The following is a 144,179-nucleotide window of genomic DNA, read 5'->3' on the forward strand; positions in this document are numbered from 1 at the left end:
TTCTTCAAATGTAACATAACATTCACATATCATATCGTACACATATCATTTCATAATCATTCAAATATATGAGCATATGACACATGTGAAGCTACGGGCACATGCCATCATACAACATACCATTATAACTAAACCAATAGTAAGATCACTTACTTGATTGGTTTAGGTAGAAACTACTACGACTCCTTGATGCTAATGCTACCGTCTGAAATTTAATTATGTCTAAGGACTCCAACAATAAAAAATGAGAACTACGATCAGAATTGGCTCACAGAATTTTGCATAAAATAATTTTAGACCTACTTCTAATATTTTAACTTAGCTAAGTCTATTTTGGATAAAATAATTTAAACTTACTCCTAATAACTTAAACTAGCTAAACCTAATTATGCGGGAACTACGGAATCTTAAATATGACTCCAAACTAGGTAAGCCTAATTTTTTGGATTAGTTGATCTATAGTCTAGTTTGTGAGCTCAAGTTTTTGCTTAAACTAAAAGTCAAATTCTATCGTACACTCTTTCTAACGAGCTTGTGTAGGAAGACAACTTTGACTGATTGAAGAAGTGGCATATTGAGTTATTGTTGGTCTTTACTACGAACTTGGCCCCAAGGAGGTAATATCTCTAAGCCCATAAACACTGAACCACCGCTAACATCTCTTTCTAAGGGCAACATATCTTCTTTCTGTCTCATTTAGTTTCTACTTTGGTATGTATGGAGTGTCTGTTTTAAAGTAAGACACTCATCGGGCAAGATCTAACGCATCTATATCAACTTCAAAGGGTTGCATTACATCGACAATTCCTACTATCGTCCCTTCCATCATGACTTTCTTTAGGTTCTTAAAGGACACTTGATATTCTAGAGCCCAACGACATTTCTTATCTTTCTTCAGTAGTTTAATTAAGGGACCTAAACCCTTTGAGAATTCTTCAATAGATCGCTGATAGTAATTGGCTAATATGAGGAAGGAACACATTTCTATTACCAAGGAGGAGAATTTTCAATCTTTAATGGCCTTGATCTTCTTGTCCTCCATGTCGATTCAATTCGATTCAATTATATACCAAAGGAAATTTTCAATCTTTAATGAACACTTTTTCTCTTCATAATTAGTTGATTCCACTTCAATTTTTTAAAGAACAACTATAAGGAGTTTATCAAAGTATTCATAGAATATTTGATTCATCAATGTACAAAAAGTGGATGGATTATTCGTGAGGCCAAAGGGCATGACCAAAAACTAAAAAACCGAGTACCTTATGATACGAGCTGTCTTTGATTTCTCCTCTAACAACTCAAACAAACCTGATAATACTCTAATCCAATGTGAAGTTTCAAGAAGTAATCCGCTCTATGAAGTTGATGGAGTAAGTCTGCGATAATGAGAACTAGATATTTTTTTATAGATGATAATTTTTCAAGATGCTTGTCAATACATAACTGGAGACTCCCATTTTTTTTTTTTTTTTTTTCTTTTGGAACAATACAATGGCTTCGTATGGAGCTTTGACCGGTCTAATAAACTCGACACTCAGTAACTCATCAAAATATTTTCATAGTTCAGCTAGTTCTGCTGGGGCCATGTAACAGTATCTTGGATGGCTATCTCGCTCTCAATAATAATTTAATCTTGTGATATATACCTTTGCGTGGAAGTAAGGTCTTTTATAGATTTTATGGCATAACATCATAGTACCTCTCTAATACCTATTGTATTTTATGGGGACTAGTTCAATTGAAATTCCCGCTTCAAATACAGAAATGACCATGGAGGTGAGTTTGTTAAGCAAGGCCATGTTTTAGCTAGAGTGTCGATATCATCTTCACTCCTTCAAGTGCCTTCATGCTAATCTAAATGATGGTGGTGCTAGATCTCGTAATTACAAAGAATTTGGTTGGTGTCATGAGAAGGACTTATGTTCAAGGAGAAACTCCATTTCCAGTACAAATTTAGATAATCATATTATCCTTTAAAAAAAAAATGAAGTTGAAAGTTTACCAATCCAACTAAAGATTTTGAAGTTTCTATAGAGCTACTTCCATCTCAATCATTTATATTTTGGACATCACGACTATTACAAACATACAGAGAATAAGGACTGATAATATAAAACTATGAAATTAACGGTGATACGTAACTAACTAAAGAAAACAATATCTACTACAGGTGGACATGAGCTATTACAGTACCATATCGATGTGTAGTTCTTTATCTTGAACTTTGTTACGATTAAGTAACTTTTGGAGACAAATTATCAAAGAGGGGAGAATTTGTAAAGTCAGGCTAAAAGGTTCGAAAACCTCCTCTAACCTTTCCTTTTACTTTTAAGAATCTTAGGAATAGAATTTCATGAAGGGATAGAAAAGAGAAGTTCTTAAAGTTAACGCAAGGACTTAGAAAAATATAAAACTAAAATAGTATAAAGAGGAAAAAAAAAAAAAAAAAAAGTAAAGTTAGGAGAGTTAGCTTAGAAATTGGTTCTTAACCTAAATCATTCCCCGAACCTCAACTTTAAAATCAGACCTCGATGATTAGGATCAAACAAACATCGACTTAGAAAATTTAATGACTTTGACTTAGGCCAACAAGGTAAGTGAGCTTACTATTAGAATGCCTTCTAGTTAAGTTGGACAATTAAATGATGTATGATTAAAGCGCACTCTGTGGTTTATTTACGTATTACTTATTATATTACGATATGCTTATGAACTTTCTATAATGTATGTATTTCCCTTGTATTGATACATGTATGCTATGAAACTATGTTCACATTATGCCATATAAGATACTAGACGAGTCAGATATGATAAGTATGAGTGATATGCTTGTGCACATAAATGTATGTCTCAAAGTTGTTATATCATGAAACGTATGGAAGTATGATGTTTATCATAACCATGTACTATGATTTAAAATAGAGGACCTCGTGCATGTTATATGTCACAAGCATGAGTTACTTCTCTAATATGTTTTGTGTAGATGCGTACAACATTATATGATATGCACTCCTTTCTTTCTATTGGTTTTTGACAATATGAGTGTCTGCTCGCTCATAGTCAAACTCAGGAGTAAGTGTACAAACCCGCAAGTGGGTTCATGCATGTATGCATAAACTGTGTGTATATAAGTACTGTGCATCCAACCCAACCGGAAAAAGGAAATACAATCCAAGGAATAGTTAGTAAAAGTAGATACTACTATGAGCCATGTTGCATCTGATTACATTTTTCGATACGAGGTTACTTACTAGATATTTTAAATATTAAAACCACACTGAATGGTTTCCAAGTAAAGGCCCCTATACACAAATCAAGAAGTCAATTGAGAAAGTCATGAAACTCAATGAATTTTCGTATCAAGTATAATATGAACTAAGAGATATCAATCATACAATATACTTTTATGAAGATGGGAAGAAAATGTTGTCAAAATTATCAAAAGATGTTTCAATTCATGCCACATTAAATTAAAGAAGAATGAAGTTTCATTATTATAAATATTATAAATTTTGGGTGGAGTTATGATGTTTCAATAATGTATTTTAGGACTTTTTATTTACTTTATGTTACATTTACATAATGGTTAATTATGACCACAAAGTAGGAATGTTATCACTTTTGAAATGCATTTTAAGAGTTATTATTTTGAAGTTATATAAAGTCATGTATGTTATCTTTGTAATATATACTTGGAAAATGTAGTAAAAGAAGCATTTGTACTCTTCTTTAGCCAATGGCTAAGTTTCATAGCAATTGTACGTAGTTTAGGTTTCAGGTAAAATCATGCTTGTGGAGTGATTCGAACCTCAAACAAGTGTTCTTATCTTGAGATATTTGAACAACAAGAATCATTCAAGCTAGACATGATCGATCTTACTTGTGGAGTGATTCGAATCTCAAATAAGTGTTCTTGCCTTGAGATATTTGATCAACAAGATAATCCGAATCTTACTCCCCTTGTAGTGATTTCCTTATCATTTGGCATCAGATCTTTCGAGCTGATTCCATATCATTTGGTATTAGAGCTTTCCCTTGAGTTGATTTCCATATCAGAGTATATATGACATATATTTGTAGTAACGGTCTTATTTAAAAGAAAAAATAGGATTGTTACATAGAACAATCAACAAAGACGAGTGCATATGCAGCGACGACGTATGCCATCACATTCACCGCCCGAGAAACCTTCCGTCTGGCAGACAACAATGCAATTGTGGTTGATCAAGCAAAGGCCATGGAACTTCTGGCTCGGCGACTGGCATACTCGTCCCTCAACAGTACGACCAATCATCTCTTCTGCAATTAATACATATTAGCAATAAAGGAAGAAGAAGAAATGGCAAAGATGGTAGGGTTAGACTTTAATTACCCGAAGAAGAGAAGATGAGGAGGACCAATAGGAACATGGAGAGGAAGGATTTGTTCATCATCTTTAGCTATTATCTTGTTCTTCAAGTTGTGTGCAAAATGGGAGGAGGCACCACTTGTATATATAGCAACCCCCAATCCCGATAACGTTCTTGTTCAATCTCTCACGCACACGGTATACGCTTTGTTCAAGCACATAGTTTATCTTAAACTTTACACGTCCTCTTATAACTACTTAGACACGCACTTTGTAAGTGGTAAAATAAATCAATTTAATCATAACCCAACTGATTTAAGCATATATTTTCACTCCAGATATCAAACGATACCGTCCCACAACTTCCATATTGTATTTTTTAACTTCGTTAATTATATTCTCTACTTTCAAAATATAAAAATGGTACACAACTAATTTTTTTTTTCTTTTATGCTATTAAATTTTTTTTTTTTATCCGGTTCATAGATGTCACTTGGCAAGAGTGTGGTCTCGTGACCTTGCCTTCTATGTCTCTATTTCTTGTAGTTTGTCTCTTTCACGAGAATCATAGATAAAACAGTGTGCTGAGATGGAACCACTCGACCTTAGCCTCGAAAATCTAAATTCAAAGTTCCAATTTTTTTATGTTCACATTTATCACTCCCCAAATAAAAAAAAAAGGACAAAAAAACAAAAAAACAAAATCAAACTTTTAGAAGTTTTAGTACATATAATATTTTATTAATTAAAAAAGAAAAAAACCTAAACAATTTAATTTCAAAGAAAACCCTAAATTAAATATATATTTATTTATTTATTTATTTATTTATTTATTATTATTATTTGTAATTAATTGGGTTACCATAAAATAAATAATTACATAATAAGAATAAATCCATAATAATTTATTTAAATATATTTAATTTATATCTACTTATAAAAGCTTATTGAATGAATAAAATTAAATATAAACTAAAACTATTAATTAATTAACTAAAAATATGTTAAATATATTTAATGAGTTAGTTAAGATGAGTTAAAAGCTTCAATAAATTATAACCGATTAATTATTTATAATCAATTAATTTCCCTTTAAAAATTTAATTAATTTATTCAAATTAAATTAATAACTAATAATAATAATGTAAATTAAAATTAATTAAATTTTCTGTTTAAAAATGTAAATTAAAATTAATTAAATTTTCTGTTTAAAAATTAAATAATCATATATTTTTTTTTAATTTAAGAATATTATTAAAACTTTCTCAAAAAGGAATATTTCAAACCATTTTGCATGTGTACTATTTTTTTCTTTTTGCTTTTTATTTTTTATTTATGAATTAGAAAAAAAAAAAAAAAAAAAAAAAAAAAAAAAAAAAAAAAAAAAACTTATACACTAGGACAACGTTTAGTGATATTTCAGTGGCTACCACAATTATGAACAGCGTCATGTTGAACTAGAGACTATGAGTATGGAACACAAACCTATTCCATGATTACTCATGAAGGTGTGTGAGCCGAGAAAGAGAGCATATTGCACATAGATATACTATCGAGATGGATGGATTTATAAGAGAAAAAAAATCCCGTAAATTCACGAAACGTAGATGTGTCTGAAGTCTTGATGTAAGGATAACGAAGTATAGGGTTAGTCCGAGTTATATGGCAAAGAGTGATGTGTGCACGAAAGGTTAGTGAATGCTCGACGTAGCATGGAAATACTTCTTTGGTCAATGCCATATGGAGGAACCATCAAGTCGAAGAGATGTTCTAGAGTGAAACAAATGAAGTATGAAACTATTATCCCTAATTGCCTTAGGATCAACAACTTTTGGAAACAAACTTAAAATGATACGATACATTACTTGTTTTGGACAGCTATGTCCTTGAGTAAATGTTTTTGCATTTTCTCGTATAATTTACTTGTAAGTGAACCAACGTGCACATAACTGCATGTTCACTTTTTTGGATTAGGGCATCTATAATCTAGTTTGCCCACTTAGGTTTGTGCTCAAGCTAAAAGTCAAATGCTATCACCCACTATTTTCAACGAGCTTATTTAAGAAGACAACTTGGACCAGTTGAAGAAGTAACATATTGAGTTATTGTTGGTCCTTACTACGAACTTAGCCCCAAGGAGGCAATATCTTTAAGCCCGTAAACAATGAACGATTGGTAACATCTCTTTCTCAAGGCAACATACCTCCATCTGCCTCGTTTAGCTTTCTACTCTGGTATGTAATGGAGTAGTTGTTTTAAAGTAAGACACTCCTTAGGGCAAGACATGACACATCTATCTCGACTTTGAAGGGTCACGTTACATCGATGATTCCTAGTATCGACCATTCCATCATGACTTTCTTTAGGTTCTCAAAGGACACTTGGCATTCTAGAGTTCAACTCCACTTGTTATCTCTTTTCAGTAGTTTAATCGGGGGCCTGCACCTTTTGAGAATTCTTCAACAAGTCACCAATAGTAATTGACTAATACGTGGAAGGAAAACACTTCTATTACTAAGGATTTAACTTTTCGATTGACTTTCTCGTCCTCCATGTCGATTCAACCCAATTCAATTATATAGCAAAGGAAATTAATATGTTTTAGTGCAAATGAACACTTTTTTCTCTTCATATATAAATGATTCCTTTTTAGTTTTTCAAAGACCAACTAATTTAATCGGGTCCTTCTCCATGGTCGTATTGTACAATAGTATGTCATCTAGATATACTACAATGAATGTATCAAAGTATTCATAGAAAACTTGATTCATCAATGTGCAGAAAAGTGGATGGAGTATTCGTAAGGCAAAAGGGCATGACCAAAAACTTAAGAACCTAGTACCTCGTGACATGAGCTATCTTTGATTTGTCTCCAAAAATTCAAACAAACCTGATAATACTCTAATTTAAGTCGAGTTTCAAAATGTATTTTACACCATGAAGTTGATCGAGTAAGCCTGTGACAATGAGAAGAGAATATTTTCTATAGAAGATAATTTTGTTCAAGGTGCAATAGTCAATACATATGTGAAACTCTCATCCTTTTTCTTTTGTAACAATACACTAGTTCCGTATGGAGCTTTGACAAGTCTAATAAGCTCAACGCTTAGTAACTCATCAAGGTTTTTTCATAGTTCGGGTAGTTCTGGTGGGGTCACGTGACATGTGTCCTGGCCGGCTATCTTGCCTTGACTAGTAAATTTATCTTGTGATTTATACCTCTAGGTTGAACCAAGTTCTTTTATAGACTTTTTGGCAAGGTGTTTTATAGACTTCATGGCAAAACATCATATTAACAACCATTACAAAAAAATTAAATTAATAAAATGATAATTAAAGCAAAATCAGTTAATTAGTTAATAAAAAAAAAGGAAACACAGACAGAGAAAATAAAACTGTTTTAAATGGTTTATATGGAAATAATATTATAAAAAGCATATACGAAGACTTTATTCATGCAAAGGCTTTATGCTCACATGAAATTTAACATATGGACCATTTTAAATTAGAGGAATAATTGTACAGAAGTTCGAATTTGAAACTGATATCATGGGCTCACCTAGGTTGACTTGAATTTCAAATAAGAGAATTGAACTTTCATGGAGGATGGAGGATAAATAAGTGACAACAATTTAAGCTAATCAAGTAAGTTGTCTTAGTATTGACATGGTCAGAAATTGGTGTTGATGATGACACGTGCTCCGTGGCTCTGCATGTATCATATACTTGATATGTATGAAATGTTTATGAATGATGTGATGTGTTTGACGATATATGTTATTAATTATATGTGAATGATATGATATATATTATAGTACGATGCATTTACGATATGTTTGAGATATGATACGCGAATGATATATATGTTATGGTACGATACGTTTGACAATATGATATGATTATGATATGCTAAGTGAATGATATGATATATGTTATGGTACGATACATTTGAAAATCCGACACTTATTGTGATATGCTTTATGATATGATACGTGTACGATATTGTAACACCTCAAAAATGAAGGAAAGCCACCAATGCAAGACCCAAAGGATCCAAGGAAGGAAATTATGAGGATTAAGTAAGGAAAAGGATCTTAGTAAGTCATTTCTAAACCCTAAGAAATAATATTAAGGACTTGCAACTTTTGGAGAAGGATTGGGAATGAAAGCGTAAGCAAAAAAGACAAAAATGTCATTTTTCCAATTATCAAGGATCTTTCTAGATTTTTAATTCCTTATCTAGAAGGAATTTCAATATGCTCAAGAAGGGAAAAATGACCAACAAGGGATAGGGATGAATAATTTTTAAGAAAATTATGGATTTTTCGAGAAAATAATAATAAAATATTCAGAAATGGCAAATTACCAAAATACCCTTGAAGTTAAGAATATTTACGAATTTGCCATTCTGCTAAAAAATCAGAACCTTCACAGTACCTTTTGCACAAAATCCTTCGAATCTGGACTCTCAGCCGTTGGATCTCCTCCAAACTTGGAGATATTCTAGAACACTCACGGATCATCACATCCAACGACTAGGATTCAAAATCAAAGTCGGTGAGGCTCTAATCGTAGTAGATATTTCCGACGTATTTTCCAGAAAATCTAACCGATAATTCATGACGATTCTGGAGCTCCCAATGTCGGTTTAAGTTTCCCTATAAATTCTGAAATTGGGGCAATCGTTTGGAACAAGAATCGAGCAAGGTCGAGCTCCTAGTCGTTGGCAATAAGTGTTTAGATTTTGGCTCTCCTACTTTTGAGTTTCTTCCAAATTCGAGAGCAATTCTCCACAATTTCCTTTCAAACTTGTTCCTCTAGCTTCTAAACAAGATTACCCATAAGTTCTATGAAGGAATAGAGTCTTGAAAGTGCCTAGAAACCATTCCCTAATCCCATCCGCCATTAGAGAGCTTCAAGGAAAACTCAAAATTCCAATCCGAGGATATACAAGTATTCTTGAGCAAGGACGACCCCAATAGGTTTCTGCACCTCCAAGGAATGTTTCCATAGAAGACCACAAAGAGAAATAACCTCAGGAACGTTCCCAATCGAAGAAAATTCGTTTCGGGTTCAAATTGGGGGCAAGTGTCAAATTCCTATTTACGGCCTCTTTTCCTTCAAATTGAGGATTCCTTTAGCTTCAAACAAAGAAGTTGAGTAACTTTGATGAAAGAATCGAGAGCTAAAAAAGTCGTAGAACAAGATACCCAAGAGATCGAAAGTCGGAGGTGTCGGGTAACTTGCAGACCGAAAGTGATTTCTCAAAATTAAGATCTCACACTCAAAGTCGTTCCTCCAAACCAATTCCTTTATCTTGAGGTAAGAATAAGGAAGAGGTTTTGTGAAATCGAGCTTTGAAAACCCCTAGGATCGGCTACCAAATAAGAAATCCTCTGTTTTTAACCTGACGAGAAATCATATTTTGGACGAATTTTGGAAGCCAATATCTTAGGCTACAATCCACGAAAAGGTACGAAGTCAATCCCTAGCTCTTCCTTGTAACACCGTCTTTAAGTTTTATGAAGAAATCGAGGGGAGAAACAGCATGATCGGAGCTGGGGAGGGCGAGTTTCAGACGGCGGCGCTAGAGCCGGCTGCGTCTTCTTCCCGTCTGGAGGAAGAAGACGATGACGTGGCCGGTTCAGTCGAACCGGCCATGTCAACCCAAAACTCGACCTTCCCTCAAGTTTTCTCAATTTTAATCCCTTTTCAACCCGGTTCTCATGAAGAACTTTATGGTTCAAGAAAGTAGGACAATAAGGAGTCTTTGGAAGGAAATTTGAGGTAATTAGGATACCGGAAGCTCAAGAACGGAGGTCCCAAACATCGACAACGAGGTAAGTAGCCACCTTTGACTTTTTGTTAAGAAATACTTGTAGGAATTGCTTGGATTTCCATATGAACCCTAAATCAAGTATGAACTAGGGTTAGATGAAATAAAAACTCAAAGAACCGCGAGTTAAGACCCTAAACCGATCAAATTGCTCAGTAATTAGGTAATGTTAGAATAACCCACTAGATGATCTCTGCTGCCTATGAAATTTTAATGCTGAGTATATTATAGCATGTTGAGGTTATATATGAAGTTTGGTAGTCATTAGATAAGGATAAGTGGGTAAACCAAGAAATGGTGAAAAATGACCATAATGCCCCTAAGGATATCTACCTACGATTCATGATCTAGATGACCTCCAAATGCTATGAAACCCTGAAGTAGATCTTATTTTATGATGTTTGATGATTTTGTGAAGTTTGAAAGCCATTGGAACACGTTAAGTAGCAAAACCAAGAATTAGGGATAAAATGACCAAAATGCCCGTAGGACTACTTATGAGATTTCAAGATCTATACGTGCTCCGGATGATTTGCTACTTCTTATAAGGTCAATTATGAAGGATATGAAGGTAAGTTTGAGGTTTCAAGTTAGATTGGAGTAAGTTTGGAACCTAAACCAAGTTAGGATCCAAGAAACACCTAAAGGAAACACCACAAGACTCTAGACTTTTCTAGAACCCTCTAAAGAACTCCCTAGGAATCTATGACCTTCTAGAACAACTTACGCTAAGATGGGTTCATATGGTTACAAATACAAGTTACAACTTATGTCTCAAGGAATTAAGGACCTTAGAAACTTACAAGATTAAGAACCAAGAACAACAACACACAAGCTTTACAACTACCCAAGTAAGAAAAATGCTAGGTACCACTCAAGGACGAAGGACCAAGGTCCCCAAACACAAGAAACTTAAGAATGCTAGGTAATACTCTAGTCATGTCCAAAGTGACCCATGACCTCCCACCAAGCGGTGCCTAAGAATTCCTCTTCTAGGTAGGATGCCCTGCAGGATGTCATGCCTCAAGTTTCCCTCACCTAGAAGAGATGCCCTGCAGACTTGCATGTTCAAGTATGCACGAGCAAGTGATCCTTATGGTCTATCAAGGGGAGTAGTCTAAGGTCACGGAGGAACAAGAAGAGAGCAAGTTACCTTAGCCACAAATCAAGAACCTCCTAAGACCTCCTACGGTATAGCATGCTCATGACTTAGACTACGTTGCTTGGAACGCATGAAGCCTTGAGCGTAGGTAAGCAGACTATATTATAGGGCAAGCCCTTGATGCAGTATTAAGACTACATCGCTTGGAACGTAAGAAGCCTTGGATGTAGGTTTTCAAACTATGCCGCTTGGAACGCATGAAGCCTTGGGCATAGGATTAAGCAGACCGTATCGAAGGGCAAGCCCTATGATGCAGTAAGACTACGTCGCTTGGAACGCATGAAGCTTTAGACGTAGGTTAAGGGTGTGTCACTTGGAACGCATGAAGCCTTGAACACAGAATGTCAGGTGCATGTCTAGTGCCGTAAATCCTAGGGGGAGTGTCTTAGAGAACGAATCAAAAACATAACAAGAACCAAGAAAGTACCAAGAACAAGAGAAAGATCAAGGACTAGAACAAGGATCAAGATCCTAGTTCTAAGGACAAGAACCAGGAACAAAGGACCAAGAACCAAGAACCAAGAACCAAAAATTATAGTAATAAGGCCCTTAAAGGAAAACCAAGGTTTTAGGATTCAAGGACCAAGGTTCTCAAGAAAGATCAAGATAAGAACCCCAAGTCAAGAACAAGAATTAAAGGGGCCTAAGTACTTACAACAAGAACAAGATCAAGAACAAGCAAGAACAAAGAATGTGGTACCCTAGCATATCAAAGACACAATTAAGATCCTATAAGTAGGCTACTTATTGAGTCTTGTACTCATTCCTTATTCTCCATTTTTTCCCAGCTGATAAGCAGCTGGTCGAGGTCAGGAGCGGACTCTGGAGCAGGAGCCATAGACTAACCTCACCCGTCGTCCTCAACCCTTTTGTTTAAAATGTTTTGCGTCTGTTTCTTATTTTGTCTTTTAACTATTATGGTGTATTTTAAATTACTAATGTGCACACACTATTTTGGTATAATGTAAATTATGTTTTAAATTTTAATGATTTTATTTCGCAAAAAATTTACCCGCCTTTTGGAGCCATCGCGTCAGCCCAGTCCTTACAGGTATGATATGATTTGTTGAGAGACAGGACATGCTTATGATATGATACACGTGACGTGATAAAATATATGATATGCATGAAATTCAATAAGATGTTTCGACATGATACAAAACCCCAAAATTACATGAAAAGTTACGGTAATGAGATGATATAAAGGAAAATACTAGGGGGTTGTCATACATGATAATGAAAAACGAAAAATGTTGAGACCTCATGCATCATTGTATGTACATGCATTGGGGAATACCACCTTTTTACGATGGTACTGATGCGTACGTTACGAGACAAGAAAACGATCATTATGGTTATCATAATGTTGAAACGATCAGTCAGGAAAATGATCATTATGTTCATCCTAATGCTACAATGATTGTTATTCCTGAAAGGGTGTCTAACATCAACAACTACTAGAGAATCCTCGCTCGACAAGAAAGGAACCCACGAGGTGTGTATTAGCATCTAACCACAGTAATGGGGTCACTTACTAAGTATTTCTTAAAATAATCAAACCCCGTGCTACTTCTATTTCAGGTAAAGACAATGCATCTCTATGTGGCTGACGACAACTTTGCAATTCGAGACCATAAATATGCATAGGGTAGTTGTACTTCCAACTTAACCACACTCACTTGTGGAAATGGATTGCTTGAGGGGTGCTTAATTCCTACGGTGGTCACCCTTGGTTGTACGAACAATATTGTCTGGGTTTACTTATGTGGTTTGTACCAAGGCATACTCTATACTGTCTAGGCCTACAACGTGCTCTCCACGGAGGCATGCTTGACATCTAGAATTATGGTCACAGGAGGCTGGGTCCTAGGTAATTCACCTAGTACTAAGCCTTAGAAAGTCTCATGTTCATCTTTGGACGTCTCGCACTCTGTGGCGTCACCTCTCTGTCTTCCTAAGGCTAGTAAGTTATAGCATGACCCCTCTAAGCCACCTCACAATAACTCGAATCTAGCATCGACATATAGAGTGAATGTTCACCTTTAAACACCCTAAGGCATAATCAAAGCTACCACTTAACCCAAAACATACATCAAGTTCTTACAGGCATTAAATCATTTCCAAAACCTACTAAAAAGGGTTAGACTGCATACCTGGTCAGGACGAGGCATGTCGTCGAGCTGACTCACAGAGGTTTACGACTCTCTATCCTAGAAAAAGTCTACAGAATCTAAAACTTGACTGCTCTGATATCAATCTGTCCTGACCCGATTTTTGAGGATTCGAAACTCGGACCATGACCCAAAAGACGAAATTGAAAACAAACAAAAAGAAAAAGAAAAGAAAAGAAAAGTAAAGTAAAGGATAAAAATATCATTCAAATAAAATAAAAGATAGAGAAGTTTTGTTTCAAATTATTACAAAAGAAATTACAAATATAAAATGAAAAATAAAAGACTCTAAAAGACCGATAAGGGACTGACGCTCTGGAACGACACTCCTCTATGACAGTGCAGCTCTCGAACACCTCCCCACCTCGACCGATACCTGGAAAAAAATAAAAAAAAAAGGAAACAGGGTGAGTATAAAAATATACTCAGTAAGCAACCTACTTGTAGGCTCTTAATCGCATCCAAGTTAGGAGAGAACCACCAACTATGCTCTAGACCCTTGAGTCTCAGTACACAGTTTGGGGTGGAAGGACTTAACCTTTGAAGCGGTATTCAGCATTTGAGGATGAGGTATTCCCTTATAACTATATGTACCCCTTGTACAACCCAGCTAGAATTAGTCACTGCATGGTCAACGTCCTTCCACAGGACGGACTCATCATGCAGGCGACCTTGACCCACCCGCGTGATCAACATTTTACCGTAAGACGAATCCCCATGTAGAGTAGTCGATCTACCACTGAGTAACACTTCCCTAACAGGTGTCTCACCAAGCTCAATAGTACTACACCGAAATAGGAAGGGAAGAGTAACACCTCCCTAATTAGTGTCTCGCCTAGCTCAATGGTACCACACCAGAGCAGGAAAGGAAGAGTAACATCTCCCTAACTGGCGTCTCGCCTAGCTCAACGGTACCACACCGAAGTAGGAAGGGGAGGGTAACATCTCCCTAGCTGGCGTCTCGCCTAGCTCAACAGTACCACACTGGAGTAGGAAGGGAAGCGGGGCATAGTCGAACGCTATACCAGCTACTATCGGCTAGAGGTCATTTCTCTACACCTCAGGGTCCTAATGTGGTTCTCTATATCTCAAGGGTAGTTAAAATTATTGAGTTAGGGGCCCTAGCTTCTAGATTAATTCAACCAAGACTTCCAAGTCCATAACAGTCTAGGGTTAAAGGGTCTCTCCCTCTAAGTGTCGCTCACGACACCATAGACTATAACATCAAGAGGGTCCCCTAACTAAACCCAACTCAATCCCTACAAGAGTTCACTCTAGGCATATCACAACACTACAACTTATCAATCATATCATAAGTTCACACAATCATTCAACAGGAGTTTATGTATGATTAACAATGCATACAATCATACAAGCTCAACGGGGTGGTAACATGCATCAACACCTGGAGCGCAGATATACAAATTCAACCGTCCGCCAACATAGTATGAACAGATAAAAGCAATAGTAAGATAGTCCAGCAAGCATACAAACAACGAGTACGAAATCTCACTAGGGCAGCAAGTCCAACAGATATATATTTAATTCCCTAAGTACAAAGGATCATTAGATCTAGCCACCTAGGGGTAATATACTTTAGCATGCATGCAAAACCAAGCGCACCCTACAAGTATGACTTTCTAAATCTGTGTGGTTACTTACTGGAATGAAGCGTGCCCTTCGAAGCTTATTAAGAGCTCCAAAACTCTTGAAAGTTCGCTGATAGGTCGCGCTGGTTCACGCGCCCCACGCGCCGGAGGGATCTCCCACGCATATAGACACATGCGCGTATGGACGCGCTGAGGGGATGGAGTCGTGGGCTGGTGTGTCACCACGTGGCGAGGGTTGACTAGTCCACTGAGAGCCAGGGCGTGCGTTTGAATCTGGACGCACGCAGGTTCCTACGATTTTTCCCACACTGACGCATGGCGAATGCGGGAATGGGTCGGTTGACAAGTTCAGGTCATGCGCGGGTTCACGGGTTTGGTAGTGGGCACCGGTTTTCAAATCCTACCTGACGCAATATTTTTCGTGACTTTCCTCCGACATTTCACACCTGACACGTGTCTCATCTTTCCTGCGATGCGCGGCCCTCTCCCTTTCTGACACGCATCCCTCTGCCGTTCGTCTCTTCCTCTCATCTCTCCGATTTTCCAAAAAACCGATTATTTTCTATTTTTTTTTTGCATTTTCGTATTTCTTTCTACACAACTCGGATTAACGTAATTTCTTCACGAGATTTGTAGACCTCGTATCCATTTACATTAGGTATTTTTCTTGTAATTTATTTCTAAGCAGAGGCATAATAAACTTAGTCCAAAGTTGGTAAGAAACATCAATACTTACATCCTTTGGTGAAAGCTGGAACTTCTATTTTTGATCTGAATCGATCAAGACTTCCTTCACGGATTATGAGCGCAATCCTCTCTAGTTAATATACTCAAATTTCAGAATCTAACTCTCGATATTTCTCACAAATATGAAGAAAATCCGAAAACGAAAGTTCAAGAATTTACCTATGGATTTTCTCCGTTCCTTAGACGGTTTTGAACAATTCAAGGGTCCATAATGCTTCATATAGGTTCTGTGAAGTATTTATGAAGAAATCTCGGCCAGAATTGGACTTCTCGTGGCCAGATCGAAAGTGGCTGTTACTTTCCCTTCTCTCTAGAACCTTCTTTCTCTCCTTATTTTCTCTTTATTTTCTTTTTCTTTTCTTTTTCTTTTCCTCTCCTTCCTTTCCATTTTTTTTCCTTTTCTTTTATTTATCTTCTACTAACCTCCATTTCAGGTTCTTAACAAGGAAGATGGCAGACGGACGAAAATACCCTCTTAGGGTTGACTTTGACCATTTTTAAAATTTTCACCTTTTTTTATTTTTATATTTTTCTTGAGTTCTTGAGATATTTCTAAGCATTTTTTTCTTCTACCTCATCTCAAAATTCGGTCCCTAAGATCCTCAATAAAATCTTGAAAATTCAATTTAAAGGGGAAAACTTAGGTTTTAAGTTTCTCGTCGGGGTTCGGGTGTTACAGAAATACAACAAAATCTTTCGAGCACATGGTATACACTTTGTTCAGACACAGTTTGTTTCTGAATTTCGTATCCTCTTATAATTAATCAAATATATCTTTTGATGTACGTTTTAAATTTCTCACTACTATTCAATGGTGACAATATTATTTTATCGGATAATGAGGTGTATTGAATTATCAGATATTTAAATTCGTAACTTTTGATTCGATTTTAAAATTGGTTTGATTATTTCAAAAAATAAAATTTTAAAAATATTGTATATGGTCTTTGAATACGTTTGATCTTATAAAAAGTGATTCAAGTTCACCAATAATCTAAAACCAAAGACCTATGGCTTGAAAACATCTTATTCGACTGGAGTCTTGCTTTTTGGCAATGAAATGTGTGACATTCTACGACATGTATGACAATGAAGAATTTTCTGATGCACAACCTCTAAGTACAGTATATGAATGATGAATGTATGAAAGCATATGCATGCATGTTACCTAGGGTAATATGTGCGGAATGTGTGGGGTTTTACCGCATGAATGATTAAGATGAAAAGTATAGGGATCTCATGCATACTGTATGGGGATACTTCCTCATTTATGATGAGTATAGATGCGTACACTATGATGATGAGATGACCATCATGCTTGACATGATGCATGACGGTCGTTGTACTTCTGGATGCCTGGCAACAGCCAACTAGCCCAACCAACAGGCCCAGGGGGTGTGCAAGCTCGCTTGGTGAGCCCACACTCACACGTGTGGTTCGTGTATAGAGAAGTACTACACATCTAATTTGTCCAGACTAGAGGCCAACTAAGAGACTATGATTTTAAATGATAGGTCTTTATTCATGTTGCATGTGTTTTTCTCTTACCCTAGTAAGATCACTTACTGAGTATTTCTTAAAATACTCAAGTCATGTGCTGCTTTCATATTTCATGTAAAAGCAAGGCACCCATGTACGGTTGACGGCAACATCACATCAAAGACCAGGAACTTGCATAGGATAATTGTATTTATTTTCGTAGATCTTAAGTAAGTTGAAGTTGAAAATAAGACATATATGTTAACACAACTAAAACCTAATCGAGAACATAATCTAACATTAAAAATAAGACATTTATGTTAAAACAACTCTTTGTGGAAGACACTCGTGCTCTTTATTAACACCAATCGAGAGGAGATTACTAGAGACACTGTAAAAACTGCTTGTGCACTATGTGATAGTCTAGCCTCTACTATCTATTCTTAAAATATCTAAATCTTTTATCGAGATCCTTTTACTAAAATATCTAGATATGTTTCTTCCAAATACCTAAATCATTTTTTTAAAAGTAAATATACGATGGGCTCATACAATTATTGAGCTTGACCCTATTAGGCTAGTACGGTTGATGGGCTCATACAAACTGAGATGTGGATTCAATAAATAGTTGTCATCCTTAAATTTTACCATATTTTAATTTGGTCATCAAAGTCTTTTTTCTAAAAAAAAAATTAGTCCTCAAGTTAAAATGAATTCTAATTTTGGATTAGAGAAATGTAATTAAGAAAGTGATGAAAACTATTAACATTTTCAATTTTTTTTTTCTTATTTAACATTATCGCCCATTGAATTTGACAAAAATAGGGTGAAATGTTCTCCTATAGTTCAAATTTAATGAAAACAGAGGCATAGAAAACATTAAAAAAAAAAAAAAAAAAAAAAAAAAAAAACTTCATCCTTGGTCAACCTTACCATAGTTGTCTTTTAAAATTGACATATTTAGCCTTTAAAATTTAGATAAGTGTTCTAAAATGGTATGTTTGATGTTTAGTTGAACTTAGAAGAAAACAAATGATATCTATTTATTATTATTTGATCATTCAACATCTTTTTTTTTTACCATCTTACCTACCTTTAATTCACACACGAAGAAAACTTTTGAATCTCGAGAAAACAAAATCCAAAAATCTAAAATGCATACCTTCTATTCTTTTTTTAATTCTCGATACAACCGCAGGGGCTTCCAGTAGTGATAGCTGCCCCCATCAGATGGGCCTCCCAAACTCTGGAGATAACATTTCAATCGAAAATTTCCATCGGATCGCGGGAATTGCATAATAGATTCATCACTAAAAAATTCGTGTAAAAGAACTCTCCAAAATTCGGATTCAAGCCACCCTTCAAAACCCTTTTTTTTTTTTCTTCTCACTTTTATTGCTCTTTTCTTCTTTCCTTCTTAGAAGAGTTCATTCATATCCCTAATTGGGCAAAGAGGTCAAAAATTACCAATTTACCCCTCATGGTTGACTTTTGCTCAATTTTTTCATTCTTTTAGTTTCTAGAATCTTTTTATGCATTTTTTTTCTCTTTGAAATATAAGTCTCTCAATAAAATCTAAAAAATTCTTAATTTAAAACAAATAAAAAATAAAATATTTTTCGTTGGAGCTCGAAAGTCGCACAATAAGCAAATACAAATTAAAGAATTGTTTATTTACACTCTTGTTGCTCTTATCAAGTGGGATCGTGTATTTAAAATGCATATTATTTCAGTTAAGTTGAGAGCAAAGCAACAAAGTTTATTCATGAAATGAAGGTAAAGATGATATTAGAAAGCATAACAAAGCTCACATATTAAAAACAATATTGCAATTAACAACTGTGAGTGCAATAGCAATGGCGGGGGAAGTGGTGACAATGACCGCCAAGGTAGCCTTCCTTTCGGCAACGAGTAGCGCACTTGTGGCTAAAGCAGAGGCCATGGTAGTGGTGGTTCCTGGACTTGCATATTCGAGCCTCAGCACCACGACCCATCATCTCTTCTGCAAATAACACATATTAGGAAGAAAGGAAGAAAGAAGAAATGGCAAAGATGGTAGGGTTAGACTTTGATTACCTGAAGAAGAGAAGATGAGGAGGACCAATAGGAGCATGGAGAGGAAGGATTTGTTCATCATCTTTGGCTATTATCTTGTTCTTCAAGTTGTGTGCAAAATGGGAGGAGGCACCTCTTGTATATATAGCAACCCCCACTCCCAATTACCTTCTCATTCTTCCTTCTTCACTAAGGAAATATAACCCAATCTCTCGTGCACACGGTATTCACTCTGTTCAAGCACACGGTTTATTTTTTAATACCTATTGAATGTAAATTTGAAAATTTACTAGTCTTCTTATAGTATACCTTTAATTTTTTTTTCCATTGATGACAGTATTATTATATCGAATGAGAGATTCAAATTCATAACTTTTGGTCAACTTTTTTATTATATTGATTTCATCTCTAAAATTTTAAAATGGGTCCGATTAATTTTTTTTTAAAATTTAAAAATGCTCTATATTGTCTTTGAATATGTTAGATCTTGTCATTTTGTAAACGTCTATTTGTAACAATTCAGGCTAATCGCTAGCAAATATGGTCCTTTTTAGCTTTTTCTTTATGGGCTTCCTTTCAACGTTTTAAAACATTTATCCTTTGGAGAGGTTTCCACTTATAATAAATGTTTCGTTTTGCTCTCCAACTGATGTGGGATCTCACAATCCGCCCTCCTTGGAGGCCAGCGTCTTCACTAACACACTGGTCGATATCTAGATTTAAGCTAAAGAGGACACTATTTGCTAGTGGTAGGTTTGAGTTCTTAAGCTATTCTTGGAGTGGGATGTTATGGATTCAATAGAGACCTGTCCTTGAGGCACTTGATCTGATCCCTCCTTAATTTTCTTCACATGTGAGTCCATGATTCAATTTCACCGATAATCTAAAACCAAGGCCCTATTGTTGCTTCAAATATCGAGGCGCCAAAGTCATAATAACCACAGACGACACATTTGGAAACAAATCAAAGCAGAATCGGCCAAATTCCGTGATTTTCTTGTTCGTAATAACCTCGTCCATGGAAGGGAGATGACCTAATATATATATATATATATATATTCACATATTTAAATTGATAGCTAGGTACAATACACAACCTAATTAGATTTATGGTTGGTATTTGGAGCCTAGAACTTGAAAAAATAATCACTTCCATATTTGGAATATCACAATATTTAATACCTAGATTTTTAGAAATGAAGTAAAAGGAAAATCGGATAAATAAATATATAAATGAATTGATTTTAAAAAAAATACGTGAACAATATATGAAGCACAATTTCAGCTGAATTTTTTGTAGGATGGGTGAGCTCGAGTGTTAAGCCAAGCTGAAGGTTGATTTGAAAAAAAGGGGCTTGAAGAAGAAAACGGGTCTCGAGTTGAAAGTAAAAACTATGGGTTTGGACGAAATTTGAATATCTAAATTCGGTTAGGAATTACGAACTTCTACAATGGTATGATATCGTCAACTTTGAGCATCAGCTCTTATGGCTTTGTTTCTGGTTTCTCCAAAAGTACTCGTACCAATGGATCTATTCATAACAACAAAGAGAATTGGAAAGGACAGTACTCAAGGTTTTTTTTTGTTCCAAGAAACTCTTCCCTCAAATTGTTCTTTCTGCTTCATTTATTTATTTTGTTATATTTCGATTATGAGTCACATCCAACATTTTGAAAAAGACCTAGTTGCCGAAACAAATGTCACCACCATACAAAGTTGTCGTAGGAGATATGACGATGATAAAGAACGAAAAGAAAAGGAGTGTAACGCTCTAGTATTTGTTACTCACTGTAATACCCGAATTTTTAGATAAATAAATAAATAAATAAAAATAACAACATAGGGGCAAAATGGTCATTTTGCCCCTACTCTTATCCAAGGGGTCTAGTTGTTTGGGCTCGAAGAAGAAAGAGAGAGAAAAGAAAAGAAAAAGAGAGAGAGAATGGAGAAAGGAGAAGAAGTTAGGGTTTGGGAGAGAGTAAGAACAGAGATGATAAATCGCCATTGGAGATCGATTCCAAGGCAAGAAACCTCGAAGCAATACTTCTCTCAGTGCTGGAAAAGGAGTTCGGGTGGTGGAATCCACTCATTTCGGCAAGAAAATCCGAGAACGGACAAAGTAAGGTTCCGAACTTCTTATTTCGATTTTATCTAGATGTGAGGAGTTTCATGAGCGTTAGATCTGGAGTTTTTGAGGTATGTGACTAAAATAAGATTCTCACAGGTTTCTTGAAGTTCTTGGACGAGAATCGGACGAAAATCAGAGTTTAGTCTGACTTCGGGTAGAGCGATCGAAAATAGAAAATGTGAGTTTTTCTGTATATTTGGACGGCCTTAACTCATCCTGTGTTAAAGAAAAAAATAAAGAAAAATATATTATAGAAGTAGAATATGAGATCTACAATTTTCGTGTAGGAACTTTGTTGATATGGATTACGGATTGAAAGATAAGAAAACCGGAAGAAAATAGATCGAAAACGCCAAAAACTCACGTTTCTGGAAAATTTGGAAAAACGCAGGAGGAGAGAGAGGAGGCCTTGCCGCCACGCGTCGGCCGGCGTATGGAGGAGCACGGCAGGACCGATGAGTGACACGTGGCGACTGCGGGTTGGGGAGGCGTGCCCCACTGGCTAGTCGACACGCGTCAGGGCGCGGATTCGGGTCAACCCGAGTCCGATCCGGTGCTCCGCACGCGACCCGGGAACACCAAACCGAACCGGCCGCTGGCCCGCGACTACGCGGGAAGCCGCGCGTGGACACGCGCGCGTAGAAAGCCGCGCGTAAAACACCCTCCAGGGTGCATGTAGGCGCGTGGTTGATTTTTTTCCCTCCGTTCGACCTCCGTTTGCTTGTTTTTCGCACCGATTTCAACTCTGATCCTATTTTTATGTGAATTAGGACCGATCAAGGAAATTCCAGAATTTTTAGAACATTTTCCGGCAAATAATTCGAGCTTGGGAAGGCACGCGTCAACCATGTAAGTAGCCATTTGGATTCCCACGAGCAGTACTTGTAGGAACCGCTAGGAACAAGCATGCATGCTACCACCTATGAAATTAGCTAGCCGGACATAGCGTGTAATTATAGAAACTGCGAATATAAGATGATTATGGAAAGCTAGATACAAAATGTGTATTAAATCTGTTTTGGTTGAGACTTTGATAATGTATGTATGCACGAGGAGGTTGGGAAACTTGTGAAATCTGTGCTCCGGGTAAAAATGGACGTTATCTTCCCGTTGAGCATGTTTGATAATTTTGCATGAACTGATGCGTGTAAACTCTATTGTATGATGATTGCTTATATTATCTTTCTTGATGAATAGGAAGAAATTATGAGCTTAGATTAGGACGCTTATGGCTAAGTAGGCTAGACGAGACCCTAGATTGGGGGACCTCTAGAATACCGTGCAATTAGACCCGCGAAATGATTATCGGCGGAACCAGAACCCAGAATTCCAAACCCGATAGGTTTGTGACACCAGGCACGAGAATCCTAGAGAAACACGAATCTAAGTCTAAGGCACCAAGTTCCACCCTAGAAAGAATAATAGGTCACCACGGTAACTGTAGGTAGCCCGTTAGAATTGAGCAGGGAAGATAGTGTCATCAGAACCTCCACTTCCCTCTCTCCTCCGATACCATACCGTCGAGACAGAGCTCCGGTACGGTGATCGTTGAGCTTTGCAGATCCGGATAGGGAAGTGCGACAGGTGCCCAGACCTAGTGGTGATAGCTAAGGGGTCTTCTGAACAGGACTCCTGGGCCGTAGAAACCCGTCCCTGAGCGGGGGACGTGGAGCCACTTAGGATGACTCAGTAGCTGACCGGCACATAGGGGGTCGCACCCCGTTTTGTGGATGTATGGTCCCGTGTGAGGGTCATCAGTTAACCTCCACGGATGATGTTCAGAGAGAGAGTCACGTATTCAGATCCAGCCATACGATCCCCTCAGATTTGCTTATGAGGTCGCGCCTCACCTCAGGACACTGATCATTTCACTGCATAAGATGGGCAAGCCTTTTATGATACAGAAAGGAGAGTTGTAGCTTAGATCACTCTCCTTAGAAACCCGAGAAAGATCGTGGTTACCTACCAAGATAAGGATGCGAAAAGAGCCTACAAGTAGGCTGCTTACTGAGTATATTTTTATACTCACCCCTTTCTCCCATTTTTTTTCAGGCACCAGTCGATACGGGGAGGTGTTCGAGAGCTGTGCGGTCACAGAGGGGTGTCGTTCCGGAGCGTCAGTCCTTGGTCGGTCTTTTAGAGTCCTTTGTTCGTTTTCATATTTAGAGTCTTTTGTATTTTTCTTCGTAATTGTATTTTCCATTTGAAATATTTGATTTTAATTTTGTATTTCATTTTTACATTTGCAATTTCCTTTGTAATATTTTCGAAACAAATCTTCTTTCTCTTTTGTTTTAATTGAATGGTATTTTTATCCTTTACTTTGCTTTTCTTTTCTTTTATTTTCTTTTTGTTTGTTTTCGATTTCGTCCTTTTAGTCACGAGTTCGATTCTCCGAAGCCTCGAAAATCGGGTTGTGACACTCACAAAACTATAACTATGCATTATGATGGATAGAGATGCGTGTTAACTTACATGTACAAGACGTGGAATCATGATAGATTATTTTGGATCTATTATGAGGATTAGAATAGAATCTATTAAAATAATAGAATTTCTATATTCTATAGAATATAGAAATTATAGAATTAGAAATTCCAGAATCAAAATAATAATCAAATGTGCCACTAGATAATTTTAAATTTTGAGTTTCTAACTATAATTACTATTATATTATTCATTACAATAATAACTTGTTATAATTAATGAGAACTTTTTTATAATTGAATGAAACTATACGGTTTTTACTTTTTTTATTACAAAAAAAAAAAAATATGTCGTCAAATATGAATACTACGGCTGGAGTTTTATGAAAAAAGCCAAAGCCCCTTATTAAATTTGAACCGATGACTTACGCCTTACCATGGTGTTACTCTACCACTGAGTTAAAAGACCTATTTGATTCAATTTCTTTGTATCAGCTGTAGCAAAGAAAGAAACTTCATAGAAGTAAAAATATGAAGAAATAGGTATGCCTAGATACTTTATTTCCTCTCTTTCCTTTTTTCGCCCCCATGTCGCCCTCTCTCTTAAATCTACGGCATCCTACTGATCCTCGCATCGGCTCTGCTAGTTGCCTTTGCTATCAAGGCATAGCATTCTATGGACTCTTTCACCACGTCCGGTATCTAATAAGTTCTACCTACTATTGGATTTGAACCAATGACTCCCGTCGTATGAAAGCAATACTCTAACCACTTTCTAATCCAAGATCGTTCAATTTTTTTTGGTATTTTGTAAGGGTAAACTATACAGAGATACATTAGAGAATATATTTTATAAAAATAAAATTATATTTATATAAAAAAAAAATATGTTCTATGTAAGACATAAAGTAGTTCCATTTAAGAACTTCTAATGGAGATATGTTAGGGCTTGACATGCCGCGAATCCTCTTGAAAGAGAGGGGTGCCTTCGGGAACGCGGACACAGGTGGTGCATGGCTGTCGTCAGCTCGTGCGTAAAGTGTTGGGTTAAGTCCCGCAACGAGCGCACCCCTCATGTTTAGTTGCCAACCGTTGAGGTTGGAACCCTGAGCACAACATGCTATGGGGTGGCGGTCCCGCTTATGGGGTCAAATCAATACGTTTGAGGAAGAAAGATTGGAATATCAATCTCAATTCCATAAATCGAATCGCTTTTCGAGAAATACGAAACATGTAAGTCATACAATGCCATCGAGCACGTCTTATGCATGGTAATGATGTTGAGGAGCATAAGAACATGATGACTCTTGTCGCCATCTACCAAGAAGTCCCAGAGGACGTTCTTCTCATGTTGATAGAGAAGAACTTAGCAAAGGCAGCATGAGAGACGCTGCAAACAATGCTTGTGGTGTGGAACGTGTCAAAGAAGCAGAAGTGTTGACCTTGAAGAGTGAGTTCAAAGTTATCCGCATGAAGGACAGTGATTCAATAGACGAATTTGTCATGAAGTTAACGAAAATCGTCAGTAGCATACGTTTGTTAGGCGAAAATGTGGAGGAGATTTCCATTGTCAAGAAGTTCCTTCGAGTTGTCCCCCCGAGATTCATGCAGATTGTTAGCTCCATGAGAAGTTTGATGACCTCAAGAATATATCGGTTGAAGAGGTCGTTGGTCGTCGAAAGGTCCATGAGAAGAGACTTCATGGCTACGACAACAGAGAGGAGGAGAAACATATCTTACTCATACAAGAGGAGTGGCTCGCACAGACGAAAGAAAAGATGTAGTTGATTCTTTCTTTTCAGGTACGAAGACACATGGCAGCCACAACAAGAAAAGTAAAAGTCATGGGCGTTGCCAAAACGTGGTGGCAGAGGAGGTCAGGACAATACCTCACAAATCCATGATAATTCTAACCTATGAAATAAGAAGAGTATGATCAAGTGTTATGCTTGTGAAAAATATGGACATTATGCGGTAGAGTGTTGCAACAATGAGCGCTATGAGGAGGCAAATCTCACATTCACAGATGATGAAGAGCCTACATTGATGTTGGCCGAGAAAATGTTCAACTTATTGATGCTCAATAAAGAGAAGGTTATGGTAAACCTCCTCGTGGATGGAGAAGACCAAATAGAGACCAACATATGGTACCTAGACAACAGAGCGAGTAACCACATGATCGGAGATCGAGCAAAGTTCAAAGAGCTTGATGAGAAGTTCATTAGAAACGTGAAGCTTTATGATGAATCAATTGTACTAATCCAAGGCAAATGATCCATTTTTCCTAGTCTAAGAACGATGATCAATGTCTATTGACAAAGATATATTACATTTGGAGTTTAAAGAGTAATATTATTAGCCTTGGTCAAATGATAGAAAAAGGTAGCATAGTGGAGTTAGTCAACTCGTTTCTCAAGATATTCAACAGAAATTGAGCCCTGAAGATATAGGTAAAACGGTCGCATAATCACTTGTATAAGATACTATTGGAAGACCATCAACATCTTCCAAAAGTAAACATTGGCGTTAGCAGTAAGAAATAGAAGAAGAAATCAGTGGATTGGGAGAAAACGAAACCGAAGAACAGAGCCAAGAAGAAACCAGATGCTACTTCAATAAAAAAAAGAGCAACCTATAAGTCGGTGTGTTTATTAAACTTGTCATCTCATTCAAAGAATCTTAAAAGCAAGCCTAAAAAGAAGGTTGAAAAATAAAACAGTACCTTACAAGATATGAAGTTCCTTTGAAGAAGAGAGAAGCGAGAGAAATTGCATGTTCTCAAATTAAACTTCCTTGTGAAGAAGATGGCATTGATTAGGGACCAAACAACATTTGTTGAAATAAACTTAAAATGACAAATGCATTAATTTAAAAAGTAAAGAAAAGAACTAAAGCTTTTTTAGGGAATGATGGCAGGGTTTATGAGCGTTTCTCTCACCCTATTATTAGTGTTAGAAAAGTTATAAATACATCCTTTTCCGGTAAAGTCAGAGCAAAGAAATAAAGAGCAATAGAAAAGGTTTTTTTTTTTTTTTTATAAAATCAGTGTTCTTTGTCTCCTTGTCTCTCCTCTCTCGACATCTCCTTCACAAATACGTGAGTAGTATTTTCACAAAGTGGTATCAGAGCGTTCTATCATTAGTGTGTGTGAGATTATTTAACAAATTGTGAGTTTTATTTTAACAAATGTGTATTAGAGATAATGGCGAATATGATGGGTCAAATGTCGCTACCGCGATTAACGAAGACGAACTACGAGAATTGGAGCCTCCAAATGAAAGCTCTTCTCGGTTCTCAAGACGCATGGGAGGTGGTCGAAGGAAGTTTCGAAGAACCAACAGATACCACGAGTTATACGGCAGTACAAAACAAGACATTAAAAGAATTGCAATCAAAGGATAAGGCGGCATTATACATGCTGTTTTGAGTCGTTGACGAGTCGGGCTTTAAGAAGAGTGTCAGGGCAACTACTTCAAAAGAAGCGTGGGACACTTTAGAAAAAATGTTCAAAGGAACCGACCGAGTCAAGCAAATGCTCTCCAAACTCTTTGTGGCGAGTTGTTGAGCATGAAGATGAAGGAGTCAGAAAATATATCTGACTACATTACGCACGTACAGACTGTGGTAAACCAACTAAATCGAAACGGAGAAATGTTACCCGAGACATGGGTTGTGGAGAAGATCTTGAGGTCATTAACCAACAACTTTGAGAATGTTGTATGTGCGATAGAAGAGTCAAAGGACCTAGCCGAAGCACATGAGCAACGTAAGAAGAAGGAGGAGGAGGCACTCGATCAAAAACTTCAAACCAAAACATCAATAAAAGATGAAAATGTACTTTACTCTCAAAATATTCAAGGTAGAGGTCGAGGAAGTCGCGGAAATGGTCGAGGTGGTCAAGACAGCAAAAATGAAGAAAATTATAAGGAGAAGAAACAGTCGAGCCAAGCAAATTGGCATGGAAGAGGACGTAGTCGAGGAAGAGGCGGCCGATCAACCTATTCTAACATTCAGTGCTATAAATGTCACAAATATGGTCACTATGCAAATGATTGTAACTCCGACAAATGTTACAATTGTGGCAGAGTGGGGAATGTTGTAAAAGATTGTCGAGCCGGAAAAAGGGTGGAAGGAGCAACCAACCTAGCCTTGGAAGACGTAACAAATGAAGGTCTTCTCTTTTTGGCTCAAGAAGACAACATCAACAACGAAACTCTGTGGTACCTCGACTCAGGGGCAAGCAACCATATGTGCGGTCACGAGTACCTATTCCAATGTATCATTTCTAGGTCCAATGAAATTCATAGGTATAGGAAGAAACCCTGTCAAATAGAGCAAAAGATTGAAGATGATCATGTGTCATTTGGAGATGCATCAAAGGTGGAGGTCAAAGGTCAAGGTACGATACATTTCTTGCAAAAGGATGGTGTAATGGGGTCAATCCAAGATATTTATTACGTACCAGACCTCAAGACCAACATACTGAGTATGGGGCAACTCATAGAGAAAGGTTACTCGATATTCTTAAAAGACCGTCTGCTACACCTGAAGGATAAGCAAGGGCGTTTGATTGCTCGAGTCGAGATAGGAAGAAATCGGATGTACAAACTGAACTTAAGAAGCATACGAGAAAAGTGTTTGCGAGTCGACGTAGAAGACAAGGCATCACTGTGGCATCTCCGTTTTGGTCACCTACATCATGGCTGCCTAAAGGAGTTAGCGAAGAAGAATATGGCGCACGAGCTACCAAAATGGACTTTGAAGGAAAATTATGTGAAGAATGCGTCCTCAGCAAGCATGCGAGAACCTCAATTTAAAAGAAGGCTGAATTTTTGGCTAAACAAGCTCTCGAGTTTATCCATACAGATATATGTGGACCAATTACACTCGAGTCTTTCACTAGAAAGAGGTATTTCATTTCCTTTATCAATGATTACTCACGGAAAACTTGGGCTTACTTTTTTAAAGAAAAATCTGAGGCATTCAAGGTGTTCAAAAGGTTCAAAGTCATGGTGGAGAAGGCAACTGGTAGACACATCAAAGCTGTACGATCCGATAGAGGTGGCGAGTATACTTCGACGGCTTTCATGGAGTATTACAAGGAGCAAGACATTGTTGGAATAAACTTAAATGATGAAGATTAGTTTTTGCCTAAAATAAACTTAAGATAATTTTTAGTTAATTTGAGTGAGTTAATATTGGTGGGTTTAAAATTGAGTCGAAAAGACCAAAAGAAAAAAATGAAAGGCCAAGATTTATTTAAGTAAGATTTATTTAAGCAAGATTTATTTAAGGAATAGTGGGTTTATGGGTTGGAAGATGGTGGCATTCTAATGGCCATATTTAGCTTTTAGGTTAGGAAGCCTATAAATTAGTTTGGTTTTCATTGTAAGAGCAGAGCCAGAGCAACGAGAGCAAAAGGAAATACAAAGTTACAGAAGTACAGTGCAATACAAAAGGTTTCTTTTCAGTATTCTTTGTCTCCATGTCTCTCCCCTCTCGACATCTCCTTCACAAGTACACGAGTAGTACTTTAGCAAAGCGGTATTGGAGCGTTCGATTGTTAGTGAGTGTGAAATTACTTAATAGATTCGTGACTGTTATTTTAACAAATTGGTATCAGAACGAGTTTTTATTTTAACAGGCATAAGGCGATTTCTAAACGCACCGTACACCCCTCAACAAAATGGTGTGCCCGAGAGAAAGAACTGGACCATTCTCGACATGGTTCGATCAATGCTCAAGAGCAAAAGGATGTCAAAGGAATTTTGAGCAGAAGCCGTGCAATGCGCCATCTACATACAAAATCGATGTCCACATGCGAACTTAGATAATCAAACACCACAAGAGGCTTGGAGCGGACAAAAGCCTACAATCTCTCATCTCAAAGTGTTTGATAGTGTGGCTTATGCTCACGTACCAGATCAACAAAGAATGAAGCTCGAAGACAAAAGCAAAAGGTATATTTTTATTGGATATGATGAGAAGACAAAAGGATACAAGTTAATTGACCCGATAAGCAAAATGGTGATAGTGAGTCATGATGTGCGAGTAAATGTAGCAAGCTAATGGGACTGGAACAATTCGATGGAAGTTAATACCTATTAAGATCACGTGTTTGTTTAGATTGCTGTCATTTAGTATCTGATTAAATCTCCGTATAGTTAGGAGTTGATTTAGTTTTGATTTGATTTAGTTTTTGATTTGTTTACTGGTTTGTTACCAGATTTTCTAAATATCTTTTTGTATTGTTTCTATATATATATATAGAGCATTCTTGCTCTTCATAATACAATCTTCTTATCAACCATTCAATCACTCACTCTTTTACTTACAATTGGTAGCAGAGCTATCTTCTTAAGGGATCTGTGAGATCAAAATGGAAGGAGAATCAAGTTTTTCAGTTGTTGCACCACCAATCTTTGCTAGAGACAATTATCAAATGTGGGCAGTTCGTATGGAGACTTATCTGGAGGCCTTGGATCTTTGGGAAGCAATAGAAGAGGATTACGAGGTCCCTCCACTTCCAGCAAATTCTACTGTAGCACAAATCAATGTAAAGGAAAAGAAGAAAAGAAAATCAAAGGCAAAAGCTTGCCTATTTGCAGTTGTATCTCAAATGATCTTCGTGCAAATAATGTCCCTCAAAACAGCACAGAAAATCTGAGATTACCTGAAGGCTGAATATGAAGGAGATGAGAGGATTCGTGGAATGAAAGTCCAAAATTTGATTTGGGATTTCGAGTTGCAGAAGATGAAGGAGTCTGAGTCGGTGAAAGAGTACTCTTACAGACTTTTTAGTATTGCCAACAAGGTGAGATTGCTTGGTTTTGTGTTAAATGATTTCAGGATCGTTGAAAAGCTGCTAGTCACTGTTCCAGAGAAGTTTGAAGCCACCATTACTACTATGGAGAACACCAAAGACCTGTCAAAGATTTCTGTTACAGAGCTCTTGAATGCTTTACAAGCACAAGAGCAAAGGAGGTCTATGAGGCAAGAATGGGTGATTGAAGGTGCCTTACATGTCAAGCATCAAGACAATAGCAAGTATAAAAACAAGAAAATTTTTAAAAATCAATCGACGAATGGAGATTCACCTGCCAATTATTAGAAGACAAAAGGAGGAGGTTCTAAAAAATCTTATCCACCTTGCCGCCATTGTGAGAAGAAAGGTCATCCATCATACAAGTGTTGGAGAAGACCTGACACCTTCTGCTCCAAATGCAATCAACTTGGACATGAAGCTGTGATCTGCAAAGCCAAAGATCAGGTGAAAGAAGTTGATGCACAGGTAATTGATCAAGAAGAAGAATATCAATTGTTTGTGGTCACTTGTTTCTCAGGCAAAGAATCAAGCGAGAGCTGGTTGATTGACAGTGGGTGCACAAACCATATGACATATGACAAGGAGTTTTTTGAGAAATTAAGACACTGAAGTCAAGAGAGTGAGGATTGGCAATGGTAAACACTTGAAGTCAAAGGAAAAGGCACGGTAGCTATAACAAGTTATAAAGGTACAAAATTTATTCCAGATGTTTTATTTGTACCTAAAATTGATCAAAATCTCTTAAGTGTTGGTCACTTACTTGATAAAGGCTATAAAGTGTTGTTTGAGAATAAGCCGTGCTTGATCAAAGATGCTAGTGGCAAAGACTTGTTCAATGTCAAAATGAAAGGAAAAAGCTTTGCTCTAAATCCGATGGAGAAAGAGCAGATGGCCTTTATATCCAGAGCTAGTGCCACTGAGACTTGACACAAAAGACTTGGACACTTTCATCATCGAGGTTTGCTTCAGATGCAGTCAAAGAAGCTGGTAGAAGGACTCGCTGACATTGATGCTGACATGCCTCCTTACCGTGCTTGTAATTTTGGGAAGCAACATAGGCAACCCTTTCCTAAATAGGCATGGAGAGCCTCGAAAAAACTGCAGCTGGTTACTGATCTTTGTGGTCCTCAGCGAACACCATTACTAAATGGTAATCTTTATTACATTGTGTTTTATTGATGATCTAATAAGAATGTGTTGGATCTTCTTGCTGAAGCAAAAGTCAGAAGTTGCGGGTGTATTTTGGAAATTCAAAGCTAGAGTTGAGAATGAAAGTGCATGCTTGATTCAGACTATAAGATCAGATAATGGCAAGGAGTACACTTCAGAAACTTTTAAAAGGTTTTGTGAAGATGCTGGAGTTGAACATCAGTTAACAGCACCATAAACTCCTCAACAGAATGACGTCAGTGAAAGTTGGAATAGATTCATAATGGAGATGACGAGATGCATGCTTCATGAGAAGGATCTTCCAAAATGTTTTTGGGGAAAAGCAGCAAACACTGTTGTGTGCTTGCAAAATAGAATTTCAACAAAAGATGTGAAGGACCTGACACCATTTGAAGTTTGGTATGGTTACAAATATTCTTTAATGTTCCTTAGAGTATTTGGGTGTCTTTTCTTTACTTACATTCCACAGGTCAAGCGTGATAGGCTTGTCAAAAAGGCAGAAGCTGGCATATTTGATGGGTATAACACTATTTCCAAAGCTTACAGAGTTTTCCAATCACGCACTAGTTGTGTTATTGTGAGCCGAGATGTTCATTTTGCTGAAAATGAGCAATGAAATTGGGAAGAACTGACGAAGGTGAATCAGATTTCTAATGCACCAAACAATTTAATCTTTGGTAGCATGTTAGAAGAGTTTGAAGATGAACGACAAGATGCTTTGGTTGATGATACACCTGTCAGAGGAGGAGCTTTCGGTGATTGAGAAAAACAAAATCAGGGAGTTGGTTGATCGACCTCTAAGCAGAAAGATAATTGGAGTAAGATGGGTGTTCAGGAAAAAGCTTGGAGTTCACAGCATCTAAACAAGGAGGAGTGTTAAAGATCACTATTTGTTTAGATTGCTGTCATTTAGTATTTGATTAAATCTCCTTATAGTTAGGAGTTGTTCTAGTTTTGATTTGATTTAGTTTTTTATTTGTTTACTAGTTTGTTACCAGATTTTCTGCAGATTTTTAGGTAGATTTTCTAAATATCTTTTTATATTGTTGGTATATACATAGAGCATTCTTGCTCTTCATAATACAATCTTCTTATCAACCATTCAATCACTCACTCTTTCACTAACAATATCAAAGTTGGAGAATCATTAGTCGTTGCACCAACAGACTCAAAAAATTTCGATGATGAAGACGAACCACGATAACCCAAAATGCAAAGTTTGCGAGACTTGTATGATTCAACAAATGAGGTACACCTTGTATGTCTTCTGGTTGATACTGAAAATATCAACTTTGAAGAGGCGGTGCGAGACAAGAAGTGGCAAACTGCCATGGATGAGGAGATTAAAGCGATTCATCGCAACAATACATGGGAGATGACAGAATTACCGGAAGGAAGTCAGCTCATAGGTGTGAAGTGGGTATTCAAGAAAAAGATGAATGCTCAAGACAAGATAGAGCGGTACAAGGCGCGACTTGTTGCGAAAGGATACAAGCAAACGACGGGAATTGACTATGACAAAGTGTTTGCTCCCGTCGCAAGAATGGAGACAATCGGACTGCTCATTCCTCAAGCGGCTCAAATGGCACTACAACAAACCTACCTTTTAATAGCTTTTGAGAATAACTTTTTATGTGCCCCGCTATTAAAAGTAAAAAAAATAAAAATAAAAATAAAAGAAAAATAAAGGAATAAAGAAAAGAAAAAAACGGGTAAGGAAAGACCAAACCGGCTACCATTTGTTTTCACAAACACTAAACACTCTACAAGGGCACGCCTTGTTTTTTTAAATCGCCAACCATTTCAATCAGCTAGGTTCTGTTGATTCTCAGTTTTTTATGTGTTTTCTTATGGTTGTAGATGGTGAAGAGAATAAGTGAATCAGAATTGCTGCGATGTGGACCGTAGTGCCAGAGGCTTTGTGCTGATTTTGGTTGCCGAAGGGATGGACCGTAGTGACAGAGGCTTTGGTTACGATGGCGCTGATTTTGGTTGCGGAAGGGATGGATACAAACGATGTATACAGTCCTTGTTTGGATGCGAAGATTCAGAGATCATACGGATTTACTTTTGGCGTAGCATTTTCGTCGGAGGAACCATTCTTTCAGGATCAGATTCAGTTTTCGCCTTGCGATAAACGCCTGGCTTTGACATTCAAAGTCGCTCAACTTGCTTTGTTCAGGCCTAAAGTCGACCCGCTCACTTTCTTCACCATCCATAGCACGACCTTCAATCCAGTACGTCTGTGATTTATATGTTAGTTTCAGTACAAAATGAACATTTTTGTACAGGGAATCATTACTATTTTCCTATGCAAAAAGTAATACTAATTGCACTTCGACTTCAATTCTAATTGAGCGTTCTTGTTGTTTGGCCTCGTGCAACAATTACTACTTTTATTGTTTCATATGTTTTCTGTTACGAGATATTGTCGTGATTTTATTGATACCATGTTTGTTATGCATAATCTGAATTCATGATTTTATTGATACCATGTTTGTTATGCATAATCTGAATTCATGATTTTATTGATACCATGTTTGTTATGCATAATCTGAATTCATGATTTTATTGATACCATGTTTGTTATGCATAATCTGAATTCATGATTTTATTGATACCATGTTTGTTATGCATAATCTGAATTCATGATTTTATTGATACCATGTTTGTTATGCATAATCTGAATTCATGATTTTATTGATACCATGTTTGTTATGCATAATCTGAATTCATGATTTTATTGATACCATGTTTGTTATGCATAATCTGAATTCATGATTTTATTGATACCATGTTTGTTATGCATAATCTGAATTCATGATTTTATTGATACCATGTTTTTTATGCATAAACCAAGTTCGCTGATTTGATTCTCTGACTTTCTTCACTATCTCGAACATGAACTTAAACATGAACTTAAGCATGGCTCGAATGATTAATACAAGATTAATTTTTGTCGTGCTGAGTTTTCTGTTCCTGATAAATTATGCAAATAGTTATCTTACCTCCTATTTTAATACTGGAAGATCAATCTATTGGTTGACAGTATGAAAGAAAAAGAGATTGCTCCTCCAAGTTTGCTTTTTATATTTTAATACTTGAAGATCAATCTATTGGACTTACAATATAAATATCTCTCTTTGGCTGTTCTTTGCTTTTTATATTTTGTGGAGATGCAGATTAGTAGAGATGAAACATCAAGTTTGCTTATACTCTTTAGTCTTATCATTGCAGTGCTCAGTTTTCTCTGCAGTTAAATTATTACAATAGCTTTGTAAGTAGCATTATAATTGGGTGAAGTTATGCTCCATGAGTTTGAGATGGTTTTAATGAATGAAATTGCAGGATTAAGTGAAAATGACATTTATTATTTTCCCTTTAGCAGAGCTCTCTCTATTCATTTGGTTGAGTTTGGTTGGTTTAAGATGTCTAGTTTTGAGTGCTCGTGTGTCATTAACTTTCAGCTCGTTAGCAGTTGATAAATGATTTGAGTCAATATGATGTATTAATGTCATTGTTTGTGTTGGGTGCAGCTGAGTTGTTTGTAAATGGAGAGATCGTTCAAAGGTTTCCAGAGAGACAGAGAAGGGTGGAGCCACAACCACGGTGAGTTCAAGATAGACCGAGGTATAATGATAGGACCCGCTTTGTGAGACGCAGAGAAAACATGAGGTGATGCATGCCATTTGATAAGTCGAGAAGATGTGCAAGTGACTAGAGGGGAAAGGAATCTGGAATCAACTAAAAGGCAAATTGGAAAATTTGCTATATATATATAATCAATCCCTCTGCTACGTAAAAGAGCGTTTCATGCTCCTCAGTAGATGGTAACTTTGGTTGTTGACCTGGAGAAACTCCTCAGTATTAGAAACTGCACGAGGAATGTGAAGACTCCTATATCAAGTGTCGTGCTGACATACCTACTGTTGATTTTTTCTTCTGTTATTTTTACTTATCGTTTTGCTTCTGTTATTTTTACTTATCGTCTTGTTGAAAATCACAGCAAAAGAATTATAAAGTATGAAAAAACCACAACAAGGATCCCATGACCTACACATATAGAGGTACAATACTTACAAGACTTGCAATGCAATACAAAGGCATGACATGATTGTGGTCCGAGATAATCGAACATCAATGTAAATAATGGAGAATAATTTATTTTGTATTGTTTGAACAACTTTTTTATACTATGAAATTATTGAATACTCATTTTGTAATGTAATAGATGATGAAGTTTCACCTGTGAATGAAAATTATAGTATTTAATGTGAAATGAAGTAATTGAGGGGTGGATTTAGCTAAAAATGAATATTTAGAAATAATTTTTTTATCAAAATATTAATGAAATGATATTTAAATAATTAAATGATCAAATAACGTTATTATAGCATAAGATTAAAGCTATAAATACTATATTATAGCATTAAAAAAATGCTATAATAAGTTAAAAGATAACATAATATTTTAGCTATATTTAACATATTATAACTTTAATAAAACGCTATGAAAAGTTTTTATAACAATGTATATCAGCTATAATTTTATACTCTATTATAGCTATAAAAAAAGCGCTATAAAAAGTCTTGGACTTTTAATAACATGGGTTGTCACGACGTACGAAAAACGCTATAAAAAGTCTATGATAGCATTTTTCGTATGCTATCGCATCTATTATTTCTTGTAATGTGACCGATTTTTCAAATGGATGTCAAGTCGGCATTCTTGAATGGTGTGCTTAAGAAGAAGTCTACCTTGAACAACCACCCTGGTACATGAAAATAGGAGAAGAGAAGAAGGAACTAAAATTGAAGAAGGCGCTTTACGGGTTGAAGCAAGCACCGCGAGCATGGAATACTTGTATTGATACATACTTCAAGGAGAACAGGTACAAGCAATGTCCCCACAAGCATGCACTTTACACAAAGAAGAGTGGAGGTAATGTGATACTTGTCGCTCTTCATGTCAATGACCTCATCTTTTCAGGCAACAATGATGAAATGATAGAAGAGTTCAAAAGCACAATGACACGAGAATTTGAGATGTCAGGCTTGGGATTATTGAAGTTTTTCCTTGGTTTGGAAGTTAAACAAGGAGAGACGGGTATTTTTATATCACAGGAGAAATATGCAAAGGAGATTTTGAAGAAGTACAAGATGGAAAATTGCAACCCGGTATCAACACCAATGGAACCAGGTGCAAAACTCTCAAAGTACGATGAAGGAGAACGAGTAGATGCAAATAGGTACCAGAGCCTGGTAGGAAGCCTTCGCTATCTTACATGTACGAGGCCAGATCTTTCATTAAGTGTCGGCATAATAAGCCGGTTCATGGAGGAGCCAATTTATTCACATTGGAAGGAGTTGAAGCGAGTCCTACGGTACATCCAAGGAACGGTGTCACTTGGGTTATTCTACTGGAAAACAGAAGATTACAAATTAGTTGGTTACTCTAACAATGATTGATGCGGAGATATAGACGATCGAAAAAGTACATCGGGTTATATATTCTTCATGGGCACAGCATTTACTCGGCTTTTAAAGAAACAACCGATCGTGACACTCTCGACGTGTGAAGCTGAGTATGTGGCAGCATCTTGGTGTGTGTGTCACGCGATACGACTTAGAAATTTGTTGAGCAAGATGGAACTAAAGCAACAAGGTGCAACCGTGATTCAAGTTGACAACAAATCAGCAATTGAATTGGCAAAGAACTCAGTGAACCATGAAAGAAGCAAACACATTGACGTTTGATTTCACTTTATCCGACATCGTGTGAAAGAAGGAAGCATGGAATTGCTGCATGTGGCAAGTCAAAATCAAGTTGCGGACATCTTTACAAAACCGCTACCGAAGTACTTTTCAACAAACACAAGAAGATGATTGGCATGACAGATGCTAGGAGCATTTAAGTTTATAGGGGAGTTTTGTTTAAATAAATTTAAAATGACAAATCAGTTACTTTGTTTGTTAGGAGAGTTAATTTGAAAAAAAAATTGAAGTGAAAGGAAAGGCAGCTCTTTTAGAGAATGAGGACACTGGTTCATGAGAGTTTCTCTCGCCCTATTGTTAGTGTTAAACAAGTTATAAATATCTAATCTTTTCATCTAAAGTCAGAGCAAAAAAAGAACAGAGAGCAAAGAAATACAGAACAATATAAATTTTTTTTTTATAAAACCAGTGTTCTTTGTCTCTCCTCTCTCGACATCTCCATCACAAATTCGCGAGTAGTATTTTCACAAAGCGGTATCGGAGCGTTCTATCATTATTGTGTGTGATTACTTAACAAATTAGTTTTATTTTAACAATATTGACACTACATAGCAACATGTAGATATTCTCACCAAGACCCTAGGGTGTGTGAGGTTACTTAACAAATTAGTTTTATTTTAACAACATTGACACCACATAGCAACTTGTAGATATTCTCACCAAGACCCTAAAGTTCAACTTAGCAAACATACACATGTTGTTAGAAGTGAAGAATCTCACACAAAGCCAAGCTTACGCTAGTCAATAAAATTGAATTAGTAAAAATAGTTATTAAGTTGAGTAACTTTAGAAAAATGGTTACTCATATTTAGGAAAATAGTTGGTAATTTTTTTTAGGAGAATTGTAAGTGGTTTTAAATTGGGAAGAATGTTTAGAAAATTGGTTAGTGTTTTCAAGCATAGTGATATGAATTAGGGCATCAATCATGCAAGATAAATTTCAAGCATGATATGAAGAAAATGTTGTTCGAATTATCACAAGATGTTGCAATTCATGTCACAATAAAGAAGAATGAAGCTCCATTTATTCTTGTATGATTATAAATTTTTTGTGGATGATAATCTAGAGTTATGGTGTTTCTTTAATGTATTTTAAGGCTTTTATTTATTTTAATTTTGGTCATAAAGTAGGAAGGTTACAACTCTTGAAATGTCTCACGAAAGATGAAGGGTTTTCATATTGAAGCTATATAAGGTCATGTATATTAATTTGTAAAGTAGACTTGAAAAATGTGCTTAAAAGAAAAGCATTTCTTTGCAATTCTATGTAGTTTAGATTGTAGGTTTAGAATCAATTAAACTTGACATGACCGAGGTTTAGAATCATTCAAACTTGACATGACCGATATTGCTTGTGAAGTGGTTTGAATCTCAAATAGTGTTCTTGCCTTTAATATTTGATCAACAAGATTATTTGAATCTTACTTTTGTTGGAGTGATTCCTTATCATTAGGGATAAGTGTTCTTACCTTTTTGTTGGAGTGATTCCTTATCTTTAGGGATAAGTGTTCTTACCTTTTTGGTGAAGTTTATTTGCAATTTCATATAGTTTAGATTGCATACTTAGAATCATTCAAGATTGACATGATCGATTTTGCTTGTGGAGTGATTTGAATCTCAATCAAGTGTTCTGAAATTTACTTCCCTAGTAGTGATTTCTTATCATTTGGTATTAGAGCTTTCCCTTAAGTTGATTCTTTATCACATAGTACTTAAGGTTCTTTATTCCAATAAACGTCTCTCAGGTTGTTCTTTTTGCTTCATTTATTTGTCTCGGTATATTTCGGTCATGGGCTCCATCCAATAAATTTTTTGTTCAAATCTTGATGCTACATCTTTGTTAGGAGGAACTCTTGAAAAAGAGGCGGGAAGGTATGAAGGTAGGTTTTTCAAAGAGTTCTACAGGGATATCACACTCATTTATTAATGGAATCACTCCATTCTTGTCCCAACAAATTTGTATTGTAGTATGCTAAAGGTTTGCTGAAGAAAAAAAATAAATGCCAGGATCCAAACATTTGAACAAAATGCTCTGTGAGGGAAACCACTATCGAAAGGTAAGGGATGACATGGTCCAAGTGGATCGATGTGACCGGGTTCAATTGGACGATTAGTCCCGTCTAACCGAACCAGTTTTCCTCGTTTTTCTTACTTTGGTCATTTTGAGCCCGAGTTTTTACCCAATTTCGATAGTATTCACTTTTTTTTTTTTTTTCTTTATTTAGGGTTTATTTGAGGAGTTTGGAGGAATTTGAAAACTTTTAAAGGACCTAAACCGATCCAAAAATTATTGAACGAATCAAGTAGCATCTGAGAGTTTAGATTAGTCATGCTTGTAGTATGCTTGGATGCATGTTATTGTTAAGTTGGGGAGTCTAATCTTTACTTATGAGTTAAGCTTACTTAAAATCGTAATAATTAACTTGAGGAATCTGATTTGCTCTCTTATGTATTTCTAAGATAGAATCTTATCTATGTTCTTATTTAATTTTTTTTTAAATTGATTATCTTATCTATACCGGTTTGAAGTCATCTATAAATAAACTCTAGCCCTATAGAGTATTGAATCCCAATGTCACCCTGTATATTTATTTTTGCATTTTCTTTTGTTCTTCATGTTCTTTATTTAAATCGAGTACATGAGTTGTGCGATCTTAACAACTAATATCAGAGTTAGGAGAGATTTAGCCGATCTATGAAAATGGAAAGTTCAAAGATTGAGATCAAGAAGATTGATGGATTCGATATCAGTTTCTTGAAGAAGAAGATTGAAGATTATCTTACCAAAAAGATCTTCACGAACCCTTGTTTGAAACGAAGATGTCGGAGTTGTAGAATGAGCACCAAAGTAGGATGGCATTGACCTTTGAGGAGGCGTCACTGGGCGTAGACGTGAAAAACAACAGACAGGTTATGGTTCTGAATACCAAAAACCTATTGCTGGTGGGCGAGAATAAGGTTCTAGAGACGATAGTGAATGATGGAAATCGACTCATAGTACTGAGGTTCTTCGTGGAAATAAAAGAATGGAGTAATTCTCTATCATCACTACTTCAAATCCATTTTTTACTCACGTTGCCAACAACATCGACGTTTGAAAATATCTTTCACTGATGAATAACAAAGTGGAATTTTCAGATCTTGTTGATGCTAGCAATGCTACTAGGGCTGTTGAAGCATCTGTTCAAGAATTTGCTCCTATGGAAGAATTCACTAGAGTTGATCATTAGAGCACTTGGAATTCCAGTGTTTCAACAGCTTACTAGAAACAATTTGATTCTGCTTTATGCTTCTATGATTCTACAAAGCTCAAGGATCGGTAGGCTCTAGGGTTGATCTAATTGACGCTGTCTAGAAATACAGTGGAAGCTCAAGGATCGATCGACTCTAGGATTCTTTCACTTGATGATATCTAGAAATATAGTGGAAGCTCAAAGATTGGTAGACCCCACGGTTGATATAGTTCATGTTGTCCAGAAATACAGTAGCTCAAGAATCCGTAGGCTCTAGGGTTGATCTAGTTGATACTGTCCAAAAACGTAGTGGAAGCTCAAGGATTAGTAGGATCTAGGATTGATCCAGTCGAAGCTCAAGGATCAGTAGGCTCTAGGGTGATCTAGTTGATGTTGTCTAGAAAAGCAGTGCAAGCTTAAAGATCGGTAGGCTCCAGGGTTGATCTAGTTCATGATGTCCAAAAATGTAGTGGACGCTCAACGATTGGTAGGCTCCAAGGTTGATTCAATTGACGTTATTCAAAAACGCAAAAATTCAATGATCGGTAGGCTCTAGAGTTGTTCGAGTTGACATTATTCATGATAGTGTTAATATAACACATGCGAAAGCAATTTGGATCTTAGGCACTTTTAGAACATCAATTATAGTAAATAACTAGCATATTCATAAGTATTAAAACTTAATGAGTTTGAATACTAATCTTTTGTAGTTCAAATTCTTTTTCCTCACGAACCGGTTTCGAACCACCACTAGTGTCTTCTCCACTATCCTCCGGCCTTAGAACGGGATTGTGGAATCTGGTGAGTGGCTAAACTTGGGAGGGAATTTGTATATATGAAGAGAGTGTTTGTGAGAGGTTTTTCTCAAGGTTTTTCACCGAGGAAGACCTTCCATGTACCATGATCACTCTATTTATAGAGTTATGTTTGCATGTTCATGCAAATTTGAGATCACCAAATTTTGACATTCAAAATTCCACTCAAATATTTGGGATTATGTGGCAAGCATGCAAGTTTGAGTTCACCAAATTTTGACACTCAAAATTCCACTAAAATTTGTGGGGTTTATTTGGCAAAGTTTGGTTAAACCAAATTTTGACACCTCAAAATTCCACTAACATGGATTTTTCCATTAAATAAAGTCAACATTTTGACTTTCTTCATTTTAATTCAATAATTAATTTGAATAATTAATTTTAAATTAAAGTAATATTAAATGATTAATTAAACTATTTAATTAATATTTAATATTAATTCAAATGTCAATCTCAATCAATATTTGATTAAGATATTTAAATCTTATTTAAATATCTTAGATTCTCTCTTTTTGTTTAATTCGTAAATAAAACAAAAATGCGATTAAATATATCGTATATATGTAGCGCATATTCCCTAATTTGAATTCGAACACTTTGAACTCACTCGTCACATTGTTCTATGGTTTAGTCCGATATGAGCTAGCAGAGGGACCTAATGAACCTATAGATCATGGGCTCCAACGATCCAAGATTAACCAGTTAAACTCATTAACCTTGTTAACCAACATTCGTTAACTACTAGGACACTCCACTATAGCCTAGTAGTTGTACTCCCGTCACTATAGATATATTTCTTTCCATTTGATATAACCATGATTAGTAAGTCGATCTTTCACAGGTTGTTCGTAACTAGAGTTGGGTCAATTTACCGTTTTACCCCTAAAGTTACAATTTGTTCCTTATGTCTCACTGATCCTCTTATGAACAATTGGTTTGTGGTCTAGCCAGTAAACCGAATCCCTCTCACGCCAATGAGAGGGTGGGGCCCCTTGTTTAAGATTTGGAGTCAATGCTTAAGGGAACTACCTCTCTTCTATCCCTAAAAGTGGGTAGGAGCGAATTCCATCTTGCACCCCACGTCCCCAGCTATTCACCCAGTCTTACCCCTGAAATGGGAGGCCTATTGAGTCGACAAACTCGAGCCACTCTCACCCATGCAAATCTAAGGATAATTCCGAATAAACAGGAGTTCATGGTTAGCTCAGGATTAAGATCGAGTTGCCTAGGTCATCGAATGAAAAGAAAATCAGTCTCAACAGTAAACGACATTATAAAGTGAGAGTGGTTTTCTTCATGGTCCGATCTTATGCAATACTCATTGCATAGGACGCCCCCACTCACACGTCTCCACATGTACAATTTAGTGATCACATTGTTTATATCATATACAAAAGTGGGCCGCATCCATAGTGTCCCCAGAATAAGGTACTCAGCCTTATCCGTATACTATAGATCATTTTGACTATATACTTGAACTTAATCCACTCTTATGTCTTACATATAGTTCAAGTAATCATACTATAGCCATAGTGTTCTTAGTTTATTGGATTTAGATTAATGATCGTAAAGTTCACTTTATTCAATAAGAATCTTTACTGAATAAACAACAATAATAACTTTATTGAAAATAGAATATGTTTTTGTTTACAAATTATGAGTTTTAGGACATAAAACCCAACAATTCAAAAACCAAGTAGAAGCTTAAGAATCGATAGGCTCCAGCGTTGATCCACTTGAAGTTATCCAAAAAACATAGTGAAAGCTCAGCGATTAATAGATTCCAGGGGTTATCTGGTTGATGCTATCTAGAAATACAGTTGAAGTTTAAGAATAAGTAGGCGATAGGGCTGATCCAATTGACACTATCCAAAAGCCAAAAAGAAACTTAAAGATCGGTAGGCTCCAAGGTTGATTTTGTTGACGTTGTCTAGAAATACAGTGAAAGCTTAGGATCGGTAGGCTCTAGGGTTGACCCCGTTGATGTTTTTTAGAAACGTAATGAAAGCTCAAGGAGCTATAAGCTTTCGGGTTGATTCAATTGACGTGGTTCAGAAATGTAGTGGAAGCTCAAGGAGCCTGTCCAAAAATGCATTGAAAACTCAAGGCTTAGTAGGCTCTCGGGTTGATTTGGTTGACGTCGTTCAGATATGAAGTGGAAGCTCAAGGATCGTTAGGTTCCAGGGTTGATCCAATTGATGTTTTACAAAAACTCAGTAAGTAGTCTATTTGTAAGCTATTAATCGTGTTATTAAATGCTAAGGTACCACACTCATTACTTTTCATGTCCTTATTATTGTCATGAGAACTTAGTTCCTTAGATTATGTTCTTGAATCATGAGTTCTTATCACGGTTCTATTCAAGGACCTCGATTCTTGGTTTTGAGTTCTTAAATATAGGTATGATCATGGATCTTAATCATTTTTCATGTTCTTATCCTTTAGTACTTGGTTATTGTCTCTTAGATACTCTCTTTGGTACTCATAATCTTGGGAACTTACATACTGATGTGGACAAGGATTTGGATCTCGAATTTGGTCCATGGTAGCATCAGCATCCCCTTGAAATGGGATTCAATTTCAACCTTTGATTGCCCCGACATCCCCTAGGGTCGAGATCTAGATTTGGCAAGTGGAGGCCTCGACAATCCTTGTGTCCCTTGTGACATGATCTTGTGGTTACAATGTACCATAGGAGATCTTGGATAGTTTAGAGTGACACTTAGCCCTCTTCTTGTTTGTAGCAAGATTAAGACTTTGATAGTGCATTCTTCTTGACATAGTCCTTAACCTAAAAGAGTATTACTTTAAGTTCATAAGGTTTTAGGTTCTTACTTTAAGTTCATAAGGTCTTAGGTGACTCTATGGGTTCTTAAAACTTAACATAACCTTAGGTTCTTACTTTAAGTTCATAAGGTCTTAGGTGACTCTATGGGTTCTTAAAACTTAACATACGACTAAAGCATGAGTTATGATTTGAGGTTCTTAAGCCTTTACTTTTCATGTGTGGGTCTTTCTGGAGTGTCATGTCATTTTTATACATCTTGGGATTTATAGGTTCTCGTGAGGATATTTTTTATTCATGGTTAGGACAATGTACTCTCTTATGCTAACTAGGGAATTATCTTGTATCATGAGTTATGACATGAATTCAATCCGGTAGTTATCCCTATTGTGCCCCCACGACTACTCCCTGTGAAGACCTAAAAAATATGTCACTGATCAATGCGCAATTGAATGGGACATTCTGCAACAAACGTGACTAACTAAGGTGCCCCCCTAATACGATGCAGGGTATCTCATCTAGATGGGTAACACATGAGACCCGAACATGATATCTTGCTAAAGAAACAAGGCGCGGGTATCCCACCTAGAAAGGAAATATGGAGCCTCTTGAAACACCGTGTGGTGGGAGGTCTTGGATCACTTAGGACATGATTAGAGTATTACATAGCATTCATGTAGGTCATGGTCACCTTAGGACGTAGGGTGTGTAATGTTCTTGGCTTGTTCATGTCCTTAGAATAACTTCATCAACTAACCTTGGTAATGCATGCTTGTAAAGCACTTAAACCTTATGCTTGTAAAGCACTCAAACCTTATGGCATGCTTAGAAATCACAACCCTAATGTCAGCATATCATCCTCATGAGCATAAGCATTCATAACATCATTCATGTCATAATAAAACTCTTGAAGCTCAAGGAAACTTCATGAATTCTTGTAGGGAGGTCATTAGAGGTGTTTTCGTCTTTTACTACTTAAGTCCGGGTTCTTGCTCGAAACATGTTCTTGTCATGCATGAGTTCTTTATAATATTTCATATATTCATGTTCTTCCAGCCTAATGGTCTTAGGGTTGGTGTTGTGCTCTTTTCTCGATTCTTACCTTTTGGAGGGTCTTCTTAGTCTTATGGCTTCTTGAGTTCTTACTCTAAAGGTTAGAGAACAACCATGCTTGGTTCTTATCCTGAATCCTTAAGCCTTAACCTAAGCTCATAAGTCATAGGTTATGAATATGTGAACTTGTCATAGCAATTTCCTAAGTCTTTAATAAGGTCTTAGCATGATTATTGAGGTCCTTAAACAAATCATTGATCTTTATTAAGGACGTAATTTCGTCATTTCCTTAAATTTTGACTTAGACCTCAAACATGGCTTAATTATCTTTAAAGTCATACGTAGGCATTTTGTAAGGGCTCCTGACATTTTGGAGTTCCTTTGTCCCATGAAAACATCTTAGAATCTTTATAGGAGTATTTTGGTCATTTACCACTCTTTTTCTTAGTTTAAGTTCTTACCATGTTCCAAACATCTTAAATTCTTTGGTATACTTTCATGTCCTTATAATAAGGTCTTACTTTAAATCTTAAGCCATTTGGAGGTTATTTGATTTCAAAATAACAGGAAGAAATTAAGGGTATTTTGGTCATTTTATCCTTATTTTTTATTCAACCCCTAACACATATTTTAATGACTTTGAAACTTTGCATAACCTTTATATCCTTGAAAATAGGCATTATATAAAATCTTAGGTTGTTTGAAATTCATTTAACGTATATAGGGGCATTTTCGTCATCTTACCGTTAAACTTTGAGTTTGGAAGGATTCATTGAAATTGGTCACTATAGCGAATTTGATTTTCTATCTAAGTGGCGTTTTTATAAATACTTCAAATTTTATCGGTATTTTGGTAATTTAACATTTTATAATTATTTTATTACTTTTTTTTATATTATTTTTATCTATCATCATCTTGAAATTATTTCTCTATAAGGAATAAAAACGTGCGAAGTTCCTTATAAATTTTAAAAATGACATTTTTGTCATTTAGGGCATTGAAATCACTTACTTAGGCCCCTTGTACTTCCTTGAATCGCTTAGTTTCTTGGATCCTTTAAAACCTTCCATGGGCACTTTAAACTAACACAAATTACCTAAACCATATAGTGATTTCGTAAGAAATATCAAAACGAGCTTTTACTCGAGAAGGAGCACAAGGCCGGATGTAAAAAATATAAAAGAATAAAGTTACAGCAAGACCAAGAGTAATGTTAGTGCAGCTTTAGCCCCATGATGCCACCATGGGGGTAATTTGCTTTAGTAACGGATGTGGCTACAACAAGGAAATATTGGGGGTAATTTGTGTACCTCAGAAAATGCATGTGTTGAGGCCAAGATGGGCACATTAGAGCACACTCTCCCTAACTCAAAGCGAGGTTATGTCGATGCTAGTTTTCCATAATTTATCTAGTTAGTCCTAAGCCGAATCTAAGAGAAGGGCGAGGTAGGTCCTTAACGGGATAGTCCATAGCCATTGGGCAATTTGTCGTGTTTATGTTGCAAGTCTCAAAAATAAAAGAAAGGTTCATTAGTATTATAGCTCATAAGTAGTGCACATTTTTTGTGTCCATTCTGAGGCATTTTTATTTCCAACGAGTCAATTAGCACCCAGTTCGCCATTTGAATCGTCATTGGGACGATGCTAAGATTAATTGAGAGAATATCACAATCTACGATGCGATTGTGCCCCTGAAAAAGTCATCGAAGACGATGACTATTTTAAGTGGGAGAGAATGTCACAATCATACTATGAAGACGGTAGGTTGTGATCTTTACATGTAGACAAAGAAGGCGGCGACAAAGAAGAATGCCTAAATGACCAAGTGAGGGCTCAAACAAGAGAAGTTCCATACAATTGATGAAGAACTAAATATATCATTCAATGACAAATCACATCAGGAGACGATATCATTTCATCACAGGTCAGTGGAAGAAGGTGATATGTATTTTGAGAAGATATAAGAGCGAATCCAATAGACACGTTGACAAAATGTATTGACGTTGAAAAATTGAGATTGGGTAAAGTTTTGGTTGGTCTTTAGTAGCTTCTACTTATGTTGCGATGCGACGAAGATATTGATGATTCAAGGAGAATCCTTCGAGAATGAATTGTTTTGGATTGACTACATTAGTAGGTATTGGAGAATGATGTTTATTTACGAGTAATGTTTCTTAAAAAAGTTGAGAAATCTTATCTATTCTCCTTATAGTTTCTAATTAATTTTTTTAAGATAGATTATCTGTAACTACTTGAAGTTGCCTATAAATAAACTTGAGCCGTGGTAGAGCTTTCAATCTCAGTGTCTCCATGTATATTTCTTCTTGTATCTTCTCTCTTTATGTTCGTCATCTAGATTGAGTATATAAGTTGTGCAATCCTAACAGTTATTAGAGGTATGTTATTAAAGTTTAGGACCGTGCTAAGCTGATTCGACTAATAATAAACATGTTGAACTGTTATGATATTCGAGTTTCCTAAAAATAAAAAAACAAACTCCAAACTAAACGAAACTTAAAGTATGATTAGATGTTCATGTTTAGGTCACTATGCTATTTTCTTTATGAAGAAATGTTCATACATGAGATGTTTGGTAGTGTTATACAAGAACGATTAGGGGTTCGCCAACAAATTCATAATCGTGAACTTGATGTAGTTGTCGAGAAAGTGGATAATATTTTAGGATCGGTTATGATTTATGTATACTCTATGGGGACTATTAGGGACTTTCTAGTTAATTTTCGTTTAGTGAACATGTCGAGTCAGCAAGGATCCGCCGAAGTACTTTTATGAGTTGATAGAACAAGGGTTGAGCTTGAAAATGCATGAATCCAATGAAAAATTTTACGAGCGCCTTAAGGGTGCGGTTAGAAGGTTTCCAATCACTCCCTAATTATGCTTGTTCAAATGAGAGCATGGGATAATATAGGCATCTAAGGATGAACCACGAGAATTGACAACCCAATTAGGGGTAAAAAAAAAAAGAGAAACTATAAGTTAAACAAGTGAACTTAGGGTATAGGCTAGGAATAGCCGATAACTCAAGAACGAACGAGTGACATAAGACTTCAGAATGAATTAATAACTACTGGTTACAAATATTTTTATATTCATCCATGACATTTTAATTCTTTTTCAGATGAGGTTTGGACAGAGTGGTTGAGGTAAAGCGAGCTGCAAGGCCATCAGGGTCGGTCTAGATCGGAGTGAAATATTTCTTAGAACTATGTCATCACTTCTAAAAATTACCATTTACCATGAAAATATCATCAAATTTGTACTCCTCTACTTTTAAATAATTATGATGTTGGTATTACTATTTGATTAATTATTATCACGTGTAATTAAAGTGCAAAAGAAAGTGTAATGATTTCTTCCACAAAAAAGTTAGGATCATGATTGATCAATATCCAACAGGTAAGAGGAGTACCCTTTTGAAAGTAAAACGAATGCCGAATGTCACAATCGTACTTTTCTAGGTAGTAGATTTGACGATTGTACGACATTCACTCTCGACACTGAATGAGTCAAGCTAACTTAAGATTGCATCGCCTATAGTCGGATCATACTTGTCTAAGTAGTGGATTTAGCGATTGTGCGATACTCACTCTCAGCACTGAGTCTGACCCCGATTTAAGGATAAATGTTTTAGAAAGGGGAAACATAGAGAGTTTGAAAACAAGATTGAGAGAAAACAAGCATGACCGTGACACAAGACACCCTTATCGGTGAACATTAACCGTTCAAATGAAGGTGTTAGGAACACTCATTCTCCACAATGATATGAAATTGTCCACTTTAAGTATAAACTCTCGTGGCTTTGCTTTTAGTTTCTTCAAAAGACCTCGTATCAATTGAAATAGTATTCTTACTTATAAACCCATGATTCTATCGCCCAACAATCCTCAACGGAAGGGTGAATTAGGTCCACAAGCAAAGTAAACAAGTTTATTCATGAAACGAAACTCAAAACGATACGAGAAAGGTAGAGCAACAGTAGATTAGCTCATACAACTCGAACAAGACACACGAATTAAAAACAATATAAGAATTAACAATGGCGAGTACAGAAGCAGCGACGACGGAAGCCGACACAGTCACCACCGGAGAAGCCTTCGGTACGGCAGACAACAGCGCAGTTGTGGTTGCTCAAGCAGGTGCCATGGAAGTGGTGGCTCTGGGACTTGCACACTCGAGCCTCAGCAGTGCGACCCATCAGCTCATCTGCAAACAATATAACATTATATTGATTAGAAGAAAGAAAGAACAAAAGGGAAAGGTGATGGGGTTGGGGTTAGGGTTAGGGTTTAATTACCCGAAGCAGAGAAGATAAGGAGGAGGAGTAAGAGAGTGGGGAGGAGGGATCTGTTCATCATCTTTAGCTATTGGCTTGATATTCAAGTTGTGGGCATCATTGGTAGGAGGTACCACTTGTTTATATAGCCACCTCCCCTCCCAACAACCTTCCCACACCTCATTATTCATCATATTTTAAAATTGTTAGATACCGGGTCGGTTGTAGAAAGGAACGGAGCATTTCTTATAAGAGTGTGAACACCTCTCCATAACAGATGCGTTTTAAAATTGTAAGGATGGTGGTGATACGTAACGAGCTAAAGCGGACAATATCTGTTAGTGGTAGCTTGGGCTATTACAAATGATATCAAAACCAGATACCGGGCGGTGTGCCAGTTAGGACACTGGCCCTCAAGAGGGGTGGATTGTGAGATCCCACATCGGTTGGAGAGGGGAACGAGCATTTCTTATAAGGGTGTGGAAATCTCTTCTTAATTGACGTGTTTTAAAATCGTTAGGCTGACGGCGATACATAACGAGCAAAAGCGAACAATATTTATTAGTGGTGGGCTTGAGCTATTACAAATGGTATTAGAATCAAACATAGGGTAGTGTGCCCGAATGACGTTGGCCCCAAAGGGGGTAGATTGTGAGATCCCACATTGGTTGGAGAGAGAAACGAGCATTCCTTGTAAAGGTGTGAAAATCTTTTCCTAATAGACGTGTTTTAAAACCGTAAGGCTGACAGCGAATACGTAACGAGCCAAAGCGGATAATATCTATTAACAGTGGGCTTGGACTATTACAAATGGTATCAGAATCAGACACCGGATGGTGTGCCAGCAAAGACGATGGATTATAAGATCCTACACCGGTTGGAGAGGAAAACGAATCTTCCTTATAAGGGTGTGGAAACCTCTTCCTATCAGACGTGTTTTAAAATCATTAGGCTGATACGTAGCAAGCCAAATTGGACGATATCTATTAGCGGCAGACTTTGGCTATTACAAAAATACTTTTCCAATTCCACTTTAGTGCTCACTGTTAACAATATTATTATACCGAAGAATACGACGTCATATACTACCAAAGATTCAAACTTGTAATTCTTGTCTGTCGTTAAATAGAGGTTGCTTATACATGTTTTATAATGCCTAATGTCTTAGATTCAGTATTCAAATTAGGCACCTAATGATTCGACATTCCCCTGCATCCTCAACCACATGATCATTTACTCGAGTGTCACATGTGTTTAACAAAATCAACTCATTTAAACTAAACTAGGTTGCACTACCTCCTCCGAACAAACAACTACTAGGCCGCTCACTCAATCTATTCAAGGCCTATTTATGATCTTCTAGGGGAGGTTTACTCCAAAAAGGTAGAACTACAAGTAGCAAGACCCGGGATCAGGTTCATCACCTATTATTTACCATTACATTATTTGATACAACAAAATTACTTCATATAATCTCGAGGCTACCGACAATGCCTTTACTGTCTCTCTCTTATAATTCATAATCTTTCACGTGATTTATGGAAAAAACAATGTGCCGACGTGGAACCACACAACCTTAGCTGGAAATTCCAAATTTCAAATTCCAATAATTCATATTTCCCACTCTCTCCAAAAAAAGAGAAAGCAAAAAGTACTTTTACCTCTTTTTATTTTATTTTACTATTTATAATTTTAAATATTTTATTTATACTTTTAATAAATTTTTAAACGACGTGAATATTAATGAAAATCGGACTTTCAATTTCACTCATTCTTAACATGGTATCAGAACATCCATATTGGTGTTCTTAAATATATAAAAAAAAAATGGCGTAATCAACCAAATTCAGCTTCAAAATTTCGGAGGTTGATTTAACACATCTTTATAACCTTCATCGTTACGATCAGCCAGGGTATTAACTTGTTCCAATCAAATTAAATTAGAAAAATTACTTATCCGGGAGTAAATCATTTATGCATTAAACCCAGAAGTGATCCGTCAAAATATTAACTTGTTTCAATCAAATTACCAATACGGGAGTAAATCATTTATGCATGAACCAAGAAAAACCACATTGGAAAGCAATTCTTCGAGTTCTAAGATACATCAAAGATGGTCTATTTCTGGATTTTGCATCTTCCAGAAATTCAATTATTTCTTGGAAGTCTAAGAAGCCAAGTATCGAGCTATGACACATACTTGTTTACAGTTAACTTGGCTGAGAATCAAGACTTGAAAGTTCCGCTGTACCAGTTTGTTGTATTGTGATAATCAAGCAGCATTATATATAGCATCCAATCCATTTTTTCACGAACGTACGAAGCACATTGAAATAGATTGTCATATAGTTTGAGAAAAGTTACAAGCTAGAATTATCAAACCGTGCTACGTTTCGACTCAAATGCAATTGTCAGATGTTTTTACACTCTCTAGCTTGAGGGGAGTACTGAGATATAAAAATTAATATATTTTGTGGTATCACGGTAATTAGTTATTTTCACGAGTTGATTGAGAGTATATTTTATCTTATTTTCAAGTCAACACTATAATTTCTAACACGCGAGACTATTATTAGAATTTAATATAAATAAATAGTATAGGTTTAGTTTTATATTTGTATTTATTTTATGGAATTAATTATGACAATCTTATATATAATTTTAATAGGTTAATTAATAAATCAATCAAAATTAATTCTTAATATTTTTTAATCCACTAAAAGTAAATAAATAATAGTAAAAGAATCATTTTAACTAGACAATAGATTGTGATTTTAATAAATAAATTCATTTGTTATTTAATTATTTCCATATAATATTTCATTAATTTAAATCGATAAATTATATTTTAAAATTATGATATATTAATAATAATCAAAATTAATAGCTGCAAATTAAGATATTGAATATAAATAATCAATAAGTAATTAATTATAATTATTAAAAATCAATTTTTACCAACACAATTTAACTCATTAAATTAACTAATTAATTATATTAAAGATATTTTTAACTATTTAATGAATGGTAATTAATCATTAATAACTAATGAATTAATTAATTAACTTGATTTAAAATTCAATTAAAAAATCTAGCGTTTAAATTTTATTTGAACGAAAGTTCGTATTTATTTATGAACAAATTTAAACAAGATAAGATTTACAATTAAAAAAAATATATAAATATGTAGAGTCGGATAAAGGAAGACAATAACATATATCATTCGTCACGTGTTTGATTTTTTCTCGATAGATATTTAAAAAATTTGTAGAAGTCTAGAAGAGGAAATAAAATTTAAACGTGATAAAACTTTTTTGAAACATTAAAATAAAAAAATTAGATAGAAGGGTATTTTGGTAATTTAACATTTTTTTAAAATTTTTATTAATATTTTGTTAAATGAGTTAAAAAAAAAAAGTTAAAGCGTGTGGGCCAGAATCAGAAACGTACGTAAAAGTCAGAAGTGACAACTCACTGTCATAAAACTATTTATTATTTTTTATTAACTCTATTTCATAGTATTTCAGTTCCGGTCTCATATACTATTTTACTTATTTTATTTTATTTTATTTTATTTTATTTTATTTTTCATTTTTTACAGGAATTAGAAGAAAAAAACAACGTTTTACCCAACTTTTATGTTTTATAATTAAATTTTAAAAAATTTAAAAATATATAGTTTTAAATAGATTAAAAAATACCTTTGAATTTTTTAAACTATTTTAAAAATACTTTTTACTTAAATTTTCATTAACATTTAAAAAAAAAAAAAAAAACTTTTGAACTTTTTTAAAAAATTCGAAATTATTTTTAACGTTAGTATCACGTTTCAAAAATGTTTATGAATTTTTTAAAGTAATATTAAAAAGTTTAGAGATAATCTATGAAGTATAGATAGACGGTTTTTGTTCATTTATTAACGGTAAAAATATTTTTAATTTTTTTTTTATAAACGTAAAGAGTGTTTTAGTTTAAACAATTGAATGATATTAATGAAATTTTTTAAAGTTTTAAGAGTATTTTTTAAACACCAATAAAAACTTTAAAGATATTTTTGAAGCAAAATATTAAATGTTTCGATCCAAAACTAATAATTTAATAACAAAATGATCGAACAATTTAATTTTATTATTTAATATTTATAACATGGTTTCTATGATTAAAATATCGTTAAAGTATAATAGTGTTTATTTTAGTTGATGATAAATAAAATTAAATAAGTACAACCGAGAATAAAGAAGAAAGTGAATAGAGATTTCTTTTAGCTAACTACATAGGGTTGAGGATGAGAATTATATTCTCGGTTTTCATCTCCATCCTCGATCCTACCCAAATCTCTCCGCCTTTTATATATATTAAAAAATGAAAAATTACCCATAAAAACAAATGTGTTTTTAAAAGAATATATTAAAAATAGGAAAAAAAATTCACAATAAATTCCTGCAAAAATAAATTGAGAATTTCGTAGAAATAAAGATTGAAATAGGAGGTGAAGATGGGATGGAGAAAGCTTACCCGTCCCTACTCTGCCCTATAGACATGAAAATCATAGTTTTCAAAGATTTATTTATTTTTTTTAATAAAAGTGAATCATAATTTAAACAAATTACAAAAATATATAAAAATAAAAATGAAATTGTTGTCTAAATTAATAATTAAAACCTTGGATTTTATAGGAGAAAAACAATTTTCACATGTGATATTGTTAGGACACCAAACAAAGTTTCACATTAGTCCATATAAGATAAAAAATAATGTGAACACATATTTGGATGTATACCAACTTTTTTAAATGAAACCAAAAATCAAGGCTACGAAAGTGAGATTAGAATTTCAATTGGCTACTGTGATCTCCCATGTTGATTGGGGAGGAGAACGAAACACCATTCATAATGGTATGGGAAGCTTTCCCTAGTAGACGCATTTTAAAGTCTCGAGGGGAAGCTCGAAAGGGAAAGGTCAAATAGGACAATATCTGCTAGCGGTGGGCTTGAGCTATTAAAAATGGTATTAGAGCCAGGTGTCACGGTCATGCATGTCTAAGGCATTTTGTCGATGGCTGCATGACAGATGTCCCGGTCTTGCTTGTTCAGGATGTGTTGTCCATGGTTGTATGCCCGTTCCAAATCTCTTTTACATGCTTTCATCCTAGATAGGTTTTTACCATTCCATATTGGGTCAGTATAAGGGTGTATGATCGTTCACCCGAAATCGTGTCTATACCTGCAAAGCCTAAAATGCCCCAAAATGTACTACAGGGGATATGACTAGTTGTCAACTTCTCCCTACCAATAGTTATATACTGTTAGCCATTGTTGTTACTCTCTTGCCTGCATATATAATCTCTTTCGAAAATCTCTCTTTGCCCTCGTTTTCTAAAACCTTCTTAAATTGAGGCTAGAGGCTCGAGCATACGTCGCTTGGCCGTAGGCGACGTAAGAACAAATTGGTTTAGCTCACTTGTTGCTGGAAAGTGAGTGCCGTACAATCGCAAGTCCGCTGCCATCAAAAGTGCGATTGTGACACCAGGCACCGGGCGATGTGACAGCAAGGAGGCTATTTCTCAAAGGGGGTAGACACGAGGCGATGTGTTAGTAAGAACGCTGGTGGGGTCCCACATCGATTGGAGAAAGGAATGAATGCAAGCAAGGACGCTGGGCCCTGAAAGGAGGTGGATTGTGATATCCCACATTGGTTGGGGAGGAGAACGAAACACCTTTCGGAGCGTGGATTTGGTAAGGGTCCCACATTAAGGGGGCGTATTTGATGGGGGTCCCACATCGATTGGAAAAAGAAATGAGTGCAAGCAGGACGTTGGACCCTAAAGGAAGGTGGATTGTGATATCCCACATTGATTGGAGAGGAGAACGAATCACCTTTTATAAGAAAGGGGCGGAAATCTTTCTCTAGCAGATAGATAGGAAAGACACCTTGGATTGTTACGATGATTTGAGCCTCAAAACTTTAACATTCATGAATGATTTTGTCGCTTTTCGCTTTCATTAAATTTGTGGACCATTGGTAGGGACAAGAAGATTACGAAGATCCATTAAGAAAAAGGTATAATCTTTGTAATGGTGACACTTTGTTTAAAGAGGATAGATGTATAGGGTACAATAAAGATGGAAAAGTATCAAAACTAAGACTTCCATTACTATAATAATCTAAAGTTGCAACTTTCATAATTGATTATCTAATTTTCTATTTGCTTGAGAGGAAACTCGATCACACTTTATTGCTCTCTAAGTAGATGAAGAGTTATTACTAAAAAAATGAACACGAAAATGATTTTCAAAAATCACACGAAATGAACGTTTACGGAAAATTGAAATGTCACAATAATATACCTGTGAAATCTCATCAGAAAAATCTGCTTAACATAAACGGACTCCATAGCCTCCATCTCCTATATGTTATTATTGTCAACCCGTACTCAGTAAAGGTGTACATGATTCGGATTAGGTTGGGTTCGAGAGATTTTTTTTTTATCCAACCAAAGATTCGGATTAGGTTGGGTTGGATTGGTAATCAATCTATAATCGTTCAAAAAAATAAATTTATCAACAACAACAAGGTAAAATGGTAATATCTTAACATAGTTCAACATTCACAGAGAACTAAAGAACAACTAAATTTATGCACTTTTTCAGAATTTGTTCTAAAATAAGGAAAATGCGAAGATAGATCATGAAATTAAAAAAAATAATGAAATGATTAATTTAAAGAAACTAAAAATAAAAAATATGGTAAAAATAATAAATTTATTTATAAGATGTTGGAGGCCTCAATTAAAAAAAAAAAAAAAAAAAAAAAAAAAAAAAAATATATATATATATATATATATATATATATATATATATATATATATATATATATATATATAAATGGTTATATAATAATGTTGCATAAAGATAATAAATGCATTAGAAATTAGAAATTAGAATTACTTGTCTTACAACAAAATTTTCAAATTTATTAAAACTAATTTTCAAATCTATTTAATTTTGTGTTAATAACCTATGGTCAAACATATTCTTAAAATTAAAACAAAACTTATAATGTTTTGTTAGTTTATTCTATAAGGATTTAGAAAAAAAAAAAAAAAAAATCATGATCGTCGAAAAAGGCGAGTTTTTCGGCGAGATGTCGGGAATTTTGCGTCTCCAACTGACCCACGACACTACACCCCCTCAATACTCGAAAACACTCCAAAACCTTCTGTCATTTTGGAACAACAGAACATAAATGGACGGGAAAGAAACCTAATGTCACGGGTGTAAATCGGCGAAGACAAACCAAAACCTACCTCTCAGTTTAAGACACCCAATGAACCATGAATAGTTTCCAAACGTTCCCCACACACGAATACTCGTCATGAGCTTACCTGTAATAAAAAGAAAGGTGACATATAGAAAGAAAAAGACGGAATATGAACGGTTTACCCCATCGGCATAAACGTCGGTGAGACGAAAACCCCCTTTCTTCAGGTGTATAAAGGTAGTGCAACGCCATGGAAGAGAGGACTAATGAGCCATGAAACACCTTGATGCACACGATCGATTACCACTGAAACAGTGTTGTAGCGTTGTCGGCCAAAAGGATGGACTAGTTGCTAGAACAACTCTTTGTGCGCTTGACCAAAATTCCTTCAAAGGCTGAACAATAATCCAAACGCTTGAATCACTTAAATCTATCTAGAAAATTAAAAAGAAAAATTCTATTTTTTCCTCTAATTTGAGATATTTTGAAGAAGTTAGATTCTGAAAATTATACTTGTAGTGATGAACCTGATAGCATTCAAATATATCTTACCTTAGGTCATTATAATAGGCATGTTTAGAATTCGAGAAGGGTAATTTGGATGAAGTATGTTAAGGAAAATTACTAAAATGCCCTAGGATGAGAATCATGATGCGTGCTCATTTTAATACTTTTTGTTGTATTAGAATGGAAAATGAAATATTGTGGTATGTGCTCCAAGATTGATGGATGTTATCTTCCTATTGGGCTTGTATGAATTCATGATATAGCATGTTTAGCTCTAGGTGATTGATTCTGTGGTTTCCCCATAGTGCGTGTTTATCGACACAAAGTTAAGACTAGGGGGATCAGGGGGTCTAGAAGCTAGTGTTCTTAAACTAAGAAATACTCGAGGAGTCAGAACAGAGTACTCTGGAGTTGAAAGTCGACGTTAAGCCATCTAGCTACTCTAAGAACCTAGTAGACTACCTCGACACCTGGGATGATCAAGACAATACTTAGTTTATGAATTTTGTGCTTTAGGTGATTAATAAGACTATCTTACTAACAAAGTTGGTATGAGAGAACCATGTTAAGATTAGGGCGCTTGAGCAAGAACTGATTTCATGTTAATGTAAATTAGCATATTTTCAGTAGACCATACACCCTAGATCATAAGCAGCGATCAGAAGTGTAGATTTGAGTGCACTTAGATATTGTATTAGCTTCAAGGAGCTAGTCCCGAGCGTCCTGAAAATGAGAAATGAGACGTAAACTACCTAGATGCCCCTAAGAGCCTATTAGACCTTCACGACATCTAAGAATGACTAAGATAGCTCACCAAGCTATTTGCCATATGAATAATGTCACAAGAGTCTTTGCCAATCCATCCTCTCCAATACTTCGATAATGCTATTAGCAACCCAAGTCGAACCCAATAGCACTCCTGTCAAGCAGTAGACTCCTAAGAGTCTTCTACTTAAAAACTACTAACCATTCTCCTAAATCTGAGTTCTTAAAGATTTATAATATGCTCATAATCTAGCTTATTCAAATGCAGTTATGCATTCTTTTTGATCGGTTACTTATTTGTGCAAACCAAAGTCGATCAGATTCGTTCTAGCCTAATGCAATTTACACCTTGAATATAACAACTCATGTCCAAACATTTCCTTGGATCGTTGCGACATTATAATTCACTTTAAAAGTCTTTGATAGTCTATTTGTACGTTAGTCATTATAATTGTTAAGGATATTTGGTACTAAATTATAGTACCGTAAGTATCTTTCCCTATATTGTTCTTTCCATTTATTACGGTTATAATTTATTTGATTATAAATTGAGAAATTTCACACAATATTTAGGTGTGTTGTACTAAGCAAACATTTTCATGGTATTAGAGCCCTTCGGTTTAGCAACCTCGATCCTTTCTTTTTAATGGCTTCTGAATCCTCTCATGTTCTTTTCCACCACCATTGCTGGCTTTGACGCCACAGGGGCCGTCGCCATGGCTGCCGCGGGCGGAGCCAATTAATTACTCTTCGGCTTCACCCTATTGACCTCAAAATCACCTCTCGCCATATTCTGTACATACAACTTCACATTTTCCGACCCAATCACTTTTCCCTTAACTAATATAACCTCTTTCATTTTTTTCTCAATCTTCCCTTCAACGTTCACAAAAATCCTAACCTCATGATCCTCATCAACATCCTCATCGAAAATATACAGAATCTCGAGAAGGCTATCGACCTTCTACAGAGATTTACCTTCAAAATCTAAGAGCTGCACCGGCCTCTTTGCCAACCAAGTCATCGCCTCTCTTCTCGCCAAAATTGGCTTCTTCGCCCACCGTGGCGACTCTTCCCGCTTCAACATTGTCTTTGTCCCTTGCTCTAGGTTTCCCCCTTCTACCTCTTGGAATTGATAATGACAGCACATCGTTGCTGAGCGACGATTCCTCTTCATGGGTTAAGACATATTCTCGCCGAAGCCAAGACATCATCGCCTCTAAGTGACGATCCCTCTACAGTTTTCGTTGGACAAGAAAGTGTCTCTACGCCTCCTTCGAATCAGGTTGTCGACATCTTCACGAAAAGAGTTTCTCGACCTCTCTTTGAATTTTTCAGATCCAAGCTTCACGTTCGTTCAAATTCGACGCTTAGTTTGTAGAGGCGTTAGGAATATTTAGTACCAAATTATAGTTTACCATATATATTATATATATATGGTATATCAACAAATATATTAGAATAGATATCTTTTCTTTGGGGGAGGGTTGGCAAACTTGTTTTTACTTCATTGTTTTTTTTATTATTACTATTCTTCGAGTTCCACAAAGCAAGTTTGACACTCAACATTAGTGGTGCGCAACGAATAGTGTATTAATTTCTAGATTTCCAAAATCCATTTCGTTATTTTCATATCTTTATCTATATTTCTCAACTTATTCCTTCAATCAAACGCAATTAATTTCATACAATTTCATCAATTGTGAAAACATTTCAAATAATGGAAGCCATAAAATAATGATAATCATAATATTTTAATTTAACCATTGAAACTATAGAATTTATGTGAATCAAAGTAAAACTCTAAAAGCTTTATAAAGAGATCTTATTGTTCATATTAAAATAGAACCAAGAACACAAAATGAAAAGGATGCATACTCACAATCCTAGTACAAACCTAATTTATTACTACAACAAAAGCATATGAATTTAACAGTGCCTAGTGCAAAAGCAGCGGTGACGGAACCCAACACAGTGGCCTCCGGTGAAGCCTTCGTTGCGGCAAACCTCTGCGCAGTTGTGGTCAATGATGCATGTCCCATGGAACCTGTGGCTTTGTGACTCGCAAACCCTGCCCTCGCATCGCCTAACTCCCACCTCTTCATATGCTTTTACCAAACCAAAAACCCACAAACAACACAATTAGTAACAAAATATAGGATGTTTTATAATGAAGAAGAGAGGGTTTTGAGGAGAATATTACGCATGGCTAGGAGAACAAGAAAGAGCATCACAAGGAGCCCACAGGATGGCCGAGAACACCGTTTCATGATATTGGAACGAATATGACACTCTATGCTATACGTTTATTGTTATATATATATATATATATATATATAAATGGTTTTGGTATGTGGGGAAGAGATAAAAGTGCGTGGTGGCATGCATGGTGTACCACTTTGCAGCATATTCAGAATGATGCTGACAACTCCCTCCATATAAGGTTGATGACTTGTTCGATAGTCTTAGACCTAGCAACCCACCTTGACCTTAAGGTCTACGGTTTGTCCATAAATGCCCACTCAGGCTGAGGTGCCCGTTTAGGCCTTGCCTTTGTTTAAACCTAGACAATAGTTGATTGATTCTTGTTCAACTTTGTCTCCTCCAACTTGTAAGACTCGAGTTCCCACGAGAATTAAATATTTAATTTTTTTCTTTTAAGCTCGAATTTTTTTTAATTTTATTGAGGTCTTTGGAGATCGAATTTCCAGATGAGGTAGAAAAATGCTGTTATGCATGTTTAGAACTCTAGAAGGGTAATTTGGATGAGAATGTTGGGTATGTTAAGAAAAATTATTGAAATGTCCTAGGATGAGAATCATTATGCGTGCTGATTTTAATAATGGAAAATGAGATACTGTGGTATGTGTTCAAGAATTGATGGTTGTTATCTCCCTATTGAGCTTTGTATGAATGCATGATATAATATGCTCAGCGATTGATTGTGTGTTTTGTCTATCGACACACAGTTAAGCCTCGGGTGATTAAAGGGTCTAGACCCTAGTGCTTCTAGACTAAGAAAGACTTGAGGAGTTAGAACAGAGTGTTTTGGAGCTGAAAGTTCGCATTAAGTCATCTAACCACCCTAGGAATCTAGTAGACTACCTCGGCATCTAGGGAGGATCAAAACAATATTTAGTTTATGAATTATGTACTTTAGGTGATTAATAAGACTATCTCACTAACAAAAGCATGCATGAGAGAACCATGTTAAGATTAGGACACTGAGCAAGATTGGGTTTATGTTAACCTAAGTCAATATATTTTCAGTAGACCCTGCACCCTAGGATCGTTAGCTGCAATCAGAGATCTAAATTTGAGTGTACCCAAAGATTGAATTAGCTTCAAAGAGCTAGTCCCGAGTAGCCTGAAATTGTGAGATGAGATTTAAACTACCTAGATGCTCCTAAAAGCGTATTAGACCTTCTTGACATCTAAGAATGACTAAGATGTTCACTAGGTTGGTAGTAGTATGAATAGTGTCACAAGAGTCTCTCCCAATCTATTACTCCAATACTCTGATAATGTTATCAACAACCCAGGTCGAACCCAATAACTCTTGCCAAGTAGAAGACCTCTAGGAGCAGTACCGTCGAGTTAGGTTTAGGCCGGACAGGGCAGTGCATCGAGGTGAAAAGGTGCCTCAACCTCGTGATAATTGTTGGTTTTGGCCCTTGATAGAAATACATCGAAACAACTTGAGGGGAGAGATTCTTTGTACCGAGAACCTTAAGCACTATATTTTTCAATTCTTTTTGTTGGTGTGAATAAAGCATATATCTCACGAGTATTTAGAGGGCACTAACAAATTTCCTAACTTTATCTTCTACATAAAAAAACCACTTAAAATTCTTCTAAATAAATCATTAACTATTTGCATAAACTTGTTCCACGGTTGCTCAACTACTAACAATTCTTTTAAATAAATCACTGATCATTTTTCCATGTCCAAGTTACTAACTACTTTTACCAACTCAAGCTCATTGACTCAAAAAAAATGGACAAGTACCCCCATAACAAGGTCGCTGTATTGTAAACTCGTCATAAGAGGGAGCGTGGGACCACGTAGATTGATACAATATCTGGTTGGTATACGGTGGTTGCTCCCGGTCGTTCCCCCTAAACGAGGACAACTTTATGGTCCTGGTCCTGTGGAAGTGTCCACCTGCTAACCTTCCATCGATAATGTTTAAATTAGCATAAACCATATTATCCTACTAGATCATTATGAAGTCGCTTCTCAATCTAGGACGTTAGTCATTCAATGTGTAAACAAAACAAGCTACTTAAGTTAAAGAATTGGAAGGTTGGAAAACTTGAGTAGACCCCTAGCTGACTACCCGTTGAGGTGAGGAAGCGTTTGTGAGCTACAAGGTCACACAAAAAGTTGCCTTAGGACGTCAGTTCATTTGTGTAATTTTGGTCGTTTATATTTTATATGAAATTATATCACAAACCCATTTTCTCTTTGTAATAAACTCAAACACACCCGCTTGTAATTGGATTTTTTTTATAATAATTTTGGTATTGTTTATTTTTGATTCGATTTAAATTTTACCATATATTTTTATATTATAATACATTATATTTTTATTATATTTGATTTTGTCTTTGGTTTTTGTTTTAGATTCTAACCCTAAAAAAATCGGGTCGGGTCGTGACATGATATATTAGATGAAATAGGAAGGGGTCGGCTCAAGTGATAACATACACAACTACTACTAATTTTGGCACTTGCATCACTCAAATTCATTCAGAATTAAGCACGAACCCCGAATGGAAAATTTTAAAATTTGAAATAATTTTGAAGAATTCAATTATAAAATTTTAATATAATGATATAGGGAAGATTTCTTACCACTTCTGAAATTTTAATACGCACGACCCAAATAGTTCGTTTGACCTGTGATTTGCTCCATCAGCCTTCAACTTGAACCGTTGAGTCGGCCTGACCACCTGTATGCATGTGAGTAAAATTAGCAACGTGCATGAAATGTGTTTTAGTTCTTGAATGTCGTGGTTGTCAATTAAGTTGTTTATGACATCTTGACCGGTTATATTTTGGACTCTAATTTTTAAGACTTTCAAGACTAACTCTTTTGACTAATCTAATTTTGGGAGCACTAGAATTCAATTCTTTGATTGACTCTTATGATTCTTACGTGCTTGCTCTATTGGAAACATCTTGACCTTCGTTGCCAGGAAAGCGTACTATCTCTAACGCCCTATTCTTTGCTCAATTCATCGCTGCATACTTTCAGGAATATAAATCTATTACTTGGGTCTTAGATCTTAAACACTTATAATATACTCATAATCTAGCTCATTCAAATACCATAACTATGCATTAATTCATACTCACATACGAGATATTGGTTAATTACTTATTTGTGCATACCACAGTCGATCCCATTCGTTCTAGCCCAACATCACACAACTTACATTCCTTTTCTCTTTCTTTTTTTAGTTCACATCGAGTAGACCTTCGATGTAATGACTTATGCCCAAGATTTGAATCAGGATTAAGAATCCTGATTTGACACTTATGTGCGCCGACATTCCCTTGCATCGATGCGACATGGTCTCGGTTAGTCATTCTTTTAATTCTTTTAATTGTTTTAAGTCTATATTAGTCACCCTATTCTCATGATTACTCTTATTCATGTATGATATTAGTTCATTTATGTACCTTTCCTTTTGCTCAGGTGTCACATTCGAGCCCAAGCAAATGTAACGCCTTTGATTATCCTCCTGATTTTTCATTACTCGACATATGTTTTCTTTTGAGGCTGACAACGCGAGTCCGAGGATTGGCAAATGTGTTTTTACTTCATTTTTCATTATTATTGTTTTTTGAGTTCTACAATGCATGTTTGACACTAGATTTATTTGAGTGTTGCGCAACCAATTTTATAGATTTCGTTATTACAACTTTTAAGAAACCATGGACGATTTGCAAATCTTTTTATCTACCCCGTAACCGTTCTTATTTTCTTTTGTCATATCAATGTATTGTGTTGTCTTTTGACAATTGAAGTTGGTCAGAGGAAATCGTTGACGGGAACAGGTGAGTAAATTTGTTGGAAGAAAATGAAAACAAAAAGCTAACGGAGAAAAAAAAAATTGTAATTTGACTTTGTTGAAAAAAAGAGATATTAGTTTATGAATCTCTTATTTAAATAACTATGAGTATCTAACCTATTGAGTATCAAAGAACAACAGGTTGGAGAAGAGAAAACAGTGATATTATTAGCGAAATAGAAAGAGGAGCTGTTGATCAAAGTAAAGCGTTATAACGAGATCTTAATGATTATATTAAAATACAACCAAGAACCTGAAATGAACCTAATTTATTAGTACAACAAAAGCATACGAAATTAAATTGAAGAAAAGCATAAGAATTAACAACACCACCAGCGGTGAGTTAACCCACCAAAGTGGCCTCCGGTGAAGCCTTCTTTGCGGCCGGCTTCTGTGGTGTTGTGGTCAGTGACGCCTGCCTCATGGAACCTGTGGCTCTTTGACTCCAAAATCCTGCCCTCGCATCGCCTAATTCCCACCTTTTCATATGCCTTTACCAAACCAACAACCCACAAACAAAACAATATAATTAGTAACACAATCAAATTAAATTAAATTAAGAGAGTGGGAAGTTTATAACGAAGAAGAGAGGGTTGAGAGGAGAAGTACGCATGGTGAGGAGAACAAGGAGCATCAAAAGGAGCCCACAGGATGGCCGAGAATACCGTTTCATTTTATGTAATGAATATGATATTGGAATGAATATAACACTCTATTTACTATTATATATATAAATGGTTTTGGAATGTGGAGAAGAGATATAAGAGTGCGGAGGCATGTATGGTGTACCACTTTGTCTTAGGTTATTAGCTCAGTGCTTTCTATATGTGCTCTCTACATAGAAACTTTTAGTTTGGTAGAATAGTCACTAACTCTGTCATATCCTACATCGATTGAGGAGGAGAATGAAACACCTTTTATAAGGGTGTGGAAACCTCTCCTTAGCAGATGCGCTTTAAACCCTTGAAGGGAAGTCCGAAAGAAAAAGCCCAAAGAGGACAATATCTACTAGCGGTGAGCTTGGACCGTTACAAATGATATCGAGATCTAGGTTATAGGTTTTGTAGACTGGTTTACAATGTAGGCCTAACGTACTTCCATGGTCTTTCAGCAAACGCACGGTCAGATATGCCTTTTAAAAATTAAAATTTCTTAATTAAATGATGCATGCTAGTGAATATTTATTTGTAATGTATGATATGTCATGTACTATCTGATGGTTATTTTAATGCTATAATTGTGTGTATGTGTGGTTTGCATAATTACGAATGTTTATAAAATTTGTTAGATAAATTTGTGACTTAGTAGATACGTGACTTGTTTAGATGCCACCTAGAACTCAAGGAGGAGGTTTTAGGGGATGACCCCCGCTTAGGGGTAGAGGAAGAGGTGGAAGGGGACGTCAAGTCGCACTGGACCCTATAGCTGTCCTAGTAGATGCATTGCAAGTTGTGTTACAAAATCTGACTGCCAACCAGCAAACAAATGCTTCTACATCAACCATGGAGGGTAGGTACCTACGACATTTCAAGAGGGGTGACCCTCGAACTTTTAAGGGAAAGCTGATGATCCAACTGTGGCACAGATGTGATTGAGATCTATTGAGACTGTATTTGGGTTGACCAACTGCCTTGAGGCCCATAGGGTGGAGTGTGCTTCGTTTATGCTGCGTGATGATGGAGAATTGTGGTGGCAGATCACCCGCGACATTATTAGTCCTGAGGGTGGTGCAGTCTCGTGGCCGGAGTTCAAGAATGCCTTTGTTGAAGAATATTATCCAGAGGACGTCCAACTGTGAAAACAACTGGAGTTCGCTCAATTTAGTCAGAGGACGTCCAAGAATGCCTTTTCTGAGCTGAAGCGTTTTGCCCCAGATTCGGTGAACAAAGACTACAAGATAACACGATGGTTTGTTCTGGGGTTAGACACAAAGATTCACAACACTGTTGAGGCGATTGCGCCTACCACTTACGCTGTCGCCCTGAGAGCATCTAAGGCCATGAAGGGACCTGAGAGTTCGCGTGAACCCCCTTCATCATCAGTGGGACAGAAGCGACGCCATGACCAAATTGACCGGAATGATTTGTCTTATTCACTAACACAGAAACGATTCGACAGACAGCCCTGTGATTTTAGGCGTGGACAGCAGGGTAGTGAGAACATGTCAAAAAATAGGCCCAAGTGTAAGGAGTGTGGTAAGAACTATTGGGGTCAGTGTTTGGCTCACTCTGGAGCCTGTTTTCGATGTGGGAAGGAAGGGAATTTGGCTAAGGACTGCCTTGGAGGTCATACTAATGATACCAAAAATCAGCAAAGGCCATTGCGCATCGTGGATAACCCCACTCAGAAGCGTCCTCCAGTAAGAGCTTATGCCTCTACCAGCAAGGATACTGAAAACCCTTATGCAGCGATGACAGGTACACTATCTATTCTTGGTCACCTTGCTTTGATATTGTTTGACTCGGGATCTACGCATTCTTTTATTTCTACTATTTTTATTACGCAAGAAAAGTTTGTGTTGGAATCTTTATTGCATGGATTCTCAGTAGGCACCCCGGCAGGGGTGGATATGATTGCTACTTATAGAGTAAAAGATAATCATGTATTAGTGGGATATGGGAATTGTGGCTCCATTCTTTTAAAATTTTCTCCAAAACCTTGTAAATACTGTTGCGGTAAATCTACTATCAGTTCCGCTGTTGGTGCTGCTGCTGTATGTCTATTGTTGCATGTGAACTATGATGTCTAGCAGCCTCTTTCTTAACATTTCAAGCTTACCCGAGAATGTATAAGAATTATTTTCTGTCCATTTCTCTTTTCCATACAAATTTCTTTCTTGGGGGATTAGAAAATCTTTTAGGATGTTCCTAAAAAATTTTCTTTGGTGGTGGTGCCTTGGCATGTAGTGGATGAGAAAGTGAACAACATTAAAATGAAATAAAACCACATGCAAAGAAAATGGACAAGACAACTATGTGGCAACTTGCACTACGAGAGAATAATATTTGTCATCAATCACATCCTAGCATGCACTAAGTGTAATTAGTCTCCTTTATATGCTGAAATTAGCATTCCTAACCACATCTAAATTCCCCTAATTCATCTACAAAATTGGCTAACTTCCTTGGGGCATGCGAGTTATTCACGACAACAAGTAAAATAAAATCTAAAAAACTATCATTCTAAGGAAAGTGGAGATAGTTATTTAAAAACAACTATATAAGTGCATAAAAAAAAAAAAAAAAAAAAAAACTAACTTGGTTTACTCGGAGCTTCATATATTTGCTTGCAAATTGTGACTAGCTCCCTCTTTCTCTTTTCATTTTCTTCAGTTATCCATTGTCAAAGAAATGATGCCCCCTTCAAAACTCTCCATCCTACAGTGGGTGGGAATAATTTCGTGAAGTCTTATATCCCATATATCAAATAGTTCTTCTTCTAAGATGTAGTTCAAGGGTGTGTCATCGATAGATAACTTCATTGATGAATTTATTCTTTCCTCTAATTCCAGTGACTCAAAAACTCTTACAATTTTCTCCAATTCTACTTGTGTAATGCAATTATTCCAACTGTTGTCTTCTTCTTGTTGTTTCCGACTATCAGTTGAATTCTCTGTCAATTTATAAATTGTTGAGCATTCCTCTACTACTGTTGGATATTTCATGTTGTCATTCATATGAAATTCTATTTGTTGATCATTCATTCTCAACATTATAGTTCCTTTGTGGACATCTACCAATGTTCTTCCGATTTTAAAAAATGGTCTCCCCAAGATGATTGGTATGTCATGGTCTGCTTCATAATCTAAAATGATAAAATCTGCTGAAAATATGAACTTGATATCTTCGATTTTTCCTTCTGGATGAGTGAAAGATCGATCTGCTAGTTGAAGAGTGACAGTAGTTGGTCTAGCTTCACCAATACCTAACTTTTTGTAAATAGACAGAGACATTAGATTAATGTTTGATCCAAAATAACATAATGCTCGACCTAGCTTCTTCTCTCCTATTGATGTGGGAATTGTGAATGAACCGGGGTCTTTCTCCTTTAGTGGGATCTTGTTTTTCAATATTGCACTACACTCTTCATTCAATGGTACCACCTTGAATTCTTCAAACTTTCTTCTATTGGTGAGCACATCCTTCTAAGAATTTCACATAATTTGGCATTTGCTTCAAAGCTTCAACTAATAGTATATTTATGTAAATTTCCTTAAATATATCCATGAACTTCTCAAAGTGGGCTTCTTCCTTCTTTCTTTTTATTCTTTGTGGATAAGGAAGTGTTGATGTGTATATTCTGCTTTCTTGTCCACTGCTGACTATTGTTTGCGTTTTAGGAGGCTTCACAATTTTTGCATAATTTCTATTGTGTTCTTTCTGTACAGCAGCTTCCACATCATTTTTGTTGTGCTCTTTCTGCATAGCAGCTTCCTCCTTTCTCGGCTGTGTATCAGCAGTTTCTTGAGAGCGACTATCACCGTGTTCTTTAATTTTTTTCTCCTCTGCTGGGTATTTCTTTCCCACTTCTCAAGTCTATTGCTTGACATTGTTCCATTCCCTCTCTTTTTGGCATTTCGGTGTCAGTTGACAGCTTACCAAGAGGTCTATTTCGTAACTCATTTGCTAATTGACCTACTTGAACTTCCAAATTTCGCAATGATGCTTGTTGACTTTGTATCATAGCATCATTTTTAGCAATATATTCCTTTATTAGGCTCTCAAGCGATGTTCTCGGTATGTGTTGAGCTTGGCTAGTTCCTTCCCCTTGGGTGGTGGCTTGTTGAGAACCATATATCAATTGATTTTGTAATCCAAAACCCGAAGGGTAATTTGCTTTAGGTGGCATTTGTTGGTTATATGAGCCTTGTCCCTTCCATAAGAAGTTTGGATGGTTTCTCCACCCCGGATTATAAGTATTTGAAAAGGGATTATTTTTCGGGTTGCCTTGACTAGCTTAGTTCCCCACATAAAAAATTGAGGCTGGATTGCTTGGACATTGATCAAAAGTGTGTTCCTCTCCACAATATACACAAGATTCAGTTGCTGTCTGGGTCATCACAAGAGCTGTATGGGCTCGTGCTTTGATCATTGAGCCTTGTCCAAATGCTAGATTTTATAAAATACTAGTCACCGAAGCTAGTTCAGCGTTGATAGAAGACAAAACATCAACTTCAAGTACTCCTCGGGTCTTCTTTCCTGGATTACTTCTCACATCGGCCCATTGACAATTGTTAGATGCTATTCTCTCTAAAATCTCATATGCTTCAATGTCTGACTTTGACAAAATATTTGTAACGACCCGAAATTTTCTACTTAATTTAAGGTCGCTACTATATATATACCATAAACATTGAATGCGGAAGACTTCATTTAAATTCCATAAAACACAACCTTTAACTTAAAACACAGCCATGAACTTACGTGTTTCGAAAACATCTTTAAAACGACACAACAAAAGACCCGAAATAAAATAAATAAGCGTTTAAGTTTAAAACATCCTATTCTATCCTAAGTCTAAGAAAATGAATACCACTATCCTATGCATGTGCCATGATCTCGAGTTGTGATGCCGTCGTCAGCCGTACAGGAATGTCTTGCCTTAACCTGAAAAATGTAATAGCATATGGCTTGAGTATTTAAAGAAATACTCAGTAAGTGACCCCACTATTGGGGTTAAATGCAACAATCACATGCAATAAAATGATGGGACCTATCTTTCGTTTCGTTTCATTTCGTTTCGTTTCGTTTCGTTTCGTTTCATTTTTCCTACGGTGTAATCCTAACAGGTAATCGTGGACGTGTACCATATACTCTACACGCAGCCCATACGTGCGAGTATGAGCTCACCAGCTAGTTCGCACACCGCTGGGCCACTGTCCCTAGCCGGTGGGCATGCTCTAGGGGCCCACCGGGACCCGTTAAAACTAAAACCGTCACGGCAGCGCTATGCAGGGCATAACGATCGTTGTCCTGCCATTTGGATGTACGCGTCCGTACCCTCGTGATGGGATAGGGGTATCCCCCCAAATGCATGATCACACAATATGCATGAGGTCCCACTAGTCCTACAGTCATCATTTAATGAACATAACCCCGTGTCACGTTTTCATGCTTACATGTCATTCTCATTCTCATTCTGTTACATATCATACATATTCCTAGCGGGGTTATGTATCATGCAATTTACTGTATTTCATGTCATACAATTCATTCAGTTACATTCCAATACTCATACAACAAGCCATAATCGTACAAGGGTCACACATCGTCACATGCATTCATATCACATCAACTAAGCAACATAAATAACATACATTCACGTTCACATGATTTCGTACTTAAGCACAATAATCTAGCATACAATGTATCATATCATAACCAAGTCATAACGTAAACACTTCATAGTCATATCGTTCTCTAACTTAACATAGCCTTAACATTCTTATACCTATCACGGACATATCATTACGTGACGTACCTTAGTCATATCGTCACAAGAACGTACCATAACGCTATCGTTCTATCAATCTATCACAAACCTATCCCTTTCTACCCATAACCTAACCGTATTCTTTCATCAATCTCTCTTATCGTTACATTTCGTTTTGTGCATCCTTCTCGTACCCTATCTTAAACATATCCTTGAGCATATCATACCATAATTATTATCATACAAACCACATATTATAACATAACATAACATAACATATAGGAAGCATATCAATCCACAGACAATTCACACATATCAATATATATGACACGTACAGAACCACAGGGCTCGTGTCAACATAAAAAACTAACCATGCCGATAGTAAGGTCACTTACCTGGCTAGCTTAAGTCGTTGTCACGTATATATCCTTACTGAAAGTTCGATTCCGTCCTTTGAAATCCAAGCCAACCTATGTGAGCCCATAACATCAGTTTCAAGTTTGAACTCTATACAATTATTTCTCTAATTTACCTTGTTAAAATTCTGATATATACTGTTAAACAGAATTTAATGGAGTTTCATGCCCTCTGATATCTACTGTTATAGTTTTAAATTCTGTTTAACAAATCTTCCCTCAATCTTCCCTCCTCCCTCATGGTAATTATTCATTCCCATTCTGTAAATAGATTGTCAGTTTTGTAAACATCTGTAAATAAGATATTACTCTAATTCTATATTTATTGTAGACCGATATTATTGGCCAATTTTAATTTGGCTACTATCTTACAAATTTATGGATCTGCCAGCTAAAATTATATTGATTCTAATCTTATTTCCTATAACTTCCGATGCTAAAAAAAAATCTAATTAATTGAACATGGGATCTGATTATTACATACGCTAAGATAGGAAAGAAGATTTGATCATAAATTAATTTCTTATAAGCATAACTATAAAGGCAAAGGAGTTCTGAGATAGAATTTTACCGTAATAACTGACAAAAATCTCTAAATCTGCAATCTGTTCAAATACTTCTTCTCAAATCTGACCATTTTTTTTTTTGGAGCGTAGATGGGCAGAGGAGAGATAATTGTGGGAAGGGATGAGAGGTTAGTGGAGAGAGATGGGGAAAGGTTTATTCTTTTTATTTTTTTTAATTAATTAATTATTTTTTTATTTTTTTTATTATTATAATTTTAACTATTTTTATAATTATTTTTATTCTTATTTCTTTATTTATTTTTGGGCTATTACAATATCTCCATTGGCGAAAGCATCAACTACTTGTTTAGTAGCAATATTTAATCCATTGCAGAGAGTTTCCATTTGTATACAATGAGGTAGTCCATGGTGAGAACAGTTTCTAAGCATCTCCTTAAATCTTTCCCAAGTTTCGCTTAATGTCTTATCTTCAAACGGTTGAAAAGCAACAATCTCATTTCTGAACTGTGCGTTTCTAGTGGGTGGAAAGTACTTGATAAAAAATTTCTCTACTAAACTATTCCAAGAATCAATTGTTCCCGGTGCTAAGGTATTCAACCATGATTTAGCACCATCCCTCAAAGAATAAGGGAATAAGTTCAATCTAATCACGTCTTTATCCACTCCTTGAAATCAAAATGAGTCATTAACTCCCAAAAATGACTTTAGATGTAGGTGGAGATCTTCCGACGGTAGTTCATGAAATTGCCCAATGGTTTGCAACATTTGAAACATCACGGGCTTTAGCTCAAATGTGGTTGCTTGCATTTCGGGTCTAATAATGCACGGATTTAGCTCTTCCACAGCTGGGTGTGCATATGCTCGGATTTCTCTTTCTCTGTCATCTGCTAAATAAATGACATTAGCAGTAATTCTCTCTTGATTAGTCATCATCACTGGATTTTCGAACTCCCAATTCAGTTGGGACATTTGCTGTATATTCTGTTCTGCCATTTTCTTTTTCTCCCTCGACTTTCGTCTAAAGTTTCTCTCTATTTCGGGATCAAAAATAAATTTCAAACCCGTAGGTGGGTTCATGCACAGAATTCTGCAGCAGTAAGCTCAATTCTGCAGCAATAAATTCAGCAGTAGAAAATTCAGCTTAATATGACTTTCTTTTGGCTCCAACTCATGAAAATCTACAAGTAAAATAACCAAATTAGGGTCCCCGGCAACGGCGCCAAAAACTTGATCGCTTGTGGATGTATATAATAAAATGATGTAAAATTCACAAGAGTGCAAGTATACACTATCACAAGTAGCAAGTAATAAGTAAATTATCGATTCCATATGGAACCCCTATCTTTTTGGTTAATTTTATCGTTGGAAATTAGGTGAGTTTTTTTTAGTAACATTCAAATGGGTGTTGATGATTTTAACTACTTAAACAAAACTACAACATAGTGCCACTACTGTCGAAAAACAGAAAATGATGAGAAAATCAACTATAATGAGGAAGGTTTGGCTAAGAGAGATTAAACAGATAAGTTGTTGAGTTTTGTGGTAGATTTTAGTTTCTTTTAATAGATTCGCAAGCCCACTTCCGAGGGTCATGAATGGTAATTATTTCCATAATCGTTGTAATTTCTATTAACAAGGCTCTAGGAGAAGAATTATTCCTAACCTTTTTATTACCGTTCAAGTCACCTTGCTCTAGAGTATTAAAGAGGATTTTATTGCTCCCTCTCTTCTCCCGAATAAGATAACAATTATGTATGTAAAGTAGCTAATTAAACACACATGTAAATCATTAACAACAACTCTTTAATAAACTAAAATCATATCGTCAACATACTTAAACTATATAAAACTCTCTCGCCTCCCCTATAAAGTTTAGTTCTCCATACAAACTGAATTAAACAGAAGAATCCGTATCTCAATCATGTAAAATTGATGGAATAAGAAAAGAGAATAAGGAAATAGATAGTTATCCCGGTTTGTTGCCGTTCGTCAATGGAAGTTCCCATCTCTTGAGCTCTTACGTCTACCTCTTTGCCCTAATCAATCCTTGTGGTATCTTTTCCTTCTGCTATCAACAGCTGCTAGATTAGGGTTTTCTTCTTCTTTTCTGGTTTCACAGCAGTTCACTGCAGCAGAGGCTACTGCTGTGTAATTCGATTTTTCTCCCAAAGTGTGGCTCCCTCTTCTTGGTCTTCTTTTTTCTTTTATATTGAGTATGGGTTCCCCCTCTAGGGTTGAAAAGGAATAAGTTGTCCACATAGGATGTTCCTCATTGGATAGTCAATTACCCACTTGGACTGCTGTTGCGGATTAAAATTTTTCATGTCATCCCCCATTTGTTTCCAAATTTGTTACTCCCTCATGGTTCAGCATAAATGTTTGAAATTTTACCACATAACTCAATTAAATGTACAATTAAGATCGATTTATGCCAAATCATTTATTTTTTCATGTTGGACCGCAATAAATGATATCATGTTCACTAAGTAGAATAAATGGGGTAATAAATGAGAAAATAGTGAATAAGATTGCAATATTAACTACAAAAAGATTTGTTATGACTCTACTTACGCATCCAAACAATTGAAGGACTATGAAAAAAACTTCCCACGCATGACCTGAAACTAGAAGTGGTGGTTTTCGCATTAAAAATATGGCGACACTACCTTTATGGGGAGAAGACTCTGATTTACACTGACCACAAAAGTTTGAAGTATCTCTTTACTCAGAAGGACCTAAATATGAGACAACGGAGGTGGTTGGAGCTGGTCAAAGATTACGACATTAACATTCAATATCACCTCGGGAAAACCAATGTGGTTGCAGATGCCCGAAGTAGGAAGACAGCTCATTCATTAGCATTAATTACAAGAGAACCCAGGGTAAAGGCAGATTTTGAGCAAGCTGGAATAACGTTAGCAGTGGAAGGTATTAAAGCACAACTAGCTCAACTGACTGTACAATCCACTCTCTGCTAGAGAATTGTTGATGCTCAAGTAAGAGATTCTGAGTTGGAAAAGATACTTAATGAGATGGAGACAGAACTAGCTGGCGGATACACCAAGTCATCTGAGGGAGGATTGCTATATCAAGGTCGGTTGTGTGTACCAATAGTAGAAGAGCTGAGGAATGAAATATTAAAGGAGGCGCATAATTCCTCGTTCGCCATGCATCCTGGTGTTATCAAGATGTATCAAGACATAAAGCCACACTTTTGGTGGAGTGGAATGAAGAAGGATATCGTAGAATTTGTGAGTAGATGTTTGGTTTACTAACAGGTCAAGGCACCTAGGCAGAGACCAACAGGATTATTGCACCCTCTCAGTGTACCAGAATGGAAATGAGAGAATATTGCCATGGATTTCATAGTAGGATTACCAAGAACATTGAAGGGTTACATGGTCATATGGGTGATTGTGGACAGATTAACAAAGTTAGTACATTTCCTCCCTGGTAAAGCCACCTACACAATGGACAATTGGACATAACTGTACATGAAGGAAATTGTCAAACTGCATGGAATCCTTGTGTCAATTGTATTAGATCGAGACCCATGTTTTACTTCAGCGTTTTGGCGCGGACTCTAGAAATCGTTGGATACTCGCCTGAATTTCAATACATTGTTTCATTCACAGACAGACGGTACGTTTAAATCAAATTTTGGAGGATATATTTTACGTGCCTGTGTGCTTCACTTTGTTGGTAGTTGGGACTCAAAACTGCGTCTCATGGAATTTACCTATAATAATAGTTATCACGCAACAATTGGCATGACAACATACGAGAAGTTATATGGAAAACGGTGCAGAATACCATTGTGCTGGGATGAGGTAGGGGAACATGAGTTGGTGGGTCCCGAATTGGTCTAAGTCACGAATGAGACGGTGCAACAGATCAGAGAAAGAAAAACTATGCGGACTCGTCAAAAAAAATTTCCTCCATTAGGTTCTAATTCACATAAAAATGTGGTTAGGATTGGAATCAGAAATCGAGAAAATAGAATTTGAATGGGCCAAAAACCTACATACACACGTGTGTGCATGCATTCCCACGTGCCGAAAGTGCCCACTCGCAGGTTCCACGCGCGACTACCACGTGTGGAGAAGAATTCTACAATCGCAAGTCATGGATCAGGTTTCGGGTCCGATGGCTGCTCGAGTGGATGGAGGGTCGGCAGCAGATCGGGTCGTCATGCGGGTAGTGGGTTGGTTCGAGGGTTGCGTATGTCGCGTGTCGTGATCTGGATGGAACCGCGTTGCTCCACTAGACGACTAACACATATTCGCCACCTCCCCAAACCGTCGCTCCTTCGGCCTGTTGAAATGTGGCTCGTCGGAATCATATCTCTCTCCTCCTGTCAGATGAAAATTCGAATCCGATTAGGTTTTTCCTCTTTTCTTATTTTCATATCTTTTAATTTATAATTCAAATCGATTTGGTTTCTTGAGCAAAGTTTTAGATCCTAATCCCAACCACGTCCTGATATATATATTTTTTAAATTTTAATTCATCCCAAATTAAGTTATGGACGTTGAAAGTAGTAACGTTTTCTTCTTTACCGTTCTTGGATAAATTCTTTGAAGTTTCGCTCTCAGTTCAAGCTCCTTCAAGGAATCAGTAGAGCTCCCTCCCTAGATAAACATATTGAAATATTGGATCTTGATTCGTAGGATAAAGGTTTGGATCTGAGGAAAACGCTCAAGATCTTACCTCACGAATAATAAATTTTCTTGACCAAAAAATAGATCTGCACCCACTCTATCTCCTTCTTCCTTCTTAGGTGGAGTTCTTGCAACCAATTTTTGGATGGAAACTTACTCTAGCAGTGGTCCGATGATTTTTCCATTTGTTTGTCTTCCTTCTCTCTTGAAATTCACTAACTCTCTCTCTCTCACTTTTTCTCTTTTGCATTACTTTTGCTAGGGTTCCATTTGGACCCCTTTAATGATGAGAGTGGCAAAATCACCTATTTTCTCCCTTATTGACTTTGACTTTTTTTTTTTTTTTTTTTTCTTTTGGTGCTACAAAAATACTTAGATGAATTAGAACGGAATATATTGGAGCTAAAAGTACGCATTAAGTCATGTAGCCACCCTAGGAATCTAGTAGACTACCTCGACATCTGGGGATGATCAAGGCAATATTTAGTTTATGATTTATGTGCTTTAAGTGATTAATAAGACTATATCACTAGCAAAACATGCATGAGAGAACCATGTTAAGATTAAGGTGCTTGAGCAATAGCAGGTTCATGTTAACCTAAGTCATTCATTTCTAGTAGACCATGCATCTCAGGATCGTGAGCGGCAATCATAGGTCTAAATTTGAGTGCATCCAGATTGGATTAACTCCAAAGAGCTAGTACCGAGCATCTTGAAATTGCAAGATGAGATTTAAACTTGCTAGATGCCCCTAAGAATGTAATAGAACACCACGACATCTAAGAATGACGAAGATAGCTCACCAAGTTGTTGTAGTATGAATAGTGCTACAAGAGTCTCTGTCAATCTATCCTCTCCAATACTCCAATAACGTTATCAACAACCCAGGTCGAACCAAATAGCATCCCTGCCAAGCAGTAGGCCTCTAGGAGTGGTACCATCGAGTTAGGTTTAGGTTGGACAAGGCAGTGCATCGATGTGACTAGGTGCCTCAACCTTGTGGAAATGGTTAGTTTTGACCCTCGATCAAAATACACCAAAACAAATAATCGAAACAGAAACTTTGTTTCTCCATATTTATTTATTTATTTTTTTTTTTTTTTTATCTAACAGAGCATACATGTCATGAGTATTGCTAAATAAATTTCCTAAACTTTCTCCTCTACTTAACAACCACTACAATTCTCCTAAATAAATTACTAATGATTTCTTAAACTTGCCCCCACAATCTAGCGAGTACTCACAATTCTCTTAAATAAATCACTAACTATTTTCTTAAACATGCTAAATTAATAACTATTTTTAGCCGGTCAAGCTTATTGATTCAAAAAATGGACTCCCTCATTGTATTGTAAAATTGTCATGAGAGGGGACCACGTAGGTTAACGCAATAGTTGCCTAGTATATGGTGATTGCTCTCCCTAAACTAGGGAAACTTTATGGTCCCATGGAAGGGTTTCTTGCTAACCTTTCATGGATAAGGTTCATATCAGCAAAAACCATATTGTCCTACAAGATCATTATAAGGACACGCTTCAACTATAATAATCAAAAAAATTAGGGAAAAAATGAAAAAGAAAGGAAATTTTGTCCCACGTTGCTAAACCTGAGAAGTGGGAGGTTCACATCCACTATAATGGGAGGTTCGCTACTTCATTTTATCATCCCAATTGAACGGTTCGAGCTAGTTGGAGAGTACACTTTTTGACAACTCAAGGCTAGCATTTTGGCTGATCCGGCTTGGGTCTGATACGCTCGGACCCTTTGTTCCTAGTTTCAATTCTTCGGAAGAATTTAAGGTTAGTACAACTATCTTTTAGCCATTTAAAATTGTTGGAGTCAAGTGTAAAGTATTTATGCAAAATTATGCTTGAATTTGTGGAGTCAAGTTTAAAGTATTTATGCATAATTAGGCTTAACTAGTTAAAGTTATTTTATGCAAAATTAGGTAAACCAATTACCATATAGAATTCTAATTTATGATGTTGGACTTCTTAACCAGAATTAAATTTCAGAGAGCAACGTTAAGCTAAGAGGTCGTAGTAGCTTCAGCCTAGGCCAACTAAGTAAGTGGTCCTATTGTCGTTTGGTTATAATTGCGTGTTGTATGATGACCCATGCTCGTGGCTTCGCACGTATTATATGCCCGTATATGCAAACTGTTATGAAACGATATGTATTTGTTATGATATGTGATTGTTATGTTGTATTGGGTGAACTTATATGTTTATGATATGATACATTAAGATATGATATGTGGAAGGCATGCTCAAAAAATATTATGTGACTGTTATGATATATGATATTTGCATGATGAGAATTGCTATGTCTGGAAGCATGGAACGTTATGATATGACATATGTATGTAATATGATTGATATGATATGATTGACATGCAAAACTACGAACTAACATGAAATACAACTCTAGCATACACATGTAAGATACAATAAATTATATGATAAACAATATGAGAAAATGATATGGTATGAAGGAAGACGCTAGCACGGTTGTATTAATTGATAATGAAAATGAAAAATATTGGACCTCATGCATTATTGTGTGCTAATGCATCAAGAGATACCCTTCTCCTTCACGTTAGTACAAATGCATACACTACGAGGCAGGGGAATAATTATTATGTTTATCATAATGTTGTCTTGAAGGTCGCTATTTCTAACGGGTGTCCAGCATCAACAGTTGCCAGAGAATGCTCGACCGACCATAAAGGGACCCAAAAGGTGTGCGAACCGACTGATGGGTCCATACTCGCACGTGTGGACCATGTGTAGAGAAATTAAGTACACATCCAAGTTGCCCATTAGAATGGCTGCCATAGGAAAAATAGACTGTTATGATAGGTCCCATTCATAAAATTGTATGTGATTGCATTTAACCCCGATAAGGGGTCGATTACTGAGTATTTCTTAAAATACTCAAGCCATGTGCTAATTCTATTTCAGCTAAAGCCAAGGTATCCCTGCACGGCTGACGACGACATCGCAACTCGAGACCATGACACATGTAATAGGATGTTTTTAATTTAAAACATTTTTATTTAAAACCCAATACACGCATATAAAATAATAATTCTATTCAGAACAACAAATTTTCCGATAAATAATTAAGAAAGACTTGAAATGTGGAATAAATAATAATAATAATTTCACAATTAAATAGGGCAAAGTTGGAGAATATAACATGGTAGTTTTTAAGGTGGTTCGATCAAACTCAACCTACTCCACTCCCAAGCGCCACTAAGAAATTTGAATAAAATCTTTCTTGACTCTTTCTACAGATCAGAACAAAACCGCTATAACACTTTTTTTACGAGTTCAAGAGCAAACTCAATCTTTTCCACGCCTCAGGATCAAATCATTACAAATGCAGGATCAAATCTTTTCCACACCTTAGAATCATGGGCGATGAGAGGTTTAGACTTGTGTGCACCCAAAGATTTGTTTGTCCCGAGGAGCTAACCCCAGACGTCGGGAAAACGAATGAGATTTAAAATGCCTAGACACCCCTAAGAACATAGCAGACCTCCACAACATCCAAAAATGACAAAGGTAGCCTCTTAAGCCGACAACAACTAGTATAGTGTCTGAGGAACCCCACTTTCCTTCCCACTCCGATACGTTACTATTGAGCTAGGCATAAAGCTGGTTAGGGATGTGTGACTCGGTTGTTTGATGGATTATCTTGCACGATGGATCTTTCCTGTGGTAGGGCATTGATCATGCAGGTAGTCAGTGGATTACCCTACATGGTAGATCCGTCCTGTGGTAAGGCGTTGATCATGGGGGTAGTCAGTGGTTACCCTATATAGAGGATCTGCCCTATGGGAGGGCATTGATCATGAAAGTAGCCAGTGGAGCTGACACGTACTTGGGGGTAGTGCCCCCACACCTTGGGCGACTTCATGGCTTGTGAGATGGGTTCACTAGCTAACCTCCCATGAATGACGGAAGGTTGGCACTCACCATGTTGTCTCCACCTAGTACGGAACCTATGGAAGTAGCGCCTCATCTTCGGGTATCAATTACCGCTACATAGACTAAGCTAGCTACCTAAGACTGTGCACAACAAGAGCAATGCATCTAGAGCCTAGAGTAAAGCACGTGGTCACCTGCTAGGTCATGGATGCGATGAGAGCCTACAAGTAGGTTGCTTACTCAAAATATTTTTATGCTCACCCCTTTCCCCTTTTCTTTTCTTGTGTTCGCAGGCTACCGATTGAGGTAGAGGAGTGTTAGAGAGTTGTGCAGTGACAGAGAGATCATTCGAGAGCCTCAGTCTACTTTTATTCTACCATATTCTCTTCCGACCCCAAAAATATTAAAAGGGATAAAATGGTCGATTGACTTTGACCAACGTTTTTTCAATTTTTCCTAGGTTTTCAGGATCAAGCATTATTTTATTCTACCATATTCTCAAATTCTACCTCTAAAGCTCTCAATACAATTTTAGGAGTTCATCTTAAAAGGAAAGAACAAGAAAATTAATTCTCGTTTGACTCGCGTTCAGTGTGTACTCATTATGGTGAAGATATAAGTTTAAATAAGAAGAGGAGGGGAAAAAATGATCGTTAAATTTGAAAATTTTCCTTTTTCACTTTCTTTTAAATTTAAAATAATATTACAATATTAATAGTAAATGATCATAAATTTAAATTTCTTTTTTTAAAATAATGATAATAATATTAATAATAATGATAATAATAAAATTTGAATTTGTTTCTTTTCTTTTTAAATAATAATAATATTATAATAATTATAATTTTTTAAATAACTACCGTATGGTAACCTGAGTGATCTTTTTTTAATTTTCAAATTCTTATATTCTAATTATTATTATTATAGTTTTTTATTTTAAAACCAACCCAAACTCTCCAAAGAGTTACTCTATCAAACTTCGATGTGTTATGATTTGATTGGTTTATGATGATAACTCAGTCGCCCAGTCATCATATTCGATATTTAGTACTCAATTTTATTTTGGTCCTAACTTTGTCGTTTTAGCTCTAATTGTAATTCAAAGGCCATTGAATTTCAAGTTCTACACTATGGATACTTTTTTAAAACTCTAAAATTAAAATTATTAGTAAGTAGGGTAGGTTTGTTATCATCAAAATATTAATTAATTAATTTGAGATTAAGGGCCAAAAGACCAATATTGGCAAGTTACTGGTCAAGATCAGGAAACTTTCGCTTGAGAAGTTCAAGCGGGATAATGATTCTTATTAAGGGATGACATAACCAAAAGATGAGTAGGGGAAACTAGCGCATTACATTTGTTTCGAGTATAGAGGTGATGAAGGGTGCTAACACGACTCCCTAGCCCAACAAGTAAGAGACAAGCCAACTATAGGTTTAAATCCTGCCACCTTTCTTATGAATCATCCTATAATTATCGAATGATGGAAAATTTTCTAGTCTTTTCGTTGTATTCACTTGCAATAAGAAACAGCCACCAGTGTTTGGGGCGACACACTGTGAGGCCAAAACGAGGAGGCCGTAAAAAAAAAAAAAAAAAAAAAAAAAAAAAAAAAAAAAAAAAAAAAATCCCTTGTTGTCGAGCTTCTTGAAGAACCCCATTCAAGAAGATGGTGACACTTCCCTCGCTGCTAATGGGAAAGGAGAAATGAAATGAATGGAATGCTGCTTCACTCTATTGGATGTCTTGGATCTCGTATAACAAGTAAGCTTTTTACCCTCAAATTCAAACATTTGGGCACAAAATGCTATCTTGCTTTAGGTGGCGTAGCAATAGAATCATGCTCATATGCCAACAAAGTACACCTTCCTTTTTAGTGGCTCATTCATAGGAACTTTACCGTTAAACGTGCTTTGCTTAGAATGCATGTGAGTGAGGACAAAGCATGCTGAAAAAACTCGTGTTTTGGCTTGTGAGAATAGTTTTCACTCTTAAGAAGCGAGGAGTAAGTAACGTGGCCATGTCACAGGGGATGCAGGACCATTAGGTGTTGAATCTAGATTTCGAATTCTATTCCAGTGCATGTATCGTTACATCTCATTTGTTCACATCCATCCATCCTATTTGGTCGAGTAATCTCTATCGACCTCCATTTTGGTAGGTTTTCAGATATTGAGAATATAGTATAATATAGAGTTTCACTTATTTAATTCGACAAATTTAGATGTCATAAATTTCATCGCATCTATGGAAAATACTTTAGGTCTAGAAAAGATAAAAGGGATTCATATAGTCTATCGTGAAGAATATGGAAAATAATCGCAAATAACACTTAATGATGATCCTTTGCAACTATTTAATTCATCAAAGTTCTTACTTCTTTGTTGAAGAAATGGAACAACTTGCATGTTCGACACCTTCGCTTTTACGCGTCGTTGGTGTGCAACCAAATTGAGAATATTTGCTAAAACCACCATATCTTGATAGTAGTGAAAGTTTTTTATTTATAATCATTTGCAAAATCAAATAAAATATAAAAGTAATGGATACCAGATATTTGCCTATAATAAAAGATCGAATATGATACATATGTTAAATCATAACTTAAGGCTAAATATTTTCTTGTGTTAATGATAATAAGTGGTCGTGCATGGCCATGTTTTCAAACATTGATTCGAAAGTTCTAACCGAGATGGTTAAAGAAGAGAATTTTGTTTGTTTGGCCTAATAAAGGTGTTGAAAGATTTATTTATTCTTAAAACTAAGTCGATAAGAGAATTCAAGCGATTGAAGATCATATTCGAAGCTCCATTGCAGATGCTTTCGAAGTTTTGTTATTGAAGCATTCAATGATAGAATGATTGTAATATAATATAATATTACTATATTTTTCGACGTCTCCTTCGAACCAAGTTGTTGACATCTTCACAAAATGTATTTCTCGACCTCTCTTTGAATTTTTCAAATCCAAATTTCATATTCGTTCAAATCTAACGTTCAGTGCAAGAGGTGTTAAGGATATTTAATACTAAATTATAGTTTACCATGTATATATCATATTTGATCTTTTATTATAGGCAAATATTTAGATATTTGTCATACTTTACCATAGGTATCTTTTCATTTTGGTCGGTTGATTTTAACAAATATTCTCAAACCATTTCAAAATGTGAAAAAAAACCGAAGCAATCATCACTTATACAGCATTCTTACCTTTTATCAATGTGGAAACGTTCTTACCTTTTATCAATGTGGAAACGTTCTTACCTTGTATGAAAAGTATTTTGTGCCGTTTCAATGCAGTATACAACATTCTTACCTTATACAACATTCTTATCTTTTATGAGTTGATGTTCAATCGGCTTCTACGTTGCTAGCTATGTCTAGTTTGGTCTCTCAACATGTCTAGTTTGGTCTCTCAACACAGTGGAGGTTCTGTAACGCGTCATGAGCACCAAGTTAAGGACCAGTTGAGCTATTCAAGCAAACTGTCCCACCTTACCACATAGGGACAGAAGAGAGAAGGTTGTGAAGATGCCCTCGTTGTCCACCTCTAGTCAAAGGAATGGAGGACCAACCCGAGTTTTCATGAGCATTGACAAGTTCTAGAGTGCCTATCAAGGACTCCCACACATACCCAAGATATCATCATCACCTGCACCTCACATCTCAACACAGTGGAACGTGTAACCCACCTATTGTCTCATTCAACTACATTTACGTCTAAATAGAGTTTACAAGAAGATTGTGGGAACAAAAATAAAATTTTATTTATTAAGAGACGAGCAAGTTTCACCTCACCTTCTTGTCACTTGGTCATTTATGAAGATGTAAATTTAAATTGTCAATTATCAAAATGTTCGAAAAATGTGTAATAAATCGTCTATTTTATCTAATATCCTTAAATATCTTATATCATATACAAGTCTAAACCATGAACAATCCTGGGGGCACCCACCAGCCCTTTCAGTAACTCAGATGTTTGTCTGTTATAGTAATTTGTTAGCTGTTTGATGCTACAAATAAAGAATGCCTAAGGCGATCCTTTACAAAAGAAAAAAGAAGTTAATCATACGGTGAAGCTTTTAATGGAATGAGCTGAAGAAAAAAAATTGCCCCATCCCTTCTCTTCCCACTGCTCCCCCACTTCTCACCCCTCACTCTCTTTCAGTTACCATCGCTATATCACACACACATCTCCACCAACCATGCCAAGTTGAGGAGAACAAAAACATAAACATAGCTCAATCAATAAAAAACTAGCTTTGGATCAATCAATCAATCCTCCTTCCACCTGTTAACATATCTCAGATACGCAGTAGCCGGATTTTCCCTAGGAGGAGCACGAACGCGTGTGGATCGTCGTAGCACCGCCTCCTCTGCTGCTATTTGGTTAGTTATATCCTTCGATCTCTTGTTGAGTTCAACGCTGCCAATGCAAATTTGAAAATCGAGAGGTATCAGATCGAAGTAACATCAGTCATGTATTCTAACTTCAGTGATTTACGAGAGAACAAAGTGGATTGTAATGTTTTGTCCGACTGAAACATGTGTTCTCCGTTCATATGGACACAGGACTTACAAGCAAGCACACCACAATAACAAAATACATCTCGTCAGATTGCACATATGCTCGCCCATCTCAAGCACACCATGATGATACGTAAGGGGCAAATGTATTATAAATCTCAGGCTATTAATGGCTAACTTACCAAATTCTTCTATAAGATTTTTCGAGATGCTTGCCGAGTTCTCTCTCTCTCTCCCCCTTGCAATTCAGCGAGCCCATAAATGCATCAAGCTGCATCGAAAAGTCGAGTGGAGAACAGAACATCAAATGAAGCAGTCATAGGTAAGCCCCTAGTATTAGAAGAATGAGTTACAGTACAAAGCTGTAATACCTCTTCTATGCTACTGTAATATCCCCACTCCTTGGAGTCTGAGCTCTCTACAAAAATCCTTCCATCACGACGGAACCACCAATACCTGTTATGATTTCTGTCTTTACCCAAGGGATTCGTTTTTATCGAGCGTTTCTCCAACTCCCGCTCGTAATATTCCCTCTGTTTTCACAATAAGAACACATGTTTAGAGAGCTTGTATTAACATGCACATAATCAGAAACATAAATTCTCACACCACTGAAACGAACCCTCTCTTTTATGGTATTCTTATCAAGAACTTCCATCCTATGATCCTTTGCTTCCTTCTTTGGTGAATTTGTAGAAGTAGAAACTGTTACATCACTATTCCGCTTCTTGGCCATTTTCTTCAAATAAGCAATAGGATGATCATCCTCACTAAAAAAGGTAAAATAAAATAAGAAATAGAACGGTCGAGTACTTGAATATCACGCCATTTTAACATGTGACGGATGGAGAAAGTCGAACCTTTTTACAGGGGAAAGACCATTTTGAGTTGATATAACCACCCCATTCCTATTTTTTGATGAATCTTTACACCGTCTTCCAGGATCAGATTTGGATATTTCGCTCTTTTCGGGATCTGTAAGATGCCCATTTACATGTCCATTGGACATAGGCTCGGATTTCAAGCGTTCTTTCTCTTCTCTTCTCTTTCGGCCTTCTTCCAAGGCTTCCCCTCTTCTGGTAGCTCCAAGTGCCTGCCTCTGTTCAATAATTTCATCTAACTTTTCCCTGAATATATTTGATTCCAGGGAATGATTAACCAGCTCGCATAAGATTCCCAGTTTGACGTGAGTATCCAAAAGGCCATAGTGACCTCGTTTAATAGTTGCAGTGTTGGCACATAATTTAGGATTCCCAATCATTTCTAGGAAGTCACAGAGGTACTCTGTCCAGTTAACTAATGTAATCTGGTTTTTTTAAAAAAAGAAAAGTTGCAAATAAAAAAAAATGTCAGTTTTTTTTTCCGCGAAAAAAGCAAAAAGTTCAAAAAGTTCAAAAATAAATAGACAATGTGATGAACTGACCTTCATCTTCCGCTTTTTTCCTTCAACAAGTGAGGAATATTCTCCATTATCTTTTAAAAGCAAACGGAAATATGCTGAATGTGCTTCCACAAGGAGAGGTACATTACTTTCTTTGTGATAGATAGCACGCTCAAAATCGTCAAGAGAAAATGGCCATAAGTTCAAAAGTCGACTGAAAGACGAGCAAACATCCCAAACCATCAAAAGATCTCCGACGCAGTTCATTGGAACTTTGAATTCCCTCGAAGGAGAAGGTCGATCTGAGAAAACTGGATCATCCGCACCAGGCTGCACTAAGAGATCATCAATTGGATATTTGATATCTTCATCAAGACCTTCTGCTGATTCAGAAAAGCAAAAATGGTGAATTCAAAATTCGTAACACGGAAAGCGACAAAACCGTTGGAAGAGTAAAAGCCGAGTAAGAATAAAAGACAAGGCTATACATCGCAAGGACTTTTCTTGCTAAGACTTGAGATTAAGTAGAAAACATACCTTTGTTTGCACCATTTTCTGCAGTTGAGCCATTCGCTCTGTCCCTCCTTTTACATTTTCCAGGATTACTCGCTTCCTGTAAATGAAAAATATGAGAAATAGCAACAGGAGAATACCATAAACTTTAAAAACCTCAAATTCAAACTTCAAAGATTACCATGTCGTTAGTTTTTCTCTTTTTATTGCAAACTAAAAGCCCATCACGGAAAAAGGCTTTGCTTCTTAATTCTTGGGGAAGATCAGTTGAAATTCCATGATTTTGTGCTAGTTTGTCATGAAGTACCCAAGGAGCACTGCGATATGTAGATTCCCGAATGAACGACTTCAAAAACCTTCTGCTCAAAGGAGGCTTTTTCTGTACTAAATCCTCTACGTTCAATAATGCCGTTTCTGTTACTTTCTTATTTTTGTCAAGCCAAACTACCTCATATTGTAATTCGTCACCAGCATCATTCTCAAGCACTTTGACAATTTTGCATGGATAAATCTGATCTTCCCTCCTTCCATACAATTCTGTACCAACAAACAGAAACTCCTGTAACTTCACGGCAATTGTGTCTGCAAGATCTTTCAGAGACAACATGCCTGCAAATGAAGTAGCAGAGTAAGATTCCCTCAATCGTAGAAAACAAAAAAAAAAAGCATTATATCAAATCAGATACTGAATCAAAACGCCCTAACAACTTGAAACTAATCAGCAGATAATCAATCACCAATCAGCATAACCTAAATTTCCTAAAACCAAGTTCCTGGTTATTTTCCAATAACAGTATTGGGATCAAACAATTCACCGTCTTTTCACATTTGTTCCATAATTCTAACTTGGGATCAAACAATGTTTTAAAAGGCTAAAGGTGGCCTTCGGACTTTTCCTCTTGAAGAGGCGGCACTTCGAGGTAGTATGAGGCACAAGTCATGAATTTAACTACAAGCATTTTATAAATCCTAAATTAGGATGATTACGTATCGCTAAACATGCAATAGTCATATGAACATATAAAAGAAATCACCTCCCGTCAATTGCCACTTAAATAAAATTTCTAAAAGGATATTTTAACATCACGACTATCACTATTAGTAGGATTGATTTATACTAAAAATAATAATCTTCAATGCTTTTGAAGTTGCAATAGTAAAAACAGTAATAGTTCAAGTTGTCACAACTCAACCTTTATTTTTTGAGAATGAGGCAAGTTAATATTATTTTTTTAAACATTACACAAGACGTAGAAACTTTAAGCCTCAGTACGGCTTCACAAGGGCTTAAGCCTCTTCCATGAAAGGCATGAACCTCTTACGGTTCAAAGAAGTAGTAAGTCTTGACACTAAGAAGTTAAGAGTCTTGCCTTGAAGCAAGTTTCAAGGCTCAAGTCTGAATAGCATTTTAAAACATCGGATTCAAGTAATCGAAGGCTTTAGTAAACAAGAGGAAATATCACTTTAGAACCTGTACTTCCCATGTCCTCCTTATCATCACATTACAGTCCATCCTATCCATAGGTGCCTTATACTTTATACCAAAGAAACACAGAGATAGACACCCTACGCTGACATAAAAGATGAGAGATAACCAACACCACCTATCTATTACCTAATAAAGTTTACAAAATAAACTTGAAATTTGAATCAAACACAAGTGCTTTTCTTTGTACAAAATTCAGTTTAGGTTTCTTTTCAAAGTAAGCTTTTTTTTTTACCTCGACTCTCTAATGGGCATAAAACTTTTTAATCTAGAGAATGGTCTACTATTTAAATTTATCTTTTGAATGTGTCCTAGATGTGTCCCTAACATATCCTTAGTAGCATGTCTTGAACGAGTAGCCAACATGTTGGGAAAATAAAAATAATAAAATAATCAGACACTTATTTCATGCATTGAACACTTGTTGTGTGCATATTGGAGTATGTCTGTCTCCAACACATGGACACATGTCCTACACTGACACTTGGCGAAAAGAGAAGGTGGAGTTATGTGGTTCTTCTATTTATACCTACTCTGACAAGAGCTCACTACACGACCATCTCCTCCTCCACCCCATCCTCTCTCCCCCTTTTTTGACATTATTCTTAATCCCCACATCTCCAATTTAATAGATAATTCCATTAATCTTAATCTCAACTAACAGAACTTTTCATAAATGTTTTAATTGTAGTCTCTTTGTGAGATCTCACATTGGTTGGAGAGGGGAACGAAACATTCCTTATAAGGGTATGGAAACCTCTCCCTAGTAGATGCGTAATGGGGAAGCCCAAAAGGGAAAGCCCAAAAACCTTGAGGGGAAGCCTGAAAGGAAAAGCCCAAAGCGAACAGTATCTGGATGAGTACCAGTTCCGCTGCGTAACTCTAAAAGACACATTTTAAAATCGTTGGGCTAACAGTGATACATAGGCCAAATCGAACAATATCTCCTAGCGGTGAGCTTGGGCCTAAGCAGATAATATCTACTAGCGCTGGGCTCCGAATGGGGGTGGATTGTGAGATCTCACATCGGTTAGAGAGAGGAATGAAACATTCTTTATAAGGGTGTGGAAACCTCTCCCTAGTAGATGCGTAATGGGGAAGCTCATAAGGGAAAGTCCAAAGAGAATAATATATGGATGAGTACCAGTTTCGTTGTGTAACTCTAAAAGAGGCATTTTAAAATTGTGAGGCTGATGGCGATATGTAACAGGCCAAAGCAGACAATATCTGCTAGCGATGGGCTTGGGTTGTTATACTCTTTTATTGGTTTTTTTAGGGGCAACATGAAAATTTAGTAACAAAGAGAAGCAAACAAATTGGATGATGAAATATCCTCATCCCACCAAAGGGGTTAAAGAAAGCTCCCAAATGGCAGAAATGTGAACTAGCTCAAAGGGTGTAGTGAGATTACACCATGTAGAAGCAAAGAATCTAACACAATAGGCAATGGATTTATATCCTTTTTCCACGTTTCTTTTATTTTCTTTTCTATGAGAAATGTCTATTATTTGAAATTTAAAAATAGAGTGAAAAGAGAAGACACTTCTTTCAACATGTTCAGAGTGTTCCCATGTCTGGTGGTGTTTAATACAGAAAATGAAGCCTCCACACAGCAAAACATGGAATCAAGAACTCAACCAATGGAACAATTCACCACTAAAAAGAGTAAACTCTAATGGCACTAATAGTTTACCCATGTTTCATGTTTGACTTATACACTGAATAATAATGCCAACAAATTTTTTCTTCAAATGTTCCTCCAAGGTATTCACAATTGCTTTGAAACATTTTTTCAAAAGTCCAAAAAAATTCCCCTCTTTTGTTTTCCATTTTTGTGCCAATAGAAAGAAAGTCAGCGATCTTTTTGTTAGATATCATTAAAAAAAAAAATGATAAGTGGGTGTCGGATTCATCAAACAGCTTAAGTTGCAACCTATATTATCACTAACAACCTGTCTGAGGCATCATTTATCCTGACGCTAGTGGGTGCAGAAGGAACCAAGAAGCCTTGAATCACCTTATTCTAATAATCAAATTAGCTCAAGAACAACTAGTGATCTCTTTTTGGTATACTCGTTCCCCAAAGAATTCTATAATTACACCCCTTGGCCCTTTCTAATTATATAGTTTGATGAATTTGGGGGACAGCTTGTCTTCCCTTCTTTTAGTACTTCTCACTCCTCCATCAGATTTTTTTTTTCATATATTGAAAATATTAAAGAAAATAAGTACAATAAGAGAAAAATATGTCAATACATATTCAAAAGAAAGATGATAGGACATGATTTATGTTCGATGGGGCATTGAGAGATTTTAGGACCAGACTCCAGAGGTGAGCATATGATTAGGATAACAATTCATGGAGAGGAAACACTACAGGAATTTGGTGTTGGCTAAAGATGGGATCAAAATAAATGGAAGTTCTATGGCCAATGACATTCAATTTGCAACGAATGATCCTGATAGAGAGAAGAAAAAAATGGATGATGAAAAAGTCATCTACATTCTACCCGAAAAGATCAAGGTGATACAAAAAAATTCTTCCAATTGACACTAACCAAAGAACAATCATAATCCCCGTCTCTATAAGAATACCAAAAAATCTAGAAACATCCTCCACAAAAGGCCATTGACTGCACGTTCCCACAACACCTATGCTTTTTGCTTGAACTGGTGACTACTGAAGTGCTCACGACCCAGCACAATAGTATGGGGGAACACCCTACAAATACTATACTGCCAATTGGTGTTCGTCCTTTTAAATGATGTGGCAATGAATAATGGGTAACGATGGCAGCCATTGTTAGGGTTTAGTCCTTTTTATAGGTCTGCCTTTGGCGAGAAAATCAAAGTGAAAAAAGTAGAAGGGGGGAACAAAGGAAAGTACCAGACACTAGATAAAAGGAAAAGATATGGGAGAGACCTGTACCAGGTTAAACGCTGAAATCTAATTGATGAATCGGATGGAGAAAGAATACAAGAACAAAAGAACAAGCAAAGAGGAAGAAGAACAAGAGAACATTGATTCTAATAACAATCATGCTTATTTAGTTAAGGTTTAAAACAGAAGCCCGTATCTGTGCTACAAATCATGTATTAGATATAGATGGAGGATATGATAACACAAATGACACTAGTTTTCTTTCAATTCAGCTTATAAACTTCTAAATAGAGATTGAGGTTGAAGAAAAGAAAGTATTGCCCACTCTTGAATCCCGAAACATAAAAGAACTCATAAAGGCTAATTTCAAGGCAATAGGTCTATGTTCTCAAGTTGCAAATATTTAACCATCCTATCATCAAGCCAAACAAAATAAACACATGCACAAATACAATTCTTGAGTAAAGCAAGTTAGTTCTCACTGTATTGGATAATCTGTAGAGCAGGGACGATAAGATCTTTAGGGAACTGCTGAACCTTCTCTGCAGCACATTTTTCAGACACCAGAGCCTCCTCGTATGTCAAATTACTTTTTCCAGTGAACTTACACATCCAAACTCTTCGACGGTATAAATTTATCCTACTCAGATACTCACTGATGCATATTAAGGAATAAAAAAACGAAACAGATTTTAGAAAATTAACATTCCTAAATTCCATTATAACCAACAACAACAACAGATAATGAGCAGAATGGATAATAGGATACCTGTAATCGCGGAATACCTCCTTAGTGAACCGAACTTGATATACAAGCTCATGGTTCTCCAAATCTTTGGGCGAATCAGCCAAGGGAAACGGCTTTCTTTTCAACAGGGGCATAACTATTACTTGGCCACTAAATTATGTATCAAGAGTTATCTACCTGTAAGACATACAGGTTTAATAACTGATTAATCTTAATTATGGACGTAAGATCTTCCCTAAATCGTAAAAATCCACAAATAACAGAGGAAATCAAGAACCTAATTGGACCTTTACCTGTCTAATAGAATCAAAATTTTCCATTAACAACAAAAGAAATATGCAGTTTAAACTAAAAATTTGAACGTCCTTCTGTCTTCCTCTCGTCCAAGCAATCAAGCATAAGGAAAAATGACAAGAACAAAACAACTTAAACATGGATAATGCACATAAAAGTAAAGAAACCCAAGAAATTAAGGTTAAGATAGAAAACAATTTCCCAAAATTGTTTGGGAAATTAACGTTAAAGAAACCCAGGAAGTAGTTATAAAGAAGTAGATGCAATTCAGTAATCAAACATTAGGAAAACCAGGTATGACCCAGTTCATCTAAAACTAAGAGGAAGCAGGCGGTGAAGAAGAACCAGGTAAGGGCAAACAGAAACCCTAGAGCACATGAATTGGAGCCATGAAAGGGGGAAAACCAAGAAAGAAAGAAACGAAGAGAAGGAGAATGATGAAATATGGAGCAGGGAAGGAATACGGCGGCAATAGAATGGGCATTGAGCGTAAATGGCGGAACCCGATGAAGGGAGAAGGCGAATGAAATTGAGAGAAGTGCATGGAAATTGGAAAACGTGAAAGTGAGGAGGAAATCGGTGAGGTAGTTGGGGGAAGAAGGAGCATTGGGAGGGAAGAATGGTATGATAGAATGCAAGAAGGAGAAGGGAAAAGGGGAGAATCTTACAGTGGTACAGAGAGGAGTAATGGCGGAAGAATGCGGACGCCACTGGAGCCCTGGAAGAAGAGCGACAGACGGAGTAGAGAAATAAAGAGAGAAGAGCTTATAGAGAAGGCGAGAGGAGAGGGCGGTTCTCACATTTGTATTTTTTTTTTTTGTCTTTTTTTTTTTTTTTTTTTTTTTTTTTTTCCCTTTATATATATTAATTATTTGAAACTGAAAAAAAAAAAAAAAAAACTGGCGTTTACTTTTCTCGGCTCGGTTCGGTCCGGTCCGGTTCTTGATATCGGCTCAAGGCTACTCCCTTTTCCATCAATTATTACTCTTCTATTTTTTTAATAAAAATTAAAAATATATGGTTAAAGTTTAGGACATGGCTTTGATATCATGTTAGACGAACACTTCTATTGGTATGTCTCTCCAAAAGGCTTTATATTAATAAAAATAGTATTTCTTGATTATAAACTCATGATCATTCTCTAAATTAGCTGATAAATTAGCTGATGGGGACTTTCATCCAATACATTGTATAAAAATATTTTTAAAATTTATTAAAGTTTAAATATATTTTTGAAATAAAATACTAATGGTTTTTTTTTTTTTAATCTAAAATTGAATTATTGAAAATTTTTGAAAGTTTAGAGCTATTTTTGCCCTATGCTATACTCGATTAAAAATTTTGTATTTTAATTTGAATTTTAAAAATTCTAAGAATTGTATTGTCGTTAAAAATATAAAATGTAGATTTTAAAATTTAAAAAGCTTTTTAATTTTATATAATTTATCTTTAAAATTTTAATTTTGGAATCATTAATATTCTTTTTAAAAAATATCATTTAATTTTTTTTAAAAAAATTTGAATTTCTTTTTATAAAGGTTAAGAATATTAATGCTACTTTTAAAATTTGATAGGTATTTTTTAAACATGGTATTAGGTATTTTTTTTTTAATTTTACGTCGGATAGCCTAATAACTAGTCGGGACACGGGGATCACATCCTGAAGCTTACGTGTCTGTATGGTACTGAGGGATGCACCAACAACCTCCCTTTGATCATGTTCAAACTAGAAATCACCATATTGTCTCATCAGAATTTTATGAGGGTGCGTCACAACCTAGTTTACCGGTCATTCACTACAATATAGCAAGTTGTCAAGGTCAAAAAATAGAAAGTTTGTAGGACCTTTAGAGACTCCAATGGGGTAAGACTTAGAACAGAAACATGCTCGAGTAGAGGAACCCCAGATGCTCAGATAGCACAAGAGACCATGTCCGAACTTCGTAGTGCCAAGAGAAAAGCTCGTGGATACATACTATGTTAAGGAAGTGGTCTACAAGAAGGTTGGTTACTGAGTATATTTTTATACTCGCCCATTTTTCCTTTCTTTTAAAGTGTTTTTAAGTTCTGTGGAGTGTTAGGTTGGTTTTTTTTTTTTTTTTAATTTTTGTGATTTGTAATTGTATTCGAAACTTATTTCCCTCCATCTTATCTGTAGATTTATTTTGTATTTTGTTAAGATATATTATTTATGGAATATATCTTAGATATTATATCTTAATATTCTTTCATTTATGATTTGATTTAGAGTATATTTTATTTTATTGTCAATATTTAATTAGTTTATATTTTTTTTATTGGATCGTATTAATTGTTGGCTTGTATCCTATTTAAAAGATATCAATATCAATGAGAATATACATTCGATTCCAATTCTATTTCTATTTCTCATTCTTAACATGGTGTCAGAGTATCGATCTTGGTATTCCTAATATCAGAGCACCGATCTTGGTATTCCTAATACCCCCTTGGTATCAGAGCCCAAAGGGGAGTATTAAACCTAAACCCAAACTCAATTAGGTAACCCTTTATCGCCGCAGTTCATCACCTAACTCAATCAGTGAAGCCTTTACAGTCGCCAATCAATCCAATATCAAGAATACATTATAAACATCTTCAAATTTCTCACCAAGCTTAAAGGTGGCAAATTCAAGATGTTCGTATTTTCTTTCACAACCTCTCAAGCGATCCAGAGCACCGATCTTGGTGTTATTATCCAACTTCAAAACTTCGGATGTTTATTTAACACAACTTTATTATATTCATCACTCTGATCAGCCAGGATATTCACTTGTTCCAATCAAATTAAATGGAACAAATTACAAGTTCTGGAGTAAATTATTTATGCATGGACCAAGAAATGATCCGGAAGAATATTCACTTGTTCCAAATCAAATTAAATGGGACAAGTTACCAATACTCAAGTCAATCAAATTAAATGGGACAAGTTACCAAATCAAATTAGGTCACGATTAGAAAAAAAGTAAGAATCCATTAAAACTGAAAGCTATTAAACAGTTAGTCACACATAACAAACGTATATAAACATTGCAAGACTAACTCATGCAAATTATCTAATGTCCTCATGAAATCTAATACAAATGCCATTATAAAGTTGAACTTGAAATTGAGGTAAGCTCTCATAGGTTGATTTGGATTTTAAAGGACAAAATCGAACTTTCGTGAAAGATAAATTGGTGACACAAACTTCTAACCGGGTAAGGGACCTTCTTATTGGAGTTAGATAATCGAATGATGTAGGATGGTGCATGCCCCATAGACCCTACATGCTCCATATTATTTATGTTATTTGTATGTGTTCTATGTAATGACATATGATGCTAGGCTATGTATGCATGTGATATCCATTACGCCATATTGTGAATGAAATGAAATACTATGTAATGTCATGTTATGTCTTGACATGTAAAGATATTTGATGTATTATGTGACGACTGCCATGTATACATGATGAATGTATGTATTATGTCATGGATGACAGGAGAAATGAAATGATGTTAATGCTATGAATGTAAATCATGGGGACCTCATGCATGTATGTATTTCATGTGCATCGGGATACTTCCCCATTATGCTATATTAGTACGGATGCGTACCTTCGATATTTATATTCGCCATGATATCATGCGAGGCTTTCTTTTTCTATGGCGTCCGGCAACACGTTAGCGCATTGTACCCGACCAAGAAAAACCCAGGGAGTGCGTATACGAGCCTGCCTAGTGGGTCTATGTGTGTGGGAAAATACCACACATCAAACCCTTCCCGAAATTGGAAAGAGCTCTAAAGGATAAGTCTCATCATTATATGCTTGTAATTGCATTACTAACCCTAATAGTGGGATGACTTACTGAGTATTAAGTCATCTACTACCCTTATTTTCAGGTAAAGGTAAAACGTCTCTGCACGGATGACAGTGAATGCTGAAATGACCATAGAAGTCAAGATAGGGTAGTAGTATGCATTGACTTTTCATTTAGTAGTTGATAGGTGGCTTTTCATTTTCGTATTCAAATATTAAGTTATTATTATTCTACATTTTTAAATTAAATGTGTAAGTCCATGACTTTGTTTAAAAATATTTTATTTTAAATTTTCACATATGTTACTAAAGACATGCATGTGGTGACGTCTCTAATTAGACAAGAAAATTAGGAGCATTACAGTGGCTCTATTCATTCGACCGGTTAAGCAACTTTTAGTCGCAACTCACACCTCTACTAAGTCAAATCATCCTCCAACATGCAACTTCCCTCGACTTCTACTCGGCTACAACCAATTAAGGAAATTTAGTGACATCTGCACTGTTGAAACGCCTACTAGCCAGATTGGATGAATTGAATGAAACATTAATATCGTGTAATCTAAGTAGTTTTGAATCAGTTTATTTCTACTAGAATTTTAGTAAAGGAATTAAGTAGGTTCTAGTGATGTATAAGAAGATATAAAAATCCAAAGAAAATAGAAAAAAATCTAAAATTGTGAGGAAAATAAAAAACTGATTAGAGAAAAAGAATAGTAGATTGACATTTATCACGTGAAGGGAGGCGCATCAAGCCTAACAGAGGACACGTATCACTCAATAAGAGGAGGTGCACATTGAACAGATGTGCGTTGAAGCCAAGTTGGGGCATAAGCAAGACAGAGGCAACGATGTCGATATGAGGGACAAAGATAGGCTAGATAAAGGCCTGGTAGGACCCTCAACCTTAACTTTGAAAGTCGATCTTAAAAGTCGGATTTCCTAAAGAAATTTGTGCATGCGACTTTGGAGTGAAGTCTATATAGAAGCTTGCAAAATTTGGTGTCAATCGGACACCAGATTGACGCTCCATGAGATTGCATAATACCTAAGGTAGGTAACTTCACAAGAGTTGTCAAGACCCGGAGAGAGCACCAATTGGAGCTATGTGGTTGTATAAAAAAAAAAATAATAAATAATAATAATAATAATAAAAGACTCCTAAAACTTAACTCCTACTAGAAAGAAAGTAGTAGCCGCTCAGCAAAGCTATTCGATTTTCTTTTCATACATAAAAAGGATAAATTTGGCCAAAGTTTAAAAGACATATAACACCTATGTCAAAAAGACATATAAGAGTCGCTTTGGCCGAGTGGTTAAGGCATGTGCCTGCTCCGCTTTGGCCCATTACCTCACGATCTCATAGAGTATCCTACCCTTATTATAAGGAATTCTTTATTGGCTCTCCAACCGATGTTGGATCTATCATGACCCAGACCCAATTTTAGAGGTTTCAAGAAATTGAACTGCAATGAGAAGATAAATTTTGCAAACTTTAAAAGACATACAACATCTTTGTTAGAAATTTCAAGTTATTTACCAACCGAAAAAATGCATAGGATACAAAAGAATTAAAAAATTATACAACTAATTGATGTCCCAGATCGGATACAACTAACATACACTTCGGTTCGACACCCCTCTGTGATAGTAGAGCTTCCGAGCATCTCCCCACCTTGACCAGTACCTGAACTAGAAAAGGAGAAAGAGGCAAGTATAAAAATATACATAGTAACCAACCTACTTGTAGGCTCTCATCGCTTCCTTTTTCTACTAGGTTTCCACTACTTTCCTTTGGTCTATAGGAAGTTCGGGCTTACACTTTACTGCGCTCTAAGCTGCCCTGTATGTCCCGAAATTCTTATTGATTCCTCATTAATCATCTATCTTTGACAACTTATTCTAACCTAAGACTAGGAATTTAAATATGAGTCTACCCTATGTACGTGCCACAGTCTCTCTTCGTTCAAATACACATTGTTCATAGTCGACGGTTTCTCGAACATATTCGACAGCGCCTTCAACAGATTTGACGTTGTCTTCTCCTTGAAGATGTTGAATGTCACATTTGTGGATAGCGTCAACCAGATCAACCCTAATGCATGACGATCCATGAGCTTCCACTGCTTCGTGGTCATGGTATTCGGCTTCACCCCCAACAGGGATTCGTGAAAATCTTTCTGGTACAGATAACTTCAATATGCATTTTTCAGAAATCGAAATCGGATCCATCGAACTTCTCAATTACAATTTTTGAACTTTCTATCTTCACTGGTAAATTTTGCGTAGCTTTGCTATTAGTTGTTAGGATCGCACAACGATGCACACACTTGATCAAGATGAACACAAAGGAATAGTATATATATATACATGGTTTCAGTTTACTAAAAATAGCTCTAATAGATTTAACTTCCTAATATAATCGACCAAATATATTTTTAGGAATCTTTACGAAATATCTATTTTATATATCTACCCGATCTTTTACTATAAATAGGCATTAAGCTTCCTATCCTAATAATCTCTCATAGACTCATTCAGCCAACCAACAATTTCATTCTAAATCTTCCTTGCACCATACCATTGAGGCTTTGCCCAACCGTTCCAACATCAACACATTTTGTCAACATGTTTGCTGGATTCTTTGCACCCTCTATCTCTACCAAACACATCACCATCTTCCACTAACCTGCGAGTGAAATGGTATCGCCTTCTGTGTTTTGTTTTTAAATGATAGATCGGGTTCTTCACCAACTATATGACACACTAACTATCTGTATAAAGAATCTTCTCGTGCTGCTTCTTGTCCAATTCTTCTAGATAGTCTCCTTTCCAGGTTCAGCTATTGTCACGTACTCAGCCTCAATAGATGGTGACCAATGCATTTCTGAAGCTTAGACATCCTATCATCCATGGCTTGCTCCCATTTGGTTGTATCCTCCAACTGTAGGGCCTCATCAAAGGGCTCTGATTCCCCTTCATCAGTCAGCTACATATAGTGTAATGAAGGGACATACCTATCTAGTACTCTGATAGCTCTAGATGATCTTTTCAACACCTGCTCAGGTGTCACTTGCTCTGAGGAGTTTCTTGAGTATTTTCTACAATATCACTAGGTGAATCTTTCAGCAACTCAACCTTAATCCCACTTGCTTTGTTGTCTTGAAACATTTCTTCTCTTTGTCCTTGTATATGACATTTTCATCAAAAGTCACGTCATAGTATCTCAGGACTTTTTGGTTCTTGTCATCCCAAAATAACACTTCACAGGCTGAGCGTCAAGCTTGTCACTCTTCTCTAGATCAACATGACCATACGCAGTACAACCAAAAGTTCTCAAGTGAGAGTACTTGAGTTCTTTTCCTGTCCATACTTCTTCTGGCAACTTGAACTCAAAGGGTACTAACGGCCCTCTATTGATCAAGTATACTGCTGTACTTATAGCATTAGCCCAGAATGTCTTTGGAAATCCATAATGAATCCTCATACTCTTTGCCCACTCATTCAATGTTCTGTTCATTCTTTCAGCAACATCATTTTGTCTTGGTTTACTGAAAATTATCTTCATTAATCAAATTTCCTCAGCTGCACAGCATAATTCGAATTCTAACTTGTCGTACTCTCCTCCATTGCTAGACCTCAGGCATTTGATCTTCAAGTCAGTCTGATTTTCAACTTTAACTTTCCACTTCTTGAAGGTGACAAACACATCTGACTTGCGTTTCAAGAAATAAATCCACACCTTCCTATTCAATCATCAATGAATGTGACATAAAACTTTGATGCACCAAGTGATAGAACTGGAGATGGTCCCCAAACGTCTGTATGGACCATTTCCAACCGCACTTTCTTCAATTCTCTCGCAGTCGTTGTGAAGTTATCTCATTTCTGTTTGCTCAAAATGCAGTTCTACAAGGACTTATATCAACAGATTTCAGACCTTCCAAAACTTCTTTCCCAGCCAACATCTTTATTCCTTTGACGTTCATATGTCCAAGTCTATTGTGTCATAGACTTGAATTTGAAGCACTCTCAGCAACAATAACCATGTTCATACACCCTGCAGTGGTGTATAAGGTTTCAGATTTTGTGTCACGCGCTACCACCATAACACCCTTCACAATCTTCCACGAACTCTTCCCAAACTCTGTTGCATAACCTGTGTTGTCCAACTAACCAATAGAGACCAGGTTCTTATTGAGACTAAGAATGTATCTGACCTTCTTTAATGTCCAGTGATTTCCTGCCAGAGTTTTTAGGAAGACATCCCCTTTTCCTTCAATCTCCAAATCTTGGCTATTTGGAAACGGCTCTTTATTTGGAGATGAATGAAAAGATGCACCTGAATCCAAAATTCAGGATTCAGTCGGACTGTCCACGCTGAGGATTAGGAAATCTCCAATGTCTTATGCTGAATTTATAGAATCATCATCATCTTCTAATTTGTGATTCTGCTTTCTTTTTTGTCTTGTACAATCTGTCCAAAAGTAACATTTTTGTCCACAATTCGAACACGTTATGTTTGGTCTGTTTGAAAAATTTTCATGGTTGTTTGATTTTTATCGATCTTTGTTTGGGTCCTTCAATTTACTTCTTCCCCTTTGGTCAACACTGAGAGCACCACTAGATGAATCCCTAATTTCTCGTTTGTAAATACTTTCGCTGATTGCTACATCTTGGATTTCAACGACTTTAGCTTCTCAATCCTCGGAAACTACTGATCGCGGCAACAACAATATCCCACGACTCGGGTAAACATGACATCAAAATCAGTGCCTTAATTTCATCTTCAAAATTAATTTACACTAAACTCAGTTGACTTACAATCATATTGAATTCGTTTATATGAGCAGCAACAAATCCACCTTTAGACATTTATAGATGGAACAATCTCTGTCGCGATCACTATAACCACTCAATCAAAGTGACTTTTTGGTTTTATGAATGAGTCTTGAAGATACACTAGGGATACACACAGGGGTGTCGACCCGAAATGTCTGTTAGTTGTATTCGACGTGGGACATCAATTAGTTCTATTCTTTTTGGAGTTGATTTTGAATTCCTTTGTATCCCATGCCCTTTTCTATTTGTAAATAACTTGGAATTTCAGACAGGTGTTGTATGTCTTTTCAAAATTCATCTTTTCATCGCGGTTTGATTTCTCGAAACCTCAAAAATTGGGTCGTGACAGATCTAATTCATGGATTATTCCCAGTATCTACATTATCCATTAACTCTTCTAGTTCTAATTCATGGATTCTCGATAGTGGAGCTACGAATCATATAATATCCAAAGCTTCTGTTATGAATGAACCAAATACTGCAATCATTTCTACAATAAACTTGTCTAATGAGGGACAACACATGTGTCATGTTTTCTTTAGTTCTGGCCTTAAGTTAAACAATATTTTATGTGTGTCTTCATTCAATTTAAACCTGTTGTCAATCAGCAAACTTACCAATGACTTAAAATGTTGTGTCACCTTCTATCCTGATTCTTGTGTTATGCAACACTTGGTTACAGTGAAGATGATTGGCTCAAGTAAACAATTTGGAAGTCTCTATCATATTTCTTCATCTCCAATCAAATCTTCAAGTCATTAAGATATCTCAATCATCTGATTTGTGGCATTTACGTCTAGGTCATTTTCTTTTCTCGTTTTAAATTTCTAGCTAATCAATTGCATGTTAATAAAAGACACGTAAAAAATGAGGTCAGTGAAAGATAAAGAAAAGAAGAGAAAAGAAGGGAAAGGAAAAGAAAAGAAAGTAGAGAGAGGAGATAAAGTTCTAGAGAGAGACCAAAGTAACCATCGTTTTGGCCACGAGGAGTCCGATTCCAACTGAGCTTTCTTCTTCACAAAATCTCAAAGAGAAGTACCTTTGAACTCTTGAATCACACAAAACCATCGAGAAACGAGGAAGATTCGAAGGTAAGTTCTTGAATTTTTATTCTCGAATTTCCTTCAGATCCACGAGAAATATTAGAAGTTAGGTTCTGAAATTTAAATATGTTAATCTAGAGAGTATTGCGCCCATAATTAGAGAAGAAAGTTGTAGTCGATTCCGATTGAATTTAACTCATTCATGTGTGCTGATTTCCTTATGGTTAACCTCAAAATAGGTCCAACCTCACGTGAAATTTTTTATTTTATTTTATTTTATTTAAGGAAAATGAAAGAATAATGAACCAGCAATAATGGTACTCTTTTAAGTGAAATTCTCTTTTCATCAAAAAAATATTTCCTTCTTTAAAGAACAAAGAAGAAAATGAGAGAAAGAGAAGTAGCAAAGCCACTTTTCCGTGAAAGAAGGAAAAATCAAACAGCTTCGTCCCAAACATTTTCGAACTCTCATTGGGCTCATGAAAATTTTCAAAGACCTAAAGGTCACTATAGTCAATACTCCGATAAAGTCATATCGACACAAGCTCATGAAATCAAATATTTAACACCTTTTGTAGCATTTGAAAAGGGAGGGTTCTCTCGGTCACCATGGACCCCAGTCCTAAGCATAAGGGATATGGGGAAGGTGACCGGACCTGGGCAATTAGGAAACTAAACTATATAGGAAGGGATAGTAGTTGCTCGCTATTCGTTTTGCTTTAGTTATTAGCTCTTGCTTGTACTTTATAACATTTCAATAATCATTTATTATTTAATAATAGTTTTGATTATATTTATTTGCAATAACGTAATAAAAATTCAAGGTTATTAGTATAATCTTGAACAATAAGTGAATGAAATATGAGATAAAATTGTTCTAATATATCAATAACCTAAATAGTCTATAGTATATAGATATGATTGGGTGTCTTATCTTGATAGCACTATTGATTCTACCTAATTTGTAAAAATTACCAATAGTTTGATTCAAATTGTTCACGTAGAGACATATGAGTGAAAGTATCGTATACAATAAGTTTATATAAGACTTGATCACAAAAAAATTAATCCTTCTTTATAAATCATTTAATTAAAAAAATTAATATTGCACACTATAATTATATGATTTTAACTTTGAGTGAGTTATGAACTCTAAGGACTTGTCTTTTGATTTGCATGGAGGAAAATGACTTTAGTGGCTCATTCAATAAACCTACCAATTTGGAGACTAGACATACAAGGCGAGTAGTTTTCTTAAGCGTTGATCTTATTACTTGAACAATGGACTTCACCCTTTCACTAGAAGGACTTCATAAACATATTATTTATTAGAGCATAAATAAGATCTAATTATAAATAAGATCTAATTAGAAAGGTAAAATTGAATTTTGAATTAACGGTGAATGATTGACTTGCATGTAATGGTTATAACCATGCATACAACTTATCTTACCATGTAAAAGAGTGTTATGTTGTTAGAATTAGGTGCATATTTTAATCTACAAAGTGGTTTTGAATCTTATCATAAATTAAAAATCGCACATTTTTAGTTATAGAAATAGCATAAGCCAAATTTGAGATATTTAAGAGTTCCAAGATATATAGATTTTGTAAGGCTAGCATATCTTACATGACCTAAATTAGAGACTAAAGCTATTATCTATATTTGTAACGACCCGAAATTTTCTACTTAATTTAAGGTCGCTACTGTATACATACCATAAACATTGAATGCGGAAGACTTCATTTAAATTCCATAAAACATAACCTTTATCTTAAAACACAGCCATGGACTTGCGTGTTTCGAAAACATCTTTAAAACGACACAACAAAAGACCCGAAATAAAATAAATAAGCGTTTAAGTTTAAAACATCATATTCTATCCTAAGTCTAAGAAAATAAATACTACTATCCTATGCATGTGCCATGATCTCTAGTTGCGATGTCGTCGTCAGCCGTACAGGAATGCCTTGCCTTAACCTGAAAAATGTAGTAGCACATGACTTGAGTATTTAAAGAAATACTCAGTAAGTGACCCCACTATTGGGGTTAAATGCAACAATCACATGCAATGAAATGATGGGACCTATCTTTCATTTCGTTTCGTTTCGTTTTCCCTACGGTGTAATCCTAGCGGGTAATCGTGGACGTGTACCATATACACTACACGCAGCCCATACGTGTGAGTATGGGCTCACCAGCTAGTTCGCACATCGCTGGGCCACTGTCCCTAGCCGGTGGGCATGCTCTGGGGCCCACCGGGATCCGTTAAAACTAGAACCGTCACGGCAGCGCTATGCAAAGCATAACGATCGTTGTCCTACCATTGGATGTACGCGTCCGTACCCTCGTGCTGGGATAGGGGTATCCCCCAAATGCATGAGCATGACAATATGCATGAAGTCCCACTAGTCCTACAGTTATCATTAATGAACATAACCCACTGTCACGTTTTCATGCTTACATGTCATTCTCATTCTCATTTCTTTACATATCATGCATATTCCTAACAGGGTTATGTTTCATGCAATTTACCGTATTTCATGTCATACAATTCATGCAATTACATTTAAATATTCATACAAACAAGCCATAATCGTTCAAAGACCACACATCGTTACATGCATTACACATCACATCAGACTAAAAGCATACATTCACGTTCACATAACTACGTACTTAAGCACAATAATCTAGCATACAATGCATCATATCATAAACAAGTCATAACGTAAACACTTCATAGTCATATCGTTCTCTAACTTACCATAGCCTTAATGTTCTTATACCTATCACAGACATATCATTACGTGATGTACCTTAGTCATATCGTCACAAGAACGTACCCTAATGCTATCGTTCTATCAGTCTATCACAAACCTATCCCTTTCTACCCATAACCTAACTGTATTCTTTCATCAATCTCTCCTATCCATAGCACTTCGGTATGTAACCTAACTCTAACGTTTCATGAACGTATCTTACTCCTATCGTTACATTTCGTTTTGGGCATCCTTCTCGTATCCTATCTCAAATATCTCCTAGAGCACATCGTACCATAATTATTATCATACAATCCACATATTATATAACATAACATAACATATAGGAAGCATATGAATCCCCAGACAATTCACACATATCAATGTATATGACACGTGCAGAACCACAGGGCACGTGTCAACATCAAATATAACCACGCCGATAGTAAGGTCACTTACCTGGCCAGCTTAAGTCGTTGTCACGAATATATCTTTAATTAAAGTTCGATTCCGTCCTTTGAAATCCGGGTCAACCTATATGAGCCCATGACATTAGTTTCGGGTTTGAATTCTACAACACTATTTCTCTAATTTACATTGGTCCATTGTTAGAAGTCTTGAAATGTTATATATCTATAATTATATTTTTATTAAAAATCTCATTTTTCATGGTTACTATGGTATAAGAAGTAGATATAATTAAGTTATTCTAAGCTTTATTGTTCTCTGTATTTACCCTCGGTATTTAATTCCCTAATCTCTTTTTTTTTATCTGTTGCCTTTTAATTCTGTTCTCATGTATTCCAAATTTACAGTGGATCTCTATTTCCAAATCTTTCCTTATCTCAGCGCTCCCTATTTCCTTATCTCAGTTTCCTATTCATAAGTTTTTTTGGTCATTCTATCTTTAATCTATTCATTTGGCTACTGATAAAAATTTAATCTAATATTACTAATATGACATGATTGACTAGAATTGTATAAATGATTTGACATTTAATTTCTAACTAAAGGATGGATCATGGTAATAATTCAACAAAGATCTAACTATAATTGGTTGTCATTTCTTAAAAAAAATAGGATAAAAGAAAATGAAGATTTAATACATACCTTATTGATCAGATCTATCTTCACGTAAATCTTAAGCGAATCTCAACTAGGTAAAGGTCATTCTCATCTTTTTTTTTTTCTTCAAGTAAATATGACAATTATTGTTTTTCTGCAGTAGCTGTTACTTTCTGGCGTCAGGATTGGTTGAGGAGAGATAATTGTGGGAAGGGATGAGAGGTTAGTGGAGAGAAGTGGGGAAATGTTGTTTTTATTTATTTATTATTATTATTTTAACTACCTTATTATAATTATTTTTATTTGTTTATTTATTTTTGGCTTTTACAATATTTTTCTCCCATATCTAGTTAATAGTACAACTTATAAATTTCTTGTTATTTTGAAATCTAGTGATAGCAATTTTTCATCCGTTGAAGTACATAAATGTTTGAGTCAAGCTTTGATGAAGTCCATTTAAGTAAAAACAAATAATCGGATGGGCCTTGATGATATTAGAAGAGATCGATGTGCGTCAAATGAGAGGTGATCCATAATCGATACAAATTTCTATTACATCATATAACGGGTTTGAAGTTCTAATGGACGTGATCAATGGAAACGACTTACCATAAATTCATCCCAGTAAATATTGATACGTCTATTGTACAATCGCACTCTTGCAACAACGTTATAGCAATTGTGCGACACTTGTTCTAATCCAATGAACAAGTCAACCGTGAGAATTTCAGATTTCGTGGACACGTCGGTGTATGCTTGAGTCTTGAGTCACGTTTGAGAGATGTTCTTGAAAACATGAGCGAGGAAATACATTAAAAACAATTTGAAAGAAAGCAATGTTATAAGCTAAAAGCGATTAGACAACGACAACAACTTTGATAACATATAACTCGAGTAAGAATAAGTGACGACTAGTCATATCTCTCTATAGTACATTTTGGGGCATTTTAGCCCTGGCGTGTGTAGAAATGATTTTTGCGAACAACATGAAGTAGTAAAGGTCTATCTAAGATGAAAGCATGTAAAAGGGGTTTGTAATGGGCATGCAACCATGGACAACATGTCCTGAACAAATATGACGCGAACATCCGACATGTAGCCATAAACAACACGCCTTGGACAAACATGACCATGACACCTATAATGGATCAAAGTTTTCCAAATTTGTTCCCTCATGAGTTATTTCAAGAGTTTTTCAAATTCATATGCTCAAGAACACATGGATACTCTATTAAATTCATCATTAATTAGTGCACAATAAAGATAATTTATAGCACTACCATTAAAAGAACATTTTTTTTCATATCCTACTCATCAAATTCCTCCTCTATAGTAGGCATCTTAATGTTATTAACAATTTTGATTGGAATGGAAGGTCATTTACTAATATTTAACCATAAATTTCATTCTAGCTTTCTGTTAAGAATGAGAAAGCTCTAATACCATGTTAAGAATGAGAAACATAAGTGGGATTGAAACCCCATGTACTTAGCAGGCACACACCTTAACCACTCGACCAAAGCAACTTTTTCGTTTCAGGAACAAATCTCGAAGAGGCACTACGGACAACAAAGGTAGATGTTTAATGAGGAATCAATTAGAATTTCGAGACCTACACAATTGTTAGAGCACAGTAAAGGGTAAGCCCGAACTTCTTATAGACCAAAGGAAAGTCGTGGAAACCTACTAGAAGAATGAAGCGACGGCAGCCAACAAGTAGTTTGGTTATTAAGTAGATTTTTATACTTACACCTTTCTCCTTTCTTTGTTCAGTTGCTGGTCAAGGTGGGGTGATGCTCTGGAGCTCTACTATCACAAAACGGTGTCGACATGGTGTGTATGTTAGATGTATTCGACCTGGGACACCAATTAGTTGTTTAATTTTTTAGGTTGATTTTGAATTCTCTTTGTATCCCATGCCCTTTTTCCGTTTGTAAAGAACTTGACATTTATGACAAAGGTGTTCTATGTCTTTTAAAGTGTGCACAATTTATCTTTTCGTCGAAGTTCGATATCTCGAAACCTCTAAAATTACAATTGGGTCATGACAAAACTAACATGGATTGGAGAGGGTAACAAAGCATTTCTTATAATAAGGGCGTAAATGCCTCATGAGGTAACGGGCAAACGAGGACAATATCTATTAGCGGTGGCCTTTGGCTAGTACAAAAAATTATGAAATTTACGTCGCCTGAGAGATTCGAACTCTCACGGGGAAACCCCATGTACTTAGCAGGCACACGCCTTAACCACTCGGCCAAAGCAACTTTTTTGTTTTATAAAGAAATCTCGAAGAGGCACTACAGACAACAAAGGTAGATGTTTAATGAGGAATCAGTAAGAACATCGAGACCTCCACAATTGTTAAAGCACAGTAAAGGGTAAGCCCGAACTTCTTATAGACCAAAGGAAAGTCGCGGAAGCCTTGTAGAAGAATGAAGCGACGACAGCCTACAAGTAGGTTGGTTACTAAGTAGATTTTTATACTTACACCTTTCTCCTTTCCTTGTTTAGTTACTGGTCAAGGTGGGGAGATGTTCGGTAGCTCTACTATCACAGAGGGGTATCGACCTGGTGTGTATGTTAGTTGTATTCGACCTAGGACATCAATTAGTTGTATAATTTTTTGGGTTGATTTTGAATTCTTTTGTATCCCATGCCCTTTTTCCGTTTGTAAAGAACTTGAAATTTATGACAAAGGTGTTGTATGTCTTTTAAAGTGTGCAAAATTTATCTTTTCGTCGCAGTTCGATATCTCGAAATTTCTAAAATTAAAATTGGGTCATGACAGATCCAACATGGGTTGGAGAGGGTAACGAAGCATTTCTTATAATATGGGCGTGAATACCTCGTGAGGTAACGAGCCAACGAGGACAATATCTTTTAGCGGTGGCCTTGGCTAGTACAAAAAAAATATGAACTTTACGTCGCCTGAGAGATTCAAATTCTCGTGGGAAAACCCCATGTACTTAGCAGGCACATGCCTTAACCACTCGGCCAAAGCGACTTTTTTATTTTAGGAACAAATCTTGAAGAGGCACTACGGACAACAAAGGTAGATGTTTAATGAGGAATCAGTTAGAACATCGAGACTTACACAATTGTTATAGCACAGTAAACGGTAAACCCGAACTTCTTATAGACCAACGGAAATTTGCGAAAACCTAGTAGAAGAATTTAGTGACTGCAGCCTAAGAGTAGGTTCGTTACTTAGTAGATTTTTATCCTTACACCTTTCTCCTTTCCTTGTTCAGTTATTGGTCAAGGTGGGGTGATGCTCTGGAGCTCTACTATAACAAAACGTTATCGACACGGTGTGTATGTTAGATGTATTCGACCTGGGACACCAATTAGTTGTTAAATTTTTTAAGTTGATTTTGAATTCTCTTTGTATCCCATGCCCTTTTTCCGTTTGTAAAGAACTTGAAATTTATGACAAAGGTGTTGTATGTCTTTTAAAGTGTGCAAAATTTACTTGAAATTTATGACAAAGGTGTTGTATGTCTTTTAAAGTGTGCAAAATTTACCGTCGTAGGGTTGGAGAGGGTAACGAAGCATTTCTTATAATAAGGTCGTGAATGCCTAGTCAGGTAACGGGCCAACGAGGACAATATATTTTAGCGGTAACGAAGCATTTCTTATAATAAGGTCGTGAATGCCTAGTCAGGTAACGGGACAATGAGGACAATATATTTTAGCGGTGGCCTTTGGCTAGTACAAAAGAAGATGAACTTTACGTCGCCTGAGAGATTCGAACTCTCGCGGGGAAACCCCATGTACTTAGCAGGCACACGCCTTAACCACTCGGCCAAAGCGACTTTTGTGTTTTACGAACAAATCTCGAAGAGGCACTACGGACAACAAAGGTAGATGTTTAATGAGGAATCCGTAAGAACTTCGAGACCTCCACAATTGTTAGAGCACAGTAAAGGGTAAGCCGGAACTTCTTATAGACCTAAGGAAAGTCGCGGAAACGTAGTAGAAGAATGAAGCGACGGCATCCTACAAGTAGGTTGGTTACTAAGTAGATTTTTATACTTACACCTTTCTCCTTTCCTTGTTCAGTTACTGGTTAAGGTGAGGAGATGTTCGGGAGATCTACTATCACAGAGGGGTGTCGACCCGGTGTGTATGTTAGTTGTATTCGACCTAGGACATCAATTAGTTATATAATTTTTTGGGTTTGTTTTGAATTCTTTTGTATCCCATGCCCTTTTTCAGTTTGTAAAGAACTTGAAATTTATGACAAAGGTGTTGTATGTCTTTTAATGTTTCCAAATTTATCTTTCTTTTCGCATTTCGATATCTCGAAACATCTAAAATTAAAATTGGGTCTTGACAGATCCAACATGGGTTTGAAAGGGTAACAAAGCATCTCTTATAATAAGGGTGTGAATAGCTTGTGAGGTAACGGGCCAACGAGGACAATATCTTTTAGCGGTGGCCTTTGGCTAGTACAAAAAAAATGAACTTTACGTCGCCTGAGAGATTGGAACTCTCGCGGGGAAACCCCATGTACTTAGCAGGCACACGCCTTAACCACTCGGAAAAAGTGACTTTTTTATTTTAGGAACAAATCTCGAAGAGGCACTACGGACAACAAAGGTAGATGTTTAATGAGGAATCAGTTATAACTTCGAGACCTACACAATTGTTAGAGCACAGTAAAGGGTAAGCCGGAACTTCTTATAGACCAAAGGAAAGTCGCGGAAGCCTAGTAGAAGAATGAAACGACGGCAGCCTACAAGTAGGTTGGTTACTAAGTAGATTTTTATACTTACACCTTTCTCCTTTCCTTGTTCAGTTACTGGTTAAGGTGGGGAGATGTTCGGAAGATCTACTATCACAGAGGGGTGTCGACCCGGTGTGTATGTTAGTTGTATTCGACCTAGGACATCAATTAGTTGTATAATTTTTTGGGTTTGTTTTGAATTCTTTTGTATCCCATGCCCTTTTTCAGTTTGTAAAGAACTTGAAATTTATGACAAAGTGTTGTATATCTTTTAAAGTTTCCAAATTTATCAATCTTTTCGCAGTTCGATATCTCGAAACCTCTAAAATTACAATTGGGTCTTGACAGATCCAACATGGGTTTGAGAGGGTAACAAAGCATCTCTTATAATAAGGGCGTGAATACCTCGTGAGGTAACGGGCCAACGAGGACAATATCTTTTAGCGGTGGCCTTTGGCTAGTACAAAAAAACATGAACCGTACGTCGCCTGAGAGATTCGAACTCTCGCGGGGAAACCCCATGTACATAGCAGGCACACGCCTTAACCACTCGGCAAAAGAGACTTTTTTGTGTTAGGAACAAATCTCGAAGAGGCACTACGGGCAACAAAGGTAGATGTTTAATGAGGAATCAGTTAGAACTTCGAGACCAAAACAATTGTTAGAGCACAGTAAAGGGTATGCCCGAACTTCTTATAGACCAAAGGAAAGTCGCGGAAACCTAGTAGAAGAATGAAGCGACGACAGCCTACAAGTTGGTTGATTACTAAGTAGATTTTTATACTTACACCTTTCTCCTTTCCTTGTTCAGTTACTAGTTAAGGTGGGGAGATGTTCGGGATCTCTACTATCACAGAGGGGTGTCGACCCGGTGTGTATGTTAGTTGTATTCGACCTAGGACATCAATTAGTTGTATAATTTTTTGGGTTTGTTCTGAATTCTTTTGTATCCCATGCCCTTTTTCAATTTGTAAAGAACTTGAAATTTATGACAAAGGTGTTGTATATCTTTTAAAGTTTCCAAATTTATCTATCTTTTCGCAGTTCGATATCTCGAAACCTCTAAAATTACAATTGGGTCTTGACAGATCCAACATGGGTTTGAGAGGGTAACAAAGCATCTCTTATAATAAGGGCGTGAATACCTCGTGAGGTAACGGGCCTACAAGTTGGTTGATTACTAAGTAGATTTTTATACTTACACCTTTCTCCTTTCCTTGTTCAGTTACTAGTTAAGGTGGGGAGATGTTCGGGATCTCTACTATCACAGAGGGGTGTCGACCCGGTGTGTATGTTAGTTGTATTCGACCTAGGACATCAATTAGTTGTATAATTTTTTTGGTTTGTTTTGAATTCTTTTGTATCCCATGCCCTTTTTCAATTTGTAAAGAACTTGAAATTTATGACAAAGGTGTTGTATATCTTTTAAAGTTTCCAAATTTATCTATCTTTTCGCAGTTCGATATCTCGAAACCTCTAAAATTACAATTGGGTCTTGACAGATCCAACATGGGTTTGAGAGGGTAACAAAGCATCTCTTATAATAAGGGCGTGAATACCTCGTGAGGTAACGGGCCAACGAGGACAATACCTTTTAGCAGTGGCCTTTGGCTAGTACAAAAAAATATGAACCTTACGTCACCTGAGAGATTCGAACTCTCGCAGGGAAACCCCATGTACTTAGCAGGCACACGCCTTAACCACTCGGCCAAAGCGACTTTTTTGTGTTAGGAACAAATCTCGAAGAGGCACTACGGGCAACAAAGGTAGATGTTTAATGAGGAATCAGTTAGAACTTTGAGACCTAAACAATTGTTAGAGAAGAGTAAAGGGTATGCCCGAACTTCTTATAGACCAAAGGAAAGTCGCGGAAACCTAGTAGAAGAATGAAGCGACGACAGCCTACAAGTAGGTTGGTTACTAAGTAGATTTTTATACTTACACCTTTCTCCTTTCCTTGTTTAGTTACTGGTTAAGATGGGGAGATGTTCGGGAGATCTACTATCACAGAGGGGTGTCGACCCGGTGTGTATGTTAGTCGTATTCGACCTAGGACATCAATTAGTTGTATAATTTTTTGGGTTTGTTTTGAATTCTTTTGTATCCCATGCCCTTTTTCAGTTTGTAAAGAACTTGAAATTTATGACAAAGGTGTTGTATATCTTTTAAAGTTTCCAAATTTATCTATCTTTTCGCAGTTCGATATCTCGAAACCTCTAAAATTACAATTGGGTCTTGACAGATCCAACATGGGTTTGAGAGGGTAACAAAGCATCTCTTATAATAAGGGCGTGAATACCTCGTGAGGTAACGGGCCAACGAGGACAATATCTTTTAGCGGTGGCCTTTGGCTAGTACAAAAAAACATGAACCGTAACGTCGCCTGAGAGATTCGAACTCTCGCGGGGAAAACCCATGTACTTAGCAGGCACACGCCTTAACCACTCGGCCAAAGCGACTTTTTTGTGTTAGGAACAAATCTCGAAGAGGCACTACGGGCAACAAAGGTAGATGTTTAATGAGGAATCAGTTAGAACTTCGAGACCAAAACAATTGTTAGAGCACAGTAAAGGGTATGCCCGAAGTTCTTATAGACCAAAGGAAAGTCGCGGAAACCTAGTAGAAGAATGAAGCGACGACAGCCTACAAGTAGGTTGGTTACAAAGTAGATTTTTATACTTACACCTTTCTCCTTTCCTTGTTCAGTTACTGGTTAAGGTGGGGAGATGTTCGGGATCTCTACTATCACAGAGGGGTGTCGACACGGTGTGTATGTTAGTTGTATTCGACCTAGGACAACAATTAGTTGTATAATTTTTTGGGTTTGTTTTGAATTCTTTTGTATCCCATGCCCTTTTTCAGTTTGTAAAGAACTTGAAATTTATGAAAAAGGTGTTGTATATCTTTTAAAGTTTCCAAATTTATCTATCTTTTCGCAGTTCGATATCTCGAAACCTCTAAAATTACAATTGGGTCTTGACAGATCCAACATGGGTTTGAGAGGGTAACAAAGCATCTCTTATAATAAGGGCGTGAATACCTCGTGAGGTAACGGGCCAACGAGGACAATATCTTTTAGCGGTGGCCTTTGGCTAGTACAAAAAAACATGAACCTTAACGTCGCCTTTTGGATTCGAACTCTCCCGGGCAGACCCCATGTACTTAGAAGCCACACGCCTTAACCACTCGGCCAAAGCGACTTTTTTGTGTTAGGAATAAATCTCGAAGAGGCACTACGGGCAACAAAGGTAGATATTTAATGAGGAATCAGTTAGAACTTCGAGACCTAAACAATTGTTAGAGCATAGTAAAGGGTATGCCCGAACTTCTTATAGACCAAAGGAAAGTCGCGGAAACCTAGTAGAAGAATGAAGCGACGACAGCCTACAAGTAGGTTGGTTACTAAGTAGATTTTTATACTTACACCTTTCTCCTTTCCTTGTTCAGTTACTGGTTAAGGTGGGGAGATGTTCGGGAGATCTACTATCATAGAGGGGTGTCGACCCGGTGTGTATGTTAGTCGTATTCGACCTAGGACATCAATTAGTTGTATAATTTTTTGGGTTTGTTTTGAATTCATTTGTATCCCATGCCCTTTTTCAGTTTGTAAAGAACTTGAAATTTATGACAAAGGTGTTGTATATCTTTTAAAGTTTCCAAATTTATCTATCTTTTTGCAGTTCGATATCTCGAATCCTCTAAAATTACAATTGGGTCTTGACCTCTAAAATTACAATTGGGTCTTGACCTCTAAAATTACAATTGGGTCTTGACAGATCCAACATGGGTTTGAGAGGGTAACAAAGCATCTCTTATAATAAGGGCGTGAAAACCTCGTGAGGTAACGGGCCAACGAGGACAATATCTTTTAGCGGTGGCCTTTGGCTAGTACTAAAAAACATGAACCTTACGTCGCCTGAGAGATTCGAACTCTCGCGGGGAAACCCCATGTACTTAGCAGGCACACGCCTTAACCACTCGGCCAAAGCGACTTTTTTGTGTTAGGAACAAATCTCGAAGATGCACTACGGGCAACAAAGGTAGATGTTTAATGAGGAATCAGTTAGAACTTCGAGACCAAAACAATTGTTAGAGCACAGTAAAGGGTATGCCCGAACTTCTTATAGACCAAAGGAAAGTCGCGGAAACCTAGTAGAAGAATGAAGCGACGACAGCCTACAAGTAGGTTGGTTACTAAGTAGATTTTTATACTTACACCTTTCTCCTTTCCTTGTTCAGTTACTGGTTAAGGTGGGGAGATGTTCGGGATCTCTACTATCACAGAGGGGTGTCGACACGGTGTGTATGTTAGTTGTATTCGACCTAGGACATCAATTAGTTGTATAATTTTTTGGGTTTGTTTTGAATTCTTTTGTATCCCATGCCCTTTTTCAGTTTGTAAAGAACTTGAAATTTATGAAAAAGGTGTTGTATATCTTTTAAAGTTTCCAAATTTATCTATCTTTTAGCAGTTCGATATCTCGAAACCTCTAAAATTACAATTGGGTCTTGAAAGACCCGATATCTCGAAACCTCTAAAATTACAATTGGGTCTTGAAAGATCCAACATGGGTTTGAGAGGGTAACAAAGCATCTCTTATAATAAGGGCGTGAATACCTCGTGAGGTAACGGGCCAACGAGGACAATATCTTTTAGCGGTGGCCTTTGGCTAGTACAAAAAAATATGAACCTTACGTCGCCTGAGAGATTCGAACTCTCGCGGGGAAACCCCATGTACTTAGCAGGCACACGCCTTAACCACTCGGCCAAAGCGACTTTTTTGTGTTAGGAACAAATCTCGAAGAGGCACTACGGGCAACAAAGGTAGATGTTTAATGAGGAATCAGTTAGAACTTCGAGACCTAAACAATGGTTAGAGCACAGTAAAGGGTATGCCCGAACTTCTTATAGACCAAAGGAAAGTCGCGGAAACCTAGTAGAAGAATGAAGCGACGACAGCCTACAAGTAGGTTGGTTACTAAGTAGATTTTTATACTTACACCTTTCTCCTTTCCTTGTTCAGTTACTGGTTAAGGTGGGGAGATGTTCGGGATCTCTACTATCAAAGAGGGGTGTCGACACGGTGTGTATGTTAGTTGTATTCGACCTAGGACATCAATTAGTTGTATAATTTTTTGGGTTTGTTTTGAATTCTTTTGTATCCCATGCCCTTTTTCAGTTTGTAAAGAACTTGAAATTTATGACAAAGGTGTTGTATATCTTTTAAAGTTTCCAAATTTATCTATCTTTTCGCAGTTCGATATCTCGAAACCTCTAAAATTACAATTGGGTCTTGACAGATCCAACATGGGTTTGAGAGGGTAACAAAGTATCTCTTATAATAAGGGCGTGAATACCTCGTGAGGTAACGGGCCAACGAGGACAATATCTTTTAGCGGTGGCCTTTGGCTAGTACAAAAAAATATGAACCTTTCTCCTTTCCTTGTTCAGTTACTGGTTAAGGTGGGGAGATGTTCGGGAGCTCTACTATCACAGAGGGGTGTCGACCCGGTATGTATGTTAGTTGTATTCGACCTAGGACATCAATTAGTTGTATAACTTTTTGGGTTTGTTTTGAATTCTTTTGTATCCCATGCCCTTTTTTCTGTTTGTAAATAACTTCAAATTTGTGACAAAGGTGTTGTATGTCTTTTAAAGTGTGCAAAATTTATCTTTTCATTTCTCTAAAATTTGGTCATGACAGATCCAACATGGGTTGTAGAGGGGAACGAAGCATTCCTTATATTTAAAGGTGTGAATACCTTGTAAGGTAACGGGCCAAAGAGGACAATATCCAATGTCACGACAAATCAAAATGGGTCGCAGAGGGGAACGAAGATACCTCGTGAGGTAACGGGTCAAGGAGGACAATATCACACGCCATAACCACTTGGCCGAAGCAACTTTTTTGTTTTAGGAACAAATCTCAAAGAGGCACTACGGACAATAAAGGTAGATGTTTAATGAGGGATGAGTTAGAACTTCGAGACCTACACTATAGCTTAGAGCACAGTAAAGGATAAGTCCGAACTTCCTATAGAGCAAAGGAAAGTCTCGAAACCTAATAGAAGATGGTTTAAAAAGTTTGAAAGGTACTCATGAAACTATTTAAAGTTTAGAAGTGTTTTGAAAGTTTTTAAAAAATTAAAAGATATCATTAAAACTTTTATTCTTTTAATAAAGTAAAAAAGTTATGGATATTTTTATTAATTAAAACAAAATTTAATTTGGAAAAAATGGGTAAAATAATTATTTCATCTTTTAATATAATAAAATTTGACGGAGTATGGATTCAAAACATGTGACCTAAGTTTAAATTAATAAAATTCTACCTGTCTTTTAGTTTTAAATTTAGAATGCTCGGTATGAATTTAAGTTTAAATTAATATTAAACAAACACAATAACATATGAAAAGTTTGTTGTAGCGGAAGTAAGATCGATCGCACTCACATACCTACAAATAAAAATAAACAAAGAGACAAAGATGTACGTAAGTTGCAGAGAATAAATTTTCCTACACCTACGAACGACAATCACTATGACCAAAGTTTCTACAAGTTTATGTCTCACACTATCTATAACGGCTTACCATGCTTAGATAAGGTTGGGTGCACACTATAGCATACATCAAAGCACCAACAACAATCGCATAAGGAACATCCTCCATGTGCCCACCTTGCACACGTATTGAGATTGAGTCAAACAAATTATACCTCTGGGTCGATCTCGCTCTATCACCATTCCAAGTATCTTTGCTTCGACTAAATCTTTTATTTCAAATATTATAGAAAACTGATATTTGAGCTGGTCAATCTCCACAGTCAACATGTAATCATTATACAAGAGCAAAATATATAAACGAGCCATCATCAAGACACTGGAAATACACACAATGATCAAATTGGCTATGAGTATACTTATACTCTACATTGAAGTGGTCATACTTCTTATACGGTTGGCAAGGAGATTGTGCCCATACAAAAATTTCTTCAATTTGAATACCAAATGTTGTCATCGAGCTATACAAAAACCATTTATATGTGCCATGTATATTTTTTCATCTAGATCATTAAAAAAAAAAAAAAAAAAGACTATTTTGCAAGCTCAAGATTACATTGGGCAATCAAAGCCAACAAAATTTGAATGGAAGTCTTACCTTAGAAAATCTCATAGTAATTAATCTCTTCCTTTTGCTCATAGCCTTTAGCCACAAGTCGAGCCTTATAACGAATGTCAGAAGAGTCTTCCTTACTTTTTTGAAGTTGAACTAACTCCCAAATTTGATTTATTTCCATGGACTCCATCTCGTTATTGATAGCCTCTTGTCAGTGTAAGCTATCTAAGCTTTGAATAGCAGCTTTGTGATCCGTTGTAAACTCTATCAACTATAGAGAGAGCATATACTATCGTAACATGAAACTTTGCAGGTTTTCGTATTTTTCTTCGTGGTTTATTTCTTGTGATGGACAAAGATTCCTCTACTATTTCATTTTTGAGGCTTTGTTCCTCCTGCTCCAAGTCTTCAGACTATCCGCTACCTACTTAGTATGTTCTTCAATAGGAGTGTTAAGTATGAGAAGCTCGATCCCACCTATGTTTCTCGGACTTTCGTTTCTCATTCTTAATGTGGTATCAGAGCTTCATTCTTAACATGGTATCGAGCCATTATTCTTATCATAGTATCATAGCTTCTCATTCTTAACATGGTATCAGAGTCATTATTCTTAATAAGGAACAACTACTTTGGGAGAGAACACCGCCTTCTCTATAGGTTTCGATGCCTCATCATTATTTTTAATCATCTTCGAAGATATTCTCGACTCATTGAATGTCACATCCCGAATATTGACAATCTTCTTTGACTCTAGGCACTAGAACTTTTGTTTCTCATTCTTAATATTGGTTTTTTTTTTTTTTTTTTTTTTTTTTTTTTTTTTTTTTTTCTAACTTTGAATCTGTCACATGATAAAAGATAGGACAACCAAATACATGCAAATTATCATAAATTTTTTTTTCCAGAAGCTCGTGACCATACTCAAGCAGAGCTTTTGCTCTTTTTCCTATAACAGGTAAACAATGCACAAGTGAATTATATGCATCAAACTTCTTAAGACAACAAGCATCAAACTTTCTATATGAATGTCTTGGTTCATCCTCTCAATATCTCCATTTTGTTGTGGCTCATCAGGGACCATAAAGTGTCGAACGACTCATTCATCTCGACATAATTTAAGGAATGGGTCATAAGTGTATTCTTCATCGTTTTTTGATCTGAGCTTTTCAAATTTATTCTCTATTCGATTCTCCACCATTTTTTCCACTCCACAAAGTTCTGGAGAACCTCGTTCTTGTGCCTCATGGGGTGCATCAGAACAATCCTTGAGAAGTCATCTCACATCCTCCAAGCTTACGTGTCTCTATGGTACTGATGGATGCACCAACAACCTCCCTTCGATCATGTTCAAACTAGAATTCACCATATTATCTCATCAGAATTTTATGAGGTCGCACCACAACCTAGGTCACCGGTCATTCACTACATATAGCAAGCTATCAGGGTCAAAAAATAGAAAGGTTTTAGGACCTTTACAGACTCCAATGGGGTAAGACTTAGAAAAGAAACATGCTCGAAACGTCGAGGAACCCCAGATACTCTGATAGCACAAGAGACCATACCCGGACTTCCTAGAGCCAAGAGAAAAGCTCGTGGATACCTACTATGTTAAGGAAGCGATGAAAACCTACAAGTAGGTTGCTTACTGAGTATATTTTTATACTCGCCCCTTTTTCCTTTCTTTTTAAAGTGTTTTTAAGTTGTCGATTGTGGTGGAGCGTTAATTTGTCTTTGTTTTGTAGTATTTTATGATTTGTAATTGTATTGCAAACCTATTTCCCCTTTTATAATAAACTTCTTGAACAAGCCTTGGATTTTATTTTGTATTTAGCTTGAGTGTCGTCTTTATTTCAATTTAAGTTTTATCGGATTTAATCTTTTATTTTTATTTGCTTTTGCTTTTGCTTTTGTTTTTGTTTTCATCTTTTCAATCACAGTCCTAAGTTATGAATCTTTGAAAATTGGTTAATGACAAACCCTCAACATCCATGACCCAAACTGCATGTGCACTTAGTCTAATGTCTTGAGCAGCCATAATCCACGGCACGCATTTGGCCCACCAATCACAATACCTTTAGCCCACAAGGCCCTCCGAAAGCGTACGACTCATTAATGTGCTTCACTTGCAACTTGACTCTAACAACCGTTAAAATAAAAAGTAAAAAAAGAAAGGAAAAGAAAAGAAACCGAAATAAAAGAGTTTTAAGTTTACATAGATTTAATTCCACAAAAAGGAGGAGAGATTTCATTTCGAGAGGTCATTAGACATATGTTACATTTTCCAAATGACATTAATTTAGTTGCAGTTAGTTAGGTTGGATAGGTTGGAGTTAGAAATTAAATGATAACAATTTTCTATTTGTTTTAGAAAATTAGGTCATGATCGGTAGCCATTTTTAGAAAAAAGTACGAATGGATTAAAACGGATCAAAAATATAACTTCAAACAAAATTAAAAAAAATGAAACAATCAGAGATGGAAGATAAGGAAACAATTAAACTGTTAGTCACATATAACAAACATATATAAACATTCCAACGTTCCAAAACTCAGCTCATGCAAATTCTCTAATGTCAGCATGAAATCTAATACAAGGGTAATTCTAAAATGTAGAGGTAGAAGTTTGAACTTGAAATTGAGGTAATGACTCACATAGGTTCAGTTGGATTTCAAAGGACAAAATCGAACTTTCATGAAGGATTTCGAAGGACCCTACATGCATCATATTATTTATACTATTTGAATGTGTTCTATGTAATGACATATGATGTTAGCCTCTGTATGCATGTGATATCCATTACGCCATATTGTGAATGAAATGAAATACTATGTATGTCATGTTATATCTTGCCAAGTAAAGATATTTGATGTATTATGTGACTACTGCCATGCATACTTGATGTATGTATGTACTATGTCATGGATGAAAGGAGAAATGAAATGATGTTAATGTTATAAGTGTAAATCACGGGTACCTCATGCATGTATGTATGTGAGGTGCATTGGGATACTTCCCCATTATGCTATATTAGTACGGATGCATACCTTCGATATTTATGTTTGCCATGATATCATGCGAGACTTTCTTTTTTGTGGTGTCTGGTGACGCATTAGCATTGTGCCCGACCAAGAAAAGCCCAAGGGGTGCATATACGAGCCCGCCTAGTGGGCCTATGTGTGTGGGAAAATACCACACATCAAACCCTACTCTAAATCAAACCCTACTCTAAATTGGAAAGAGCTCAAGACCATGTGATAGGTTTAAAGGATAAGTCACATCATTATAGGGGTGTAATTGCATTACTAACCCTAACGATGACTTACTGAGTATTTCTTAAAATACTCAAGCACGTGATACCCTTGTTTTTCAGGTAAAGGTAAAACTTCTCTGCATGGATGACGATGGATGCTGAAATGACCATGGAAGTCAAGATAGGGCAATAGTATGCATTGACTTTTCATTTAGTAGTTGATAGGTGGCTTTTCATTTTCGTATTCAAATATTAAGTTATTTTTATTCTATATTTTTAAATTAAAGTGTAACTGCACGGCTTTGTTTAAAAATATTTTATTTTAAATTTTCGCATATGTTATTAAAGACATGTATGTGGTGACGTCTCTAATTAGACAAGAAAATTAGGGTAGAAATTTAAAGTTATTTATAAATGAAAATTTTAATGTGCTCTGAGTTATTGCGTAGGTCTAAAAGTTCTAATTGATTCTCATTAACCATCTACTTTTTTAATCCCGAGTGTCTCTTTGAGAGATGTTCATAAAATAAAAAAGATGCTTTGGCCGAGCGGTTAAAACGTGTTGCTGCTAAGTGCATGGAGTTTTCTTGTGAGAGTCCGATTCTCTCGTGAGATGAATTTTTTTTTTTTTTTTTTTTTTTTTTTTTTTTTTTTTTTGTAATAGCCAAAGACCACTGCTAAAAGATATTATCAGCTTTGGCTCGTTACCTCACGATCTCATAAAGGTTTCCACACACTTATTATAAGAAATGCTTCGTTTCCCTCTCCAACTGATGTTGGATCTGTCACAACACAATTTTATAGGTTTCGAGAAATCGAACCGCGACGAAAGGATAAACTTTGCGCAATTTAAAAGACATACCACACGTGTGTTAGAAACTCCAAGTTATTTAGAAACAAAAAAAGGCACATGATACAAAAGAATTCAAAATCAACCTAAAAAAAATACAACTAATTGATATCCTAGGTCGTATACAACTAACAGACACTCTGGGTCAACACCCCTCTTTGATAGTAGAGCTCCCGAGCACCTCCCCACCTTCACTGGTACCTGAAAAGGAAAGGGATAAAGGGTAACTATAAAAATATACTTAGTAACCAACCTACTTGTAGGCTCTCATGCATCCTTCTTCTACTAGGTCTACACGACTTTCCTTTTGTCTATAGGAAGTTTTGACTTACCCTTACCAAGCTCTAAGCTACCATGTAGGGCTCAAAGTTCTAATTGATTCCTCATTAATCATCTACCTATGTAGTCATTAGTGCCTTTTAGAGACTCGTTCCTAATAAAATAAGAGTTACTTTGGACGAGTGGTTAAGCCATGTGCCTGCTAAGTACATGGGTTTTCGTGCGAGAGTTTTAATCTCTCAGATGAAGAAATGTTCCTCTTTTTGTACTAGCCAAAGACCATCGCTAAAAGATATTGTCCACTTTGGCCCATTACCTCACGATCTCATAGAGGTATCCACACCCTTATTATAAGGAAGTCTTGGTTCCCTCTCCAAATGATGTTGGATATGTCGTGACCCAATTTTAAAGGTTTCAAGAAATCGAACCGAGAAGATAAAATTTTTCACACCTTAAAGGACATACATCACTTGTGTAATAAATTTCAAGTTATTTACAAACGCAAAAAAAAAGGGCATGGGATAAAAAAGAATTCAAAATCAACCCAAAAAATTATACAACTAATTAATGTACGAGGTCGAATACAACTAACAGACACTCCGAGTCGACACACCTCTGTGATAATAGAGCTCCCGGGCATCTCCCCACCTTGACCCGTACCTAAAATGGAAAAGGAGAAAGGGGTAAGTATAAAAATATACTTAGTAACCAACCTACGTGTAGGTTTTTATCGTTTCCTTCTTCTAATAGGTTTCCACGATTTTCTTTGATTTATATGATTCGGGCTTACACTTTAGTGCGCTGTAAGCTACCGTGTAGGTCTTAAAGTTCTAATTGATTTGTCACTAATAATCTACCTTTGTAGTCCCTAGTGCCTCTTCGAGACTAGTTGCTAAATCAAAAAGTCGCTTTGACCAAGAGGTTAAGGTGTGTGCTTGTTATGTACATGGGGTTTCCCCACGAGCGTTTGAATCTCTCAGGCGATGAAAAGTTTATTTTATTTTTTTTGTAATAGCCAAACACAACCGCTAAAAGATATTGTCTACTTTTGCTCGTTACCTCACTATCTCGTAGAGGTTTACACACTTTTATAAGGAATGCTTCATTCCTTTCTCCAACTGATGAGGGATCTGTCACAACCAAATTTTTGAGTTTTCAAGAAATCAAACCACGACGAAAGCATAAATTTTTGTACAGTTTAAAGACATATAACACATAGGAATCTGTCACAATAAAATTTTTTAGGTTTCGAGAAATAAAACAGAGACGAATGGAAAAATTTTGCACACTTTAAAAGACATACAACACATACAACACCTGTGTTGCAAATTTCAAGTTATTTACAAACGGAAAAAAGGGCATGAGATACGAAAGAATTCAAAATCAACCAAAAAAAATTATACAACTAATTGATGTCCTAGGTCGAATACAACTAACATACACTCCGAGTCGACACCCCTCTGTGATAGTAGAGCTCCCGAGCATCTCCCCACCTTGACCAGTACCTGAACTAGAAAAGGAGAAAGGGCTAGGTATAAAAATGTACTTAGTAACCAACCTACTTGTAGTCCTTTATCACTTCCTTCTTCTGCTAGGTTTTCACGACTTTTCTTTTGTCTATAGGAAGTTCGGCCTTACCATTTACTAGGCTCTAAGCTACTGTGTAGGTCTCGAAGTTCTAATTGATTCCTCATTAATCATCTACTTTTGTTTTCCCTAATGCCTCTTCGAGATTCATTCCTAACACAAAAATGTCACTTTGGGCGAGTGGTTACGACATGTGCTTGCTAAGTACATGAGGTTTCCCCTCGAGAATTCGAATCTCTCATGTGACAAAAAGTTCAATTTTCTTGTACTAGCCAAAGACCACTGCTAAAAGATATTGTCCGCTTTCGCCCATTACCTCACGATCTCATAGAGGTATTCACACCCTATATAAGGAATGCTTCGTTCCCCTCTCAAACCGATGTTGGATCTGTCATGACCCAGAGGTTTCGAGCAATCGAACTGCGACAGAAAGATAAATTTTGCACGCTTTAAAAGACATACAACACCTGTGTTACAAATTTCAAGTTATTTACAAATGGAAAAAAGGGCATGGGATACAAAAGAATTCAAAATCAACCAAAAAATTATACAACTAATTGATGTCCCACGTCGAATATAACTAACATATACTCCAGGTCGACACCCTTCTGTGATAGTAGAGCTCCCGAGCATCTCCCCACATTGACAAGTCTTTGAACTAGAAAAGGAGAACTTGTAGGCCCTCATCGCTTCCTTTTTCTAATAGGTTTCAATGACTTTCCTTTGGCCTATAGGAAGTTCGGGCTTACCCTTTATTGCACTCTAAGCTACCATGTACTCTAAGCTACCATGTAGGTCTTGAAGTTCTAATTGAATCCTCATTAATCATCTACCTTTGTTGTACCTAGTGATTCTTCGAGATTCATTCCTAAAACAAAAAAGTCACTTTGGCTAAGTGGTTAAGGCGTGTGTTTGCTAATTATATGGGGTTTTATTGCGAGAGTTCAACTCTTTTAGGTGACGAAAAGGTCTTTTTTTTTTTACTAGCCAAAGGCCACCGCTAAAAGATATTGACCGCTTTTGCCCGTTACCTCATGATTCACACCCTTATTATAAAGAATGCTTGGTTTCCCTCTACCTCATACCTCATGATTCACACCCTTATTATAAGGAATGCTTGGTTTCCCTCTACTTCATACCTCATGATTCACACCCTTATTATAAGGAATGCTAGGTGTGGGCCGCTTGGTTTCCCTCTACTTCATACCTCATGATTCACACCCTTATTATAAGGAATGCTAGGTATGGGCCTCGCATACAAAAGAATTTAAAATCAACAAAAAAAAAAATTATACAACTAATTGATGTCCGAAGTCGAATACAACTAACATACACTCCAGGTCGACACCCCTTTGTGATAGTAGTGCTCCCGAGAATTTTCTCACCTTAACCAGTATCTGAAATAGTAACCAACCTACTTGTAGGCCATCATTGCTTCCTTCTTCTACTAGGTTTCCATGACTTTCCTTTGGTCTATAGGAAGTTTAGGCTTATCCTTTATTGCGCTTTAAGCTATCATGTAGGTCTCGAAGTTCTAATTGAACCCTCATTAATCATCTACCTTTGTTGTCCTTCGTGCCCCTTCGAGATTGGTTCATAAAACAAAAAAGTTGATTTGGATGAGTGGTTAAGGATTGTGCCATGCTAAGTACATGGAATTTCCTCGCAAGAGTTTGAATCTCCTAGGCAACGAAAAGTTCATTTTTTTTGTACTAGCCACTTTAAAAGACTTACTGTGTCGCAAATTTCAAGTTATTTACATACGGAAACTCCGGGTCGACACCCCTCTGTGATAGTAGAGCTTCCGAGCATCTCCCCTCTGTTATAGTCGACACCCCTCTGTGATAGGAAGTTTGGGATTACCATTTACTGCGCTCTAAGCTACCGTGTGGGTCTCGAAGTTCTAATTGATTCCTCACTAATCATCTACCCTTGTTGTCCTTAGTACCTCTTCGAGATTCGTTCTTAAAAAAAAAGTTGCTTTGGCCGAGTGGTTAAGGCAAGTACATGGGGTTTCCCATGAGAGTTTGAATCTACCAGCTACTAAAAGTTCATTTTTTTGTACTAGTCAACCAATAAAAGATGTTGCCCACTTGGGCCCAGGTATTCACACCTTGTTACAAGGACTGCTTCGTTCACCTCTCAAACCGATGTTGGATCTGTCATGACCAAATTTTAGAGGTTTCGAGAAATCGAACTACGATGAAAAGATAAATTTTGCACACTTTAAAAGACATACAACACCTGTGTCAGAAATTTCAAGATATTTACAAACCGAAAAAAAGGGGCTTGGGATACGAAAGAATTCAAAATCAACCAAAAAAATTATACAACTACCTTGTTATAAGGACTGCTTCGTTCACCTCTCAAACCGATGTTGGATCTGTCATGACCCCATTTTAGAGGTTTCGAGAAATCGAATTGCGATGAAAAGATAAATTTTGCACACTTTAAAAGACATACAACACCTGTGTCAAAAATTTCAAGATATTTGCAAGCATAAAAAAGGGGCTTGGGATACGAAAGAATTCAAAATCAACCAAAAAAATTATACAACTAATTGAACTAAAATAATTTCTTTCACTTCTGAAGCCCAAATAATTCGATTCGGAGTCAAGACACTGAGATTTAAGGTCATTTCCTCACTTTTCTCTCCATTTCTAAGTTCGTAGCCTTCGCAGTAGCTTTATCGATGTTACTTACCAAATAAAAGGCTTGTTCGGGAAGACCATCTAATTCTCCTAAAAAGATTAATTTAAACCCTCTAAGAATTCCCTCCAACTATTATTGAAAAATAACTAATAAAATTTCGTGGAGTTGAAGAGAAATATCCCAATACATATCTTATTTTTAAATAAGACATATTTGCAGCAAAAACTAAGACCATTCCAATGCTCCTTTTCACCATGCATAAACTAAACCGACAATTAGGATAAGCACGAAAATTAAAGCTTCTATAAAGACAGATACCCCTAATACATCAAAACTCATTGCCCATGGATAAAGAAAAACATTTTGTACACTTTAAAAGACATACAACACCTGTGTCAGAAATTCCAAGATATTTACAAACGGAAAAAAGGGCTTGGGATAGGAAAGAATTCAAAATAAACCAAAAAAATTATACAACTAATTGATGTCCCATGTCCAATACAACTAACATACACTCCGGGTCGATAACCCTATGTGATAGTAGAGCTTCCGTGCATCTCCCCACCTTGACCAGTACATGAACTAGAAAAGGAGAAAGGTGTAAGTATAAAAATATACTTAGTCACAACCCTACATGTAGGCCCTCATCGCTTGCTTCTTCGACTAGGTTTCCACGACTTTCATTTGATCTATAGGAAGTTCGGGCTTACCCTTTACTGCGCTCTAGGCTGCCTTGTAGGTCTTGAAGTTCTAATTGATTCCTCATTAATCATCTACCTTTGTTGTCCCTAGTGTCTTTCGAGATTCGGTCCAAGAAAACAAAAAAGCCGCTTTGGTCAAGTGGTTAAGGCATGTCCCTACTAAGTACATGGAATTTTCATGCGAGAGTTTGAATCTCTTAGGCGACAAAAAGTTCATTTTTTTGTACTAGCCAAAGGTCATCGCTAAAAGATATGGAAAAGATAAATTTTAACGCTTTAAAAGACATACAACACCTGTGTTAGAAATTTCAAGTTATATACAAACTGGAAACAAAATCAACCCAAAATATTATACACTTATTGATGTCCCACGTCGAATTCAATTAACATACACTCTGATTCGACACCCCTCTATGATAGTAGAGCTCTCGAGCATCTCCCCACCTTGACCAGTACCTGAACTAGAAAAGAAGAAAGGTGTAAGTATAAAAATATACTTAGTAACCATCCTACTTGTAGGCCGTCATCGCTTCCTTCTTCTACTAGGTTTCCACGACTTTCCTTTTGTTACCTTGGAAGTTCGGGCTTAGTCTTTACTGTGCTCTAAGCTACTGTTTAGGTCCAGAAGTTCTAATTGATTCCTCATTAATCATCTACCTTTGTTGTCCCTAGTGTCTCTTCGAGGTTCATTCCTAAAACAAAAAAGTCGCTTTAGTTAAGTGGTTAAGGTGTTTGCTTGCTTAGTACATAGGGTTTCCCCGTGAGAGTTCAAATCTCTTAAGCAATGAAAAAAGTTCAATTTTTTGTACTAGACAAAGTTCACCGCTAAAAGATATTGTCCACTTTCACCCAATGCTTCGTTTCCCACTCCAACCATGGATCTGGGATGATGAAAAAAATTTCACACTTTAAAAAACATACAACACCTGTGTAAGAAATTTCGGAAAAAGGGCTTGGGATATAAAAGAATTCAACTACGATTAATTTTTATAAAACTAATTGATGTCCCAGGTCGAATACAACTAACATACATTCCGGGTCGACATCCCTCTGTGATAGTAGAGCTCCCAAGCATCTAAAAAAAGGAGAAACGTGTAAGTATAAAAATATACTTAGTAACCAATTTACTTGTAGGCCCTCATCGCTTCCTTCTTCTACTAGGTTTCCACGACTTTCCTTTGGTCTATAGAAAGTTCTGGCTTACCCTTTATTGCGCTCTAAGCTACCATGTAGGTCTCGAATTTCTAATTTATTCCTCATTAATCGTTCACCGTTGTTGTCCCTAGTGTCTCTTCAAGATTCATTCCTTAAAAAAAAAAAAGTCACTTTGGACGAGTGGTTAGCGCGTGTGCCTGCTAAGTACATGGGATTTCCAGTGAGAGTTCGAATCTCATACTTATTAGAAATATTATTACATTAATTTAGCAAATTCTTGTAAAGTACCATTGCTCCTTCCAACCACACCATTTTGTTGAGGAAGTCATGAGAAATACCATTATCTTCACAAATGCTACACTATCAAATTCTCTTACATGGTCCCTCCTAATTTTAGTAATTAAAAAAAAAAAAATAATCATTTTGAACTCTTTTTACAGCAAAAACCATGTAAATCTCGAAAAATCATCAACTAGCATATAATTCCCTCCCTAGGTAGCTATTTTAGGAGGGCCAATAACTCTTTTTACAGCAAATTTTTTTAAATAATCATTCTTATGTTTTATCATCAAAACCATGTAAATCTCGAAAAATCATCAACTAGCATATAATTCCCTCCCTAGGTAGCTATTTTAGGAGGGCCAATAAGTCTATGTAATAGTTAAGAGGTCTAGTACAAATCACATTTTAGATTTGAAACCTAACTTGTTTATCACAAATTTTATCTTTTTCAAATTTAAATGGAGGAAGACCTCTAATTAATGAATTTTTTTTAGATATTTGAAATCAAGTACATACTACCATGTCCAAATCTTCTATGCCATAGCCAAGAGTTATCGTGCAAAACCGAAAGACATTTATCTTGTAGGACAATAATTTAAACCATTAGTTTACACATTGTTATCTCTATTTCCAATGAACAAAACTTTTATATTAACATTTTCAATTATGCAATTATTTTGATCAAATATAACTCTAAAACCTTTATCACATAATTGACTAATGCTTAGTAAGTCATGCTTTGAACCATCAGTTTGAAGTACATTTTCAATAAGAGTACAAGTGTCATTAGCTACAGTACCCTCACCAATTATTTTACCCTCCTTGTTATCACCAAAGGTTACTAAGTCCCATTGTCTGATCGTACTGTTTTGATAGTAGTATGAAATTGAGTTTAAACGAATTTAACAAAGTTCATTAACAAATGATAAACTTTTGATTTATGTTGCATAAGAAAAACCCAAGTACATCGAGTAAAATCATCAACAATAGTGATAAGAAAACGCAAACTAGAATGACTAGAAACTTTATGAGATCCCCAAACATCAGAATGTAACATATCAAAGGTAGAATGTGTTGTTATTGAGCTTCTTGAAAAATAAAAAAAAATAAAAAAAACCTAGTTTGTTTTGCTAACGAGCAAATACTACAGTTATGAGAAAAAGTATCATTATTAAGATGAAATTGATCCGTTAGAAATTTAAAACGAGAAAAAAAAAATGACCTAGGCGTAAATGCCACAAATTAGATGATTGAGATACTTGATTAGTTGAAGATTTGATTGGAGATTAAGAAATATGACAGAGACCTCCAAATTGTTTACCCAAACCAATCATCTTCTCCGTAGCCAAGTCCTGCATAACACAAGAATCAGGATAGAAGGTTACACAACATTTCAAGTCATTGGTAAGTTTGCTAATGGACAACATGTTTATATTGAATGAAGGCGTATTGTTTAATTTAAGATCAGGATTACAGAAAACATTGACGGTAAGTGACATATGTGTTGTCCCTCTATTAGGCAAGTTTATTGTAGAATGATTGCAGCCTTTGGTTCATCATAACAAAAGCTTTGAATATTATATGATTCGAAGCTCTACTATTGAGAATCCAAGAATTAGAACTAACAGAGTTAATGGACAATGTAGGTACTAGAAATAATCCATGAATTAGATCGGTCACGACTCAATTTTTGAGGTTTCGAGAAATCGAACCGCGACGAAAAGATAAATTTTGAAAAGACATACAACACCTGTCCGAAGAGAATACAACTAATTGATGTCGTATGTGAAATACAACTAACAGACATTCGGGGTCGACATCCGTTACTAGTGTCTCTTCTAGACTCATTTATAAAACCAAAAAGTCATTTTGGTTGCTAATTACATGGTGTTTCCCTCCAAGAGTGGATCAAAAGTTCCTTTTTTTTATTCTTTGTAACAACCAAAGACCACCCACTACTGAAAAGGATAAATTTTGCCAAAGTTTAAAAGGCATACTAACTCCTATGGTAAGAAATTTAAAGTTATTTATAAATGAAAAATTTAATGTGCTCCAAATTGCTGGGTAGGTCTTAAAGTTCTAATTGATTCTCATTAACCATCTACTTTTTTAATCCTTAGTGTCTCTTTGAGAGATATTTATAAAATAAAAAAGATGCTTTGGTCGAGCGATTAAAACGTGTTGCTGCTAAGTGCATGGGGTTTTCCTGTGAGAGTCCGATTCTCTCATGAGATGATTTTTTTTTTTTTGTAATAGCCAAAAACCACTGCTAAAAGATATTATCAGCTTTGGCTTGTTACCTCACGATCTCATAAAGGTTTCCACACACTTATTATAAGAAATGCTTCGTTCCCCTCTCCAACTGATGTTGGATCTGCACAACACAATTTTTGAGGTTTCGAGAAATCGAACCGCGACGAAAGGATAAACTTTGCGCAATTTAAAAGACATAAAACAAGTGTGTTAAAAATTCCAAGTTATTTAGGAACAAAAAAAAAAAAAAAAGTCACATGATACAAAAGAATTCAGAATCAACCTAAAAAAAAATACAACTAATTGATATCCCAGGTCGTATACAACTAACAAACACTCTAGGTCAACACCTCTCTTTGATAGTAGATCTCCCGAGCACCTCCCCAACTTCACTGGTACTTGAAAAGGAAAGGGATAAAGGGGTAACTATAAAATTATACTTAGTAGCCAACCTACTTGTAGGCTCTCATGCATCCTTCTTCTACTAGGTCTACACGACTTTCCTTTGGTCTATAGGAAGTTTCGACTTACCCTTACCGAGCTCTAAGCTACCGTGTAGGGCTCAAAGTTCTAATTGATTCCTCATTAATCATCTACCTTTGTAGTCATTAGTGTCTTTTAGAGACTCGTTCCTAATAAAATAAGAGTTACTTGGACGAGTGGTTAAGCCATGTGCCTGCTAAGTACATGGGTTTTCGTGCGAGAGTTTGAATCTCTCAGACGAAGAAATGTTCCTCTATTTATACTAGCCAAAGACCATCGCTAAAAGATATTGTCCACTTTGGCCCATTACCTCACGATCTCATAGAGGTATCCACACCCTTATTATAAGGAAGTCTTCGTTCCCTCTCCAAACGATGTTGGATATGTCATGGCCCAATTTTAGAGGTTTCAAGAAATCGAACCGAGAAGATAAATTTTTCACACCTTAAAGGACATACATCACTTGTGTAATAAATTTCAAGTTATTTACAAACACAAAAAAGGGCATGGGATAAAAAATAATTCAAAATCAACCCAAAAAAATATACAACTAATTGATGTCCGAGGTCGAATACAACTAACAGACACTTCGAGTCGACACACCTCTGTGATAGAGCTCCTGGGCATCTCCCCACCTTGACCAGTACCTGAAATGGAAAAGGAGAAAGGGGTAAGTATAAAAATATACTTAGTAACCAACCTACGTGTAGGTTTTTATCGCTTCCTTCTTCTAATAGGTTTCCATGATTTTCTTTGATTTATATGAAGTTCGGGCTTACACTTTAGTGCGCTGTAAGCTACCGTGTAGGTCTTAAAGTTCTAATTGATTCCTCACTAATAATCTACCTTTGTAGTCCCTAGTGCCTCTTTAAGACTAGTTGCTAAAACAAAAAAATTTGCTTTGACCGAGTGGTTAAGGTGTGTGCTTGTTATGAACATGGGGTTTCCCCACGAGTGTTTGAATCTCACTTTTGCTCGTTACCTCACTATCTCGTAGAGGTTTACACACTTTTATAAGAAATGCTTCATTCCTTTCAACAACTGATGAGGGATCTGTCACAACCAAATTTTTGAGTTTTCGAGAAATCAAACAACGACGAAAGCATAAATTTTTGCGCAGTTTAAAGACATATAATACATAGGGATCTGTCACAATAAAATTCTTGAGGTTTTGAGAAATAAAACAGAGACGAATGGATAGCACACTTTAAAAGACATACAACACCTGTGTTGCAAATTTCAAGTTATTTACAAACGTAAAAAAGGGCATGGGATACAAAAGAATTCAAAATCAACCAAAAGAATTATTATATATTTATATATAATTTATATATTAAAGTAGGAACTTCTATTTAGGAACTTTTAGTGATTGAATAAGGAAAGAGAAGACGACTACTTTAGTTTTGTGTTGTACTAGATAAGGTATACCAAGAGAAAAGCCTATTTGACAATGTTTACAATGAAAGTTACCAAATTCTCAAACTCTAGCTTGGCCACAAATCAAATACAGTAAGTCGTTCGTAGATCCATGTGATTTACTAGTGCATTCGATTTGCATTGGGTTAGGGTGGAGTTCTTAACCGGTTTCATGTCATGATTTTGAAACCAAAAATTTACTAGAACTGGGGTAGGTAGCCCAAAGAGAAGAAGTATTACAAATTTCTTGATTTTGTATGGGAAAATAGGCAAATTTGCATATGTAATTTATCTACAAATATGAGACATTAATGATGAACCAAATCAAGTGGACAGTTACAAACAATACAAATACAAACAATAATGAGGAAAGGAAAACAATTCTTTTTTTTAATTATTAAAAATATAGGGCTATACGGACTCGAACCGTAGACCTTCTCGGTAAAACAGATCAAACTTATTGATGTCTCAGGTCGAATACAACTAACATACACTTCGAGTCGACACCCCTCTGTGATAGTAGAGCTCCCGAGCATCTCCCCACCTTGACCAGTACCTGAATTAGAAAAGGAGAAAGGGCTAGGTATAAAAATGTACTTAGTAACCAACCTACTTGTAGTCCTTTATCACTTCCTTCTTCTGCTAGGTTTTCACGACTTTTCTTTTGTCTATAGGAAGTTCGGCCTTACCATTTACTGGGCTCTAAGCTACCGTGTAGGTCTCGAAGTTCTAATTGATTCCTCATTAATCATCTACTTTTGTTTTCCCTAGTGCCTCTTCGAGATTCATTCCTAACACAAAAATGTCACTTTGGGCGAGTGGTTACGACATGTGCTTGCTAAGTACATGAGGTTTCCCTCGAGAATTCGAATCTCTCATGTGACAAAAAGTTCAATTTTCTTGTACTAGCCAAAGACCACTACTAAAAGATATTGTCCGCTTTAGCCCAATACCTCACGATCTCATAGAGGTATTCACACCATATATAAGGAATGCTTCGATCCCCTCTCAAACCGTTGTTGGATCTGTCATGATCCAATTTTAGAGGTTTCGAGCAATCGAACTGCGACAGAAAGATAAATTTTGCACGCTTTAAAAGACATACAACACCTGTGTTGCAAATTTCAAGTTATTTACAAACGGAAAAAAGGGCATCGGATACAAAAGAATTCAAAATCAACCAAAAAATTATACAACTAATTGATGTCCCACGTCGAATACAACTAACATACACTCCGGGTCGACACCCCTCTGTGATAGTAGAGCTCCCGAGCATCTCCCCACGTTGACCAGTCTTTGAACTAGAAAAGCATAACTTGTAGGCCCTCATCGCTTCCTTCTTCTAATAGGTTTCAACGACTTTTCTTTGACCTATAGGAAGTTCGGGCTTACCCTTTATTGCACTCTAAGCTACCGTGTAGGTCTTGAAGTTCTAATTGAATCCTCATTAATCATCTACCTTTGGTGTACCTAGTGATTCTTCGAGATTCATTCCTAAAACGAAAAAGTGACTTCGGCTAAGTGGTTAAGGCGTGTGCTTGCTAAGTATATGGAGTTTTATTGCGAGAGTTGAACTCTTTTAGGCCACGAAAAGGTCCCCTTTTTTTTTTTTTTTTTTTTTGGTAGTAGCCAAAGGCCACCGCTAAAAGATATTGACCGCTTTTGCCGGTTACCTCATGATTCACACCCTTATTATAAGGAATGCTTGGTTTCCCTCCCCAACAAATGTTGGATCGGTCGAAAAGATCAATTTTGCACACTTTAAAAGACTTACAACACCTGTGTGGGCCTCGCATACAAAAGAATTTAAAATCAACGAAAAAAAATTACACAACTAACTGATGTCCCAAGTCGAATACAACTAACATACACTCCAGGTCGCACCCCTTTGTGATAGTAGTGCTCCCGAGCATTTTTTCACCTTAACCAGTATTTGAAATAGTAAACAACCTACTTGTAGGCCATCCTTGCTTCCTTCTTCTACTAGGTTTCCACGACTTTCCTTTGGGCTATAGGAAGTTTGGGCTTATCCTTTACTGTGCTTTAAGCTACCGTGTAGGTCTCGAAGTTCTAATTGAATCCTCATTAATCATCTACCTTTGTTGTCCTTCGTGCGTCTTCGAGATTGGTTCGTAAAACAAAAAAGTTGCTTTGGATGAGTGGTTAAGGCTTGTGCCATGCTAAGTACATGGAATTTCCTCGCAAGAGTTTGAATCTCCTAGTCAACGAAAAGTTCATTTTTTCTGTACTAGCCACTTTAAAAGACATAGAAAACCTGTGTCGCAAATTTCAAGTTATTTACAGACAGAAACTCCAGGTCGACACCCCTCTGTGATAGTAGAGCTTTCGAGCATCTCCCCACCTTGACCAGTACTGAACTAGAAAAGGAGAAAGGTGTAAGTATAAAAATCGACACCCCTCTGTGATAGTAGAGCTTTCGAGCATCTCCTCACCTTGACCAGTACTTGAATTAGAAAAGGAGAAAGGTGTAAGTATAAAAATATACTTAGTAACCAACCTACTTGTAGGCCCTCATTGCTTCTTCCTTCCACTAGGTTTCCACGACATTCCTTTGGTCGGTATGAAATTTGGGATTACCCTTTACTACGCTCTAAGCTACCGTGTAGGTCCCGAAGTTCTAATTGATTCCTCACTAATCATCTACTCTTGTTGTCCTTAGTACCTCTTCGAGATTAATTCTTAAAAAAAAAGTTGCTTTGGCCGAGTGGTTAAGGTAAGTACATGGGATTTCCTCATGAGAGTTCGAATCTATCAAGCCACTAAAAGTTCATATTTTTGTACTAGCCAAAGGCCACCAATAAAAGATGTTGCCCACTTGGGCCCAAGTATTCACACCTTGTTATAAGGACTTCTTCGTTCACCTTATAAATTTTGCACACTTTAAAAGACATACAACACCAATCAACCAAAAAAATTATACAACTAATTGAACTAAAATAATTTCTTTCACTTCTAAAGCCCAATAATTCGAGTTAGGAGTTAGGACACTAAGATTTAAGGTCATTTCTTCACTTTGCTCTCCATTTCTAAGTTCGTAGCCTTCGTAGTAGCTTCATCGATGTTACCTACCAAATAAGATGAAGCTACCTACCAAATAAAAGCCTTGTTCGGGAAGACCATCTAATTCTTCGGAAAAAATTAATTTAAACCCTCTAAGAATTCCCTCCAACTATTATTGAAAAATAACAAATAAAATTTCGTGGAGTTGAAGGGAAATATCCCAATACATGTCTTATTTTTCAATAAGACATATTTGCAGCAAAAACTAAGACCATTCCAATGCTCCTTTTCGCCATGCATAAACTAAACCGACAATTAGGATAAGCACGAAAATTAAAGCTTCTAAAAGACGGATACCCCTAATACATCAAAACTCATTGCCCATGGATAAAGAAAAACATTTTGCACACTTTAAAAGACATACAACACCTATGTCAGAAATTCCAAGATATTTACAAATGGAAAAAAGGGCTTGGGATAGAAAAGAATACAAAATCAACCAAAAAAATTATATAACTAATTGATGTCCCAGGTCGAATACAACTAACATACACTCTGGGTCGACAACCCTATGTGATAGTAGAGCTTCCGTGCATCTCCCCACCTTGACCAGTACATGAACTAGAAAAGGAGAAAGGTGTAAGTATAAAAATATACTTAGTAACAACCCTACATGTAGGCCCTCATCGCTTGCTTCTTCAACTAGGTTTCCACCACTTTCCTTTGATCTATAGGAAGTTCGGGCTTACCCTTTACTGCGCTCTAGGCTACCTTGTAGGTCCTGAAGTTCTAATTGATTCCTCATTAATCATCTACCTTTGTTGTCCCTAGTGTCTCTTCAAGATTCGTTCCAAAAAACAAAAAAGTCGCTTTAGTCAAGTGGTTAAGGTGTGTGCCTACTAAGTACATAGGATTTTCCCGCGAGAGTTTGAATCTCTTCGGCGACGAAAAGTTCATTTTTTTGTACTAGCCAAAGGTCATTGTTAAAAGATATTGGAAAAGATAAATTTTAACACTTTAAAAGACATACAACACCTATGTTAGAAATTTCAAGTTATTTACAAACCGGAAACAAAATCAACCCAAAAAATTATACAACTTATTGATGTCCCACGTCGAATTCAACTAACATACACTCCGATTCGACACCCCTCTATGATAGTAGAGCTCTCGAGCATCTCCCCACCTTGACCAGTACCTGAACTAGAAAAGAAGAAAGGTGTAAGTATAAAAATATACTTAGTAACCATCCTACTTGTAAGCTGTCATCGTTTCCTTCTTCTACTAGGTTTCCACGACTTTCCATTTGTTATCTTGGAAGTTCGGGCTTAGTCTTTATTGCGCTCTAAGCTACCGTTTAGGTCTAGAAGTTCTAATTGATTCCTCATTAATCATCTACCTTTATTGTCCCTAGTGTCTCTTCGAGGTTCATTCCTAAAATAAAAAAGTTGCTTTGGTTGAGTGGTTAAGGTGTTTGCTAGCTTAGTACATGGGGTCTCCCCGTGAGAGTTCAAATCTCTTGAGCAATGAAAAGTTCAATTTTTTGTACTAAAAAGGGCTTGGGATACAAAAGAATTCAAAATCAACTCAAAAAATTATCCCAAGCATCTACTAGGTTTCCACCGCTTCCTTCTTCTACTAGGTTTCCACCGCTTCCTTCTTCTACTAGGTTTCCACCGCTTCCTTCTTCTACTAGGTTTCCACCGCTTCCTTCTTCTACTAGGTTTCCACCGCTTCCTTCTTCTACTAGGTTTCCACCGCTTCCTTCTTCTACTAGGTTTCCACCGCTTCCTTCTTCTACTAGGTTTCCACCGCTTCCTTCTTCTACTAGGTTTCCACCGCGTTTCCACCGCTTCCTTCTTCTACTAGGTTTCCACCGCTTCCTTCTTCTACTAGGTTTCCACCGCTTCCTTCTTCTACTAGGTTTCCACCGCTTCCTTCTTCTACTAGGTTTCCACCGCGTTTCCACCGCTTCCTTCTTCTACTAGGTTTCCACCGCTTCCTTCTTCTACTAGGTTTCCACCGCTTCCTTCTTCTACTAGGTTTCCACCGCTTCCTTCTTCTACTAGGTTTCCACCGCTTCCTTCTTCTACTAGGTTTCCACCGCTTCCTTCTTCTACTAGGTTTCCACCGCTTCCTTCTTCTACTAGGTTTCCACGACTTTCCTTTGGTCTATGCGTGTAAGTAGGCCCTCATCGCTTTTCTACTAGGTTTCCACGACTTTCCTTTGGTCTATGCGTGTAAGTAGGCCCTCATCGCTTTTCTACTAGGTTTCCACGACTTTCCTTTGGTCTATGCGTGTAAGTAGGCCCTCATCGCTTTTCTACTAGGTTTCCACGACTTTCCTTTGGTCTATGCGTGTAAGTAGGCCCTCATCGCTTCCTTCTTCTACTAGGTTTCCACGACTTTCCTTTGGTCTATAGAAAGTTCGGGCTTACCCCTTATTGCGCTCTAAGCTACCATGTAGGTCCCAAATTTCTAATTTATTCCTCATTAATCATTCACCTTTGTTGTCCCTAGTGTCTCTTCAAGATTCATTCCTTAAAAAACAAAAAGGTTGCTTTGGTTGAGTGGTTAATGCATGTGCTTGCTAAGTAAATGAGATTTTTCGTGAGAGTTTGAATCTCTTAGGCCATGAAAAGTTCATTTTTTTGTAATTTTTTTTTTACTAGGAACAAGCCACCCCTAAAAGATAATGTCCACTTTGGCCCGTTACCTTACGGTCTCATAGAGGTGTTCACACCCTTATATATGGGATGCTTCGTTCCCCTCTCAAACCGATGTTGGATCTGGGATCGAACTGCGATGAAAAGATAAATTTTTTTACACTTAAAAAGACATAAAACACCTGTGTTAGAAATTTCAAGTTATTTACAAACGGGAAAAAGGGCTTGGGATATAAATGAATTCAAAAATCAACCCAAAAAATTATACAACTAATATATGTCCTAGGTCGAATACAACTAACATACACTCCGGGTCGACACCCCTTTGTGATTGTAGAGCTCCCCAGCATCTCCCCACCTTGACCAGTACCTGAACTAAAAAAATTTGAAAGGTGTAAATATAAAAATATACTTGGTAACCATCCTACTTGTAGGCCCTCATCGCTTCCTTCTTCTACTAGGTCTCCACAACTTTTCTTTGGTCTATAGGAAGTTTGGGATTACCCTTTACTGCGCTCTGAGCTACTGTGTAGGTCCCGAAGTTCTAATTGATTCCTCATTAATTATCTACCTTTGTTGTCCCTAGTGCCTCTTTGATATTCATTCCTTAAAAAAAGGTCACTTTGGTCGAGTGGTTAAGGCATGTGCCTGCTAAGTACATATGGATTCCCTCCGAGAGTTCAAAATTCTTAGGCGACATAACGTTCTATTTTTGTACTAGCCAAAGGCCACCGCTAAAAGATATTGTCCAATTTGGGGCTCGTTACCTCACGGTCTCATAGAGGTATTCACACCTCTACATATTTGGAATGCTTCGTTCCCCTCTCAAACCTATGTTGGAGGTCTCATAGAGGTATTCACACCTTTATATATTTGGAATGCTTCGTTCCCCTCTCAAACTGATGTTGAATCTTGGATCCAACTGCAATGAAAAGATAAAATTTTCACACTTTAAAAGATATATAACACCTTTTTTCGAAATTTCAAGTTATTTACAAACACGAAAAAGGGCTTGGGATACAAAAGAATTCAAAATCAACCAAAAAAATTATACAACCAATAGATGTCCCATGTCGAATAAAACTAAAATACACTCCAGGTCGACGCCTTGACCAGTACTTGAACTAAAAGAGGAGAAAGGTGGAAGTATAAAAATATACTTAGTAACTAACCTCCTTGTAGGCTCTCATCGCTTCTTTCTTCTACTAGGTTTCCACGACTTTCCTTTGGTCTATAGGAAGTTCGGGCTTACCCTTTATTGCGCCCTAAAGCTACCATGTAGGTCCCGAATTTCTAATTTATTCCTCATTAATCATTTACCTTTGTTGTCCCTAGTGTCTCTTCAAGATTCATTCCTTAAAAAAAAAAGTTGCTATGGCGGAGTGGTTTACGCGTGTGCCTGTTAAGTACATGGGATTTCTCCGCGAGAGTTCGAATTTTTCAGGCGACGAAAAGTTCATTTTTTTGTACTAGCCACAGGCCACCGCTAAAAGATAATGTTAGCTTTGGCCCGTTACCTCACGATCTCGTAGTGGTATTCACACCCTTATATATGGAATGCTTCGTTCCCCTCTCAAATCGATCTTTGATCTGGGATCGAACTGCGATGAAAAGATAAATTTTTTTACACTTTAAACGACATAGAACACCTATGTCAGAAATTTGGAGTTATTTACAAACGGGAAAAAGGGTTTCGGATACAAAAAAATTCAAAATCAACCAAAAAATTATACAACTAATAGATGTCCTAGGTCGAATACAACTAACATACACTCCGGGTCAACACCCCTTTGTGATAGTAGATCTCCCCCAATATCTCCCCACCTTGACGAGTACCTAAACTAAAAAATTTGAAAGGGGTAAGTATAAAAATATACTTAGTAACCATCCTACTTGTAGGCCTTCATTGCTTCCTTCATCTTCCACAACTTTTCTTTGGTCTATAGGAAGTTCGGGCGTACCCTTTACTGCGCTCTAAGCTACCGTATAGGTTCCGAAGTTCTAATTGATTCCTCATTAATCATCTACCTTTGTTATCCCTAGTGCCTCTTTGAGATTCATTCCTTAGAAAAAAAGTTGCTTTGGCCGAGTGTTTAAGATGTGTGCTTGCGAAGTACATGGGGTTTCCCTGGGAGATTTCGAATCTCTCAGGTGACGAAAAGTTCAATTTTTTGTACTAGCCAAAGGCCACCGCTAAAAGATATTGTCAACTTTGGGGCCCGTTACCCCACAGTCTCATAGAGGTATTCACACCCTTATATGTGGAATGCTTCGTTTCTTGAATCTGGGATCGAACTGTGATGAAAAGATAAAATTTTCACACTTTAAAAGACATATAACACCTTTGTCAGAAATTTCAAGTTGTTTACAAACGGAAAAAAGGCTTGGGATACAAAAGAATTCAAAATCAACCCAAAAAATTATACAACCAATAGATGAGTGATACAAAAGAATTCAAAATCAACCCAAAAAATTATACAACTAATAGATGTCCCAGGTCGAATACAACTAACATACACTTTGGGTCGACACCCCTCTATGATAGTAGAGCTCCCGAGCATCTCCCCACCTTGACCAGTACGTGAACTAGAAAATGAGAAAGATGTAAGTATAAAAATATACTTAGTAACCAACCTACTTGTAGGCCCTCATCGCTTCCTTCTTCTACTAGGTTTCCACAACTTTCCTTTGGTCTGTAGGAAGTTTGGTCTTACCCTTTACTGCGCAATAAGCTACCGTGTAGATCCCGAAGTTCTAATTGATTCCTCATTAATCATCTACCTTTGACAACTTATTCTAACCTAAGACTAGGAATTTAAATATGAGCCTGCCCTATGTACGGTCCACAGTCTCTCTTTGCTCAAATACACCTTGTTCATAGTCTACAGTTTCTCGTACATATTCGATAGCACCTTCAACAGATGTGACGTTGTCTTCTCCTTGATGATGTTGAAAGTCACGTTTGTTGATAGCGTCAACCAGATCAACCCTAAGGCATGACGATCCTTGAGCTTCTACTACTCCGTGGTCATGGTGTTCGGCTTCACCCCCAACAGGGATTCATGAAGATCTTTCTCGTACAGAACTTCAATCTGCATTTTCCAGAAATCGAAATCGGATCCATCGAACTTCTCAACTACAATCTTTGAACTTTCCATCTTCACAGATCGTGGTAAATTTTGCCTAGCTCTGATATGAGTTGTTAGGATCACACAACGATGCACACACTCGATCAAGATGAACACAAAGAAATAGAATATATATATACATGGTTTCAGTTTACTAAATATAGCTTTAACAGATTTAACTGCCTACAAAATATAATCGACCAAATATATCTTTACCAAATCTTTACCAAATATCTACCATATATATCTGTACCAAATCTTTACGAAATATCTATTTTATATATCTCTACCAGATCCTTTACTAGAAATAAGCATTAGGCCTCATATCCTAATAATCTCTCATTTGTAGACTCATCCAACCAACCAAGAATTTCATTCTAAATCTTCCTTGCACCATACAAATTGAGGCTTTGCCCAACCGTTCCAACATCAACACATTTTGTCAACATGTTTGCTGGATTCTTTGCACCCTTTATCTCTACCAAACACATCACCATCTTCCACTAACCTGCGAGTGAAATGGTATCGCCTTTTGTGTTTTGTCTTTGAATGATAGATCGGGTTCTTCACCAACTGTATGACACACTAACTATCTGTATAAAGAATCTTCTCGTGCTGCTTCTTGTCCAATTCTTCTAGATAGTCTGTCATCCATATCATCTCCTTTCCAGGTTCAGCTATTGCCACGTACTCAGCCTCAATAGTTGGAAGACCAATGCATTTTTGAAGCTTAGACATCCTATCATCCATGGCTTGCTCCCATTTGGTTGTATCCTCCAACTGTAGGGCCTCATCAAAGGGCTCTGGTTCCCCTTCATCAGTCAGCAACATATAGTGTAATGAAGGGACATACCTATCTAGTACTCTGATAGCTCTAGATGATCTTTTCAACACCTGCTCAGGTGTCACTTGCTCCGCCTTTGGTTCCTTAGCAACAGACTCAGGAGTTTCTTGAGTATTTGCTACAACATCACTAGGTGAATCTTTCAGCAACTCAACCTTAATCCCACTTGCTTTGTTGTCTTGAAACATTTCTTCTCTTTGTCCTTGTATATGACATTTTCATCAAAAGTCACGTCACAGTATCTCAGGACTTTTTGGTTCTTGTCATCCCAAAATAACATTTCACAGCTGAGCGTCAAGCTTGTCACTCTTCTCTAGATCAACATGAACATACGCAGTACAACAAAAAGTTCTCAAGTGAGAGTACTTGAGTTCTTTTCTTGTCCATACTTCTTCTGGCAACTTGAACTCAAAGGGTATTGATGACCCTCTATTGGAAATCCATAATGTCTTTGGAAATCCATAATGAACATGAACATTTGCTTAGAACGTCTTTGGAAATCCATAATGAATCCTCATATACTCTTTTGCCACTCATTCAATGTTCTGTTCATTCTTTCAACAACATCATTTTGTCTTGGTTTACTAGGAATTGTCTTCATTAATCGAATTTCCTCAGCTGCACAACATAATTTGAATTCTAACTTGTCGTACTCAACTCCATTACTAGACCTCAGGCATTTGATCTTCAAGCCGGTCTGATTTTCAACTTCAACTTTCCACTTCACTTCTTGAAGGTGGCAAACACATCTAACTTGCGTTTCAAGAAACAAATCCACACATTCCTATTGAAATCATCGATGAATGTGACATAAAACTTTGATGCACAAAGTGATAGAACTGGAGATGGTCCGCAAACGTCTGTATGGACCATTTCCAACCGCACTTTCTTCAATTCTCTTGTAGTCTTTGTGAAGCTATCTCATTTCTGTTTGCTCATAATGCAGTTCTCATAAGGACGATTTCAGACCTTCCAAAACTTCTTTCGCAGCCAACATCTTTATTCCTTTGACGTTCATATGTCCAAGTTTATTGTGTCATAGACTTGAGTTTGAAGCACTCTCAGCAACAATAACCATGTTCATACACCCTGCAGTGGTGTATAAGGTTCCAGATTTTGTGCCACGCGCTACCACCATAACACCCTTCACAATCTTCCACGAACTCTTCCCAAACTCTGTTGCATAACCTGTGTTGTCCAACTAACCAATAGAGATCAGGTTCTTATTGAGACTAAGAATGTACCTGACATCCTTTAATGTCCAGTGATTTCCTGCCGAAGTTTTTATGAAGACATCCCATTTTCCTTCAATCTCCAAATCTTGGCTGTTGGCAAGATACACCTTCTCGAAATTTTCAGACTTGAAATTTGGAAATAGCTCTTTATTTGGTGATGAATGAAAAGATGCACCTGAATCCAAAATTCTAGATTCAGTTAGACTGTCCACGCTGAGGATTAGGGAATCTCCAATGTCTTATGCTGAATCTATAGAATCATCATCATCTTCTAATTTGTGATTCTGCTTCGTTTTTTGTCTTGTACAACGGTCCAAAAGTGACATTTTTCTCCACAATTCCAACATGTTATGTTTGATCTGTTTGGAAAATTTTCATGGTTTGATTTTTATCGATCTTTGTTTAAGTCCTTCAATTTACTTCTTCCCCTTTGGTCAACACTGAGAGCACCACTAGATGAATCCCTAATTTCTCGTTTGTGAATACTTTCGCTGAGAGCTACATCTTGGATTTCAGCGACTTTAGCTTCTCAATCTCTGAGAACTACTGATCGAAGCAACAACAGTATCCCACGACTCGGGTAAACATGACATCAAAATCAGTGCCTTAATTTCATCTTCAAAATTAATTTTCACTAAACTCGATTGACTTACAATCATA

General features: G+C 36.4%; 3 protein-coding genes, 2 long non-coding RNA genes and 7 other non-coding genes across 14 annotated transcripts; 2 read left to right on the forward strand and 10 right to left on the reverse strand.

Moving 5' to 3' along the window:
• Window positions 1–21,270: 21,270 nt before the first annotated feature.
• LOC147787727 (uncharacterized) lies at window positions 21,271–23,861 on the forward strand. 2 transcript variants are annotated; one of them, XR_015412101.1, is made up of 4 exons: window positions 21,271–21,531; window positions 21,637–21,718; window positions 21,828–22,389; window positions 23,593–23,861. It is a non-coding gene; the product is annotated as an uncharacterized LOC147787727 (long non-coding RNA). The 2 variants fall into 2 exon arrangements; XR_015412100.1 differs by having other exon boundaries at window positions 21,932–22,389.
• Window positions 23,862–49,544: 25,683 nt separating this feature from the next.
• LOC111776924 (defensin-like protein 1) lies at window positions 49,545–50,099 on the reverse strand. The gene is made up of 2 exons (XM_023656338.2): window positions 49,939–50,099; window positions 49,545–49,847 (listed from the first exon to the last, which is right to left on the reverse strand). Exons 1-2 carry the CDS (start codon window positions 49,997–49,999, stop codon window positions 49,675–49,677), a joined length of 234 nt encoding a protein of 77 aa, XP_023512106.1. The 5' UTR covers window positions 50,000–50,099; the 3' UTR covers window positions 49,545–49,674.
• A 10,140-nt stretch (window positions 50,100–60,239) lies between these two features.
• On the reverse strand, window positions 60,240–60,802 carry LOC111786690 (defensin-like protein 1). The gene is made up of 2 exons (XM_023666919.2): window positions 60,653–60,802; window positions 60,240–60,557 (listed from the first exon to the last, which is right to left on the reverse strand). Exons 1-2 carry the CDS (start codon window positions 60,717–60,719, stop codon window positions 60,379–60,381), a joined length of 246 nt encoding a protein of 81 aa, XP_023522687.1. The 5' UTR covers window positions 60,720–60,802; the 3' UTR covers window positions 60,240–60,378.
• Window positions 60,803–64,672: 3,870 nt separating this feature from the next.
• On the reverse strand, window positions 64,673–65,307 carry LOC147787728 (uncharacterized). Its single transcript, XR_015412075.1, has 2 exons — window positions 65,140–65,307; window positions 64,673–65,021 (listed from the first exon to the last, which is right to left on the reverse strand). It is a non-coding gene; the product is annotated as an uncharacterized LOC147787728 (long non-coding RNA).
• A 6,998-nt stretch (window positions 65,308–72,305) lies between these two features.
• LOC111785980 (small nucleolar RNA R71) lies at window positions 72,306–72,411 on the forward strand. The gene has a single exon (XR_002813728.2). It is a non-coding gene; the product is annotated as a small nucleolar RNA R71 (small nucleolar RNA).
• An 11,961-nt stretch (window positions 72,412–84,372) lies between these two features.
• On the reverse strand, window positions 84,373–93,146 carry LOC111777859 (DDT domain-containing protein). Of its 2 annotated transcripts, none has more exons than XM_023657585.2 (11): window positions 93,004–93,146; window positions 92,063–92,218; window positions 91,776–91,948; window positions 87,108–87,535; window positions 86,951–87,026; window positions 86,456–86,793; window positions 85,893–86,338; window positions 85,655–85,802; window positions 85,404–85,565; window positions 85,215–85,303; window positions 84,373–84,931 (listed from the first exon to the last, which is right to left on the reverse strand). In XM_023657585.2, exons 2-11 carry the CDS (start codon window positions 92,173–92,175, stop codon window positions 84,781–84,783), a joined length of 2,124 nt encoding a protein of 707 aa, XP_023513353.2. In that variant the 5' UTR covers window positions 92,176–92,218; window positions 93,004–93,146; the 3' UTR covers window positions 84,373–84,780. The 2 variants fall into 2 exon arrangements, with proteins under 2 accessions (XP_023513353.2, XP_023513352.2); XM_023657584.2 differs by having other exon boundaries at window positions 86,456–86,796.
• A 14,907-nt stretch (window positions 93,147–108,053) lies between these two features.
• On the reverse strand, window positions 108,054–108,135 carry TRNAS-GCU (transfer RNA serine (anticodon GCU)). The gene has a single exon. It is a non-coding gene; the product is annotated as a tRNA-Ser (tRNA).
• Window positions 108,136–109,604: 1,469 nt separating this feature from the next.
• TRNAS-GCU (transfer RNA serine (anticodon GCU)) lies at window positions 109,605–109,686 on the reverse strand. The gene has a single exon. It is a non-coding gene; the product is annotated as a tRNA-Ser (tRNA).
• Window positions 109,687–112,236: 2,550 nt separating this feature from the next.
• On the reverse strand, window positions 112,237–112,318 carry TRNAS-GCU (transfer RNA serine (anticodon GCU)). The gene has a single exon. It is a non-coding gene; the product is annotated as a tRNA-Ser (tRNA).
• Window positions 112,319–112,977: 659 nt separating this feature from the next.
• TRNAS-GCU (transfer RNA serine (anticodon GCU)) lies at window positions 112,978–113,059 on the reverse strand. The gene has a single exon. It is a non-coding gene; the product is annotated as a tRNA-Ser (tRNA).
• A 1,451-nt stretch (window positions 113,060–114,510) lies between these two features.
• On the reverse strand, window positions 114,511–114,592 carry TRNAS-GCU (transfer RNA serine (anticodon GCU)). Its single transcript has one exon. It is a non-coding gene; the product is annotated as a tRNA-Ser (tRNA).
• A 703-nt stretch (window positions 114,593–115,295) lies between these two features.
• On the reverse strand, window positions 115,296–115,377 carry TRNAS-GCU (transfer RNA serine (anticodon GCU)). Its single transcript has one exon. It is a non-coding gene; the product is annotated as a tRNA-Ser (tRNA).
• Window positions 115,378–144,179: the final 28,802 nt, after the last annotated feature.

This window comes from Cucurbita pepo, chromosome 16 (genome assembly GCF_057944985.1).
Source record: "Cucurbita pepo subsp. pepo isolate OVF chromosome 16, ASM5794498v1, whole genome shotgun sequence".
NCBI classification, from domain to species: Eukaryota; Viridiplantae; Streptophyta; class Magnoliopsida; order Cucurbitales; family Cucurbitaceae; genus Cucurbita; species Cucurbita pepo.

Excerpts from the sequence above, each read along its gene's own strand:
- LOC111776924 (XM_023656338.2), bottom strand. The coding sequence starts at position 49,999 with ATGATGAACAGATCCCTCCTCCCCACTCTCTTACTCCTCCTCCTTATC. Across the intron at positions 49,848-49,938 it reads CCTTATCTTCTCTGCTTCGG|ATGAGCTGATGGGTCGCACT; the intron begins GTAATTAAACCC and ends TATTGTTTGCAG.
- LOC111786690 (XM_023666919.2), bottom strand. The coding sequence starts at position 60,719 with ATGAAACGGTGTTCTCGGCCATCCTGTGGGCTCCTTGTGATGCTCTTT. Across the intron at positions 60,558-60,652 it reads TCTTGTTCTCCTAGCCATGC|CATATGAAGAGGTGGGAGTT; the intron begins GTAATATTCTCC and ends GTTTGGTAAAAG.
- LOC111777859 (XM_023657584.2), bottom strand. The coding sequence starts at position 92,175 with ATGCCCCTGTTGAAAAGAAAGCCGTTTCCCTTGGCTGATTCGCCCAAA. Across the intron at positions 87,536-91,775 it reads TCTACAGATTATCCAATACA|GCATGTTGTCTCTGAAAGAT; the intron begins GTGAGAACTAAC and ends CTTCATTTGCAG. Across the intron at positions 86,797-86,950 it reads AGAAAATGGTGCAAACAAAG|CAGAAGGTCTTGATGAAGAT; the intron begins GTATGTTTTCTA and ends TTTCTGAATCAG.